The 144,179-nt window shown below is 42.6% G+C and overlaps 2 protein-coding genes across 10 annotated transcripts in view; one reads left to right on the top strand and one right to left on the bottom strand.

Moving 5' to 3' along the window:
* RALBP1 (ralA binding protein 1) overlaps positions 1-34,769 on the top strand; it is a 43,885-nt gene extending 9,116 nt beyond the window's left edge. For 3 of the 7 annotated variants that reach the window (XM_036874716.1, XM_036874714.1, XM_036874718.1), the window contains exons 2-11: positions 13,725-14,019; positions 15,974-16,432; positions 19,680-20,029; positions 21,444-21,605; positions 22,601-22,732; positions 27,480-27,587; positions 33,094-33,215; positions 33,456-33,579; positions 33,790-34,098; positions 34,340-34,769. In XM_036874716.1, the coding sequence (XP_036730611.1) occupies positions 13,776-14,019; positions 15,974-16,432; positions 19,680-20,029; positions 21,444-21,605; positions 22,601-22,732; positions 27,480-27,587; positions 33,094-33,215; positions 33,456-33,579; positions 33,790-34,098; positions 34,340-34,546 (2,217 nt within the window). In that variant the 5' untranslated portion in view covers positions 13,725-13,775 and the 3' untranslated portion in view covers positions 34,547-34,769. Of the gene's footprint in view, positions 1-2,433; positions 2,533-13,724; positions 14,020-15,973; positions 16,433-19,679; positions 20,030-21,443; positions 21,606-22,600; positions 22,733-27,479; positions 27,588-33,093; positions 33,216-33,335; positions 33,580-33,789; positions 34,099-34,339 lie in introns of those variants that run through there. The other 4 variants (XM_036874717.1, XR_005022613.1, XM_036874719.1 and 1 more) reach the window with 4 other exon arrangements.
* Positions 34,770-54,559: 19,790 nt separating this feature from the next.
* On the bottom strand, positions 54,560-115,755 carry PPP4R1 (protein phosphatase 4 regulatory subunit 1). Of its 3 annotated transcripts, none has more exons than XM_036823126.1 (20): positions 115,566-115,755; positions 115,422-115,466; positions 96,992-97,127; positions 96,047-96,153; positions 92,756-92,898; positions 92,162-92,308; positions 89,490-89,597; positions 89,296-89,361; positions 88,237-88,395; positions 87,761-87,888; positions 80,609-81,120; positions 75,635-75,789; positions 74,189-74,284; positions 72,146-72,331; positions 70,415-70,576; positions 60,663-60,763; positions 57,635-57,755; positions 57,409-57,543; positions 56,854-56,995; positions 54,560-55,652 (listed from the first exon to the last, which is right to left on the bottom strand). In XM_036823126.1, the coding sequence occupies exons 1-20, from the start codon at positions 115,570-115,572 to the stop codon at positions 55,489-55,491; spliced, it is 2,820 nt and encodes a 939-aa protein (XP_036679021.1). In that variant the 5' UTR covers positions 115,573-115,755; the 3' UTR covers positions 54,560-55,488. The 3 variants fall into 3 exon arrangements, with proteins under 3 accessions (XP_036679021.1, XP_036679023.1, XP_036679024.1); XM_036823128.1 differs by having other exon boundaries at positions 54,626-55,652; positions 96,992-97,076; XM_036823129.1 differs by lacking the exons at positions 115,422-115,466; positions 115,566-115,755 and adding an exon at positions 112,502-112,520 and having other exon boundaries at positions 55,489-55,652.
* Between the last annotated feature and the right edge of the window lie 28,424 nt (positions 115,756-144,179).

Below are 144,179 nucleotides of genomic sequence, written 5' to 3'. Positions count from 1 at the left end.
TCCATCACTGTGGTATCATACAGTATTTTCACTGCCCTAAAAATCTTCTGTGCTCTGCCTGTTCATCCTTCTCTCCCACTCCTCCCCCAACCCTTGGCAACCATTGATGTTTTTGTTCTCTCCATAGTTTTGCTTTTTCCAGAATGTCATGCAATTGGAATCATCCATTATGGAGCCTTTTCAGACTGGCTTCTTTCGCTTAGTGATAAGCATTTAAGTTTCCTCCATGTCTTTTCATGGCTCGAGAGCTCATTTCTTTTTAGTGTGGAATAATATTCCATTGTTTGGATTCTAGCACAGTTTTATTTATTTATCCATTTACCTACCAAAGGACATCTCGGTTGCTTCCAAGTTTTGGCAATCATGAATAAACGTACTTCTATAAGTTAGCTGCTATCAACATACATGTGCAGGTTTTTGTAAGGACATAAGTTCTCAACTCCTTGGGCAAATACCAAAATCACCAAGGACATGATTGCTGAATTGTATGGAAGGAGTATATTTAGTTTTGTAAGAAACTGCCAAACTGTCTTCCAAAGTGACCGCACCTTTCTGCATTCCCACCAGCACTGATAAGAGTTCCTGTTGCGCCACATCCTCGCCAGCGCTTGGTGTTGTCAGTGTTTTGAATTTTGGCCATTCTAATAGATGTATAGTGGTATCTTGTTTCTTTCTGAAGGTCATTTTTTAAAAAATTTGAGGTATAATTGACATGTAACATTATATTAGTTTCAGGTGTGCAACATAATTATTTGATATTTGTATATATTGTGAAATGATCACCACAATAAGTCTAGTTAACATCTGTCAGCACACATAGTTACAAACAAATTTTTTTTAAAATAATTTTTAAAAAATCTAGATTTATTTTAGTCATGTTCCTTGTTGTTTTAATTTGTAATTCCCCAATGATATATGATACGGAGCATCTTTTCATATGCTTATTTGTCATTTGTATATCTTTTTTTGGTGAGGTGTCTTCAGTTGGCTTGTTTTCTTATTGTTGAGTTTTAAGAGTTCTTTGTGCATTTTGGATAATAGTCCTATATCAGGTATATCTTTTACAAATATTTTCTCCCAGTCTGTGGCTTGTCTTCTCATTTTTGGTCTTAGGTCTCTTAATTTTTAAGTTCATCCCCCCACTCTTCCTCCTTCCCCTCTCTTTTTCTTTGGTATTAACTAAAGAAACTAAATTGCATATCCCCAGATTTTGAGGCTTAATCAGATTAAGTTTTCATTAGTTTATTTTTGCGAGGCTGGTGTGATTTTCTTTTTTGTCTGTGTTATTAGCAGTCATTGATCGTTGCCAGTATCTATTTTTAAATTGCTTATTAAGTGGTGACAGTCTTTTATTTCTTTATTTATTAGATGGAAGATTTTGATAAAAAGAAACTTTGCTGAACAACACTTTGTATAGCAGATTCAGGATAACTGCTTTCTCCCCACCCCATTTACCAGTTATTCCAAATAATTACATGGTTCTCTAGCATCCTCCAAAGTGACCAGTGAATTTTATTTTTGAGTATCATTATGAACTCATGGATTTAAATATACTTGATACTTTAGTTCATGGCAGTTATTAATTTTATTGGCGCTCATATAGTCCCATCTTTCCATCTTTGGCCAGTGGGAGCTTCTTCTAGTTGACTTCTGAGTCCTTTTGTCTTGATTCCAAGCATCTTTCATAACGTCTTTCTTTTGTGACACGATATTTCAGCCTCATCTTATACATATCTTGCTCTTAGACCTGGTGTCAGCCTAATGGAAGTGCTTAATAGTATGCTGAATTATGTTGTTAGACCCACACAACTAAATTCGTATTTATGACTCGGCAATTTAGTAACCATTTGAAAGAATAGTACACGTAAGCTGAAAGAGAAAATAAATTATTTCACTCTCAAATAACTAAAGTTAGTGGTCTTTGTGTTCCTATTGGACACCGCACAGCTTATAATACTTTGCAATCCGATTGGACAGCACCACCCTTATTTCTTGTTCCATGTTGATTTTTTAAAATAAATTTATTTATTTATTTATTTATTTATTTATTTATTTATTTTTGGCCGCATTGGGTCTTCGTTGCTGCACGTGGGCTTTCTCTAGTTGTGGCGAGCAGGGGCTACTCTTCATTGTGGTACTGATCGGGCTTCTCATTGCGGTGGCTTCTCGTTGCAGAGCACAGGCTCTAGGCACGTGGGCTTCAGTAATTGTGGCACACGGGCTCAGTAGTTGTGGCTCGCGGGCTCTGGAGCGCAGGGTCAGTAGTTGTGGTGCACGGGCTTAGTTGCTTCGCGGCATGTGGGATCTTCCCAGACCAGGGCTCGAACCCGTGGATTCTTAACCACTGCGCCACCAGGGAAGTCCCTCATTTTTTTTTTTTCTTTAAATCATAGCTACCCCAGAAAACCCAGCTTCACAGAGGTATGCTGTTGAAAGGAATGTGCACAGTCGAACGTTGAAACTGAACAACTTTTAGCTGGTAGTTTGCACAGCGTCCGGCAGATGTTGAATACCGCTCTGTTTCCCTCAAATGTAAGCTCCCCGTGGCCGGGATGAGTTTGCTTACAGTGCTCTGGGTGCCTCCACGCACTGTCTGGGAACCATGGTCTAGATACTTTTACCCAGTTTCTGTTGTAACCAGTGGTGTGCATTTTAAAAATTATTAAATAACGTTTGTTGGTCTCCCCTGCCCCCAAGTTAAGTTCTAATTTACTGTTTTCTTGAGAATAGATTTTGTGATTATGAAATGTGGCAGGAAAGACACCACCCTTCCCCCGCCCAGCCAAAGGATATATCATTACTTTAAAAATGTGCTGTTTTACTGATAAATACCAAATGATATTTATTCTGGTTTTTTTTATAAGAAAACTTTTTTTTTGTCCTCTGAATTAGGGTGACTGCTGATGATAGCACCTTTGATTTTGTGTAAAGGCAATGTGGACTTTTCTCCCCATACTTAATACCCATACTTACTCTTTGATTTGGACAGCTGTATGTAGAACTGAATTGTGTCCTCTCCAGCCTTTCATCCCAGGCAGAAGGTGGGATTATTTCTGGCTGCTAGATCCTGTATGTTTTGGCTGCTCATTTTCCAGCACCTGGCATTCTGATCCTGAGTTTGAACATTCACTTAAATAATGGACATAATCTGTGCCCTTTAGATTTCTGTTTCATCTGGACATTGAGTTTTACATTTTGCATTATATCAGTGTCCTAAAATAACTTGTGAATTTTTCTGTTTTCTTATCAGTCATGCAAAAGTTATTGTCAGCCTTAAAAAGACATTCATACGTTCTTATTCATTATTATGAACTTTGGAATTTCACATCTTTTAAACTGATTTTACACACATATCTTATCTCAGGCATATTGTTTTAATCAGTGACACTGAGAATGTTGAGTGGAAAACATTAAATCACTATGTCATTCAGTGAATTTTTGTGAGTGGCATGTGAGATGCTAATTGAAAGTTTATTTGTTTGGATAAGCCCCTGGGGGTAGGGGAGAAGCTAAAATAAAGATTAAGTTTGATGATCTATACGGAGAGTACAGAAAAGAAACAGTAACCCAAGAGTAAAATCTCTGTTGAAGTATAGACCTAAGCAAATGCTGGAAGATTTCAAAGGACTAATTATGTAACAACCTGATGGGCTGACAGTTGGTCTGTGGGAGTGTGCATGAGAAATTACTGTCAGTCCTGTAACTGTGTATACTGGGCTGCATCATGGGGCACACGCCATAAACCTCGCACATATTTGCATGGCGAGGATTTCACTGTGGATGATAGGAAACCCCTCTAAACCTTATCTGCCTCGTCTGAAGGATTATTTGTCTCACCTCAGTTTATAAACTTAACATTTTTTTTCTTGGATAGTAATATTCATGTTTTAAGAAAAATCCTTTGATGGGGATTTCTCTTTATATACCTGTTCCCTACAGCATATAAAACTTTCTCTAAATGAGAAGAGCAGCTTACTGAGCCTCAGCGGTTTGTAAAACAGTGTGGTTTACGCGGAACACCTGCCGTCTTTCTGACAGTGTGGGATTTCGGTACCCGCCTGGCGGAGAACACCGATGTGACTGGGCTCCACGGGGACCTCGGGCTGTGAGTGAGGAGCTGCCCAGCACATGGTGCTTCTCACGTGTCCCTGTGACTCCACTGCCCGGGGACCCCCGGGAGCGTGTGTCTGGTTCCTTGTGCCTTTTCCTTTGTTTTTTTGCTGTGTATCTTTTCTCTGTAATAAATCGCAGCCGTGAGCATGACTGTGTGCTGACTTATGTGAGTCCATCTAGCGAATCGCCGACCCTGCGGGTGGTCTTGGGGACCCCAGCCCAGTTTAAAGACTTGCACTGTTCCCTGCCTTGCTCCTGCACCTCTCTCGGTCTTAGTTTTTTCCTTTCAGCTATTTTTTTTTTGGTGTTTATTTCCTTTATCTAAATAATATCCTTAAGTTGCTGTTTTTGAAGATAGCAGTTTTGGACGTCTTGTGTTAACCTAGGTGTTAGGGTAGATGAGGATTTGGGTGTCTCAGACCTTCGCCGGGCCCCGTGCCCCCAGCTCTCCAGCATCATCCTGCCCTGCATGGTGTTTGATTCTGTCAGCACCCATCGTTTTCATGGTGATGATCACACAAATACTGTGTAACCCTGAGCCAGGCAGTAGACTACAATTTCATTTTCTCATCTACCTTTCCCTTTTTCTTAGAGTTAATGGTTATCTCTTATTTTTATTTGCTTTTACTCTGTTCTCATGACAGATACATTCCAAAAGCTCCAGCGGTTCTTTACCGGGTCTTACTCTTCTTTTCCGCAGTCGGATGTCTGTGACTCCCTTTGTCCTTGGAGCCCTTCTTCCCCTGGGTCACAGGGACCGTGTCACTAGCTGGTCACAGGCCTGCTTTTCGTGGGGTTCCTTGCTGCCCATCAGGGTCGCATTTCAGGGCATCAGGATTCTTGAACAAGTGTACGGGGGGAGTACAGTCCTTGCCACTGTGTGTCTGGAATGTCTTTATTCTACCTGTGCACTTGAATGGTCCTTGGAACTAGCTGTCTTGTCAGAGGTTTGAAGATATTCCTTTATTGTCTTTAAGTTTCCAGTGTTCCTGTTGACAAGTTGATCGTGATCCTTTGTACGTAAGTTGCTTGCCCTCTTCCCTGCCCGGCAGGAGTCTTTCAGGATCATCCTTCTGTCCTCTGTACCCCAAAACCTCATGATGTGCTTTGGCGTGCGTCTCTTCATGTATGGTGTGGGGTGGTCCCTTGTGATCTGGACACTCTTGTCCTTTAATTCTGAGAAAATTTGAAGAGTAAGAATGTACTGCATGTGCAAATACTGCTTACAAAGTTGGACATTCCCAACTTAATAGGTAGGTTAATGCTGGTTAGTGTTCAGTATGTGAGGTACTAATGAACCAGTGTTTGGATTCCCTTGTAGAGATTTGGGTTAGAGACTTAGTTTACAGATTATTTTTAAAAACCGTAAAAATGAGGAAAAGCTGCTTCCAGTGACTTACAGCCTGGTATTTAATAAAGAAAGTTTATAAATACTGGATTTGCTTAACTTGTGAACTAGTTAAGCAAGCTATGGGTTTTCTGGACGAGGCCTTTTTCTGTGTTGATATTATCAAGTTTAATAAATCATTGGAGTTATTCTCAAAAGCTCATTTCAGGAGACTTTAATTTAGCAACCTGTCTTTCCTACTTATATTGTTTTGTCCCTTTGCATGGGTCAATGATTATTATTATGTGTGCTGATTAATAGTGGTACATGAACAGAAAAGACTATTTTAAGAACAAGGCATATCCTAGTTCTTTGGAGGAGTGGATGTTTTTAAGCGATTATTAAATTTGAGTCTAGTTTTATGAAACTTTTTTTTTGGCTTTACCTCAGTTACAACTGTCATAACTGTTATTTTTATGTGAAAAATTTCATTTCAACGTTATAATTTTTGGGGGTTCTAAAGTAAAATTCTAGATGTATGGTTTTTGCTGTATACTTTTAATAGTTTTTATTAGATATTGCAGAAGTAACTTTTTATATCTTCAGTTTTCTCTGGAGAGAGATTTCACACAGGTACCAGCCACAGGCTTTCAGTTGGGAAAGACTGGAAGTAGACATTCCTGTTGTAGTGATTTTGGGTGTGGGGGGAGGTGGGTGCTGAAGGTAAAGGTGGGAGTAGCAACGTTTGAGAAGGAGAGTTCATATTTTTTAATGGCTCATGATCATCTCTATATAGCTTTCATGGCTTTTTTTTTTTCCCCCCATCTGAGGGATTTTATTGATTTTATTAATTTATTTTCAGTGATATGCACAGTTTAATGTGTTTTTGTGACGGCTTGGGTGGATCTAGAGGGCATTATGCTAAGTGAAATAAGTCAGACAGAGAAAGACAGATACTGTATGATCTCACTTGTATATGGAATCGAAAAAACAAGACAAACAAAACAAAATGAAAATAGACTCATAGATACAGAGAACAAATGGTTGCCAGAAGGGAGGGGGGTGGAGGGTTGAAATAGGTGAAAGGGATTAAGAGGTACAAACCCCCTGTTATAAAAAAAAAAAAAAAAAAGCTCCAGGGATGTAACATGCAGCATAAGGAATATGGTCAATAGTATTGAAATGACTTTGGGGACAGGTGGTTACGAGACTTACCAGCGTCCTCATTTCCAAACGGATGTAAATGTCTAAGCACTGGTACACCTGAAGCTAACGTAACAGTGGTATTTCAATAGAAAAAGTTTTAACAGATGTATACGTGTGTGTAGCCCACATGCCTGTCAAGAGACAGAACGTAGCCATGAACCCAGAAAGTTCTCTCGTGCTCCTTCGTACTCAGTCCCTGCCTCTCCCCCACATTCCCACAACCACACGCCTCGATTCTTTTGACAGAGGTGAGTTTGTCCGTTCCAGAACTTCCTATAAATAGTCGCACATTATGTAATCTAGCGTGTCTGGTGTGCTGTCTTTTGAAGTTCATATATTCTGTTGTATGTATGAGTAGTTTGTTCGTTTTAAAAAACGCTAATATCCCATTGTGAACATATTACAGTTTGTTTATCCAGTGTTACTGGAAATGCAGGTGTTTCTAGTTTTTATCTGGTATGAATAAAGTTACTCGGATCATGTCTGTGCGTGAACATATGTTTCCATTTCTCTTGGGTAAATACTTAGGAGTGGAATTGCTGGGTCATATGGTAAGGGTTCAACTGTAAAAGATGCTGCCAAATATTGATGCTTTTCCAAAGTGGTTAAATGGTACATTCCCACCAGCAATATATTTAACTTTACAGTGCCCCACATCCTCACCAATGTTAGGAATTGTAGTTCTGTTTGAATCTTAGCCCTTCTAGATGGTGTCTATTGATAGCTCATTGTGGTTTTAATTTCCATTTCTTTGATGTTTAGTGATGTGGAGCTTTTTTGTGGCCTTATTGACCAGTCATATATTTTCCTTTGTAAACTGTTTGCTCAACTCTTTTGCCCATTTTTGTTTTGGATTGTCTGTTTATTGTTGAATTGTAGGAGTTCTTTATATATTCTGGGTGTCTTTTGTGAGGCGCATACACACAGACAGACACACACATACACACAGTAAATTGTTCTCCATGTCTTTGCCTTGACTATTCATTTTCTTCATAGTGTCTTTTGATGAGCAGAAGTGTTTGCTTCTGATAAAAAGTCTACTTTGTCAATTTTTAATTTTATAGTTAATGCTTTCTGGTCCTGTCTGGGATATTCTTCTCCCAAGGTCTCAAAAATACGTTTTATTTTAGAAGTTTTACAGTTTTTAGCAGTTAAGTCTCGTGTCTGTGATTTATCATGAATTACACTTTGTGGGTGATGTGATGGAGGAGCTGACCACCTCTCTTCCCCCCATGGTTATCCATGCCACTTGCTGAAGACTTTCCTTTCCCCCCGAATTCCTTTGGAACCTTTTTTGACAACCAGTTGACTGTGTACATGTGAGTCCCTGTGAATTTTCTGTTTTGTTCTTCTAACCTGTCTGTCTGTCCTTGCTTCAGTACTGTGCTGTCCTGATTACTTTTCTGTGGTGTTTGGCTGGAGTAGACCACTATTAGCTGAACGTTTTCTGTCTGGCAGAGCTGTCCCTTTCTGGTCGTTCGGCTGGAGAGGGCAGGCTTCTGTTGTTTTTATCTGAGCCCGCCCGTCTGTCTGGCTTCTTTTGCTGTAAGTCTGTGATGTAGAGGCAAAAAGAAAACTCAGGGAACAGTGTTGGTCCTCGGATCCCGAGGTCCCTAGCCTGTCTGCCTTCTTGCTCTACCTGTCAGTCTGTTTTCTGTTAGCTGTGTTCACCAGGAGGAATAGGGATACGTATTCTTTCTTAAATGTTTACAAGTTTACATCATTTCTCCTTTTGCCTCAGGAGTAGGAATTTCTAATTTTTAAATTTGTTTTATTTTCTTTCTTTTGGCTATTTATGCTGAAATTTACTGTGGACCGTTCGAGGCCTCCCTCTTCTGCCCTCTTATTCAGCGAGGTTCAGGCTTGCTGTGGCCCTCCAGTGCTCAGAACTGTCCCAGCGCCAGCGTGTTCTTTCCTCTGAAATCGCCCTCTATTCGGGCCTCACTCCTTCCTGTGTGCTGATAGCCGCTCCCCTTCCGTTCCTCCCAACTGTGGCTGAGTCAGGTCAACAGCTATTTCTCTGGAGTAGTTTTTGCAAGATAATCTGTTCAGTGCGTCATGAACAAAACTCTCTTCTTTGTCAGTCCAGTGTGGAGACTGAACTGTAAGTCACCAGCTGCTGCAGCAGCACAGAGCGGGGGATGGTCCAAACCCGCCTGGCATTCTGTTGTTCGTGGTCCTGCCCTCATTCCTCTTAGCCCCAGTGTTGTCACTTCCTGGCTTTGGACTTGGTGATGACCCACGTGTGGTGCCTGAGCCCCTCAGCTTGGCTCCAGTTGGCTCTCAGTTCAGAGCCACCTTGTCTTTCAGTGTCTTTTCTGTTGCTTCTTCGTGAAACTGCTCCCGTCAGACCCGTCTTCTTGCCGTTCTCATAACAAGCCCCACATTTCTGCTTGTGTCTGTAACGCCCTGCTCCTCCTGGCATAAGTGTGCCCTCTTGTGTGTGTGTGTACACAGAGGGCAGGTTACTGGAAAGAATGTGTGTTTCGAGTCAAGCAGATCCCAGTTTTATCTCTTGCTGTGTGGCATAGGTAAGTTACTTCACTTCTCTGAGCCTTAGTTCCACAGTTTGTAAACATGGAAAAACACTTTTCTCACAGGACATATAAGGTTAGTTAATGTATATGAAAGTTCCTGAAGCCACAGGAACTCAAATAAAATGTGGGTTTCCTTTCTTTGTTTCCATAATTAAAAGTTGAGGCTAAGGGCTGGTTCATTTCTTCTCATCTTTGTGTCATTGGCGGGACACAGCCTGTTGAGAACATAGAAGAGACTAATTAGATTGTTAAGTAAACAAACGTCTGACTACTTCCTGTGCAGCCTGTGCTGTGTTACATGCTAGGACTTGCGAATTATTGGGCAAGACAGCCCTGTGCGCACAGGTCATTAAAGCCCAGCAAGGCCTGTGCAGCGCTGGAGGTGTGCTCCGCGGATTCTGCGGGCACAGGAAGGGGGCACGGCTGAGACTGGGCGGGGTGGGCATGAGGGGGGATTCCTGGAGAAAGTGTGGCTGGTACTTGATCCTTTTTTTTAAACAGTTTTTTTTAGGTATAATTTACGCACCATAAGATTCACCCACTTAAAATGTCAGTTTACGGTTTGTAACCATCACCACAGTCAAATCTAGACCGTTTTCATCACTCCAAAAAGATTCCTTGTGCCCATCTGCAGGCTTAACGTTAAAAGACAAGTATGACTTGGCCCTGCAAAGATCCTGGAAGGAGGGCTGGGTTCCAGGGTGTGAGGAAGACAGCATGCAGGGAGGCGTACGACACGGGTCCGTGGGGACAGGATGCCCGTCAGCGGTCCGTCTGTGTCGAGCTGTGCTCCTTCCCCGCCCCTGTGCTTTGGCTTCCCGGGTCTTTGGACCTCAGTTTCCTCACCTGTGATGTGTAACTGATAGGCTGGTGGGATCTTGGCTCTCTTTAAACTCTCAAACCTGGGATGGTCAAAACCATCCCTTCAATTAAGGGAAGAATAGAATGTACTTTTAAAGAATAATAGCCAAAGTCAGGGCCCATGAAGAAAACCTAAAAAATTACAGTGATGCTTACAGCTCCTTAGATGGAATTTCTCCTGTTTAATGTTTTTCCTGATTAGACAAGCAGTAATGTATACTGGGTAGAAAACTTATGAAATGCAGAAAAGTAAAAAGATCACTTATAATCTTACAATTCACAGATAATTATTTTTAAGTTCCCTTGTTCTTACAGTTTTTTGCATATGTTTATTTAAAAATTGATATTGTGCTGTAAATAAAATTGCTTTCCCCACACTATTAAATATTGTCAAAAACACAACTTTTATGAGACTAAAAAAACGTGGCCTGTTCGTTTAAAAAAAAAACCAATAATAATAATACAAGTAATAGATGGGCATGGTAAGGCTCAAACTATGTAGAAAGGATAAAGTAAAAAATAAATAAATCTTTCTTTCCCTCCCCTTTTACAACTTCCAAGAGTTAACAGTTGTTAACTATTTCAGAAATTGCATGTGTGTGAGTTTATATTCCATTATTTGGATCAGTCATAATTTAACTGATCTTCCATTGATAGCTGTTTAGATTATGTTGTTTTTGCTGTCACAGTGCTAAAATGTGTATTTTCATGTACACATCTTTGAATTCTTGTAAAACTATATCTGAAGGATAAGTTCCTAAAAGGAGGAATTCTTGGATCAAAGAGAGCGCATTTAAAATTTTGATAGGGACTTCCCTGGTGGCGTAGTGGTTAAGAATCCGCCTGCCAATTCAGGGGACACGAGTTTGAGCCCTGGTCCAGGAAGATCCTGCATGCCACGGAGCAACTAAGCCCGTGCGCCACAACGCTGTAGAGCCCACGAGCCACAACGACTGAGCCCATGCACCTAGAGCCCGTGCTCTGCAACAAGAGAAGCCACCGCAATGAGAAGCCCACGTACCACAACGAAGAGTAGCCCCCACTCGCCGCAACTAGAGAAAGCCTGTGCGCAGCAACGAAGACCCAACACAGCCAAAAATAAATAAATAAATATATTAAAAAATAAAATTTTGATAAATGTTGCCAAATTGCTTTTCAAAAAAGATTGTGCTAGTTTACATCTCAGCCATCAGTGGATATTCTCCGGAATGTTTGATCACATCCTTACCAACACTTGGTATTAATCACCTTTTTTGTTCTTTGCCAGTCTGATGTTAGAAAAATGGTAACTTATTGTTTTGTTTTTAAAATTGTAATTGTACTTGAACATTATTTTCATGTGGATATTAGTCATTTTTCTATGAACTGCTTCTCATTCTTTGTGTAGGTGTCTTGATTTGTTGAGATTTTCATTGATTTGTGAGAACTCTTTGCTTTTTAGAGAAATTAGCTCTCATAATTTACACATTTTTTTTTCACATTTGTTTGTCTTTTGACTTTGTTTATGGTCAGAAATAGCAGTCTTATTACTTGTGTTTGTGGATTTTTAAAATTGCAAAATCACCTTAAAAGTGAGTGCAACAGGGCAGCTTTGCCTCGCCGGATCGCGTACATCTGCAAGTGTCCCGGCATCAGAGCCCCTTTAAAGCAAAGAGGGGGCGGTGGTCCTGATGGCTTGGTGCTAATGAGATGGATCCTGCTGCTGCTGCTGCTTTTACACTTAAAAAACTCCAATGGCAACAGGAAATGTATCAGTAATGATGAGAATTCTGTCCAATGGGAAAGGCCCTGGTGTGTACTTGATGGATCCACTGGCATTCAGAGAAAAAGTTTAGGAGCCAACTTCTTAGTTGGAAGTCTAGCCAGCTTTGGGACCTCCCTGGGAAGAGGGGGGGCCCTGACTTAGTGGAAGACGGTGGAGCAGGGAGAGTTTAGGACACCCCATCCCCCCAAACAGAACAAAACTGAAGTTTACCCGCAAATCCTCTGTTCCTGGAAAAGTTGTACTCTCATGATACAGGTCATTGAGAAGAACCAAGAAATAAAATGAAAAAAATCCAACCATGGAGAAGGTGGTATTGGCTGGGTTTTGTTTGGTCCCCATGTCCCCACCCTTTCTAAAGATTCTAGACTGGTTTTGTCTCACGTGAACCTTGATGGTGGCTCCCAGTTTGGGCATAGAGGAAACTTCAGTGATTTCCCAGGGCACAATTTAAGAACCGAGTAGGAAGACCAGAGTAGGATGTTGGGTGGGAGGCCATAGCAGGGCCTTAGAGGAGCCAGAATCTGCACCCACCCCTGTGTCAGGGGCCTCCCTTCCCTCCAGACTCTCCCCTCCCCCTGCGCAGCTGGCGAAGGTGGAGGGGGGTTGTGGCGAGGGGAAGTAGTGACAAACTTGTGACCAGAAAACAGAGGGGCCCATGCCCACGGAAGAGCACCAAAGAAAAGCACTATGTGGAGATTGTTTTATTTTCTAATAATGATAATATGGCTGGAATGGCTTCTTAAGATGTATATATTTTTTAAAATGGCGGTCCCTCATTGCATCACCCACCTGTACGTACTTCCACCTCTGTATGTGTTCTCCCAAACACTCTAGGATGCTTCCATCCTGGTCCCATGTATCTGGAATCTAATAAATAAGGAACGGCCAAAAAAAAAAAAAAAAAAAAAGGTGAGTGCAAAGAGAAACAAGTGATTCTAGTAGTTTTTCAAATTAATGTCATGAAGACATTAAAGAGGAATAAGAACTAATCCAAGTAACTTTTAAACACAGTACTGTGTACCATCTGTCTAATGAAGAAAAAAATGCAAACAAATCTTGAACTTTTCTTACATTTGTCCTTTGGGTTTTTTTATTACTTCTTTTTTTAAATTTATTTTTTATTGAAGTATAGTTGATTTACAATGTTGTGTTAATTTCTGCTGTAGAGCAAAGTGACTCAGTTATACATATATATACATTTTTTTAATATGCTTTTCCATTATGGTTTCTCACAGGATATTGAATACAGTTCCCGGTGCTGTACAGTAGGACCTTGTTGTTTATCCACATTTGTCCTTTGTAGTGTCCATTCTAGCGAAACTATTGTGTGTGTATTTTAGGACTGAGCAAATGAGGGTTCCATTGTATCTTTGAACATAATTCCAGCCCAAGATAAAATAGCTGTTATCAACATATGAATTGTCCAATGCAGTATAGAACTACGGCTAATGATCTGTATATATCACTTTAATTGTTTTGTAAATTTTGATACTGAACTATTCATGTGTAGTTATATTAACAGTCTTCTTAATTAATTATTCATGGTTGTTTGGCCATAACTTAAAAAAAAATTAGGATTTTATGTTGGATAGCAATCCAAAATGAAGGCCATTACAATGGTGGGTTCCTTTTTAGAGGAAACACTGTGTCCTACTTTGAGAACCCACTTTCATTTGGTTCATTTTTCTCACACTTGAAGATCCAGTGCTTTCAACCAACTCTTTGAGAACCGAAATGTGTGGTGCACGAATGTAACTTGAGCTGACAAAATGAACAACTATGTTTAAAGGGGGGTTGTGAAGAAAAACATTTTTGATTTGTAAATGCAAGATTAGTTGCCATGTTGTGTGTGTGTCTGGCGCCCTTGTGTCTTGGTGGTCGTTGGGTGACTGTGATGTGCTTTCTCCCTCTGCAGGGGTGATGGGCAGGTAACAGACGGCCTCCTCACTGTCGTCAGGGAGGCAGCATGACCGAGTGCTTCCTGCCCCCCACCAGCAGCCCCGGTGAGCACCGCAGGGTGGAGCATGGCAGTGGGCTCACCCGCACCCCCAGCTCTGAAGAGATCAGCCCCACTAAGTTTCCTGGATTGTACCGCACGGGCGAGCCCTCGCCTCCCCATGACAGCCTCCACGAGCCTCCCGATATAGTGTCTGATGATGAGAAGGACCATGGGAAGAAAAAAGGAAAATTTAAGAAAAAGGAAAAAAGGAGTAAGTGCCATTTTCTCTGTGCTGTAGCTAAAGTTTAGATAAGTTTCTACTCTAATTATGTGTACCTGCTATCTTGTAGAAATATATCCAGTCAAAGACTCTTGTTTTATATTTTATTTTTCTGCATCTCAGTTTTTGTATTTTAGGGTGTTATTCTCACAAATAAAAATACTGAATTTCCAGAAATGGTAAAGTTTTCTGGTGGAGATTTCTTAAATTTTAAAAGTATGAAAAGTAAATATTGAAATTTTGTCCTTATACAGTCTTACACTCTTGGCGAGGTTGTGTAGGCCAGTTGGGGTACATGGTGAAAAAAGTATGTATTCGTTTTCTTAAGCAAATGCCACGATGCATTCCATTTATGATTCCTGTTCTGTAAGGAGGATGAATCGTTTAGACATAGCTTTTTAGCATGTTAAAAGCAAATCAGGTGAGTTATTTTAAGTAAGTGTGCTTTTAGTTTCATGGTATTTTTAAGTTAATTTGTATTTGAAGCATAACATTTGGATAGAATGCACAAATTGTGTACAACTTGATGAATTATCACAAACGGATACACCTGTGCTAATTACTGATCGTACAAGGCTCTGGAAATAGAGCATTATCAGCATCCTAGAAATTGCCTGTTGTTGCCCCTTCAGAGGGAATGCCCAGCACATCTGGACACTGCCTGATTTTGGACTTCTGTACATGGAAGTAGATTTCCTTTTGTGGGTGGTGTCTTTTGCCCAGTGTTATGTTTGTTAGATTCATCCGTGTTATTGCATATGGCAGTAATTTGTTCATTTTTATTGCTGGATTTTGCACTAATATACTAGAATTTATTTTTCCATTCTACTGTTATTGGTCATTTGGGTTGTCTTCAGTGTGTGTTATGAATCGTCCTTCTGTGAACGTCATTGTCCAAGTTTATGCATTTCTGTTGTGTGTGTGCCTGGGAGTGGAATTGCTCACAGGCCATGCTCATTTCAGTATCTGTAGATCCTGCAAAACAATTTCCAGAGTGCTTGTACCAGTTGACAGTCCCACCAGTGGTGTCTGAGAACTCCAGTTGCTTTCTGTCATGGTATTATGCCCTTAAGACTTTGGCCATTCTGGTTGGTGTGGGGTTTGTGGTATCGGTGCTTTAATTAGAGGGAAATGTATGCAATACCTTTAATTTTTCTTATAAAATAGCTTGTGAGGTAGTTGGCTAAAGAAAAGGAGAGTTTCAGATGTTAAAAAAAAAAAGAACAGTGAAACCAAACTAGGATAACTCTAATATTGATACTAAGCAGTTTTCAGTGTGAAACCAGGGCTCCTGACGCGGGGAAGTGGCTACCATCCCGAGATTAGGGAGTTTCCTGGTTCTTTTCTCCCCAGATGAGGCTTCAGTCCCATCTGCCATCTGCAGAAAGAACTTAACAGCTGGAGACAGGAGAGCAAAGTGTGATGGCGATGACGGGAGTGTCTGAACAGTAGTGCATTTCGTGTTATGGTTGGAGATTGTTTCACATTATAGGAACTAAATATGAAGAAACCTAAGCTAAGTAGAGTGAGTGTAAGTTAGAGGGCCTTATTCAGCTGATGAAAGAATGCTGTGCATTATATAGGGATTCTCTCCATTAGCCCTCTGTGTAGATAATACATAAATTAAGATAATAAATGATTATTTATAATAATTTGGTTTGCAAAAATTCCAATTGCACACGTGTATAAAATAAAACCAGTTGCAAGGGTAACTGGCTCTCTGCTCATTGCCCTCTTGTGGTCAGGAGACGTCATGGCAACGCCTCATTTTAGCTGGGAAGCCATTGAATGAATTGCTGAGAGTACCAGGAGGGCTTGGCCATGGGGTGAAAAGCTAGGTAGCCAGGGCCAGGTGGCACTTCTTTGTCCTGTTTTCAGACATTGAAAGTGGACAGTTTGACATTCAGCAGACATCTGACTCATGCACCCTGCATTTCTTTGGCAGCTGAAGGCTATGCCGCCTTTCAGGAAGATAGCTCTGGAGATGAAGCCGAAAGTCCTTCCAAAATGAAGAGGTCCAAGGGGATCCATGTTTTCAAGAAGCCCAGCTTTTCTAAAAAGAAAGAGAAGGATTTTAAAATAAAAGAGAAACCCAAAGAGGAAAAACATAAAGAAGAAAAACACAAAGAGGAAAAACATAAAGAGAAAAAGTCAAAAGACTTGACAGCAGCTGACGTGGTTAAACAGTGGAAGGAAAAGAAGAAAAAGAAGAAGCCAATTCAGGAGCCAGAGGTGCCTCAGATAGATGTCCCGAATCTCAAACCCATCTTTGGGATTCCTCTGGCTGATGCAGTGGAGAGGACCATGATGTACGACGGCGTTCGGCTGCCGGCCGTCTTCCGGGAGTGTGTGGATTATGTGGAGAAGCATGGCATGAAGTGTGAAGGCATCTACAGAGTGTCAGGTATGGGGCTCGCGCCACATGTACTGGTTTTTAAAGATTAGCTTCACTTCCATTTTTCAAAGGAAGGGAACAAATACTCACTTGTGAGGAAAATTGTGACACGGGTCCTAAACCTCATTCATTTCCTTGATCCTTCCAGTTGAACAAAGACCCCCACGCTCTGTGTGTGTGTGTGTGTGTGTGTGTGTGTGTGTGTATGTGGTGTGTGGGTGGTGCCCCTCACCTGGGTGCCTCCGTGAGGCTGGGCGTTGGGGGGAGTGGTCAGCGGGGAGGAAGGACATCTGGGTTCAGGACGCTTCTTGGCCACAAGACACAGTTACTGACAGTCGTTTAAGTATTTCCTGAGTTCAGCTGAGGGACGCACAATGTTCTTGCTAAATGTTTAGGTCCCAGATGTGGATACCTCTGTGTTCAGGCACGGCTCTTACGTGCATTAGTGAAGTTGAGGTTCCATTTCTCTCTGTTCCGTGTGTATGAAAACTTACATTTCATACTGGCAGGAAAGTAATTCATATTGGGTGTCTAAAATCAAGCAAAATGCATGCTGTCTAAAGTAGAAGACTCTATTTCTTACAGAGCAGCGTGGCTTTGTGTCGGTGTAGGATGCAAGTCCTGACCTGTGTGGCATCCGTGCTGTTGTCATCACGTTCCCGTGGTTCAGTGTCTTGGTCCTGGACCTTGAGGCTGTAACATTCACTGTTGCTTATGCGTATTTCATGATGAGTTAAATCATACACATTTAGAATAAAGAGACTAGATTTAGTTTTTCCATTTAATTGGTTCATGCACATTTCTAGAAGGTGGATTTGATATTTAAGCTTTGTTAAGAAAGGGCAGGCATGTTTGATAATTGGGGAGACCTTTACATAATCCCACAGATAACATGTTATCATTTAAGAGTGTTTTGGCTAAAATGCTACTATTTTATAGAAAATAAGATAAATGAATTAGGCACTGAATTTGAATTTATAAGTCCTTAGTTACATAAAAATAAACACATTTAAATGAATTTGAAACTTCCCTTTTAAGAAAAATTTATGATGGATTTTTAAAGATCTACACAATACTAACATAGCTGCTTCTCTCACGTGATTTCGATAGGTGTGAAGAAACTTTGTTTTAGGTGAAAGTTTCTCTGAAGAGTTCCTACAGCTTTGTTCAAAGGATTCTTTTGTCTTTGACCTATTTTTGATGTTTGCATTCTCTTGGAGTCGGAGGTGTGGGACTCCTCTGAATTCATGTGTCAGAGTGTTCAAACTGAGCTGCTCCCCTGGTTGTTGGCTCCTTGGAGGCCGAGCTTCTGCTTTGATCAATTTTGTATTTATTTTTGAAGCTCTGGCAGAATGCTGCATTCAGCACTCTGGACTACAGAGTTTATGGCTGTGACTTTTCTTTTTGAATGCTAACAGTATTGTTTTCTGGTGGAGAACTCTGATTCTCACTTCTCCATATATCCGTTCCAGTTTTAAAGCTAATCTATGATTTTGCGTATGCCCTTTCTGTACCTGGAAATTTGTGCACTTTTCACTTGTGCAATTTTCTGGGCAGGCACGGTTGGGGGAAAATTACAAATCTATAAAATGTATATGAGAGAGAGAGGAGGTCTTTGTCAAGAATTTCAATTAAAGTTATCACACACCATGTTTTACTCATAAAAGTAAGAAAATAGAAATTATTTTCTAACTTTTCCACCTCAAAATAAAGATTATACAAAAATAAGATTCATATTATTATTTTCCTATTTGAGGTTGTTGATTTCATTTTGTCAGTGCTAGATTAAGTTACTGATTTACTGTGATGGCATTAAAAGGTTTTCACATAAGGAATGTCAGAGCCCAGATGTAAGCACTATTGATTGTAAAATGCTGCTCAGACTAGGTGACACTTGAGTGTTTGTGTTTACCATTACAATCTGTCAGCCTTAGTTTGTGGCTTGTTTCCAATAATTGGCCTGAAGTTTTTTTTAAATTGAAGTATAGTTGATGTACAAAATTATATAAGTTTCAGAGATACAGCATAGTGATTCAATATTTTTAAAGGTTATACTCCATTTATAGTTGTAAAATATTGGCTATATTCCCTGTGCTGTACAATATACCCTTGTAGCTTATTTATTTTATACATGGTAGTTTGTATCTCTTAATCCCCTACCCCTCACTTGCCCCTCACCCCTTCCATTTCCCCTCTGGTAACCACTAGTTTGTTCTCTATATCTGTGAGTCTGTTTTTTTTTTGTTATATTCACTAGTTTGTTTTATTTGTTTAGATTCCACATATGAAGTATTTTGTCTTTCTCTGACTTATTTCACATAGTGTAACACCCTCTAGGTCCATCCATGCTGTTGCAAATGGCAGGATTTCATTCTTTTTTATAGCTGAATAGTATTCTGTTGTGTATAGTACCACATCTTGGCCTAAAGTTTTAAGTATTGAAAACAACAGAAAGCTACTTTGTGTTCTCATGAGCAATCAGCGTCACTGAATTATGTCACTTAAATGCACATTGGACTAAAAATCTAAAATACTTAGTGTCTGAAAAACATTTGTGTGTGTTTCTGTCCAGTAAGAAAAGCAAAACAATTTGATTTTAGTAACCCAAATTTCACTTTTCTTTTGTTCTAACCCTGTTTCAGATTAAGAAAACATGTAAAGAACTTAAACTTAGAAATTAGATGGGTATTATGTAATGAATAATTTTCAAAGAGTTTGTTTAGATAGTGAACTCACCTTTTGCATTTATGATACAATTTTTACTTATAAAAGAGTAGTCACCCACAACTTTTTGAAACGTGCTTGTATGTACTGAGTTGTATTTTATGTTGTCAGTCTTGTGGCTAGTTAGGAAAAGCAGTTGGCCCCTCGTGTAGAACAAGGCATATGCTTGGATTGTAGTTCAATTTTTGCCTGAACTTTTACCTACCTATCTTTAAATAAAAAACAATTTTTTTCCCCTGAATCGATTGGCATATTTGCTTGATGTTTCTGTGGTTACTATGACTTTTGTTCTGAGTACTGAGTTTGTCCATTATCATTTAGCTTTTGGTTAAATTCATCCTCTAAGTGTAGTCTTTTATCTGCTTTAATGGAGGAACTGTATGAACCGTGTGCAGATTAACACTTCATATGGTCAGGATGGCTCTTCTCTGATCTCCCCCAGGGGTGGGCACACTGGGGAAGAAAGCTGTGTGTTTGATTTTTTTTTTTTTTCTTGATACTTTCTTTGTCTTCTGAATTCGAATGTTCTAAGGAATTAAATCCAAGGTGGATGAGCTGAAAGCAGCCTATGACAGAGAGGAGTCTCCAAACTTGGAAGAGTATGAGCCTAACACTGTAGCCAGTTTGCTGAAGCAATACCTGAGGGACCTGCCCGAGAACCTGCTGACCAAGGAGCTGCTGCCCCGCTTTGAAGAGGCTTGTGGGCGGAGCTCGGAGGGCGAGAAGGTGCAGGAGTTCCAGCGCCTGCTGGAGGAGCTGCCCGAGTGTAACCGTCTGCTGATCTCCTGGCTGATCGTGCACATGGATCACGTTATCGCCAAGGAGCTGGAAACAAAAATGAACATCCAGAACATTTCTATAGTGCTCAGCCCAACTGTCCAGGTACACGGCCGGCCCTGGGGATGCAGGGAGGGTTTCCTGTTGCTGAGTCACATACCAAGCAGTGAACCAGGGACGGTGGGTAAGGGGTTAGCCTGAATGTTGGCCTTTTTCTTTCACAGTGTGGACAGCGTTGGCATGTAAGGTAATGAGCATGTTGGCCTTTTGGCTGCGGCTGTGAAATTGGAATATTGTCCAGTCTTTGGTGTGGTTTGTAAGCAGTTCCTGATGACAGTGATCTGTTCTTAGTGGAAGAGGAGCCCGAGGTACCTGCAGTTACAGTTCATCTGCAGTGTTTTAAGGATTTCACTTCCTTCATCAAATAGCATTACTGCTTAGTCATATCACACACACATACAGACTCAGGCTCAAGGGGGCCTAACGTTGTTCATTTGGTCAGGGATTTGACCTGAGGACTTCATTCATGAAGAGGTGTGTATAGAGTATTTTACAGAATCTTAATCTGAGGAGGCATTTCAGAGAGGTGGGTGGTGTGTTGGTGTCTCTTTACAACATAAATTCCTGGCCTTTGTTTTCTGCTGCTCACTTGGTGCTGGCACAGAGCATGTGTTATCCTTTAATTGGGGTTACTGATATTTCACTCAGGCCAAAAACAAAGGGCAAAACATGAGATGGGGTTATAGTTTTTATTTTAAGCCTTCTTTTTGGCCAATATACCAGGTTATTATTGGTCACTGTTATAACACACTGTTACATATAAGAGTGTATTTTCTTTCACTGAAGATTCCTTCATTGCTTGTTGATTATATTTTGGAAGCAAAATGTTTCTCAAATTTCATATTAGTCAAGTTTTCAGAATTTGGTAAATATTACATTGTTACTTAATATAACTGTAGTAGGGATGTTGGTGTCACAGAAGATTCAGGTGTGTTGTCAGAATAAGTTTTAGGTAGGAAATAATTTCTTTTATTAGCTGTTTAGCCAGCCTAACGTCCTGGTCTCTTAGCATTGGAGCATCTATTTAAACACGGGCTCTGGAGTCTGCCCAGAAGCATTCGTCTCTGGAGCGGGGGTACCACACTCAGCCCAGCTCTGCAGCTGCAGGCTCCTTTGTTCCTTAGTAGATCCAGTTGCATGTGTTAAAATGTATCACAGTAACTTGAAAATAAAGAACATAAGATTTAAAAAATCAGTTAATGTTATGGTGCTAAAACAGGACAGATTGATGATCATCGGCCTCTGCATCCATTTCTTGGCTTTTTCCCCGCAATTCCTCATAGTGCTGAGTCCATGACTTAACTCATACTTTCTCATTCTCTTCTTTAAATTGTCCACTAATTAGCAAAACATGTCTAGTCACTACTGAGGATGCACTTAGGTAACAGACACAAATGAAATGAAATGATAATTTTAATATTTTTCTTGCAAATATTTTCTTTTTTTTTCTTTTTTTTAGATTAGCAATCGTGTCCTATATGTGTTTTTCACACATGTGCAAGAGCTCTTCGGAAATGTGACACTGAAGCAAGTGACGAAACCTCTGCGATGGTCTAACATGGCCACGATGCCCACACTGCCCGAGACCCAAGAGAGCATCAAGGAGGAGATCAGAAGACAGGTGCGTGCAGCCCACCCCCCGGCCCCCAGAGCCAGCCCTCGTTCTGACCCCGTGGGAGACTGCAGTGCTGAGGACGATGGCCTCCTGTTCCTTGAACACTTCCTGTGTGTCTGGAGCTGTGTCAGGCATACTCTTCATGGCACACTGAAGCCAGAACTTCCCATCTGGCACTATTTCATGCCAGTTAAGGCAGAACATCATGGTGGACAGAGCACAGGTTTGGAAATCAAAAGACCTGGCTTTAAATTCTTGCTCTGCTCCTAATTAGGCACGTTGCTTAACCTCCTCAGGCCTTGGGGATTGCATTTAAAAATGAGTCCTCTCCTAGGTTTGATGTGAAGATTACCTTAAATGAAATAATGCGTTAAAGATGTTCACCATGGTGCCAGGTATGTTGTAAGCAGTCCAAAAATGTTAGCTTATCTGGACAAGGCTGCTTTATTGGCCTTATTTTACAGATAAGAATAATGAAATTTGGGGAAGTTAAATAAGTTACGCTGTGTCACCTGGTTACTAAGCTGAAGAGCCAGGATTTGACCCCAAATCCTGTGTTTTCCCACTGTGCTACTGAAACAGTGCCATTTGGTTGTGTGTGTTTGGCAAGCTCAATAAGAAATTCAAGGCTAAGACGTTTACTTACATTTGATAATTATTACATCTTTTGTTTGCATACAAGTTATCAAATCCCTGCTTGCCTTTCTTCCCTTTTGTCTGCTCTGAGCTCCCATTTCTTAGTAGTTGATGTGTTGGGGGAAGGGATGTGAATTGACTACTGGGAACCAATGTAAATTGATGGATTAGAACCCAATGCTCAGGCAGAAAAAATAAAGATGATTTTTCAGTCATAGCCTTGAAAAAACAATTCGTGCATTATGTCATTTTTTTAATGATAATTGAAAAGTAGTTGATTCTGCATTTTTAGAAATTGCATGTGGTTTTATTTTAAGATGACAAGACATGGAATCATATACAGTGTGTGGTGTGTTACTTTCTAGGAGTTTCTTTTGAACTGTTTACATCGAGATCTGCAGGGTGGGATAAAGGATTTATCTAAAGAGGAAAGATTATGGGAAGTACAAAGGATTTTGACAGCCCTCAAAAGAAAACTGAGAGAAGCTAAAAGACAAGTGAGTAAATTTATTATTTTGGCACATCATGTTTATAATGAAATGTAAAAAGAGTGCGCTGGAATCTTTTATATACCATTTTAAGTTATTTTTTTAAAGTACAACCCAACTTATATTGGGTTGGCTGAGAAGTTCCTTCGGGTTTTTGTTTAAAAAAAAAAGCCCAATGACCTTTTTGGCCAACCCAGTGTAAATACCTTTTGAGGGAAAGTTCCCTGAAGGGAGATTTGTTCACATGTTCCCAGTTCTGGATTATTGATCCTTCAGCTTGGTATCAGGAAAATGCTTCATTTAATTTAGAAAGTAGAGTTTTTTAATTAGACTATTTAGCTAAAAGATGTTTTGTCATTTCCTGCTTGGTTGTACCTGTAAACAGGTTTCCAGGCGTGAGAAGCAGTCAGATGGTGATATGTTTCAAAGACTGCAGGGGAGTTTGAGGGCTTTGAGTCAGCTCTTTAAAAACACACGGAGGTACCGAAGATCAGGAGGGGCTTTCTTTACCTGGTAACAGGCAGGGTGGCGTGTGCCTCCTGATGAGGTTGGGGTTCATGAGCCAGACTGTTGGTCTCCCTCTAGTTTAGTGTGTGTCGCTTGGCGCTGGGACTCTGAGTTTCCCGGCCACGCCAAGGCTGAGGTCCCAGGTCTCTGGACCCTCTTACAACCCACGTGCAGATTCAATGCCAGGGTCCAAAGAGCACTTCCAAGGAACATGAGTTAGCGTTTGTCAGAGTGGGACAGCATGGTCCATGGTGGGTCGCAGTTGTGGTTTTGCTAAAAGATAAGACAATGCATGTTGCTTCGAGGGCAGCAGTTCGCACTTACGTGGAGATAGCTTTGTCAGGAAGGAAGCTGTGATGGAGTTTCTACACCTGCACTCTAGGACTAGCAGACGCCCTCTGTGTATTTTTCTTCCTCCTTTTTTCCCCACTTGCCAGATTATCTATCTTTTGCTTCCAGTGCCTGTTTTTAATTAATTAATTATTCCCTTCACGATTCGGCCTGGAATCAGGTTTTAGTGACAGACCATCCAGTCCTCCTGTGGTCGCTGTCCACCCTGTGGCGTTGCCCAGCAGCCTTTAATGAAGGGTCTCTGACCCAGGACAGGCTCACATGGGCTCGGCTTCCTTTCTCTTGTTCCTGCATCTCTCTTGGATAAAGGAATTGTGACATAGCAAACCAGAGCCAATATAGAAAGGGATGGATTACCTCTACTTTGCCAGTTTCTTGATGCTATCTTTTCATGTCTGCTTATTAATTCACAAAGTGCTCCAAAAGTTCTATCAAGTTGATTTCAACGTTGAGGAATAAATGACCTTTAAAGATAGAAGTAATATAACTCATTTTATTAACAGACTGAAAATAAGAAACCACAAGATCGTGTCAGTAGATGCAGAGAAAGCATGTGGCAGAATTTGACACTTAACTCCTGACAGAAACTTGCAGTCACTGCCTTTCAGCCTGATAGAGGGCATTTACAGAAAAAATCTCTGATTTACATTGTGCTTAATGGTGAAAGACTGAATGCTTTCCTCTAAGGTTGGGTATACAAGCAAGGATTTCTGCTTTTACCACTTCTATTCAACATTGTACTGGAGGTCGTTCTAGCCATGCACTAAAACAAGAAAAAAAGGCATACGGATTGGAGAGAAATCAGTCTTTATACATAGATGATGTGATTGTCTCTATATAAAATCCTAAGGAATCTGTACAAAATTGAATAAGTGACTTGAGCAACATTGTAGCATACAGGATCAGATGTACAAGTCTGCTGTATTTCTGTATATTTGCAATGAACTATTGGATAGTGAACCATAAAAAAAAAAGACATAAATAAATTAAAAATATATTTATATCTCAGTATTGTTAAGATGTTAGGTTTTTCCAAATTGATCTGTGGATTCAATTCCAATCAAAATCTAAACGGGTGATTTTGGTAGAAATTAACAAGCTCTTCTAAAATCTGTGTGGAAATACAAATGACCTAGAATAGCCTAAACAGTTTTGAAAAAGGTCAACATTGAAGGGCTCACACTACCTGATACTAAGACTTACTGTAAAGCTATAGTAATCAAGACAGTCAATATTGGATAAAGGATAGACATACAGAAAAGAAAGTCCAGAAATAGACCAACACATGTGTGGGCAGTTAATTTTCAACAAAGATGCTACGACAGTTGACTAGGGAAGGATTTTCTTTTCAACAAATGGTGCTGGAACAATTGGATATCTATATGCAAAAAAAAAAAAAAGAACCTGACTTTTTCCCTCTTTTCACACAACATATACAAAAATTAGCTCCAAATGAATCATACACTAAGACCTAAAAAAACTTCCAGAAGTAAACAGAGAAGATCTTATTGACTTTGGCTTAGGCAGTGATTTTTAAAATTTTATTGCAGTATAGTTGATTTACAGTGTTGTGTTAATTTCTGCTGTACAGCAAAGTGCCTCAGTTATACGTATATATATTCTTTTTCATATTCTTTTCCATATGGTTTTTCACAGGATATTGAATATAGTTCCCTGTGCTATACAGTAGGACCCTGCTGTTTATCCATCCTATATATATACTAGTTTGCATCAGCTAATCCCAAACTCCTAATCCATCATCCCTCTCCTACCCCCCTCCCCCTTGGCAACCACAAGTCTGTTCTGTATGTCTGTGAGTCTGTTTCAGTTTCGTAGATGTTTATTTGAGTCATGTTTTAGATTCCACATATAACTGATATATATGGTATTTGTCTTTCTCTTTCTGACTTAACTTCACTTAGTATGATCATCTCTAGGTCTATCCATGAAGCTGCAAATGGCTTTTTTTTATGGCTGAGTAATATTCCTTTATATATATACCACATCTTCTTTATCCATCTGTCAATGGACATTTAGGTAGTTTCCATGTCTTGGCTATTGTGAATAGTGCTGCTGTGAACATAGGGGTGTATGTATCTTTTCGAATTATAGTTTTGTCTGGATATATGCCCAGGAGTGGGATTGCTGGATCATACGGCAACTCTATTTTTCAGTGTTTTGAGGAACCTGCACCAATTTACATTGGTGTAGGAGGGTTCACTTCTCTCCACACCTTCAGTGTAGGAGGGTTCCCTTCTCTCCACACCTTCTCCACCATTTATTATTTGTAGACTTTTTAATGATGGCCATTCTGACCAGTGTGAGGTGGTACCTTATTGTAGTTTTAATTTGCATTTCTCTAATAATTAGCGATGATGATTTCATCTTTTCATGTGCCTGTTGGTCATCTGTATTTCCTCCTTGGAGAAATGTCTGTTTAGGTCTTCTGCCCATTTTTGATTGGGTTTTTTGTTTTTTTGTTACTGAGTTGTATGAGCTGTTTGAGTGATTTCTTAAATAGGACACAAAATCCTTGAACTATGAAAGAAAAATTTGGTAAATTACATTTCATCAAAACATGCTCTTCAAAAGATATTAAGAAGATGAATATGCAAGCCAGAGACTTTGACAGAATAGTTGCAAAAAACACACACTTGATAAAGGACTTGAACTAGTATGTATAAAAAACTCTTAAGACAAACCCAATTTTTTTTAAACTTTATTTTTTTAGAACAGTTTTAGGTTCATAGCAGAATTGAGGGAAAGGTACAGAGAATTCCCATATACCCCTTCCCCCCTCATGCTTAGCCTCCCTCATTATCAGCATCTCCTGCCAGAGTGGTACATTTGTTACAATAACAATTCAATTTTAAAAAGGCAAAGATTTGAACAGGCACTTTACTGAAGATTATATATGGATGGTAAATAAGCACATGTGAAGATGCTCAACATCATTAGTCATTAAGGAAATACAACTTAAAATCACGAGATACTACTACACACCAACCAGAATGACTAAAATTAAAAATAGTGTTGACAAGAATGTGGAGCAGCTGGAACTCTCCTGTATTGCTCTTGGTTCAATCATTTTGGAAAACAGTTGGCATTTTCTTTTAAAGTTAAGCATGAGGTTACCATCTGACCCAGCAATCCCACTCCTTGGTATTTATCTAACAGAAGAAGGCATATACCCACACAAAGCAAATACATAGTGTTCATAACAGGTCTAGTTAAAATTGCTCAAAACTAGAAAGGACCAAAATGTCCATCAGCTGGTGAATGGATGAACGAATTGGGGTACATTCACATCATGGCATATTACTCAGTAAACTACTGATACAAACGACAAAATAGATGAATCAAAATTAGCAATGTGCCAGATAAAAAAGACTACTACTGATTAATTCAGTTTATATGAAACATAAGAAAAGGCAAAACCAGAGCAGTGGAAAGCAGGTTAGTGGTTGCCAGGGGCAGCAGATAGTGGAAGAGCCCAAGGGCACTTCGTGGTGATGGAGATGTTCAGTGTCGTGATTGTGACGGTGGTTCCTTGACTGTATACAGTCGTCAAAACCAGTTGAACTGTATGCTTAAAATCAACCCCCTCCAAAAAAAAAAGTATTACAGAAGGTAATTTATGTGGGAGGGTTCCAGAAATGGTGAGCACATTAAAATTGAACATTTTTCTTCCAGTGCAGCCACAGACTGAGATCCACACATTATTTTCAAAGCCCAGTTAGCAGATACCCATATGTCCAGATGGTTCAGCTGACTCTGTCACTCTTATTTTTTCAGTTCTAGGAGGTGAGAAGGAAACTTCTGGACTGGTGATGGTGTGAATTTGTTGAATGTGTTAACAGTAGGCTGACCAGTGCTTTTCATTTCTCTCACTTGACAGGAGTGTGAAACCAAGATTGCACAAGAGATAGCCAGTCTTTCAAAAGAGGATGTTTCCAAAGAAGAAATGAATGAAAATGAAGAAGTCATAAATATTCTTCTTGCCCAGGTAAGCTAAACTCTTTTTCTCTATTTTGCAAGATTCTTTTTTTAAACTAAAAATTGTGTATATTTAAGGTGTATGACATGATGATTTGATACACCTCTACATAGTGAAATGATTACTGCAATCAAGCTAATTAACATTATCCTCTCACACAGTTACCTTTCTTTTGTGATGAGAGCACCTGAAGTCTACTCTTGTAGTATATTTCCAGTATTCAGTACAGTATCATTAACTATCATCATCATTATTAGATCTCTAGACTTAGTCATTCAACATTAAGCGCAACTTTGTATTTTTTGACCAATACCTCCCACCTATTTTCCCCACCCTCCAGCCCCTGGTAACCACTGTTCGACTCTCTGCTTTTATGAACTCGACTTTTTCTTAGATTCCACAAATGAGTGAGATCGTACAGTATTTTTCTTTTTCTGTCTGGCTTATTTCACTTAGCCTAATGTCCTCCAGGTTCATCTATGCTGTATTAAATGGCAGGATTGCCGCCTTATGTCAGAATAATATTTATTGTGTATTTATATGTATGTGTTTACATGTTTTATTTTTTAAATATGTTTTTGTTTTTTTGGCTGTGTTGGGTCTTAGTTGTGGCACGCGGGATTTTTCATTGCGGTGCGTGGGCTCTTCGCTTCGTTGCAGTGCGTGCGCGGGCTTCTCTCTAGTTATGGCATGTGGGCTTAGTTGCCCTGCGGCATGTGGGATCTTAGTTCCCCAACCAGGGGTCGAACCGGTGTCCCCAGCATTGTGAGACGGATTCTTAACCACTGGACCACCAGGGAAGTCCCTGTATGTTTTTTATATATGTTTTTATATATATATATGTGTGTGTGTGTGTATATATGTATGTATTATAAATATATATCTATCTATCACATCTTTATTCATTGATCCATTGACCATTGGGTTGTTTTCATATTTTGACTATTGTGAATAATGCTGCAGTGAACATGGGGGTGCAGATATTTCTTCAATATCCTGTTTTCATTTACTTTGAATATATATCCAGAAGTGGGATTGCTAGATCATGTGATAGTTCTATTTTGTATTTTTGGAGGAACCTCCATACTGCTTTTCATAGTGGCTGCATCAATTTACCTTCCCACTAAAAGAGCACAAGGGTTTCCTTGCTCCACATCCTCGCCAGCACTTGTTATCTTTTGTTTTTTGATAAAAGCCATTCTGACAGGTGGAAGGTGTTAATCTCATTGTGGTTTTGATTTGCTTTTCCCTGATGATCAGTGACATTGGGCATCTTTTCATATATCTGCCCATTTGTATGTCTTCTTTTGAGAAATGTTTATTTAGGTCCTTTGCCCATTTTTTAATTGGGTTGTTTGTTTTCTTACTGTTGAGTAGTTTGAGTTCTTTATATGTACGTTACAGATGTAAGGTTTGCAAATATTTTCTCTCATTCCATAGGTTGTCTCTTCACTCCTTTGTTTCCTTTGCTATGTGGAAGCTTTTTAGTTTGATGCAGTCCCATTTGTCTACTGTATATTTGTGCTTTTGGGGTCATATCTAAAAAATTATTGCTCAGACTCAATGCCAAGAAACTTTCTCCCTATGTTTTCTTCTAATAGTTTTATGGTTTCAGGTCTTATATTTAAGTCTTTACTCCATTTTGAGCTGATTACTGTGTATGGAGTGAGATAAGGAAAGGGTTCATTTTCACTCTTTTGCATGCGGAAAACCAGTTTCTCAACACCATTTATTAAAGAGCCTGTCCTTTCTCCATTGTGTAGTAGCATCCTTGTCAAAGATCAATTGACCACAAATGTGTGGATTTATTTCTGGACTCGGTTCTGCTCCATTGGTGTATATGTCTGTTTTTTTATGCCAGTACCACACTGTTTTGATTGTAGGATGATGCCTCCAACTTTGTTCATCTCGTTTAAGATTGCTTTGGCTAAAAAAAAAGGGAGAGAGAGAGAGATTGCTTTGGCTATTTTTTATAGTCTTTTGTGGTTCTGTATGAATTATAGGATTGTTTTTTCTATTTCTGTGAGCAACTCCATTGGAATTTTGATAGAGATTCCAATGATCTGTAGATTACTCTGGTAGTATGGAAATTTTAACATTATTTCCTCCAATCCATGAACATGGGATATCTTTCCATTTATCTTTTGTGTCTTTTTCAGTTTCTTTCATCTATGTTTTATAGTTTTTAGTGTACAGATATTTCACCTCTTTGGTTAAATTTATTGCCTTTTTTTTATGCTATTGTAAATGGAATTGTTTTCTTAATTTTTTTTTTCATATGGTTGTTAGCATATAGAAATGCAACTGATTTTTGTATGTTGATTTTGTATTCTGCAACTTTATTAAATTTGCTTATTAGTTCTGACACTTATTTGGTGGAATCTTTATGGTTTTCTGTGTATAAGAGCATGTCATCTACAAACAGTAAATTTTAATTCTTTACAGTTTGGATACCTTTTATTGTTTAATTAATCTGGCTAGGACTTCAGTACTATATTGAACAGAATGGGCATCTTGTCTTTTTTCTGATCTTACAAGAAATGCTTTCAGCCTTTCACTGGTGTATGATGTTATCTGTGGGCCTGTCATATGAGCATATCATGTCACTGTGTATGTTCCTTCTATACTCACTTTGTTGAGAGTTTTTATTATGAAAAGATGTTGAATTTTGTCAAATGCTTTTTTGAATCTTTGCGATAATATGATTTTTATCCCTCATTTTTTTAATGTGGTGTGTCACATTATTGGTTTGTGTTATGTTGAACCATCCTTGTATCCCAGAGATAAATCCCACCTGATTGTGGTGTATGATCTTTTTAATGTATTGTTGAATTTGGTTTGTTAGCATGTGTTTTGAGGACTTTTGCATGTATGTGCATCAGGGATAGTGGCCTCTTTCTTTTCTTGTGGTGTCTGTATCTGGCTCTGGCACGAGGGTGATGCTGACCTCGTAAAATGTGTTTGGGAGTGTTCCTGCCTCTTCAGTTTTCCAGAAGAGCTTGAGAAGGATTGGTGTTAATTCTTCTTTAAGTGTTTGGTAGAATTCACCTATGAAGCTATCTGGTTCTGCTCTTTTCTTGGTTGGGAGGTTTTTGACTACTGGGTCAATCTTTTTACTCGTTATTGGTCTGTTCAGATTTTCTATTTCTTCATGATTCAGTCTTAGTGGGTTTTAATGCCTCTAAGAACTTATCCAGGAAGAAATGGCAAATAGAGGGAATCAAAACAACAACAACAAAAAAAAACTTACCCATTTTTTCTAGGTTATCTAGTTTGTTGGCATCATAGTAGTATCTTATAATTCTTTGTATTTCTGTGGTATCAGTTGTAATGTTTCCTCTTTCATTTATAATTTTATTTAAGTCCCCTCTCTTAATTTAGGTAAAGGTTTGTCAATTTTGTTTATCTTTTAAAAAACCAATTCTTCATTTCATTGACCTTTGGTATTGCTTTTCTCGTCTCCATTTCATTTATTTTTGCTCTGATTTTAGTATTTTCTTCTTTTTGCTAATTTTAGGTTTAGTTGGTTCTTTCTCTAGTTCCTTGAGGTATAAAGATACACTGTTTGAAATCTTTTTTCTTAGTGTAGGCATTTGGCACTATAAACTTCCCTCTTCAAACTGCTCTTTCTGCGTCCCTTAAGTTTTGGTGTGTTGTGCTTCCATTTGCATTTGTCTCAATATTTGATTTCTTCTTTGACCCATTCATTGGTTGTTCAGGAGTGTGTTGCCAGACTGCTGATGGTCATTTTATATTATAATTTGAGAAGCTCAACTACAGAGGTGTGAATCTTTTAACCAAACTTAATAAGAAGACTTAGAGGTTTTAGAGGGGCTTACTTGTCATATTTGGCCCTACCTTTATGTGGTGTTTGGGTAAATGTTCAGCTGGAGGAAGAAACTACCTTTTGTACTGAGTGATTGCTTCTTACTGGAAACTGTTCTAGATGTTTTATTTCATCTCATTTCACTCACACACAGGTCTTGAGTTACAGGTATTTCCCCTAATCTACAAATTAGTGTAGTTGTTCCATATTAATGAGATTGGACTTCAGTATTTTAAAATTTGTTCTTCCTGATGTCACAAAGTTTGAGATCCTTGAAATGTAACAGATTTTAGCTGATAGTCGTTGCTAATAACACCTGTTAGATATTTTATTTTATTCTTTGCAGGTGAAAGTCAGTTGTTGGAGATGAATTGTTTGATTATTCATTAATCGAGTTGGCAAACAGCTCTTGAGTATCTACTGTATTCCAGGCAGAGAGCTAAAGATGAGCTCTTTTCTTTCCACATTTCTCACTCAACCTTACTCTGTTCTGGAAATTCCCAGAGTTTAACCAGAAAGGAATGAAGTTTTAGGCTCTGACAGCATAGTCTGTGCTCCCAGAAACTCATGTTTGTGGGATACCCAAAGCCCTACAAGTTTCAATCCTTTTTTGTCACTTCTGAAAATACATTGTTTTGCCTACCAGGGACGTATAACTCTTCTCCCCTGAAGAGAGAATCAAGTCCCAAATATGTCTTTATTTCAGAGTTTTCAATCTGGTATTTCTTGGAACAGTAGCTTTCCTAAGTGCACTGAGGTAAAAGATGAGAATCTCTGCATTTGGAAATACCTGGGGATTATGTATATCACATCTCCGAGAGAGATTCTTTATGCACATGGGAGGCTTTGGGTAGTTAACTTTAGAACTTAACTCGTAGCATCTTTCATGTTTGATCATAGGTTCTTATCCTCTTGCTACATGTTAGTTTGGAAAAAAGTGCTGTAGACCTTCGCTGCCTTCAGCTCATTTCTGTAGCTTTCCATCTCTGTTACCTCTGAAGTTTTGTCTGCTTTGGTTCTTTTCACTAGGTTGAAAGGGCTAGCTAGATCTTGGGCAGATAGGGATTTATCCCCTTAGGTGAGCTAATCAGTTTTAGAAATGCGTATTCTGTTAAAGGAGAATATTTACTGTTTAAATATTATCTCTGGGGACATGGGTTGTGGAGGATGGTGGCTTGTGGTGAGGAGAAAAGATTTCTTCTGTGAACGTCTTTCCATCACTAGATCTACTTTCAGGTGATGCTGATACCAGCTGCTCATCTCCTGGGTCCTTCTTTCCTAGTGACACTGTCAAAGCCCACTGTGGCCCTAAAATAGATTCTCTCGGTGGGAAGGCATTCAGAAAGGACTGGGAAGCAAAAACACACGGAGTCACTTGAACTTTGCTTTGTGCCCAGTGTGCTGGCGGCATGCAGAGCCTTTGCAAAAGAAGGATTCCTAAGTGGCATTTTATGTCTTGAGACAAATCTAGTCATTCCTCCCAAACAACTTAGTCTACCTTTTCTCAAAGAAGCCTTTTCTTGACATTAGGGAAATGGGGTATTTTTGCGGTGTGCAGTACAACAAGCTTTCCCATAACTTGTGTGTTAGTGTATGGGGCAAAACAATTCAGGGTTACAGGAGACCCCAAAAGAGTGACATTTCCTAGACTCAGACTCTTCAAGGTGTTCACCAGTGGTCATTATTTAGGAGAATGAGATCCTGACTGAACAGGAGGAGCTCCTGGCCATGGAGCAGTTCCTGCGCCGACAGATCGCCTCGGAGAAAGAAGAGATGGAACGCCTCCGAGCGGAGATCGCCGAGATCCAGAGGTGAGGGAGAGCCGCGGGCTGGTTTCCAGGGATGCCGACTGCCGCGCGAGCACAGGTGGCCAGCGCTCAGCCTTCCGTGTGGAGGCGTCAGAGTGACCCTTCAGTTTCTTCTTTATTAAGTCTTAAGGATGGTGCGGTATCGAGTGCAGCCACGGAAAACTGGTCAGTCTAGAGGCAGACGACGGGCCTGTCTCTGCTGGCCGGTAACGCGCTTCCCGCCCTGTCCCCGCCCCTGCGCAGCCGCCAGCAGCACGGCCGCAGCGAGACCGAGGAGTACTCATCGGAGAGCGAGAGCGAGAGCGAGGACGAGGACGAGCTGCAGCTCATCCTGCAGGACCTGCAGCGGCAGAACGAGGAGCTGGAGGTGGGCGCGGGGGACCTGAGGCTGCACTGAGGTCGTGGCAAGCGTGGGGCTCCCGGCAGACGTGTTCTGCTTGCCCTTGGTGACCGAAGGGCAGGCCGAGGAGGGGGATTTTGGGGGGTGTCCCCCCCGGGAGCGCGCAGGGCATACACGGCGCGGGGAGCCGGCAGCACGCTGACCAGAGTCTCCCTTCTCGCCCTCCCCTCCTCACAGAGGAGCCCGAGGGCCGTGGGCGGCTTCCCCTCCCTCAGGCAGGTGCCGGGACAGACCAGGCAATTCCACACCGGATCCCAGCTCGGGAGTCCTCTCCCCAGAGCCGCAGGCCGAGGCCAGGGGGCCGTGGGAGACGGGCCAGCTGGCAGCACCTCGCCTGCTCAGCATCTTACAGAGCATACGAACATGCTGAGTAGGAAAACGGTCCTCCAGAACTTCAGCGCTCGGGCTGTAGGTCAGGCTGCTGCAACGAAGGGAACAGCCCCCTGGTCTGAACAAGGGCCCCCGCCCCATCTGGCCGCCCCGCAGGTCGGCACAGGGCCGCTCGGAGTGGGCAGGAAGGGAAGGGACGGGCCCCGGGAAGGGCGCCAAGCGAGCGGGGCTGAGCAGCCGCCCCTGCCGGAGGAGGGGGGTCTGCGGGGCGGGGCGTCACCTGGACTTCGCTGACCGAGGGCGGGTAGCTCCGGTGTGGCACCAGGTTTCTGTGGTCAGCGGGAGTTGTCCTGCAGCCTTCTTGCTGACGTGAGCACTGTTGTCTCTGTCCCTCAAGATCAAGAACAACCACCTGAACCAGGCGATTCACGAGGAGCGTGAGGCCATCATTGAGCTGCGGGTGCAGCTCCGCCTGCTCCAGCTGCAGCGCGCCCGGCCCGAGCCCCAGGCCGAGCCCGAGCCTGTCGCCAGGGAGCCGCCCCCGGGTGGCAAGGAGCAGCCCCGGCCGTCGCCCAGCAGGGACAGGAAGGAAACGCCCATCTGAGTGCCACCTGCCCGCGAGCAGCGGCCTGGAGCCCCATCAGCGCCGCCTCTGCTGTCCCCACTGTAAAGACGCCTCCTCCACGCAGGTGGTGCTCAGCGCAGGTGACACGAGGACAGAGCGGCACGCGGTGCGGGCTTGTCGGGCACAGATGAGTTTCCAGCTAGTGTCAGCTTCTTTGAAGATTAATTTCCTTTGTTAACTTAAAATAACTATTTTAACCCTTGAGTGGCTTCTTTTTAAACCAAAAATCGTCTTTCTTTGCTTTTTTATTACGGCAGAATCAGGATTTTTCTCTCGTTCAAGGGGGAACCAAACAAGGCAGCCCCACTCCTGCCCGCGCCGTGTCCCCTTCCAGGGTCTCTGCTGCCCGCCATTCTCGCCTGTGCCTTCATGCCTCCGCGGTGCAGATTCTGTCCTGGGAGCCGCCTCACGTTTCCCGATTGGCCTGAGTGGCTCTCTCTCACGGGGGTGACCTTCCCTGCCCCACACCCCGGGCCCAAGTCACCACAGCGGCCTGTGCAGCCGCAGACAAAGCTGCCCCGGAGCCTGCCTGCCGGCCAGGGTCACCACAACCGCCCAGCTCCTCCGGCTTCTGCTGCCTGGGGTCAGCAGATGCTTGTCGCTGGGTCATGGGAGCGGCTGCCTGGACCTGGGGCATCCACACAGAGGATTTGTTTCTCCAACCTGCCATTAGAACAGAACGTCGTGGGTTGCTTGCTTGGGCTAGAATGTAAGCATCTCTTTGCCTGAATAAGCCATATGGATGGGTAGCTATGCTCTTACACAAGATTTCAGATGTCAGTGTCCACAGGGGCTTGGTGAACCGCTGCTGGGTGCCCAGTTGACCAGGCTGAGCGATAGGAAATGGCTTTCCTCTGGAGTCAGCCGTAGTCCTGACCCCACCACGTCTCTGGTGACCCAAGGTGTCTGGGAGGCCGGCTTGTAGGCACTCGGTCCAGTCCCGCTGTGTCCGAATAAGTGGCTCCACGAGGTTGTCAGCTCTCACGGCTGTGAAGACAAACCCCACACACTCAAGGTGATGGAAACACCCCCCCAACCCCGCCGAGGGCTCTGTCCTCTCCTCCTGGTTAGTATTTATTTTCAGCACCTGTTTAATGCGGTTTTTTTATTCTCTACCTATTGCACTGTTGTGACTTGTTGGCCATTATTTGATTTTTGTACAAAAAAAGCTTTGTTATAGAAATCAGCATACTATTTTTTTAAATCTGGAGAGAAGATATTACGGTGACTGAAAATACGGTCAGGTGTCAAATATAAGTGTATAAAAGCCTTCTTGCCGTCCTGTTGGTCATGTTACATTCATTTTATATTTGCTGGCAATATTGAAGGGATTCTTTTGTGTTTAAACTCTCTAATTTCTATCACGGTGTCATGAATTTTTAAAATTAGTATTTCATCACAGTTGTCTCAGTGTTGGTTAACTAATTTTTGCCAGGACCATTATTGATCAAGCAAATAAATTCAACAGCCATTTGAGGAAAAAAAAACTTCCGTTTTTCGTACCTGTTCTTTCTTTGAAATAACTGAGTGCCCTGTAGCTGGCAAGGAGTTGGTTTGATATTCATTCAAGGTCCAGGAGCGTACAGAACCTTGTGTGTCAACTCACATTGCATCCCTCACCTTGGCAGAGTCAACGCCCACTTGCTGGTCAGCAGGCTTTGCCGCCATCCTCCTCCTCCTCCACACTGGCTCGTGCTGAGCTGGCCTGGATCTGCAGCTGCTTCTGTGAGCAATGCCCTGGTTCCAGTGGGAGGTGAGCTCTGCCCTTCCAGCCGACGCACAGGTCAGCTGGCCTGATTTGGCAGAAAGGTTGGTCATGGCCAGGTCACTTTGCTGTAGGGGACGGCAGGGGTCAGGCAGATCACTGTCCTCGTGCTGATCACACGACTCCCGGTTGACAGTTTCAGATTCCAGTTCTGGGGAAGCAAAAACTATGATTAAGTCTCAGTTTGGTGACATGGGGGCTTCGTTTAGGGCAGGGGTCCCCCAACCCTGGGCCACAGGCCTAGGAACTGGGACACACAGCAGGAGATGAGCGGCGGGCAAGCGAAGCTTCATCTGTATTTACAGCCGCTCCCCATCGCTCGCACTACCGCCTGAGCTCCGCCTCCTGTCAGGTCAGTAGCAGCATTAGATTCTCACAGGAGCGCGAACCCTTCTGTGAACTGCACATGCGAGGGATCTAGGGTACGGCTCCTTATGAGAGTCTAATGCCTGATGATCTGAGGTGGAGCTGAGGCAGTGCTGCTAGGTCTGGGGAGCGGCTGCAAATATAGATTATCATTAGCAGAAAGATTTGACCATAATAAATCAATTGCTTGCAGACTCATATCAAAACCCTATCAGTGAGTGGCAAGTGAAAACAAGCTCAGGCAGGGCTCCCACTGATTCTGCATTATGGTGAGCTGTATAATTAATTATTTCATTATATTTTACAATGTAATAATAGAAATGTAATGCTTTTGAAACATCCTAAAACCGCCGCCCCACCGCCCCCCCCCCATGGAAAAATTATCTTCCATGAAACTGGTCCCTGGTGCCACAAAGGTTGGGAGCTGTTGGTTTAGGGGACTCCATTTTGGGCCCACTATTTTGTCTTTTAACAATTCTCCCCTTTTAATCAGACTCTCAGCCTGAGAATTGTGATCAAGATTTCAGGCATTGGCCCTACGCCCAGCTACTGCTCTGGAGCTCTCACAGCTTTTGCTGAGTCTGTGTGGGTTCACGTTCTTTAAGCTGGTTGTTCTTTTTGTTCCTTTTCTGACGTTCCAGTCTTAGGGAGATCATTTGCTCGCTGGTTAGCAGCTGCAAACATGCATTGAACGCTTTTGAGAGAATCCAGTGCACCAGGGTGGCTACTACGATTATTCCAAGCAGGATCATCCCATGTCTGGGGTCACCAAGACCCAAAGCAATCAAAGTCAAGTAAGTCAAAGAAACAGCCTATTGAAGGAATCATTTTCTTAAGCCATGTGGCTTGTTCAGTGATCGTACAGAGCTGAATGTCCACTTCCCCAGAAGTGTCAATCCAGGTGCAGCAGGTGGTGTTGGCCACAGCACAGATACCTCATTGCTCAGCTAAAAGGTAACCACGAGCTATCCTAATATCAAGAACAACTTTGGCCAGAGAGTCTGGGGATTTTTTTGCTGGGCAGCTCTTGCTTTAGCAGCAGACTCTGCAGTATCCTTCAGAGTTAAGGAGAGGTCCCTGATCATAGTAGCCTCACTTGCACTTTCTCCTAGCCAGGAAAGTGGAGATTTGCTGAGGGAAGTGAATTTTGAATCATGAATGCCTTCTGGTAATTTTGGCTTGAGTCTGGCTCAGGAGTGGAAAGGTGACAGCCAGGGAGGCCAGTAAAATTTCAGGATCTCCAGGCTGCACAGGTGGTTTTGTTCTGGTTACCCTTGTCTCGTGTCCCTTCTTTAGCCTGGATGCAATATTCCCTGGGTTTGGGGTTGCTAACCAGAGATGGGGAAGTGGACCCAGGGTCCTGATATGATAGACAGAAGGCTGAGTTTGTTCCAGAGGAACTGTCACTTTGGGAATCAGGGCGAAGTTTGTGATGGACAGAACTACCCGATCATCAGCCTCTTGGCAAGTCCAGCAGTTACTTGGAGGTCTGATTACCCAGCTTGGCGATGGCCTGAGACAATGGCATTCTCTTTCCAGGCCAAAGCAAGGCAAAAGGTGAACAGAAGAATCAGAAAGGCCTTCATGGGGTAGGAGTTAGGAAAAGGATGGTCAGGGAGGGAAGGAGGAATGGAAAGAAATGTGGAAAGAAAGGTTCTCAATCCTCTTGAGCTGACGTCTTGGGAGGAAGCATCCTACCTTGATGTCAGCTGCTCCTCTTCCTGGTCGGTTTGATTGGAGGTCTCCAGCGTTTGCACAGGGCCAGATGTCCGGCAGAGCCTTTTTCAGCTGTGAAATACCCCTGAGGTTCAACACCTTGTAATTTGGCAGCGGTGTCAGTGGTCAAGAGTCCTTGGTAGGGTCCTTTCTGTGAGTCTCACTTTTGCAAAAGCATCTGAGTAAAACAGTAACTGTCTGTAAATGACAAAAGACTTAAAAATGTAATCTAACATCTATGTTTCACAAGGTGAGAGGCAAATCCTTTGAGATTTTCCAGGAGCCCTCTGGGAAACCTCAAAGTTTACTATGAGGTCAAAAAGACTCTTATTTAGTAATTTTATTTTAAGAGAATGTCAAAAGGATCAAACATTGGATTAAATAGGATCACAAATCATTATGATATAATAATGCACCAAAGTGACAGTACCAGATATTAAATGCAAATAGAGAAGGTAAACAAAAGTTAGTGCTCCTTATGTTGAGAAGACTGGGTTTTGCTAAGTAAGAAAAGACCTGATAAAGACAACATGAAGCAGAGTCAGTTATTTTGGTAACGTACAGAATTTTTGCTGTCCAGGCAGATTAATTAAAAGCTGAAACAAACAAACAAAAACTAGTTCCTTAAAGAGCAGACCAATAATCGAAGGGAACTTTGTCTTTTTAACAGAGGGAAAAATCAAATTCTAATTTTGCACCAGTGTATTTTGATGATAAAACTTATTTTTTAAAAAACATAGCCAAATCCTGCAGCCTGTGGGGAAAAAACCACATTCACAGAAGGACAGACAAGATGAAAAGGCAGAGGGCTATGTACCAGATGAAGGAACAAGATAAAACCCCAGAAAAACAACTAAATGAAGTGCAGATAGGCAACCTTCCAGAAAAAGAATTCAGAATAATGATAGTGAAGATGATCCAGGACCTCGGAAAAAGAATGGAGGAAAAGATCAAGAAGATGCAAGAAATGTTTAACAAAGACCTAGAAGAATTAAAGAACAAACACAGATGAACAATACAATAACTGAAATGAAAACTACACTAGAAGGAATCAATAGCAGAATGACTGCGGCAGAAGAACGGATAAGTGACCTGGAAGACAGAATGGTGGAATTCACCACTGTGGAACAGAACAAAGAAAAAAGAATGAAAAGAAATGAAGACAGCCTAAGAGACCTCTGGGACAACATTAAAAGCAACAACATTCGCATTATAGGGGTGCCAGAAGGAGAAGAGAGAGAGAAAGGACCAGAGAAAATATTTGAAGAGATTATAGTTGAAAACTTCCCTAACATGGGAAAGGGAATAGCCACCCAAGTCCAGGAAGCGCAGTGAGTCCCATACAGGATAAACCCAAGGAGAAACACGCCGAGACACATAGTAATCAAATTGGCAAAAATTAAAGACAAAAATTATTGAAAGCAGCAAGGGAAAAATGACAAATAACATACAAGGGAACTCCCATAAGGTTAACAGCTGATTTCTCAGCAGAAACTCTACAAGCCAGAAGGGAGTGGCATGATATACTTAAAGTGATGAAAGGGAAGAACCTACAACCAAACCAAGATTACTCTACCTGGCAAGGATCTCATTCAGATTCGATGGAGAAATCAAAAGCTTTACAGACAAGCAAAAGCTAAGAGAATTCAGCACCACCAAACCAGCTCTACAACCAATGCTAAAGGAACTTCTCTAAGTGGGAAACACAGAGAAGAAAAGGACCTACAAAAACAAACCCAAAACAATTAAGAAAATGGTCACAGGAACATACGCATCGATAATTACCTTAAACGTGAATGGATTAAATGCTCCAACCAAAAGACACAGGCTTGCTGAATGGATACAAAAACAAGACCCATATATATGCTGTCTACAAGAGACCCACTTCAGACCTAGGGACACAAACAGACTGAAAGTGAGGGGATGAAAAAGATATTCCAGGCAAATGGAAATCAAAAGAAAGCTGGAGTACCTATACTCATATCAGATAAAATAGACTTTAAAATAAAGAATGTTACAAGAGACAAGGAAGGACACTACATAATGATCAAGGGATCAAACCAAGAAGAAGATATAACAATTATAAATACATATGCACCCAACATAGGAGCACCTCAATACATAAGGCAACTGCTAACAGCTATAAAAGAGGAAATCGACAGTAACACAATAATAGTGGGGGACTTTAACACCCCACTTACACCAATGGACAGATCATCCAAAATGAAAATAAATAAGGAAACAGAAGCTTTAAATGACACAACAGACCAGATAGATTTAATTGATATTTATAGGACATTCCATCCAAAAACAGCAGATTACACTTTCTTCTCAAGTGTGCACGGAACATTCTCCAGGATAGATCACATCTTGGGTCACAAATCAAGCCTCAGTAAATTTAAGAAAACTGAAATCATATCAAGCATCTTTTCTGACCACAACACTATGAGAATAGAAATGAATTACAGGGAAAAAAAACGTAAAAAACACAAACACATGGAGGCTAAACAATATGTTACTAAATAACCAAGAGATCACTGAAGAAATCAAAGAGGAAATCAAAAAATACCTAGAGACAAATGGCAATGAAAACACGACGATCCAAAACCTATGGGATGCAGCAAAAGCAGTTCTAAGAGGGAAGTTTATAGCTATACAAGCCTACCTCAAGAAACAAGAAAAATCTCAAATAATCTAACATTACACCTAAAGCAATTAGAGAAAGAAAGAAAAAAAAAAACCCCAAAGTCAGCAGAGGAAAGACATCATAAAGATCAGACCAGAAATAAATGAAAAAGAAATGAAGGAAACAACAGCAAAGATCAAAAAAACTAAAAGCTGGTTCTTTGAGAAGATAAACAAAATTGATAAACCATTAGCCAGACTCATCAAGAAAAAGAGGGAGAGGACTCAAATCAATAAAATTACAAATGAAAAAGGAGCAGTTACAACAGACACTGCAGAAATACAAAGCATCCGAAGAGACTACTACAAGCAACTCTATGCCAATAAAATGGACAACCTGGAAGAAATGGACAAATTCTTAGAAAGGTATAACCTTCCAAGACTGAACCAGGAAGAAACAGAAAATATGAACAGACCAATCACAAGTAATGAAGTTGAAACTGTGATTAAAAATCTTCCAACAAAGTCCAGGACCAGATGGCTTCACAGGTGAATTCTCTCAAACATTTAGAGAAGAGCTAACACCCATCCTTCTCAAACTCTTTCAAAAAATTGCAGAGGAAGGAACACTCCCAAACTCATTCTATGAGGCCACCATCACCCTGATACCAAAACCAGACAAAGATACTACAGAAAAAGAAAATTACAGACCAATATCACTGATGAACATAGATGCAAAAATCCTCAACAAAATACTAGCAAACAGAATCCAACAACACATTAAAAGGATCATACACCATGATCAAGTGGGATTTATCCCAGTGATGCAAGGATTCTTCAATATACGCAGATCAGTCAATGTGATGATACACTGTATTAACAAATTGAAGAATAAAAACCATATGATCATCTCAATAGATGCAGAAAAAGCTTTTGACAAAATTCAACACCCATTTATGATGAAAACTCTCCAGAAAGTGGGCATAGAGGGAACATACCTCAACATAATAAAGGCCATATATGACAAACCCACAGCAAACATCATTCTCAATGGTGAAAAACTGAAAGCATTTTCTCTAAGATCAAGAATGAGACAAGGATGTCCATTCTCACCACCATTATTCAACATAGTTTTGGAAGTCCTAGCCACGGCAATCAGAGAAGAAAAAGAAATAAAAGGAATACAAATTGGAAAAGAAGAAGTAAAGCTGTCACTGTTTGCAGATGACATAATACTATACATAGAAAATCCTAAAAATGCCACCAGAAAATTACTAGAGCTAATCAATGAATTTGGTCAAGTTGCAGGATACAAAATTAATGCACAGAAATCTCTTGCATTCCTATACACTAATGATGAAAAATCTGAAAGAGAAATTATGGAAACACTCCCATTTACCACTGCAACGAAAAGAATAAAATACCTAGGAATAAACCTACCTAGGAAGACAAAAGACCTGTATGCAGAAAACTATAAGACACTGATGAAAGAAATTAAAGATGATACCAACAGATGAAGAGATATAACATGTTCTTGGATTGGAAGAACCAATATTGTGAAAATGACTATACTACCCAAAGCAATCTACAGATTCAATGCAATTCCTATCAAATTACCAATGGCATTCTTTACAGAACTAGAACAAAAAAATCTTAGAATTTGTATGGAGACACAAGAGACCCCATATAGCCAAAGCAGTCTTGAAGGGAAAAAACGGAGCTGGAGGAATCAGATGCCCTGACTTCAGACTATACTACAAAGCTACAGTAATCAAGACAATATGGTACTGGCACATAAACAGAAATATAGATCAATGGAACAAGATAGAAAGCCCAGAGATAAACCCATGCACCTATGGTCAACTAATCTATGACAAAGGAGGCAAAGATATACAATGGAGAAAAGACAGTCTCTTCAATAAGTGGTGCTGGGAAAACTGGACAGCTACAGGTAAAAGAATGAAATTAGAACACTCCCTAACACCATACACAAAAATAAACTGAAAATGGATTAGAGACCTAAACGTAAGACCGGACACTATAAAACTCTTAGAGGAAAACATTGGAAGAACACTCTTTGACATAAATCACAGCAAGATCTTTTTTGATCCACCTTCTAGAATAATGGAAATAAAAACAAAAATAAACAAATGGGACCTAATGAAACTTCAAAGCTTTTGCACAGCAAAGGAAACCATAAACAAGACGAAAAGACAACCCTCAGAATGGGAGAAAATATTTGCAAATGAATCAATGGACAAAGGATTAATCTCCAAAATATATAAACAGCTCATGCAGCTCAATATTAAACAGACAACCCAATCAAAAAATGGGCAGAAGACCTATATAGACATTTCTCCAAAGAAGACATACAGATGGCCAAGAAGCACATGAAAAGCTGCTCCACATCACTAACTATTAGAGAAATGCAAATCAAAACTACAATGAGGTATCACCTCACACCAGTTAGAATGGGCATCATCAGAAAATCTACAAACAACAAATGCTGGAGAGGGTGTGGAAAAAAGGGAACCCTTTTGCACTGTTGGTGGGTATGTAAATTGATACAGCCAGTATGGAGAACAGTATGGAGGTTCCTTAAAAAACTAAAAATAGAATTACCATATGATCCAGCAATCCTACTACTGGACATATACCCAGAGAAAACCATAATTCAAAAAGACACATGCACCCCAATATTCACTGCAGCACTATTTACAATAGCCAGGTCATGGAAGCAACCTAAATGCCCATCAACAGATGAATGGATAAAGAAGATGTGGTACATATATACAATGGAATATTACTCAGCCATAAAAAGGAACGAAACTGAGTCATTTGTTGAGACGTGGATGGATCCTAAAGACTGTCATACAGAGTGAAGTAAGTCAGAAAGAGAAAAACAAATATCATATATTAACGCATGTACATGGAACCTAGAAAAATGGTACAGATGAACCGGTTTGCAGGGCAGAAGTTGAGACACAGATGTAGAGAACAAACATATGGACGCCAAGGGGGGAAAACCGCGGTGGGGTGGGGATGGTGGTGTGCTGAATTGGGCGATTGTGATTGACATGTATACACTGATGTGTATAAAATTGATGACTAATAAGAACCTGCAGTATAAAAAAACAAACAACTAATGCTAAACTTTCTTTGGGTTATTTGTATGGAAATATGTTAACATAAATGTTTCAGACATTACATGAAATTTCTAAAAATCTTATATGTTCGGGTATAATGTTATAAGTTATAATTCTAGTTATTACTTTTAAATGTATATATCTCAGAAATAACTAAATTTCCTTGTCAATTGCATTATTATGAACTTTAACCGTGGTCATTTTTTAGTCTTTTGTCATTTACAGACAGTTCTGGTTGTACTCTGAAGCTTTTGCAAAAATGTTCCTATAAAAGGGTTTCATCTTCAAGGAATTAATGGAAAAGACTCTTGACAAGTATAGGTTTCTGGTAACTGACTATACTGCTGAACTGAATGAATAAGCATTTTCAGAACTCTAATGGAAAACTGATGAATTCATAGAAGTGCTAACAAAAGATCAAGATGAAAAAAAAATTACATGGGACTGAGTGAACTGATGAGGATGATTATAATTTTTGTGACTTTCTGTTTGAATAAAAAAAAAATCCAAAAAAAACCCCCCAAAACCAAAAAGAGACATTTAAAAAAGAAACAACATAGCCAGCTTGATGACATCTAAAATTCCTTTCCCAAGATGCCTTTTCCACAAACATTCTACAACTTTCTGCTCTCTATTCAGGCTTTGTCCTAGGAGTTTTTCCTTTCTCATTCTGAAGCAATCATTCTACTTGCCTTACTACTTTTCATACAGTTTCCTTTCACCTAGATTATTTCTGAGTAGTTTTAATGACTTACAGTGATTAGAATTCTTAACTCTTAGAATCCTTAATTCCTATTGAACACTAAGAAGTAAGTAGTTGTGGACTGTTACATTATCATTCTGTTGATTGGCAAGTTTATAAATACATTTTCTAATTTCTAGAAGCACATATCCTCATTAAGTTTCCCAACGTGGCACAAAACTTGTTTGCTAATAGACCCAAATGTCTTTAGTTCCTCTATAAAAAGGAAGCCAAAAGTAGATCAACATTTGCTCAGTAATTAATGTTTCAGTATTTTATGTTATTTGGAAATGACCTAGATATTCAATGAATATCCATCATTTATACTGAGATAAGTTAACTTTAAGGTTTCAAGTTACAAAAAAGATTTTGGAAACTATTTTTAAGTGGATATACCATAAAATATAATAATTATTGAAAAGTTTATAAATTTTTATATTACATCTATTTAATTCACTTGTTCTTAACATTAATGTTTAGTCATGAAAATTTCACGAGACATTAAACAGCTAATCATCTTAAATTATCTTTCCTGCTGACAAATTCTGTAACAGAGATAACATAAGCTTATTTGATTTTTCATAAACCTAGGTAGAGTAAAAGTATTAATATTATAGTTTATGCCAATACCTCTAAAGACATGCCTGTTTTAATTAAACCAACAAACTTAAACTAGCTTTTATTTACTGAAGATTATCCTAGATCAGGTGAATCTGAAAAACATTTGGGTTAGTTTCCATATTTCTGAGACTATACATGATTTATATAACACTTTTTGGTCTTTAAGCCAATTAAATAGAACTCTTTACAAATTAACTTTGGTAATACCATTTGGAGGTAGAAAAAACTGACACATATACACACAGAAATAAACATAAAGACAGACACAGGCAGATGCAGTGTTTATTTTTAAATTTTAGCCTTGATTAAAGACTTAAACAAAAGACATGACACCATAAAACTCCTGGAAGAGAACATAGGCAAACATTCTCCGAGTTAAATTGTGCCAATGTTTTTTTAGGTCAGTCTCCCAAGGGAATAGAAATAAAAACAAAAATTAACAAATGGGACCTAATCAAACTTACAAGCTTTTGCACAGCAAAGGAAACCATAAACAAAATGAAAAGACAACCTACAGAATGGGAGAAAATATTTGCAAATGATGCAACCAACAAAGGCTTCATTTCCTAAATATACAAACAGCTCATATAATTCAGCAACAACAAAAAACAACCCTATCCAAAAATGGGCAGAAGACCTAAATAGACATTTCTCCAAAGAAATAAAGATGGCCAACAGGCACATGAAAAGATATTCAACTTTGCTAATTATCAGAGAAATGCAAATCAAAACTACGATGAGGTATATACCACCTTACACCAGTAAAATAGCCATCATTAAAAAAAAGTCTACAAATAACAAATGCTGGAGAGGGTGTGGAGAAAAGGGAACCCTCCTACACTGTTGGTGGGAATGTAAATTGATGCAGCCACTATGGAAAACAGTATGCAGGTTCCTCAGAAAACTAAAAATAGAATTGCCATTTGCCATATGATCCAGCAATCCCACTCCTGGCATATATCTGGACAAAACTATAATTCAGAAAGATACATGCACCCCTATGTTCACAGCAGCACTGTTCAGAATAGCCAAAACATGGACACAATGTAAGTGTCCATTGACAGATGAATGGATAAAGAAGATGTGGTACATATATGTGTGTATATATATATATATATATATATATATATATATATATGTGTGTGTGTATACACACACACACAAATGGAATATTACTCAGCCATAAAAAAGAATGACACAATGCCATTTGTATCAACATGGATGCAACTAGAGATTATCATACTAAGCGAAGTAAGTCAAAGAGAAAGACAAATATCTCGTGATATCACTTACATGTGGAATCTAAAATATGACACAAATGAACCTATCTATGAAACAGAGTCACAGACATAGAGAAAAGACTAGTGGTTGCCAAGGGGGAGGGGGTTGGGAGAGGGATGGAGTGGGAGGTAGGATGGATAAACAACCAGGTCCTACTGTACAGCACAGGGAACTATATTCAATATCCTGTGATAAACCATAATGGAAAAGAATATTTAAAAAAGAATATATATATATATATATACGTGTAACTGAATCACTTTGCTGTACAGCAGTATTTAACACAAAACTGTAAATCAACTATACTTCAATTAAACAAATAAAATTTTAGCCACAAGACAGGTATAATAATGCAAAACTCACTAGTTTATAAAAGAACAGTTGGATCCAAATTGCGTTTCTGGCAGATGGAATAAGTTTACTGGCTCAGATGGCTTCAACTTTTCACTAATATCTGGTGACAGTTTTAAAGATTTTTCATAGCCCCAGTTTTCAATAGCCTCTCCTTTTTCCCTGATGAGAATTGCATAGAGAAGGCCGGGGAGAGTACTTACACCTCAAAAGGCACAGAGGAAGAATGTTCCACCAAGAAGGACTTTTGCTCCCTAAATCCAGATCTTTTATGACACCTACAAGCCTTTTGAGATGAACAGGGGAGGTTTGAGGATTGGTAAAAAGCATAGATGAGCTTTGGATTGTTTCTAGAGCCGCATTACTGTTCTTGTAAAGACTCGGTTCGTAAGACAAGTACAGTTTTTAATTCTACAAGGAATTGGGTGGGAACCTGAATGGTACCAAGGGACTGCCCACCTAGCCAACTATATTTGTTCTTCATATCAGGGAGAAGGTCAACTAAGATGGAAATCAAAAGATCCCTATGTTCTAGATTTAGAGCTGTGTGTCTTTGCAGAAGGACTTACTAAAACATTCCAAAAGCTTCCGAATGTTTTTCTTTCCCTCTGGGTATATAGTTTCATTCCAGCTTTGGACAGAAGGCCTAAAAGAGGTTCCTGTCAGGCTCTGAATATCAGCTTCCAGTTCGGCCAACTTCTGACCATAGAGCTACTTTTCAAAAAAAAAAAAAAAAAAAAAAAAAATCCTTTCATATATCTTGTCAGGTTTCAGCCAGGACAAACTGTGAATATTATTGGCAGTAGTGAACAACCCCATGAATGCAAGTGGCATCCCCAATGAGGGTGCAAAAGATACCCAAGATGCAGAGCCACCCCTAAAGAAAGAAAGCTTTAGACAATCCCCTGAGAGCTGGCAACAGTCTGTAGGACCCTGACCGCAAATGGGGTGCAGCCCATACTTCTGCCTGGCCATATGTTGGGGGCTTCCAACCTGACGGTAACTAAGCCAAGTTCTCAGGACACAACAAGAAGGCAATAGCTGTCCCTGGGAGAGAAAGGATCAGCAACCACTGGGTACCTGAACGCACAGTCACGTGTCACCATCAATACATAATTCTAACAAGTGTTTTTTGCCTGCTAGTCTGAATTTGGAAAGTGAGTGACAACATGACATTTTACCTTCCTCTCAACCAGGCACAGCAGTGGAGACCTGACAGAGCTGACTTTGGTAGAATTCTCACCCTTCGCCGGCTTCTCCAGTTTTCCCAGGATCCCGTCTGCAGGCGTTGGGGTGAGCTGGGTGTCCCAGGGGGTGTCTTCCCGGTCACCAGACACTGCAGAGGAGGAGAGAGAAATTTCCCTCACCCTTTACAGTGAGTGCCTGGCTGAGGCCCCTTTTTCCCTAGGACACCTCATAAATGGATAAACTTATCTAGATTAAAAGTTCTCCTCTGTAGCCACTGTAATTCAAGATTATCTTTGGTAAGGTTAACCTGCTTGTTCATTCTTAAACTTTTATTCACCCAAGGCCTCATGGACCCAGCCCAGCTGAAGTCAGACCCAGTTCAACTGCAGACACAGTCTGGTTTACAAGTCAGATCCAGTTGAACCCAGACCCAGTCCAGTTTCTAAATTCCACCTAGTCTGACTCCAGCCCATTTCCAGACCCAGTCCAGAAAAAGAAATGTTCAAATAAAGTCTGAAAGCTCATGACGCAAAAGCTGTAGAACTAGGATTTGAGAAGGGCCTCATGACCTCCAGAGGCGCCCTGAGAAGGCAGCAAGCCCCAAGAGCCCAGCGGGTGCCTACGCCTGGTTGCTCCTTGCTCCTGGGGCCATCAGGGTTCCCCTTCAGATCCCACTTCTGACACGAGAACTGTTAAAAGATAAACTGAGGCATATTAAAAAGTTTAACAGTTTATTTGAGCAAAAATTGAATCAGGCAGCATCCAATCTGGCAGATAAAAGGAGTTCCAAGAAGCTGTACAAAGAAAGGCAAAAGGGAGCAGGAACAAGGAAGTCATCTTAGGCAAAAAAGTGGGTTAGTTATTGCAAAGTTACAGAACTCAGACATTGTGGGTTCGGTTCCGGACCACCGCAATAAAGCAAATATCGCAATAAAACAAGTAACACAAATTTTTTGGTTTCCTAGTGCTTATAAATGTTTCCATTATACTGTAGTCCATTAAGTGTGTGATAGCATTTTGTGTACAACAATATACATACCTTAATTAAAAAATAATTGCTGTTTGGAAAATGGCACCACCGATAGACTTGCTTGACTCAAGGTTGCCACAAACCTTCAATTTGTTTAAAAAAAAAAAAAAAAGCAGTCTCTGCAAAGCACAATAAAATGAGGTGTGCCTCTATTTGCCTTTAGGAGATGTCAGGGGTCTATCAGTCAGATGACCCAGCTAGTGCGGAGCAGGCGATTCCCGACTGACTGATTTAAGATCCCATTTCTGGGAGAGCTGAAACGGTAATTAATTAAGTAGTCTAGGTGTGGTAACGTGGGGCTCCATGTGGGGCCCGAGTCTAGACTGAGGCTTAAAGCCCCTGGCTGTGGCTGCCTGCACCATCACCGCACAGCCCCGAGACGGAGAGGGAACGCAGCGGCGCCTGCAGGACACCTGGGCCCGAACTTCCGACGGGGTCAAAACAGATGAATTTGGGGGGCGGGGGGAGAAACAGGCATGATGCTCGTCTGAACCGAGGGTCCCAGGTCCATCAAAAGGCACGAAGCTGCTGCACATCCCAGTTACAACTGGAGAAAGGGAGAGCTGCTCCTGGGGTTGGGGGGAGGGGTGTCTGTAGCCTTCTGAAGGAGGTCCCACCCCAAATTCTTGCATTTCTCACATGGGGATAAAAAAATATATCATTTACTGCTAATACGGTTGTCTCAATGCCATCTGCTGTTGGCCTTCAAACCGGGCGCAGTATACAGAAGGAATGGTGAGTTCTCTGGATGAAGCATTAGCTTGGCCGTCAGGTGGGGCTGCCCACGGCACACGCTACCTCAGGGTGACCCTCCTGAGGACAGAGTGTCCTGAGGAGAGGTGTTGCTCCCGGGCTTCAGTCTGTTGACTTAGGTTGGCCTTACTGGGAGGTCGCCATGTAAAACGCAGACGCCCTGTTACAGCTGAATTTCAGATCAACAGGGACTGATATTTGAGTATAAGGTTGTCTAATACTTAACTGGGTGTCCTGTTTTTTTTTTTCCTGAGCCCTTTTGCCTAAAGCAGTGACCTCAATAACATACCCTTTTTCTGGGTTTTCTCTCCTTTTCTGTACGTTTATTTTCAGTCTGGCCACCCTACCTTAGCATCTCAACTAACGACTGGGCTGATGACACCTAGTACAAAAGGTCAGAGTGGCCCCAAGTGCTGTACAGGTCAGAGCTATTGTTCCTTGAGAGAGGTGGGAGGGGACCCAATGTAGTAAACGTAGGACAAAGTGCACGACCCACAGACAGTACACGTAGGCGACCTGGGGTGGACCTGGGGGAGGATGGATTAGACCTGACCAGGTTTGGCTCTTGGCCTTGACTGTCAAATCATGGGGACACTCGCTAAACAAATGCACACAGGCTGCTGCTGCTACCTGTGGGCTGAACTTGGGCACCAAGGGAAGCAGCTCTACGAGATGTCGAACCAAACGGAGCAGGGGGGCCGCCACCTGATCCTGCCACCCTGTGCCTGCCGGGCCTCTCGGCCGCGGGGCCCCTGCAGGAGAGCAGCCCTGGGAACCCTGGGCTCTGGGCTCGCCCGCCACTCAGCACCGTGCTGCCGGCACAGCTGCTGTGGTCGTGACCTCCTGTCCCCGTGTGGGCACGGACTCCGAATGCATCAAAGCACTGACTTGCCACTGGGAAAATAGAGTACAAATACTGAATGCCAGACCACCTTTTTGATTCTGTGCTGTTGGAATTAGTGTATCAAATTTATGGAAAGAGTGTTAATCTGGAAAAGGTAAGATCCCACACCCACAGGGTCTTCCAGGGCCTTGTTATCAACAGTGTCCCCCTGCTCCTGTTAGGAGCACAGGCCTCAGGCCCCACCCGCACCTGCTGGGTCGCTACGTGCATTTTAACGGGACCCAGGGTGACTGAACACACAGCAACATTGCAGCGGCCCTGTCCTAAATCACCAGCACTTTACTAGAGATACTGAAAAACCAAAACACACCAAAACCCCAGAAAAATCTCAGAATAGAGGACCATCCAAGACAGGCGCACACAAACACACACACACTCCACTGTTCCTGTCCTTGTTCTGCCTGAGGCCCTGGGAACGTCCTCTGGGCCCGGCCCCGCCCGCAGTGAGACCGTCCCAGGGTCCCTGTGAGAGGTCCCCCGCCTCATCCTGCTCTCCCTCCCCTGGGTGTCTGCCTGGGGAACGGTCCCTACAACGTCCTTTGCTCCAGCATCTTTGGAAGCGGAGGCCCGCCTGCTCTTGCTGGGACACCTCTCGGGGTCAGCGCGGCGACATCCACGGGGCCGCAGGCCACCCAGCTCAGGGGCCTCCAGGAGCTGCTCACAGCTTCCTCATGGAACATCTAACGACACTACCCAGTAGATGTTCGCATCCAGTTAATAACCACCATCAGCTCATGAACACTAAACACAGCTGATCAGGGTACTGACTAAAAACTCTGCATCAAATCTTGCCAAATTTAAATCAGCCAAATGTACCCTCCGTAAGACCTGTCAGACATCAAACTTGTAACAGTGCTATAAAACGTCCCAGGGACTAAAATCTGATCACTTGTTAAGTTTCTAGGAAAATAATTTTTAAGGAAAATAACTTCTGTCAGATGAGACTAAAACTAGTCCATTAGTTCCCTATGAAAATGGTCCAGGAATTAACCTGGGTTAGTGGGGTTCACAGCAGAAAAGGACTTCAACAAAAATGAATCACAGCTGGTATTTTGTGTTTACAAATAGTCAAGATGTTCTCACGGTCAAACCTCCACCAGGGCATAACACTCGTATTCAAGGGGTCACAAAACGCCCAGTTTGGGAGTTTCTGGTGGAGGATCTGAGACTCCAGCTCCTGGTGGGGAGGAGACACGAGCCCAGGGCTGTGCCCCAGGCAGGTCACCCGGGAGCACCCCTCCGCGGGGCCCCATCGCCCCGCTCCACACACCCTGCCCTTGATGCGTTTATAAAGGCGAACGCGGGAAACCTCGAGGTCCTGCTTACTCACATCTATTCCCAGGCTCACCTTCTGTAACTGGTTTCAGTCAGAGGATCGTCACCTTCCAAGAGACATGGGCTCGGCTCTGAGCTGCTGGGAGCCTCCACCTTTTCCTCCCTGTCGCTCACTGCTTCCAGCTCCTGGAATCCTGCACGGAAAACGTTACCGCACGAGGAAAGCAGCACGGGTGTCTGGGGCCCGGGGCGCAGCGCCTCTCCTGTCGGGCTCCCGCCTCCTGGGAGCATCCCCGACACACCGGGCCGCCCTCTGGGCCCCGGCACCCACTCCCTGGGACCTAGTGCTGCCAGGGGGAGGCCCACCCGGCGCCGGGCAGGGGTGCGAGGGTCCCCCCCGGGCTGAGTTGCCAGGCCGGCTCTGTGACGGCTCCGAGGGCCTCAGCCCTTGCCAATTCAGGGTTCTAGAGGGTTCCAGACAAACTGCACGGGTCTGGCGTCAGAAGTATCTCCAGGGCTTAAGGACAAAGCTCACAGGCAAAAAGGTGACCCCCAAGCCACTAAGAGTCAGAGAGGAGGGCTGGTGGCCTCGGGGTGGCAGATTCAGGGAGGGACTCTCACATACTCACGAAAGCTCGCGGGCGCTTCCTCCCGGGCAGGGATGCGGGGACCGGGGACCAGGCCCGGCCAGAGGAGACAGCCGAGGAAGAGGCTGCAGGAGTGGGTGGAAGAGAAACACCGGCCACGGCCAAGGACATCGGCTGAGCAGGAAGCTCCAATTTCGGGGAAAAAAAAGTTTCCTCTTCACCCTGGTCACTCAAAAGTCCCACATCATCACAGAATTTCTCCTGAGATTAGCTACCCAACATCAATTACCTATGAGGACATATCATTATTCATTTTTCTACTGTGAAATTAGAAGATTTGGTTACTAACTGGTTTGCAGGCTGTTTTTGCCTCTGGGGGGATTTGGAAGAACCGTGGAGTCGTCAGTGTCCTGCTGCCTCCAGGGGCCGGTTTCCTTCCGTCCTCTGGGCTCGGCGGCCACGACTCCATCCGCACCTGCAGGAGGACCCGGGGCCACGGCGGGAGGGCCGCACTGTCGCCACTAAAGAGCGAGCTGAAATCAGGAGCCGACGGTCCAGCCTCGTCTTCTTTGAGCGCCGTCAGTGATGGTTCAAACCGGGGCGGCCTTGGCCATTAAACGATGCTGGTGGCCTTCCCTGTCCGCCGCTGTGGAGGGACCTGGAATCACGGCTCTTCGGGACCCGAGGGTGTGAGGACGCAGCTTGGTGACATGGGCCCGTGCGAGGCTACACGGGAAGAGCTGGCCTAAATTCAAGTTCTTTACCCCAAAATGGACTATTATTATTACCACTGCTTTAAAAGACTGCAGCTATTAGTGTAGAATTCTAATTAATTTATAGAACTGAAGTTTGGGGGAGGGGCAAAGTATATAATAGCAGAGAACGTGCACATCAAAAATTAGGCTAAATCACATCAAAAGAGATCTCCACCCTCCTTCAAACTCTGCTCTGAGGCCGATTGACAGACGCCTTCCCCAGCCGCCACCACCTACCACCTTCCACTCCACAGCCCCGCCCTTATTACCTGTGCCCCACCTTACCTGTGTTTACTGATTCATTTGTCTCAGTGGAATCTGGTCACACATTATTCCCAGTGCACAAATATCCAGGTTATAATGCAAGAGTAAGAGACCAAAGGCTCATCTGTAATGACATATACAGGAAGCAGCCTGTGCATCCCCAAATCTACCCGCCAAGGTTCAAGGCCCTACTCGGCTTAACTACAAATCTGGGGAGTCCCCACTAGCTGAGGAGACAAAACCAAAATCACAGAAGCACCGTGGCCACTCAAAGGCCAAGGGTCTTCCAACCTGGGCTCAAAAAAGCAACGAGCATCTCTCCACAGCCCTTCATAAAAGCACGTTCACGCAGCATCTCACCTGACGCAGACACGCGTGGGCGGGCGGGCTCCACCAGGAGCCTGGCACAGGTAGACCTGGGCTCGGAGGCCTCTCCCGGGAGTGAAGACCCCAGGGTGAGCCCCAGGCGCACGCTGGCCCTCGGCGGGGCGCTGCCCAGGAGGCCCCGCTGCCGGCCAAGAGCAGAAGTGGCCCGGGGGTGTGCACAGATTTCAAAGAAATTACCGTACTAGTTAAAAGACATATTTTAATCTAGTTTTCCCATTTTATACTAAAATCATTAATACAGGTCACAAATTGCATTTATTCGCAGATATCTAGAAAACAGTCAAAAGTGTATCTATCTCTCTGTATAGATCTTAGTAATAAATTTTATTTGAACAAGAGAACTTGTGCACAAGAGTTGAACAGCATGATTACAGACTGCGGCCCTCCCCACGGGAGGCACAGGTATGTACAGTATGTGAGACAAAGTTGCACCTCAGAGCTGATCATGATCAAGTCAAAAACACCTGACATACAGTATACGTGCTAATAAATTTCCTTCAGGTCATGACCAGCATGAAAAAAAATCAGGACATAGATACTCAGCAAAGGCTCTGTAAATGTGCACAGCAATATGCTGCATTTAAGAGTTAAAATCAGACTCTACTTAGTGTTAGCATCAAGCCCTTAGGAGAAATCCAAAAAATATCTCCTTTCCCGTTCACACACGTCAAAAACTATTCACACTTGGGGCTGGACTGGGCAGCTGGCCTCAGACCCCACCAGGGCCTTGCCCGTGTGGACACAGCGAGGGTTAATACTGGAGGTCTCTTCCCCATCCCGGCTCGCGGCCGCCTTCTGGCTGCACTTCCATCTCTCAGTCATTAAATTAAACCAGCAGAAAGCAACGCAGGCCTCTGGGAGTCCCATCCCTTCCACAAGGAGAATGCTCGGCCAATTCAAGTTTCGTTCAGTCAGGAAGACAGAAGGATTTAAGGCTTCGGTGACGATTATAATCCTCTGAGAAATTATTTTCCCTTCAAGTCAAGATAATAGTGTTTACTGTACTTTCTCTTGACTCTGAAAATCCCTGGTATCGGTGTAGGCAACTTGCACCTGCAATCAAGTCTGCAAGGGAGGAAGGTCCCCCACAGCTGTCCCAGGCCACGTGTGGTCACGAGCCGAACCTCGGCTCCCCGGAAGTGGGGAGACCCCCGGTCCACGCCGTCTAGTAGGTGGAGGAGGCCGTGCTCATGGCATCTTCGGAGATCTTGGTGCTGGCCGGGTGGATGCTTGCGAAGTACTTGACGTCACTGTCACGGTCCATCTGAAGAGCCATGATGGTCTGCTCCACGGCCTCCTGGTGACAGCTGGCAGAGGTTAGGAAATACTCTGGAAACGGGAAGAGCAAATCACAAATGAAATTAGCTTTGTTGGATTATAAACAGTAATCCAAATTGATTTGTGTTCTATGAAAAAAATCCCCAAATGTAGGAGAATTAGAAGATTTATCTTGTTTTTTTTTTTTTGGCTGTGTTGGGTCTCCATTGCTGCGCGCAGGTTTTCTCTAGTTGCGAGTGGGGGCTACTCTTCATTGCGGTGCATGGGCTTCTCACTGCGGTGGCCTCTCCTGTTGCAGAGCACGGGCTCTAGGCGCACGGGCTTCAGTAATTGTGGCATGTGGGCTCAGTAGTTGTGGCTCGCGGGGTCTAGAGCGCAGGCTCAGTAGTTGTGGTGCACGGGCTTAGTTGCTCTGAGGCATGTGGGATCTTCCCGGCCCAGGGCTTGAACCCGTGTCCCCTGCACTGGCAGGCGGATTCTTAACCACTGTGCCACCAGGGAAGCCCCTATCTTGTTTTTATAACAGACTAAATCTCATGATATTTAATGGCAGCAATGTTAGTAAATATGTTAAAACTTGTACTTGTTACAGCTATTAATTAACTCAGTGAAAGGAAAAACATTTCCAAATACAAACCACACACACAAAACCAGAGTCCTCTCTGTCTGTTCAATATGATAAATTCCAAAGGAGAAAAAAGAAGCAACGTTCATTTGCCCATATTCTTTGAAGTCTATTACAAACTTCTTTCTGTGCTTTGTTCATGAATTCACGCATTCAAATGATATTTATTAGGCATTTTGGGGGGATTACAATAAGTAAAACAACCTGAATCTTGAGGTGCTCATAATTTGCAGCAAAGCAAACACTAAGGGGCACGTCTTCTGCCTAATGAATGAAACTCAGGAGGAAACTCAAACACGCCTCCCGCCCCGATGGCAGCGACAGACGTCCACGTGGGGCGAACCAAAGGCAGTATTCGTCACATAGTCCTCACTGAATTTCCAACTTTCCAAACTACTAAGTTTTAAATTATAAAGAAAAATTCATCTAGAACAGAACAGTGAAAATTCAACATCACTCTCCTCGCCCCTTAATCGTCTTGTGTCCTTTCTCGACAGGAACCACCACTAACAAGTCGCAGCACATTCTCGGACCAGACCATTCCTACGACCCCAACCCTTCCGCTCGGGCGCCCACCTGTCCCGTGTCCCCACCACCTACCCTTCTCCTCGTGGGTCGCCTGCCTACCTTTTTCTAGCAGAGTTTGTCGCAGTGTCTTCGCGAGGAGCACGCGGACATTCGGAACCCTATCGTTTGCCAAGGTGAGCAGGTGTGGCATCAGATGCACAGCGAACTGGTCCATGGGCAGGCATTCATCTTCAATGACGGTCTGGGGACAGAAAGACCTGCTTCAATATGCCGGCTCAGTCGACCAGGCCGTAAGCAATACCAGCTCGCAAAACCTTTTAGAAACAACTCAAGTGCCTCAGGTTTCAGTTACAGCTTTTTAAAACAATATTCCAGGCACTCAGGAGCTCAAAACAAAGGGATACAGTTAAGTCCCCGCAGAGACGCACAGCTGTGACCTGCCCCACGGAGGCCTGGCATCACAGTTACGTTCACAGCCGCAGACCCGCAGGCTCCGTGGACCGATGGCTGGGGCAGCGCCGCTTCCGGGAGCTCGGGGGACGGAGCGGGGAACGATGAGCCAGATGGCGAAGCTCTGCCCTCAAGGATGAGAGCGAGGGTGTGGAGGCGGGCAAGGGGCCCAAGGAGACAGGCAGCCGGTGCGGCCACACTCACCTGGCAGACAAAGACGAAGGCCTGCCGCCCGGACCACCGGGGACAGCGGCCGAAGCTCTCCACCAGTTCGCGGATGAGGTCCACCCCGAAGGTGGGCGGCGCAGCCCGGTGCAGCTTCCGCACCATCTCGCCGACCTAGGGGGGCATGCGCCGGTGAGCCACACCTCTGCATGGTGTTCTCACCAAACGTGTGCTGGGCTAAGGCTGTAAGAACTTGAACACGTACCAACTTGTAGGAAATCCAACGCACAGAAGAAACTTTATCTGCACACAGATTCAGGGCAATGGGGCGTAAATAGTCATAAATGTCTCTGGGGCTGTATAACTCTAGAAGTAAGATCAGCTGTCTACAAAGTGAATTATAAAAATAAAAATACAATTACAATTCAACAATAAACACGACAAATGAAAATAGGTTGCTCATCTGAAGCATGAATCACCGGGGTCGTGTCTGTGAAAGGAACACATGCAGAGACCAGCGATTGGCCTGGACGCTGTGTGTCTGGATCTGCATCTAAACAACACACACGTTCAGGACACAAACACTGCGGAACTGTATCCACGGCGACGGACACAGAGCAAAGCGCGTCCTGGCTGGCTGCATGGGGACACGGGACACGGTCCCGTGGTGACTGCTGAGGACCTGCTGGGAAACTCCCGTCCACACAGCAGCCGTCTACTGAGAAGGTGCCAGCAGCCTCAGGCAGCCTGCCGTGTACCCGTCAGGCTCCAGGCAGCTTCTCAGGGAGGCTCCGGTACCAGGGGTGGGGGACACAGGGAGGCCCCTCTTGCGCCTGCTCCCACCAAGTGGCCGAGAACCGGGGACCAGGGCGTCCCCCAGCAGCCTGAGTGGAGGACGCAGCGACACCCTCCCAGGAGGACCACAGACACGCTGAGACTCCCACCTCCCGGGCTATGTGTCTGCGGTGGGTTATGTATGCCATCGGCAGGAGGTGGACGACACAGACAACCAGCGATGAGCCGCCCCGCCCGAGGGCACGTGGATTCCCCGAGAGACGCCCCGCAGACGCCTCTCAAGGAGCAAAAGCCTCCTGCGGCCCGTGGAGGGGCAGCAAAGCCTGTCCATCCCCCCGCCCAGGCAAGGCCAGGCTGCAGCCGGGGACAGGGGACAGGAAAGCCTGTTCCCAGCGTGGGGCCGCAGAGCCTTGGAGCCAAGCGCGAGTCTCGTCCTGCCGGGGAGGGGCGGGAAGCACTGCCCTGACCGAGCACGGGCCCAGGGCAGAGACACGAGCCCCGGGGCGGGTGGGGCCTCTGGGGGGCCCAGCACACAGGCCTCCCCGAGACCGAGGCCGAACCAAGGGGCAGAGGGCCCCCCTCGCCCAGCACCCGGTGGCCTCCACCACGTGGCAACCACAGCCCAGGGCTGGGAGGATGGAGGGGCGCAGGGGAGCACGGTCGGATGAAAGCAGGGAAGGAGGGGCGCGTGCGCGGGGGTGGGGGGGGAGGAGGGGGGCAGAGGCTTAAAGGGATGCCGAGGCACAGGGGCGGAGGGGCGTGGGGAGCACAGGGGCAGAGAAGTGAAGGGATACAGGGGCAGAGAGGCGAAGGGATACAGGGGCGGAAGGGGTGAAGGGATACAGGGGTGCAAGGAGTGAAGGGATACAGTGGCGGAGAGGCGAAGGGATACAGGGGCGGAGAGGCGAAGGGATACAGGGGCGGAGAGGCGAAGGGATACAGGGGCGGAGAGGCGAAGGGATACAGGGGCGGAGAGGCGAAGGGATACAGGGGCGGAAGGATGAAGGGATGCAGGGGCGGAGAGGCGAAGGGATACAGGGGCGCAAGGATGAAGGGATACAGGGGCGCAAGGGGTGAAGGGATACAGGGGCGCAAGGGGTGAAGGGATACAGGGGCGCAAGGGGTGAAGGGATGCAGGGGCGGAAGGGGTGAAGGGATACAGGGGCGCAAGGGGCGAAGGGATGCAGGGGCGAAGGCGCAGAGGGGGCGCAGAGCCTGGGAAGAGGAGGCCCCCAGCCGCAGCTCGCACCATCAGCAAAAGGCAACGGCAGCCCACGGCTGGACGAAATGAAGTGCAGAGGGCACAGAAGGTCATACGGAGACACCACCACCCAACCCAGCACCTGCTGCCTGGACGGGCTCAGCCGTCCACCCCAGCTGCAGAGGAGGCCAGGCAAGACAGAACTCAGGGCAGTTATCCTGTCATGCACCGAAAGAAACTCAGCCCCAAACTCCACACCTAGCAAAGATATCTTTTGAAAATGCAGGTAAAGTCCAGAATCCAGAGTATTTAATAAAGAACTCTTACAATTCAGCAACCCAATTTAAGACAAACAGCCCGATTAAAAAATATGCAATGGACTTGAATAGACATTTCTCCAGAGAATATATACAAACGGCCAACAGCACAAGAAACGGTGCTGGGCATCACTAAACATTAAAGAAATGCACATCAAGACCAAAGTGAGATGCTACTTTACACCCACTGTAATACTGGCTACAATTAGAAAGAAAAAAAAAACAGGAAAACAGCAAGTGCCAGGGAGGATGTGGGGAAATGGGAGCCCTCATCCACTGCTGGTGGGAACGTAAAACGCTGCAGCCATCGTGGACACAGTCATGCAGCTCCTCAACAAGTTAAACAGAATTAGCGGATGACCCAGCAAATCCACCTCAAAAAACTTGTATGAGTACATCAATGCTCACAGTAGCACTACTCACATCAGCCAGAAGGCAGAAACAACCCAGATGAATGGGTTAAAAGGTGGTATGTTCACACCAGAGTATTATTCACTCCTCACAAGTAACGAAGTTCTGACACAGCTGCCACATGGATGGACCCCGACAACACTGTGCTGGGGAGGGAGCCACGCACAGAGGCCGGGGGTTACGCGGCGCATCTGGAGCAAACGCTCAGAAAAGCAAACACGCACGGAGACAGCGGACTGATGGCTGCGGGGCCGCTGCTTATGGGCGTGCGGTGTCCTTCTGGGAGGACGAAATGTTCTACAACTAGACGGGGGGACACTGCACCAGCAGCAAAAGTGGTTATGTGTATTTTACCACAATTAAAAAAAAGTGAAGGTGACATGGTCTTAAAAAAAGAGCTGAGAAAATTCACTGCCAGCAAGATCTGTGTTACAGGCAGTGTTAAAGGAACAGGATACCACGCAGAAACTTGGACCCACACAAAGTAATGAAGAAATCCAGGAAAGGTAAAGATGAAGCAACACCCTCCCCCGCCCCGAAACACAGTCTGATCAAGTATGAGAACTTACTCAGCCAGTTCAGCTCGAAAGCGCCAATTTCTACTATTGTCTGTCACCAAAAACTCCTGAAGTTGATAAAGATATTCTCTTCTTTTGTCAATATGAAGAAGCTGAAGAAACAAATAAAAATATTCACTAGGACATGGTAGAGACATTATTTCCTTTACCAGACTGCTTAAAAAAAAATGACTCTAAATCACATGGTTAGTTCTTCTGAAGGAGAACAGATGTAGTAGGTACATTTGTTTTAAAAATTGGCATTAAGTCCATTTTCCCTGATAATCCCGTTTATCTTCAAGAGTCATTCTCCCCTTTTGAAACATATGCTTCTTGAGCCAGTGAGTGGCCTCTACTGTCCACTGTCCCCGGGCAAAGCTTTACTAGAACACTCCTGTAACATCCTTGTTGTCACAGACCCTTTGAAGACAGGGATTATGCACCTACTCATAGTGTGAGCCCAGTGGACAGCACTGTGATGGCACACAGTAGGTGCTCAATAAATATTTGAGTGAAAAAAATAAATTTATCCCAATAACCATTCTATAAATATTTAAGAGTAGGTTTATAGTCAACAAGGGGGAAAACCCTAAAAGTTGATAAAAATAGAAGCAAATAAATTTAACTACATCAAACAGATAAGAGTCACACAGAAAAAGTCTAACTTTAAACTCAGTATTCTGACCATCTATCTTCATGGAACATGTTCTAATGACAGAAAGTGCTGAAGGAAATCTTGACCATTACTTGGTTGATTTGATGGTGGAGTAGTTCTAAAACGTAGAATTGAGCAAATGACTGAATAATTTAACGTTTTTGAAAACAGAGTTTTTACCACAATAGAAAAGAAAAAAAATGTGAAGAAAGGAGAGGAGATGGTACTGGATTGGAAGTAAAGATGCAATATGAACTAAATAATTTTTTAAAACCCCCCCAAAAATCCCTCCTAGCTCCTGTCCCCTGAAAAAGCCTAAAAGAAACGACGTCTGGGAGCAATGAGCACGTCTAGTGCCTGGATCTTGGCTTCTAAATCCCAGCTCTCCACCAGAAAAGACCAGGGCTCCTTGGAGAGATCCTGACTCCCGGCTGGAGAGAAAGGAGAAGGTGGGCCTGAAAGTAAGATGTGCCTGCAAGTGAGGGGGCTGATCAAAAGGACACAGGAGGTGGCTTAAGGGGCTCTTATTCGCCAGATTTGATGGTCAAAACAAACGACAGGAGGAGCTTCAAGACAGTGGAAGAGTAAGACGCGGAGATCACCTTCCTCCCCACAAATACATCAGAAATACATCTACGTGTGAAACAACTCCTACAGAACACCTACTGAATGCTGGCAGAAGACCTCAGACCTCCCAAAAGGCAAGAAACTCCCCACGTACCTGGGTAGGGCAAAAGAAAATACAGAGACAAAAGAATAGGGACGGGACCTGCACCTCTGGGAGGGAGCTGTGAAGGAGGAAAGGTTTCCACACACTAGGAAGCCCCTTCGTGGGCGGAGACCGCGGGGGGCAGAGGGGGGAGCTTCAGAGCCACGGAGGAGAGCGCAGCAAAAGGGATGCGGAGGGCAGAGTGGAGAGATTCCTGCACAGAGGATCACTGCCGAGCAGCACTCACCAGCCCGAGAGGCTTGTCTGCTCACCCGCCAGGCTCGGGCTTTGGTCGGATCCCAGGGAGAGAACTGGGGTTGGCTGTGTGAACACAGCCTGAAGGGGGCTAGTGCGCCACGGCTAGCCGGGAGGGAGTCCAGGAGAAAGTCTGGAGCTGCCGAAGAGACAAGAGACTTTTTCTCACCTCTTTGTTTCCTGGTGCGCAAGGAGAGGGGGATTCAGAGCACTGCTTAAAGGAGCTCCAGAGATGGGCGCGAGCCGCGGCTATCAGCGCGGACCCCAGAGACGGGCATGAGACACTAAGGCTGCTGCTGCTGCCACCAAGAAGCCTGTGTGCGAGCACAGGTCACTATCCACACCTCCCCTCCCGGGAGCCTGTGCAGCCCGCCATGGCCAGGCTCCCGTGATCCGGGGACAACTTCCCCGGGAGAACGCACTGCGCGCCTCAGGCTGTTGCAACGTCATGCTGGCCTATGCCGCTGCAGGCTCGCCCCGCATCTGTACCCCTCCCTCCCCCCGGCCTGAGTGAGCCAGAGCCCGCGAATCAGCTGTTCCTTTAACCCCCTCCTGTCCAAGCGAAGAACAGATGCCCTCAGGCGACCTACACACAGAGGCAGATCCAAATCCAAAGCTGAAACCCGAGAGCTGTGCGAACAAAGAAGAGAAAGGGAAATTTCTCCCAGCAGCCTCAGGAGCAGCGGATTAAATCTCCACAATCAACTTGATGTACCTGCATCTGTGGAATACCTGAATAGACAACGAATCATCTGAAATTGAGGGGGTGGACTTTGGGAGCAACGATATATATATATTTTTCCCTTTTTCTCTTTTTGTGAGTGTGTATGTGTATGCTTCTGTGTGTCATTTTGTCTGTATAGCTTTGCTTTTACCATTTGTCCTAGGGTTCTGTCTGTCCATTTTTTCTTTTATTACTTAAAAAATTTTTTTTTCTTATTTTTATTTTTTATTTTAATAACTTTATTTTATTTTATTTTATCCTTTCTTTCTTTCTTTCTATTTTTTCTCCCTTTTATTCTGAGCCGTGTGGAGGACAGGCTCTTGGTGCTCCAGCCAGGCGTCAGGGCTGTGCCTCTGAGGTGGGAGAGCCAAGTTCAGGACACTGGTCCACAAGAGACCTCCCAGCTCCACGTAATATCAAACGGTGAAAATCTCCCAGAGATCTCCATCTCAACACCAAGACCCAGCTCCACTAGACGACCAGCAAGCTACAGTGCAGGACACCCTATGCCAAACAACTAGCAAGACAGGAACACAACCCCATCCATTAGCACAGAGGCTGCCTAAAATCATAACAAGGCCACAGACACCCCAAAACACACCACCAGACGTGGACCTGCCCAGCAGAAAGACAAGATCCAGCCTCATCCACCAGAACACAGGCACTAGTCCCCTCCACCAGGAAGCCTACACAACCCACTGAACCAACCTAAGCCACTGGGGACAGACACCAAAAACAATGGAAACTACGAACCTGCAGCCTGTGAAAAGGAGACCCCAAACACAGTAAGTTAAGCAAAAGGAGAAGACAGAGAAACACACAGCAGATGAAGGAGCAAGGCAAAAACCCACCAGACCAAACAAATGAAGAGGAAATAGGCAGTCTACCTGAAAAAGAATTCAGAATAATGACAGTAAAGATGATCCAAAATCTTGGAAATAGAATGGAGAAAATACAAGAAACGTTTAACAAGGACCTAGAAGAACTGAAGAGCAAACAGAGATGAACAACACAATAAATGAAATCAAAAATTCTCTAGAAGGGATCAACAGCAGAATAACTGAGGCAGAAGAACAGATAAGTGACCTGGAAGATAAAATAGTGGAAATAACTACTGCAGAGCAGAATAAAGAAAAAAGAATGAAAAGAATTGAGGACAGTCTCAGAGACCTCTGGGACAACATTAAACGCACCAACATTCGAATTACAGGGGTCCCAGAAGAAGAAGAGAAAAAGAAAGGGACTGAGAAAATATTTGAAGAGATGATAGTTGAAAACTTCCCTAATATGGGAAAGGAAATAGTAGTTAATCAACTCCAGGAAGCACAGAGAGTCCCATATAGGATACATCCAAGGAGAAACACGCCAAGACACACATTAATCAAACTATCAAAAATTAAATACAAAAAAAAAATATTAAAAGCAGCAAGGGAAAAACAACAAATAACATACAAGGGAAGCCCCATAAGGTTAACAGCTGATCTTTCAGCAGAAACTCTGCAAGCCAGAAGGGAGTGGCAGGACATATTTCAAGTGATGAAAGAGAAAAACCTACAACCAAGATTACTCTACCCAGCAAGGATCTCATTCAGATTTGACGGAGAAATTAATAGCTTTACAGACAAGCAAAAGCTAAGAGAATTCAGCACCACCAAACCAGCTTTACAACAAATGCTAAAGGAACTTCTCTAGGCAGGAAACACAAGAGAAAGAAAAGACCTACAATAATAAACCCAAAACAATTAAGAAAATGGTGATAGGAACATACGTATAGATAACTTACCTTAAATGTAAATGGATTAAATGTCCAACCGAAAGACACAAGCTCACTGAATGGATACAAAAACAAGACCCATATATGTGCTGTCTACAAGAGACCCACTTCAGGCCTAGGGACACATGCAGACTGAAAGTGAGGGGATGGAAAAAGATATTCCATGCAAATGGAAATCAAAAGAAAGCTGGAGTAGCAATTCTCATATCAGGCAAAATAGACTTTAAAACAAAGACTATTACAAGAGACAAAGAAGGACTACATAATGATCAAGGGATCAATCCAAGAAGAAGATATAACAACTGTAAATATTTATGCACCCAACATACGAGCACCTCAATACATAAGGCAAATACTAACAGCCATAAAAGGGGAAATCGACAGTAACACAATCATAGTAGGGGACTTTAACACCCCACTTTCACCAATGGACAGATCATCCAAAATGAAAATACATCAGGAAACACAAGCTTTAAATGATACATTAAACAAGATGGACTTAATTGATATTTATAGGATATTCCATCCAAAAACAACAGAATACACATTCTTCTCAAGTGCTCATGGAACATTCTCCAGGATAGATCATATCTTGGGTCACAAATCAAGCCTTGGTAAATTTAAGAAAATTGAAATCGTATCAAATATCTTTTCCGACCACAACACTATGAGACTAGATATCAGTTACAGGAAAAAATCTGTAAGAAATACAAACACATGGAGGCTAAACAACACACTGCTTAATAACCAAGATATCACTGAAGAAATCAAAGAGGAAATCAAAAAAATACCTAGAAACAAATGACAATGGAGATACGACGACCCAAAACCTATGGGACGCAGCAAAAGCAGTTCTAAGAGGGAAGTTTATAGCTATACAAGCCTACCTTAAGAAACAAGAAACATCTCAAATAAACAACCTAACCTTACACCTAAAGCAATTAGAGAAAGAAGAACAAAAAAACCCCAAGTTAGCAGAAGGAAAGAAATCATAAAGATGATATCAGAAGTAAATGAAAAAGAAATGAAGGAAACGATAGCAAAGATCAATAAAACTGAAAGCTGGTTCTTTGAGAAGATAAACAAAATTGATAAACCATTAGCCAGACTTATCAAGAAAAAAAGGGAGAAGACTCAAATCAACAGAATTAGAAATGAAAAAGGAGAAGTAACAACTGACACTGCAGAAATACAAAGGATCATGAGAGATTACTACAAGCATCTCTATGCCAATAAAATGGACAACCTGGAAGAAATGGACAACCTGGAAGAAACGGACAAAGTCTTAGAAATGCACAACCTTCCGAGACTGAACCAGGAAGAAATAGAAAATATGAACAGACCAATCACAAGCACTGAAATTGAAACTGTGATTAAAAACCTTCCAACAAACAAAAGCCCAGGACCAGATGGCTTCACAGGCGAATTCTATCAAACATTTAGAGAAGAGCTAATACCTTTCCTTCTCAAACTCTTCCAAAATATAGCAGAGGGAGGAACACTCCCAAACTCATTCTACGAGGCCATCATCACCCTGATACCAAAACCAGACAAAGATGTCACAAAGAAAGAAAACTACAGGCCAATATTACTGATGAACATAGATGCAAAAATCCTCAACAAAATACTAGCAAACAGAATCCAACAGCACATTAAAAGGATCATACACTATGATCAAGTGGGGTTTATCCCAGGAATGCAAGGATCTTCAATATACGCAAATCAATCAATGTGATACACCATATTAACAAATTGAAGGAGAGAAAAACCATATGATCATCTCATAGATGCAGAGAAAGCTTATGACAAAATTCAAACACCCATTTATGATAAAAACCCTCCAGAAAGTAGGCATAGAGGGAACTTTCCTCAACATAATAAAGGCCATATATGACAAACCCACAGCCAACATTGTCCTCAATGGTGAAAAACTGAAACCATTTCCACTAAGATCAGGAACAAGACAAGGTTGCCCACTCTCACCACTATTATTCAACATAGTTTTGGAAGTTTTAGCCACAGCAATCAGAGAAGAAATAGAAATAAAAGAAATCCAAATCGGAAAAGAAGAAGTAAAGCTGTCACTGTTTGCAGATGACATGATACTATACATAGAGAATCCTAAAGATGCTACCAGAAAACTACTAGGGCTAATCAATGAATTTGGTAAAGTAGCAGGGTACAAAAGTAATGCACAGAAATATCTTGCATTCCTATACACTAATGATGAAAAATCTGAAAGTGAAATTAAGAGAACACTCCCATTTACCACTGCAACAAAAAGAAAAAAATATCTAGGAATAAACCTACCTAAGGAGACAAAAGACCTGTATGCAGAAAACTATAAGACACTGATGAAAGAAATTAAAGATGATACAAACAGATGGAGAGATATACCATGTTCTTGGATTGGAAGAATCAACATTGTGAAAATGACTCTACTACCCAAAGCAATGTACAGATTCAATGCAATCCCCATCAAACTACCAACGGCATTTTTCACAGGAGTAGAACAAAAAATTTGACAATTTGTACAGAAACACAAAAGACCCCGAATAGCCAAAGCAATCTTGAGAAAGAAAAATGGAGCTGGAGGAATCAGGCTCCCTGACTTCAGACTATATTACAAAGCTACAGTAATCAAGACTGTAGGGTACTGGCACAAAAACAGATATACAAATCAATGGAACAGGATAGAAAGCCCAGAGATAAACCCACGCACATATGGTCACCTTATCTTTGATAAAGGAGGCAAGAATATACAGTGGAGAAAAGACAGCCTCTTCAGTAAGTGCTGCTGGGAAAACTGGACAGCTACATGTAAAAGAATGAAATTAGAACACTCCCTAACACCATACACAAAAATAAACTCAAAATGGATTAAAGACCTAAATGTAAGGCCAGACACCATCAAACTCTTAGAGGAAAACATAGGCAGAACACTCTATGACATAAATCACAAGCAAGATTCTTTCTGACCCACCTCCTAGAGAAATGGAAATAAAAACAAAATAAACAATGGGACCTAATGAAACTTCAAAGCTTCTGCACAGCAAAGGAAACCATAACAGGCGAAAAGACAAGCCTCAGAATGGGAGAAAATATTTGCAAATGAAGCAACTGACAAAGATTTAATCTCCCAAAACACACAAGCGCTCATGCAGCTCAATATCAAAAAAGCAAACAACCAATCCAAAAATGGGCAGAAGACCTAAAAAGACATTTCTCCAAAGAAGATGTACAGATTGCCAACAAACACATGAAAGAATGCTCAACATCATTAATCATTAGAGAAATGCAAATCAAAACTACAATGAGGGGTTTCCCTGGTGGCGCAGTGGTTAGGAATCCGCCTGCCAATGCAGGGGACACGGGCTCGTGCCCCGGTCCGGGAAGATCCCACATGCCGCGGAGCGGCTAGGCCCGTGAGCCACAACTACTGAGCCTGCACATCTGGAGCCTGTGCTCCGCAACGGGAGAGGCCACGACAGTGAGAGGCCCGCGCACCGCGATGAAGAGTGGCCCCCGCTCGCCGCAACTGGAGAAAGCCCTTGCACAGAAGTGAAGACCCAACACAGCCAAAAATAAATATAAATAAATAAATAAATGTATTAAAAAAAAAAAAAACTACAATGAGATATCATCTCACACTGGTCAGAATGGCCACCATCAAAAAATCTACAAACGATAAATGCTGGAGAGGATGTGGAGAAAAGGGAACCCTCTTGCACTGTTGGTGGGAATGTAAAGTGATACAGCCACTATGGAGAACAGTATGAGGTTCCTTAAAAAACTAAAATAGAACTACCATACGACCCAGCAATCCCACTACTGGGCATATACCTGAGAAACCATAATTCAAAAAAAGTCATGTACCAAAATGTTCACTGCAGCTCTTTTTACAAGAGCCAGGACATGGAAGCAACCTAAGTGTCCATCAACAGATGAATGGATAAAGAAGATGTGGCACCTATATACAATGGACTATTACTCAGCCATAAAAAGGAACGAAACTGAGTTATTTGTAGTGAGGTGGATGGACCTAGAGATTGTCATACAGAGTGAAGTAAGAAAGAGAAAAACAAATACCGTATGCTAACACATATATATGGAATCTAAAAAAAAAAAAAAAAAAAGTGATCAGAAGAACCTAGGGGCAAGACGGGAATAAAGACGCAGACCTACTAGAGAATGGACTTGAGGATATGGGGAGGGGGAAGGGTAAGCTGGGACAAAGTGAGAGAGTGGCATGGACATATATACACTACCAAATGTAAAATAGATAGCTAGTGGGAAGCAGCCGCATAGCACAGGGAGATCAGCTCGGTGCTTGGTGACCACCTAGAGGGGTGAGATAGGGAGGGTGGGAGGGAGGGAGATGCAAGAGGGAAGAGATATGGGGACATATGTATATGTATAACTGATTCACTTTGTTATAAAGAGGAAACTAACACACCATTGTGAAGCAATTATACTCCAATAAAGATTTTAAAAAACAAACGACAAAAATCAAACGACAGAAATAGATTACATTACACAGAATAAAAAAGTAATTCTAGAGTCCACACTGATACTAAAAAAAAAACTTCCAAAAAGGCAGAGAAAGACAAGGGAAAGGTTATCTTTACAGGAGATAGTAACTAGTAAACACAGAAGGAATTACAAAGAACAGAAAATTAGTATTTTACAACTCACACAGTAACAAGTGATTCAGGCAAGAACCGGGTACAGATGCAGAAATGCAAAAGCACTGGGTGAAGGACTCAGGCAAAGAGCTGTTCAGAGTTTGAAAGAATCGCCCACCGAGGAGTCAATAACCTCGATGGAAAAGTGAGCTGACCCACGGCCAAGGGACCGGACTCAGCATCACCAGGGACCCAAGAGCCAACATTGTGTTATCCCTGATGCAACCCATTCAGAAAAACACCCAGGGACCTAGGTAGAGAGGTAATACTCCTGGCAGACAACACCTGTTTAACCTGAATCTAACTGTGTGACAGCGCTCAGGCAATTTCAAACTGGGGGGCATTCTGCAAAACCACTGGCTTGGCCCCTTCAAAAAGGTCCATGACATTACAGGTGAAAAGTCAGGGAAACTGTCCTAGATTTAAGAGGACTAAAGAGACGTGATATTTAAATTCTCTGTGCAATTCCCCACTGGATTCTGAGTCGAGGGGACATTATCCGGACAATTAGAGCAATTTCAATTACGGTACTTCTGCACCTCAAACTTTACGACTACAATAGTTCTCCGGGATTAAACGATTTGTAAAGTCAGCGCTGCTCCTGTCAGAGACCAGAGATCCACATCAGAGGGGTGAGGACACACCACAGAAGGCTTAATGTCCATGGAATTTCCTACATGTTAGTTCAGTAATTATGAGAAAAAAGGTACAAATGTTTGTAACCATGATCTAATGTCATTTAAAAATGAAATTTAGCGTGATTTTTAAATTAAACACTGAAGTGACACTAGCAAAATTGATCAGAATGGGACTATTTTTTAACCACATGGTACCATCAAACTCATGGCTACGTTTGTTACATAGAACATACAGAAACCTATCTTGATGGCAGCATAAAGTCAAAACTTTAACTCTACAGTAGAATTCTAGTGCGTTTTTATACAAAAGAACTTAACAATTACCTTCAGAAAATCATGCAAGTGTTTAAGGACACCTATCCTGACTTCATCGAGGTCTTTTAAAAATCCATTAAAAATTGGAACCAGATCTGCAGCTGTCAACTGATCTCCAAGGATGACTGCAAGTTCGTGGATGGAGAAGGCTAAGGTCCTTCGAACTTTCCACTGCAGAAATAAAGACAACTGCGTGAGTAAGCTGATCACAAAGTCTTGGTACTTTAACTTTTGCACAATGCATGAAGGTTAATTTATTATATCTGAATGTTATTAATCTCAAGTTAAATCAGAATAAAATAGTAATAATAGATACCAAGTTTTAAATGCCTACTTTCTATCAAAAACTGGCAGAAAAATGCAAAATCCCTGCAGAGTATATATTATCCCCCTTTCACTTAGGAAGGAAAAAAATGCTTGGAGATCACTGGCGGTGAAGCCTGTGTAGCTCTCGGAGCACTGGATGCCCAATTTCCTGGCGTCCCACACGGCTCGAAGGCTGGCTGGTGTGCCTCTCCCTGCACTGTGCCCCTCCCGACTCCGCACAGACTACCCTGGATTAAAAACAACCACAAAACTCGCTTTAAAGAACTGGCAATTAAAGAGATACAAGATTGGGAAAATCTCTTGCGGGCAGCCCTGGAAAAGAACACCGGAACAGAAATGCACTCCATTTACAGGAAACTTTATGTCAAAAACATCTTTTTCTTCATGTGACCTTAATTTAAAAAATTTTACTTTGTTATTTAGTTTAAAACTTTACCTGCTGAGAAGCTGTTTAGAACAAAGGCTTTATCCCCACCCCCAAACACAAGAACCTGTTCTTGAGATAAAATGCTGTACCCATGTTCAATGTATCAAATGGAAGAAGGCAGGATGTTCGGATAAGCCCTGCCCATCCAGAGCCGTCCCCCTCACCAGCAGCCCCGAGAGTCCACAGAATAAAGGTGGAAAGCCACTCTCATACAGAGGGTGAAACACTCGCTGGTCATCGGCCATGTGTCCCATGCCCAGTTCCACCCGAGGGCTGAGCAGGGATCAGCTTCCCCAGAGGTCGGAGGAGGGACTTAAACTATGTTCCCAAGGGGACGCTCGACTTCCAAGTTGCCGAGCCAACTGAGCCACCGAGGGATAACCATTCACAACTCAGTATAAATTAGTCTCAGCAGGTGCCTTCAAATAACTGAGAGAGGAAGGTCGCTGAAGGAAGAGGGACTTGGGTGTATGGAAGCCAGACCCAAGGGCGGGGGGATGAAGTCGGCAAAGCCTGGGAAAACAGCCACAAAAAGCCACAAACGACCGGGGGTCATTGTTTCCCATTTCTTGTTTCTCAAATGGGTGGTGATGGTGAGCACACGTGTGCACAAACAGGCACGCACACACCCATCAACCTTCTCCCACCCACACTGTGCTGCCCGCCGGGCCCAGACCTCGGCAGCGTCAACGCAATTGCAGTTCTGCGAAGGTTGAAAAATATCAGGGAGGAAGCATTTATAACACTGTTTCTGGGGTAAAATGAAACCCTATATTCTCAAGAATCAATCTGCACGTGAACTTTAGACAACAGCACCTTTGAGTTAGGAACCTCAGCAGGTCAAACGGGAAGCTAATTCTAGCACTTCAGACAAAAAAGAAGGCAGGCTGCTCAGGTGGAGGGAGGAGCCTGGACCCACGGGGGAGTGCTCTGGTGTCACCGGCAAGCTCTCTGCACGCGAGGGAACGTGGACAGGGCCCCCGCACCTGCATGTCGGAGGCCAGCGTCTCGTAGGTCTCGCGCAGGCAGTGCCAGTTCTGCCGGCCCAGGGTCAGTGCCACGCCCGGCAGGCTGTAGGCGCAGTGCTTGGCGATCTCGGTGTCCACTGTCTGCGCCCGGGAGGGGTCGGTCATGGAGAGATACTGATCCAGCAGGGCCTGGGGCACAACGTCCTAACCAAGAGAGAGTGCAGACTTTGTAAATTAGGCACACTTGCACCTCATATAGTAGTGAAAAACCAATCTCCAAGTTTCAGGTTTCCAATAACTGAAAAGAGATAAGAAAACACGCCAAGGGAGATACATGTATAAATGAATAAAAGCAGCTTCAAGGAGGAAAACAACAAACAAGATCTTAAAACAGAAAACAGCTTAGAGGATGATGAGAGCTGCTTACTAAATTTAAGAGATACATTAAAAATAAGCTCAGCACCTTTCAGTGTTGGCAGAGATTGCAGAGTCTGGGGTAACCTACTGAATGAGGCTAAGCTAGCGGATGAGGCTAAGCAGGCCCTCTTCTGCATTGTCACCAACAAGGATCTTAAAACGACAACAACAACCGCCTTTAGATGGAAATTTAGCAATTATCTATAGAAACTTAAAGTGTACATACCTCTAACCACTTGTATAAATGCGAGGACAAGAAGAACATATCTACGATCTTGCTTATGTATGTGAAATATAGCTTTGGAAGGAGCTACAAAATAAAGGTAAAACTGGCTGCTTTAGGGGAAAAGCAAAATGGGTGCTGGAGGAGAAAAGCTGAGAAGGAAGCTGAATTCTGAACTTTGTAAACGTATTATCTATTTTTTAAAAATAAATTAAAATGGAAATTCATTAAAGGAATGAGACAATCTATGCACTGGCTTGAAAAAGCATGTTTTAAAACACTATGGGGCTTCCCTGGTGGCGCAGTGGTTGGGAGTCTGCCTGCCGGTGCGGGGGACGCGGGTTCGAGCCCTGGTCTGGGAGGATCCCACATGCCGCGGAGCGACTGGGCCCGTGAGCCACGACAGCTGAGCCTGCGCGTCTGGAGCCTGTGCTCCGCGGCGGGAGAGGCCGGGATAGTGAGAGGCCCGCGCACCGTGATGGGGAGTGGCCCCCGCTTGCCACAACTGGGGAGGGTCCTCGCGCGGAAGCAAAGACCCGACACAACAAAAAAAAATTTAAAAAAATAAATTAAAAAAAGGGGGGAGGTTTACAGGGCTAAGGAAAAAAAACAAAAAAACAAAAAAAAGAACACTATGAATACCAACTCCATTTTTAAGAAATAGAACAAACAGAAATAAAGGACTCACTCCCTTTGATCTTGGCAATCTACTTATAATAATGCACAGACAGTCCCAGAAGCAAAGCACAGGCATGATCACAATGAATGTGGCTTTACTTGTAATATCACAGCACACCTACACCTGAACGCCCATCCCAGCCCTGCTCACGCGGGGCCACGTGGGTGCTGTGCTGGGGGTGGGGGGGCGGGGTGGGGGGGAGTCTGTGCTCCTGTGCAAAGAGCTCCAAGACACGACTCTTTAAAAAAGAAAAAAGAAAGGCAGGCATCACCACATTCCAACGACCCCACATGTAAAGCCTCTGATTCGAGTCACCCTGCCAGCCGACAGCACTTTACAGCGGCTCTGGGCCGTACTTCCACGTTCTCCTCTCTGAAGTCAAGCTCTACCTTACAATCCTTGGCAACTCAGGCATGAAGACCCAGGCGTGACGGCCTGGCTCTATCTGTCTTTGAAAGACAAAGGTGCACGCCGACGCGCTAGCGCGCGTCCGCCTAGGCGCGCTGAGGAAATACAAGAGGACCCATGGTCGCCGTCACCCTGGAGGGGAAGGGGTCACGGGTGTGAAAAGAGAAAGATTTCTGCTTATATTTTACTCGACTGCTTGAATTTTCTTATCAGAAGTATGATATATTAGCCCTCATTTTCAAAACATTACCAGAAGGGCCAAATTTGGTGAGAAATGGGTTTAAAAGTGGACTTAACAACACCCACACGAAGTAAAGAGTTTTTGGTCACCTACCTGCACTTTAGCTCTCCTTTCCTCATCGGGGCTAAAACCACCACTGGTGCCCGAGTCTGAATCATCATGAATATAGCGAAGGGCGGACTCCATATTCTGTCGGGAGAGAACAGTCACTTAAAGAACTGTCCTGTCTGTGAGTTCCCTTCATTCAAACTATCTTACTAAGTTACTCACCTTTCAAGGCCACCAAAAGATAAGAATGCGTACAAATTCTTCATGCTTTTAAACGTTTATAAACAGACCTAAGACCTCATAAGAATTCCCCTGCCTTAAATCAAACTTTGAGAATAGGTTGCTAAATGTATGAAAACAAATTCCAGAACAAATGTAATTAAAAAGTAAATTTAGAAGTAATTTTGAAAAGGTCCCAATATCTAAAATTAGCTATCAATAAAACAGTATTTAGAGGGTGCTTCAGGCAACTGTTGTATGGTATGTCATACACAGTTTTTTTTTTCTACTATTTCTATTCCTGGCTATTTCTAATTTCACAAATATATTGGGCTGGCCAAAAAGTTCATTCGGGTTTGTCACGCGATGTTACAGGAAAACCCGAACCAACTTTCTGGCCGACCCAATACTTTTTTAACAGCCCCCGCCAACCCCAAAATGAAAACAAAACACCTTCTAAAACTCAGATAAAGTACTGAAATCTCCGATGATGTTAAGTGGTCAGGGTTTCATTCTGAAGCCCTGGTTTTACGCAAGATTTCTAAGTATACCGGTGTCATCCAACAGAAAACAAGCCAGGAATCCACCGGGGCCCTGGGACCCCCGTGCCCCCATGCGTATGAGGCCCCCCTCCCTGAGCTCAGCGTCCAGGCCGCTCTGTCCCGAGACCACCTGCCTCTGGCCACCAGCATGTGTTCCTTCTCCCGCCGACACACACAAGGGATGAGAACTACGGACACCGCGTGGTGCTGGCTTGGTGGGGGGTCGGGGGGTTTGGGGAGGACGGTGCAGGACACAGGCAGGCGGGCTGGTCACAGTACCCACCCGCACACTCCAGGGTCCAGATAATCCCGCAACGCGGCCTCAAGTCCCGATCTTCCGCTCAGAATACTGCGCTGCTCGCTGCAGTGAAATGGTCCCATCAGAAACAAAGCACCCCTCCAAAAAGAAAAGGGAAGAGTTAATTACTCTTGATAAAGGGCTTTGTCTCCAGTAAGATTATTTCACTGCAGTGAGCCACACCCACACTGAAGCTGCGGAGTGGTCCTGTAGACAGTCCCGGGGCTGACTATTAACTCCAAGCTCTGGACATGACACTCATGTCACAGAGACAGGACGTGGTGACGATGACTTTTACTTTATGCAGAAGGGAGACGGAGAAAACCAGCGACAGACAGGACATAGTAACTGGGCCGTGACAAGCACCACGGCTGCCCCGCGAACGGCTCCGGGTCCACCCGGCTCACTGTGCACGCCCTGCGGAGCCCTCACCTCGACGGCCTCGCTCGTCAAAGGCCCGGAGGTGCCGTGGTCAAGTCTGCAGCCAGGGAGCTCATCCTGCGGGGCCCTCCGGGTGGCCTCGCTGACCTCGTCGCAGGCGTCCAGGCTGGAGGCGCGCAGGGCGGCGGCCAGCACGTCCACCTGCGCTGTGGGCGGAACGACAGGCCTGTGAGCACGGGGCCGCGGGTGCCCGGGCTCTCCCTGCGCAGGGTTATGGGATCAATGAGACGCAGTGCTTTTGGGACACTGCCATCGAAAAGCTGGAAAAAACCTCTACTGTGGTCAATCATTAGTTCTCCGAGGGAAAAAGTAGAAAACTAATGTGCTTTCACGAGATTAAAAATGTTTACCCACTACTGTACATTATTCTGCGTTAGTATGAAAAGAGAGATGCTATCTAGTCAAATTCAGGGTCAGTGAACTATGTTTCGGGAACGCATGAGCGGGACTGGCGAGGCTTACTTACTAAGCTATCTTAGCAGGAGAGCAGTCACACAGACCCTGCCAACATAAAACAATGGGAATTACAAAGATTTCTGTGGCAGTTACATTTAAACATCTCATATCTCATTCCGGTTTATTTTACTTTTCTCTAATTCTTTTTGAAAGTGAAATTAGTGACTTGTCCCAAACACAGGGATCCCAAACAAGCACTGTCTCACTTGCAGGAAACCAAAATGACAGATAACCAAGCAGCAGCCCTGAAGTCTGGCAAATGGCACTGTCTACGTTTTGAGTTACATCTTCTTTATAAAAGTCATTCAAAGTGAAGATAAAGCATTCTTCCTTCCCCCCGAAATAAATGAGGAATTTAGCAAAAAGAAATTGTTTAGCATTACTTCAAGTAACAATCCACCTGGATGCTCAAAATATAGGAATTTATAAAGTTTACCTGCAGATTTATTTAGTACAAAGATTAGAAAGTGTGTTCCCACTCTATTTAAAGATTATTAAAAAGCAATCAGCATTTTATTAAGATCACCTATTACTATGCTATAGCATTTATAAAATTCTAGTTAAGTATACAAGGTACCCAGCAAGAGAGACACAAGAAACATACAGGATGATGACCTAACTGAATAGATTAAATTGAAGGTGTCTAATCATGAAAAGTTACTCACGGAAAGCATCCTCATTCTTTTGGGAATTTCAGCTGCAATTTGTACTAATCCTTTACTCACTTCAGCTCCCCTTTTAGAATCCTCCAAGTTTCCACAATGAAATCACAACAGAACGAAAGGAGGCCAACGGGCCGGAACATGCTTTCTGCCCCCGCAGATGCAGGCGGGGGGTGTGAGGGTGGGCTCCCTCATGCATGGTGACCCGTTCCTGGGAAGCCTTTCACGGAACACGCCTCGCACAGGCCACCAGCCCGAGCAAACGACAGCCTACTCCTCGTCTATGTTACTCTCTACCTTCAGGTTTGTACGTTCGCAAAAGTTTCAGTGAGTTACACTGAGGTTACCTCCTTCAAAAGACTGGTACAAAGGTCACGAGGACGACCTCATGCCGACTCACGGGGAGCCCGCGGCCCCGGAGAACCCAGGCTTGCCTGAGACTCAGCGGATGGCTCACCACGGCCAGCGGAAGGAAACTGAAGCACAGGCCTTCGCCACGTCTGCGTTTTCCTCACCATGCGGGCGGAAACCCCAGGATCAGAGCCCACGCGGCCCCTGGTGACTTGCGCTCAGAATCGGGGACAGCCTGGAACCTGGAATTTCCTGCCCCCCCCGAAGCGCTGGTCTGGCTGAGCTCACCCTTTCCGTCTCTGACTCTCGCACACCGTCCTGGAGGTTAGTCACAAGTTCCTAACAACTTCTTGCTTACAATCAATAAACAATATGATTTTTCGGACCACAACTGCCCAGTGGACCCAGTCATTCCACCGGCCCTAACGAAACTGGAGAGAGCTCTGCACTTGCTGGCCTGGCCAGCTCCCCTCTGCAGTCTGTGAACTGGCCACGGCCAATCAAACCGGCATCGGTCACTATTCAGCCGTGGCTCAATCCTGAATCAGCCTGGTGATGCCACACGCCAGGGAGTTTGGAAAAGGGGCTCTCTTACACCTTCTTCCCATTTTACTACCTCCCTTTCTGTCCTTCCACGTAAGATCTACTTCTGTTCCACAGCTGAGAAAGGGCTTTCTTTTTCTGACAGGAACATCTCATTCTAGTTCCTGGAAACACTTAAGTTTTTTGATTAGAGACCCACAAAGAAAAAAAAAATGAATCTATCAATGCTTCAAAGAAGGTAAGAGTTAAACTGGTAAGACTGTGAAGCAAAGGCTGCCTCAGAGGAAAAAAATCCCAACTCTTGCTCTTGTTCCCCATGACATTCCCACCAAACAGCATGGAAAAGAACAAGGGACCCAGTGGCTCATGAAAGCAGAAACTCGACTCTGAGGGTCCACCTCACCCTGACGTTCCCCCGCCCCCAGTCAAGAATACACACATGCGACAGAACTAGTTGAGTCCCTGGCCAGAACTTAGTTTCCAATTGGGGTTAATTCTGCCTTTCAAAAAGGTAGACCTTCTCTGACAGACTGTCCACAACCGCAGATCAGAAAAGAAAAAGCACCCACAGTTAAGGTACACCCTTTAAAAACCCAAAACACCTTCTAGTAGTATGAAAAGTCAGAAATAGTTACTACAATTAACACGGGTTCAATTTGCCCTCAGATGCTCAGGAATTCTGCAGCCGAAGCCCTCCCGCCCCCAATCCTGCCCACCGATGTTTTGCTGCAGAACATTTGACACACGAAGTGTGTCACCCTCTGTGCTCTCTGAGGCTGGAATTTCTGTCTGGTCTGCTGCTGGTATATATTCACTGCCTGGAAGAGTAGCTGGCACATAATAGGTGCTCGATAAGTGATGCTGGATGAATCAGTCAATCAATGAATATGTTAAGAAAGTATCAACATTATGGACAGAAAGAACAACATGACAAATTTAAATTGTAACAGGTGTAGGAGCTGAATTAGAAAGAGAACTGATTACATCATAATATAGTATTACTACTAAAATCTCAATTGCAGCCTGTAAATTTTAAGTCAAACAGTGTTAGTCACCTTCTGAAACACAAAGTCATATCCTGAAACTCATATGTGTCCATGTAGGGTTTTTAAAAAAGCAAACTATACATATTACTTTTAGCTTATTTGTTAAAAAAAAAAGAATTTAAAGTAGCTTATTCAATATTTCCATTAATATTTAGTAGGTGTCTACCACGTGTCAGAGAACTGACTAGCAGGTGTGTACAGGGAGAGCTCCCAGAACGGGCCAAAGGCCAGTTAGGAATCTTTTTTCCATAAAGGTAAGGAGCGTACAAAAAACAAAACACGAGAGTTACTGAAGTTTGATCAACTGAATAAAACTTAAGTTAACAAATGATAATAAAATTTATTTCAACAAAAAGCAGAAACCTGTAAAGACAACATTTATCAAGAGCTGATCACCCCAAGATGTGCACATCTGAGGTGTAATTCTGTCTCCATCCTCCTCATCTGGGGTGGAAGGGAGGGGGCAAAGGCAAGATTCTGATGAAGATTCTAATTTGTCAAACAAAACCAAACCTCAGTATTTGCTACGTCACCAGGTTGTCATAAAATGCAGAATTCTGGGCTCGAGGGGGTAAAAATCAAGGGCAGGAGCCACAATTGAGGAACTCGCGAGAACAGTAAAGCTGTGAGGTTTTCAGGGAAAATAATCCACCACGAGGGATAGAAAATAGGACATTCTATGGAAAACACTCACAAGGAGGAGGAATGAACTACTGGTCCACGAAGAGCGAGGATAAATTGCAGACACAGACTCAGAGGCTCACGGCGCCCGATACTATTCACAGCATTCTGGAAAAGGCGACTTTCTGCCAGTTAAATTAAAGTAACTTTCAACCATCAAGGATATGAATTTGCCTTTAATCAAACAAATCATTTAGTTTTTCTCCAAGTATAAAATTACCATAGGAAATCTTTAAAAATCATGATACGTTAAAGCCAAATAAAGATAACTGCTAATATCACCTCCACGGATGAAATTTTCCAAGTTTAAACACAACAAGGTTTTGTGTGTTTTAGAAGGACACTGAAGGTTTCGCTTTGTCTGCTTTAAAAATAGGTGTTTTGCTAACAGTGAGCAAACTGACAGTTTAGAAATTTTAGCTTCTAGAATGAACAAGGAAAAAAAAAAATCCACAAAGTGATAAAGGATCTGAAGACTTGCAGTTTGGGGATTTTTCAAAATTGTTTTTTGTTTTATGGTAACATTTCAGATGTCACTGGTTAGCGTCATCAGTAGGAGCTCTGATGTCGCTGGCATCAGGTTCCTGGCCCCAGACCGTAAACCACTCCCTGGCCCCGGCAGGCAGAGTGGGGTGGCCTGGGACCTCATTCCCACACTCCTATTCCACTGAGTGAGAGCAACTTGTTATTTTTACACACAACAACCTTCAAGGCTGCTGTTCACAATGGCAGAATCTAGGCGACACACGTGTAACCCAATGGAACAAGGTCCAAACTGAGAAACAAAGACACCAGCAGGACCCTCGCAAACGCCCACAGCTCTTAAAACACCACGTTCCATAGGAAGATACGTATCTTTGTCCACTGCTAACAGACTACAGCCTTTCCGTAAAACACAGCACTGCATCTGCTGTTTATAAAAAGGTTAATGAGATCCAGAGCAGAAGAGTTAAGGCAGGACTCTAGGGTTAAAACTGTAAAAACAGTGAGTGAGTGTGAACAAGTCAGAGAGCGATTTATGAACCAACACATCTGTACCTGCTACACTGAGGAACACAGTGATGGGCTCAGCTGGAATTTATTTCCTGAAATTCAGACTAATCACATTTATCCAGACAAGAATACATGATGACAATGGTCAAAACAGATTTTTAAAAGGCAATTTTTCTGGGGAAAAAAGTCAGAAAATAACATTTTTTATCAGAATAAAGAACTGACTCCCATACCTTTCACGTCGGGATCGTCAATGTGTGGCTCCAGGTTTTCTATCATCTCTTCCAGTTCCTTTCTGGTGGCCATGGTGATGTTTGCAGAAGCCGGGGAGGTGGCTTCAGGCATTCCCTCCAGCCCCTCGGGGCCGAGTTTGTTCCCAGAGCCCTGCTCCAGCTCCACATCTAGATCTATTTCGGGAAGAGGAGTCCTCCAGAAGTGGAAGGAGTTGTACAACTCCTGATCTAGGGGAGCTGAGTCCTGCGCACTGGAGCCCACCTCCAACCGAGAGGCAGACCTGCAGGTGCCGGGCTTTTTATCATCCTCATTACTAGCTGCCTCCTGATGAGGCTCTGAGGACAAAGGACAAGGTAACGAGCTGTCCCCTGGAGGCTTCCTAGGGCTTTCAGCACTGATGTCCGGGTCCGGCGCACCTTCCAGTTTGACACTGGAATTACTAACAGTGGGGTCTGTAGGAACATCCTCTGGCCTGATCTGTGCATCCTCTGGGACTTCTTCATCTCTGGTCCTTTTATTGTTTTATTTGGGAAAAAGAAAGTGAAAGTATAAAAATAATTACTGAAAAAAAAAAAACAATGGAAGATACTACATAAAGCATTTAGACAAGTATTAAAAATTACAAATTATCCATACAAATTCAGTAGTTTACGTATATTACTGATAATGCTTCTTTTTCCATCAGTTGTTCTGTGCTCAGAGATGTAAACATCTGTTAAGTCTAGATATTAAAGTATTACGTAATAGTTGGAGGAGATAACATTTAAGAACCCCGGGATTCTATAATACCATGCTAATTTCAATAATAAAAAAACTAAAAATAGTAGGAAGATAAATTCTCATAATGCATTTTAAGCTAAATACATCATAAAAATTATCTGATTTTTAGGATTATAGTATTGCCACTGTGCTCCAATGACATATGGAAAAGCTGAGAATTAAAACCTCCTTGCCTACACAGAAAAGAAAAAAAAAACCCTCTACACAGCATTAGAAAAGATCCTTATTTACTATCTCGCAAAATATATTAAAGTCCACTTAAGTGTAAATAAAGTTATTTTTATTCCTTCCACACTTTCAGCTCTACTCCCAAAAGTTTCTCCCCCTGCAGCCATGACTTAATTGACAGAGAGGTGGTACAAGCCCTGGGGCCACAGGCCACGGGTCACCGCCATCCACCACCTACGCTGAGGCTCTACGGCAAGTTTTAAAGTTCACCCTCAGAGTTTATCTGACTCAATTACCCTTAACAAACGGGTGCTGAGTACCTACTAGGAGCCAGGGAGCGACACCGGTGGTGAGGGTTCCTACGTGAATGAGAGGCAGCTGCTGCTCCTGAGATTAGCATCAGAGGCAAACGCTTCTGGGGGCGGGGGCAGAGGCGCCAGCTGCAACGAAAGGCTTTCCAGGGAATGACAGGAGCCGTGGGTGGAGCAACCAACACGTGCTTACGAGGCTAAGGGAAAACCGCACTCAGACAGCATACGCAAAGGCAGGAGTGACAGGAGAGGTGCCACACCTTCAGAAAACGGGATGAGTTTACGATGGCTCAGAGAGGGAACCGATGGAAAAGTCGGCGGAGCCACTGCACCTCCGGAACGTACCCTAGGGTACAGGAGACAAGGCAGGGGTGAAGAGAGTTACATTTTGAGATGCGTTCTTTCAGAAAGGCCACCCAGAAGCAGGACAAGAGGTGCGCCCGGCGGCAGGGAGTGCAGCGGAGCAGGTGAGGAGTGGCAGGGATGCCCTTCTGAACAGGGTGGCGTGTCGGGGCTACAGAAGATGGAAACACACTCAAATGACGCCAACGCCAACACGACTGCTCACTTCCCGCTCGCGGGGCATGAGAAGCAAAGGGAGGAACCTGTGAAGATTTCCAGATTTCTGGCCTGAGCGACTGAACAGGTGCTGGTGGCACCGACTGCAAGTGAAAAACACCAGGGCAGTTTGAGGAGGGGGTTTCAGTCTGGACGGGCTGAGTCGGGATCTACATAGAATTCCAGGTGGTGACGTCGCCGGGAAACTGGTCAGAGCCCAGACAGACTGGAGGGCGCCCCAGAAGGACTGGCCTGCATATGTGTCACGACAGTCGTGCAGAGTGACAAAGAGCACGGCATTCCTCCTGTCCAAGAGGATGCTTCCGACGAGCATTCTTCAGGCTCAGAGACAAAGGCCAGAAGAGACGAAGAACTGAAGACACAGGAGACTGATGGAATCACTGATAAAGCAACGTCTTTCTGAGAAGGAAGACTAGGGGCTCGAGAACACAGGTGGACAGATTAAATAGGTGAAGAGACAGCTCTTTCTAAGAAACATGAAAGGGAAGTGAGGATGGATATGTAGGTAAATTTGTCAGGTGAGGGTGGGGTGCTCCCTTGAAACATGGGCCCTTAAATATACACAGTGAAAGACATTAAACAGGAGGCTCACCCGGCCTGTGCCCTGGAAGGTGACGTCACCACCAACGTGACACCCGAGTTACAGAGCCACCGTATGTGCTCTCAGGAGATCACCAACTTCCTGGATCGCACTTTATCTCACAGTAATGTTCACGCTGTTTTCAGAAACGAATTTTTTTAAAAACACGTGATTATTTTAAAAATATTTTTTTTAGATACAGCTAAAAATATTTAATACCTCATCTGAAAACACACCACACAGTGACAGCATTTAAAATTCTGTTGTTCCTCCACCATTCTTACGATCATAAAATACATAACATGCACACATAAACTGCGAGAACGCGAGTCTCACCAGCACTGGCGCTGCAGATCCCACGTTTACTCCTTAGTCGTAACGTGGGGGGCTGGCCTCGATGTGTGCAGCATCCCTTCCCTCTCCAGAACAGTCCGGAAGCAAGTGCTCTTACGCAAGATAAGTGTCTTCTATATGTGTATGAATTACATGGTATTTTCCAATCATGCCTTTATTAAAGATATTTTTTCTTTTGTTTTAAAACACGAGTGGGATAATGGGTAAAATTTGAATAAAATCTCTAGATGACAGTATTGTATCTATGTTAATTTCGGTAATTAGAGTGTGGTTATGTATTAGTATCTGTGTTTTGAGGAGTGAAATATTTAAGAAAGGTAAAAAGAATATCATGTCTAAAACTTATCTCAAAGAATTCAGAAAAAATAAAGCAAGTATGGTAAAATGTTAACATTTGGAGAATCTGGAAGAAGTGTTTATGGGATTCTTTGGCTATTTTTACAGTTTTTCTGATATCATGCAAACTGAATTTTAAAAATTATAGTAGGGACTTCCCTGGTGGCACAGTGGTTAAGAATCCGCCTGCCAGTGCAGGGGACACGGGTTCGAGCCCTGGTCCGGGAAGATCCCACATGCCGTGGAGCAACTAAGCCCGTACGCCACAACTACTGATCCTGCGCTCTCGAGCCCGCGAGCCACAACTACTGAAGCCCGCGCGCCTAGAGCCTGTGCTCCGCATCAAGAGAAGCCACCGCAATGGGAAGCCCGCGCACCACAACAAAGAGTAGCCCCGGCTCGCCCCAACTAGAGAAAGCCTGCGCGCAGAAACGAAGACCCAACGCAGCCCAAAATAAATAAATAAATGAATAAATAAATTTTTTAAAATAAAAAAAAATAAAAATTATAGTAAAAGGACATTGTTTGGTGGTGGTGGGGAGCAAATGGCTGAAACTTAAGACTTCACTTGTTATCTGATGAATTTAAGAAACTTCCACTTAAAATTCACAAAAAGAAACCAATTAAAAGGCCATTTAGTATGGAAAACTATTCCAAGGGCCTGAAGTTCCTGGATCACTATCTCATCTTAGCATTAAAATTAAATTTTAATATTCTCAGCAGGAAAAACAAAGAATCACTGGCCAAGTCATTCTATTTGCCTTATGAAAAATTACTAGTTTGTCCCACCTTCAAACTCCTCGTATGTTTTTAAAGAGACAAAAACATTTTCCCTCATATGAAATTCTGGGAAGTATTAAATTCTGTACGAATAAACCGTCTGCTTCAAAATAAACCGTCAAAAATATAAATTCTCCAAATACGTTTTTTTCCTGGAGCTGGGTAACAGTCAGTGCACAATCAAGCTGCTAAATGCCAGAATTCTGACATTCCTAACAGTCAGTCTGGCAAACGCTATCATACAAGCAAACGCTATTTTGAGGAGAACTGAGGAGACTGAGGGCTCGCATAAGGAGCGGAGTAGCCCAGCTCCTCACAGGTGTAGGGAACAAGTGCAGCAGAGGGTCAGCCAGAAACGCATCTCCAAGAGAACCAACGTCTCCTCGGTGCCTGCGTAAGCTGAGAGTTAGTATCTTCAGAGACCTGGTGACTCAAGACTGGGGCCTAGGAAAGTGCCCTGGGAACATCTGGTCCCAGAACACTGCATCCTGAGATGAGAGCAGACACAGCCTTCATGTGCTGTGACTTCATAATGGAGTCTCAACATCAGTGAAATACTTCCAGATTTGTACCCGTAACAATTTTACTCACACATAGTTAGCTTTAAGCTAAACTGAGAAAAACTAGCAAAAGCAGTTCAGTTACTTAAGGCTTTTGAGATAAAATCTATTATTTTCTAACAATAACTCATTCGACATTTATCATGTGCCGAGCATGCGCCAGGCCTGGTGAAGATGTCAGAATACACAAAGATAAAAACCAGGCTGCTACGCGGGGGGACCGGCAGTCCACTGGATGAATGTGTGCAAAATACACGACCAAGAGATATGACTAAAATTAGTGCTCATGCACCAGTGCTATGAACAGCCAGGATGCAAAAGCTCTGAATTTCCTCCAAGATTCTTGGAGGTAGTCTGTCCAGACATTCTCTCTGTTAAATGAGGTGTGGATGAAACAGGATGGCGTCCCAGACACAAAGAGGGAGAACCCAAAGAAGGCAGTGTATTCGGAGAGCGGTGTAATAGCTGGTTTAACTAAACAGAAAAGAGGTTGCTCATTTCACATAACTTGTAAGTGCAAATCTGAATGCTTAACTCTGCTTCTGGAGGCACAGCTTTTATTAACACCTTCAAAGAAGTATGAACAGCCTGATCAAGGGTGAGTGAGAGATAAACCTGGTATTTTATAAAGTCAGAGGTTTATAATCAATAAATGCTTCAAAGAGTATTAAGTGATATTAAATGTTTCCAGGAGCAGATGAAACACTACAAAAGAAATAAACAGTAGCGGAAATATACTGCCAAAAACTTGCTTATTTTGTGAGATATTCATTTGAGAAATCTGAATTCTAGGAAACTGAGGGGACCTCGAGAACGGGAACCAAGTCCTGTACATCTGTCTACAGTCGCTGGTTCATAGTAGGTGCTCAATTAATTTTTGCATAATCAACCAGTCAACCTTAAATAACAAAACTGGATTTAAGACAGCTCAAAACAAAAGCCAGTGCAGTATTTAAGAGAGGGCAAATCAGCTAATGGCTCTGAGATAATAATACCTAGGACTACACAACAGCTTTTACAATATTTAACAGAACTCCTTTCTCAGCCAGCAACTGTCTCCTCCCTCCCTTACATCATTAACACAATTCAATAAAGCCTAATAGTATAGTGAAAATCCAATGCTACAAAGAGTATTGACTTGACACTAAGACAGACCTCATTACAATGGAAGAGGAGTTAAGGTTTGTAGCTAAAAGATAACTAACTGCCCTTAAGTAGCTCTTCCAATAATGTCCTTTACCGGCAGTTAGCAAAACTACCGGCCATGGTAGCCACGCCAACTGTCTCTGTCAATAAAGTTTTACTGGAACACAGCTCAGCCCATGCATCATGGACAGTCTACGGCTGCTCCCACACTGCAGGAGTTCTGACGGAGATCGAATATATTTACTGTGTGGTCTTTTACAGGAAGTTTGCTGACCCCATCCTAATAATTCTCTGTAAATTTATATTTTCACTTCCTAGACTCTCTCCAGATACAAAAATAAAAGCTATGCAATAGTCTTCGTACAATTAGTACCATTAGTGAAAAGGTCGCTGACTTTAAAACTGAAGAGCAGGTAACACCCCTCCCCCACACCTCATCACTCTGTCACACTCCCTGCAGCAGCTGTTTTCAAAAGAACTGACAGACTTCCCTTGCTAGGAAGACAGGTTTAGAATGATTTTTCTTCCTTTACAAAAAACAGCACCTCAGGTTTGTTTGGCTACTCAGCAGGACAGTAGGAGAACGGGCAAAAAGGTAAAACAAGGCAGCAGAGAAGAAAGGAAGAATTGCCAAATCAAAACACCAAGAAAGCAAATATCACAGTATCAAGACCTACAGAAGAAAATGTCCATTAGCATCATGACAAGGGAGGACAAGGCACTCTGGTAACTCAGGCATTACAGGCAGGGCTGTTACAGAAACAGGCACTAACTGAGCTCAAGTGCACACCTGTCAAAGTCTGTGTGTATTTCCCATGCACTAACTTAGGTCTGAACCATTTTTCCCCTAAGGATATACTAAAATAAATTTTAAAAACTAAAACTCAATTAAAACTTTTTAATGCAAAAAAAATTAAAAATAAAAATCAGAGATGTCCTCTTTAAGCTTTATTTGAAAATCTGGTTGCCTTATTAAATGCTCTTAAAAGTTGATATTCTAGTTAGTAAGGGCACTAATTTGGTGCTAATCATTAAAATACTTTCCCCCTCAATTGAGAGATTACAATCATTATTCTGTAGACAGAGAATCCAAGATCCACAATAAAATTAACTGACTAAAAAGGAAAATAATAGTAAGAAACTGACTATATAGTAACGCATATTCCTAAATTAGGTTTTACTCCTTATAAAACCAAACCCTTTAAATTGTATAACCATTACTTTGTATATCCTAAATGTTAACAGATGGTTTACTAGGTAAATTATTTATTAAATAAACTTATACAAAAATTATTATCAAATCTATCACTACAGCTTTCTATCTGCCTAGCACCAAGCTAACTGTGTTATGTGTACCTTCATCTTCTCATTTAAATATGTAATTAACCAGAGATATTTAACAAATGTATTTAAGATAAAACTCTATTAAAATATTTACCTATTTTTGTAATCAAGAGAAATAGTAAACTCTCCAAAAAGAACATTATAAAAATAGTGAGAATGAAAAAAATGCTCACAAGCAGTAAAACTGGAAAGCAAAGTTTAAAAAAATCATACCTATTTTTGTCTTCTACTGATGTATCTTCTGAACTTTTGTTTTCTTCTTTAAAATACTGGCCTGAGCTAGATGGATTAGCAAAAGTAGATATGAAAGGTCCCAGAGACTGAAAAGCTGCTTGCCGAACCTAAGAAGAATAAAAGGACAGGAATAAAACGTAAATCCTTCTTCAGCTAGGATTTACAGTTCCCCGTCAATTATTTTCTCCTTTTTACTTTTAAATTTTTTATCTTGGCTTGAATATTTAAACCATGAGAATGTGAATATGAGACCCTATAAAACGTCTGCATGGAACAGAAATTTCATCCAGTTAAAAAAAAAAAAAAAAGTTAATATAGCAGTCTATTGTCTACTCCTAAAAGTATTAGCAATAATATACCTTAAATGACAAATTTTTTCTTAAATTATGAAATCAAAATCACGTCTTCTGTAAAATGCATTCTTTTACAAAAATGATAATTAAACAAAACCTTACCCAACGTGAAGGATCACTGATCAAATTAATAAATAGTGCTGATAATTTAGTCCGTCGAATTTCTTGACATGTTGCACAAGAAACCGCCATGAAGCACTCAGCACAGGCCTTGCGGACTCCCCACACGTTATCGGAACAAAGCTGGAAAAACCTGGGCAGCTGTGCGAGGAGGATGGTGTTTCGTTAGGCAGACACACAGCAGGCTTCAGGAGTTACTTTTATCTCATTTTCTGCTTTCACAGCATTTAAAACATTAGATCTTCTTAATGAAATTTAGAAGACCCATTTAATATTAATACTTAGCAGTTTTAAATAAATCACACCCAATTCATTCCACTACTGACTATGGAAAATCAAAAACGCTCCCAACACGTACAGCTTAAATGTTATCCAAGAGCTTGTACTTAAAGTTAATTATTCTGCATAACAGATGGTTTCAGAAACCCTTCAAGTACATTAACTTGTACATTAAGCATTTTTATCCCAGGAACTAGCCATTTAAAAATCACCTGCTGTAAATTTAATTTGTCACTAAAATACTTGAGGGTTGCAATAAAATTAAAGATTCATTTGAATAAATAAGAATTGATTTTATAGAAATGGGAGTTAAAAAGGGATCAATGGTTCGTAACACATCTGCATTTTTAACAAACTGTCCTTAACAAAACACAATTCAAGTGCCCAGATTACAGAAATTTAAACTCTTAAAGTTATATTATCTTTCTGGTTTACATCCATGGAATTGTATTAGGTTGGTCAAAAAGTTCATTCAGGTTTTTCTGTAATATTACAGAAAACCCGAACGAACTTTTTGGCCAAGCCAATATTAATACACTTTGGGGGTAGGTAACTGTATGTATTTCAAACTTTACGTGCTACTTTATCATGCACTGCTTTCTCCTTAGTTGTTTTTTTTTTTTTTTTTTGCCGCACTGCTCAGCATGCGGAACTTCCCTGACCAAGGATCAAACCCGTGCCCCCGGCAATGGAAGCGTGGAGTCTTAACCACTGGACCACCAGGCGAGTCCAGTCTCCTCAGTTAATTTCTGCAGTACTTACCAACATTTCCTCAGTAGCTTGCTGGCCAACTACGCTGCAAATATCTCCAAAATTGGCAGCACAGACCTGACAACAAAAGCATCACTGACATTTCAAAATATTACAGCGTTCTTTAAAAATAATCTTTTAAATTTCACAGATCAATATGGTAACCACTAGAACCATGTATTCTTAAACAACAACAACAAAAATACCTTTCGAACATGAAACATTCTGCAATCACAGCACATCTCACAAAACCTAGGGAGGATAAGACGCTCTGTGATGTCCTTCCCAACCATGGGAGCCATTTTGCACATTATCTAAAATAAATAAGAAGAAAACCACGCTGAATATATCTTCAAACTAAGACTCTTCCAGTTTGCTAATTTATTAAAAATATATAATTTAAGTAAGTATAAAATGATGACATCATTATACTGCATACATCACAAAAAATTCATCTTATTTATCCAAGTTGAAGACAGAAAAACAGATGTTAACTACTACCATTAAAATCAACCAATAATTATTAAAGGTACAATAAACCCTGCGAAAATCCTAAAAATTGCATTTTTACCTACAGTTTCAATCTTATTAATCATTTTGCCTAATAAATTTAAAATTTAAAAAAAACAACCTACATTTTCCCGATAAGAGAATAAATGGTGAGTTTTCAGAAGATTATCCACAAGAAGGATCTGGATTTAGTGTATCTGCATTGCTAAGAAAGGACTATACAGAGGCAGTCCTCATCTTGCAAAGTACCGTTTTCTCAGAAACTCACGCATGTGGGGACCACATCCTTACTCTGCAAAGCCTGGGTTCCAAGGGAGACAAGGACACAGATCTGATATGCACATGATTCAGATAACACAGTTTTGGGCAAAGTGAGGATGAACCGTTTGAAAACCAGCCCAATGCATTTAAATATCTGCCCCCGTGCAGTTAGAATATAAAGAAATCTGACTGTCGTCATTTATCTATTACATCTACTCCTGGCCCATGCAAATATGACAAGAAGCAAAGGCATCTGGTTGGAAAGAAAAGAAAACTCTATTCATAAATGCATGACTGTCTACAGACTAAATCCCAAGGAATCTACAAAGAAGCCATTGGAACAAATAAGTGAGTTTAGGAAGTTTGCAGGACATATGACAGAATAAAAAAAACAAATGTACTTCTATAAATTAGCAACGAACAACTGAAAATGTTTAAAAAACAGTATCATTCACAACAGTGTTAAAAAACATGAAATCTAACAAAACACACACATGCTCTGTCTACTGAAAACAACCAAACACTGATGAGATGAAGGAAAGACCTACATAAATGGAGGTCTGCCCATGCATTGTTAGGCTGGCACCATCCCTATCAGAGCCCTGGCCTCCTCAGAGTGGCAGGTGACACTGACATCCCCCAATCCCCAAAGCAGTGTTGTTTCTTGACTCCAGACTGCTTCTAGGCATCTCCAAGCCCGAGTTAATGATCCAAAGATACACAGTATCACTGATCTAGCATAATTAAATTTCTTAGAATGAATTATTCCCAAAACAGACAACTGGGAAGCGAGGGAATGCCAAACATAGCAAAGTTAACACAAACCAATTGTGAGAGAATCACAGGTTTCACACTAGCGCTGGATACAGCCTTTTATTATAATTATAATGTTTTACTATTCTTAAAACCCGTCAAAAATTATAATAGAGCAAGTTAAACTCTGCTCAATATAAACCAACATTTCTGCCAAAACTGATTTCCTTTTTATTGAGAAGCTTGTGAAATTTAAAAAAAAAAAATCAAGTTTTGGAACTTGACAGAGGTAGCGCTTTATACAACATTATGAATGTACTAAATGCTACTTCATTGTAAATTTTAAAATGGTTAATTTTATATTATGTGAATTTCACTTCAATAAAAATGGTATTACTGAAAAATATCTAAATTTATTAACTGATATCTGAGTATCTAAAAATAAAATAATGGAATTTCCAATGAAAGGAACTAGAGAGAAAATCTAATTCATCCTATGAATGATCCAGAAGCACTATAAAATTATTTTTAGTGTAATTTTTTTCATATCAACAAAAATGCAATTATATTAGGATTAAATAGCAAACTCTCACTATCCAAACAGATTTGAATAAATTTTCAGATGGATTTATCACTTTTCTATTCTATTATAAGAATTCTTACTTTCTGAACTGAGGAACCATAGATGTGAATTATAACAGATATTACTATATGTAATTCATACCCTATTTACGATGGCTCTCAAATAATCAAAATATTTGCCAACCATGTCCAAAAAACCAGAGAACTCACTACAATACTTGACTTTATTATGTGCATAATGACTCAATCTGTGTATTTTCCTAATAATCATAATTTCTATCATATATTCCTTCCTGCGAAGACCATACTGTCAAGTACGGTAGCCAAGCAGCGTCCCTCTTTTTCCTGCTGTGCCTACACGGGGCCTAGAAAAGTGCTCGACGGCAATTCAAGGAGCTCAAATGTTTCTTCAATCAATACAGGGTTTTTAAAATTCCACTAGTTATTTCTGCCATCTTATTTTTCCATTTTGATAATGAATTTACAGCTAATTTATTATTTTCTTGCTGTGTATCTTGCTTTCTCAGAGCTCAGCGACAGAGCCATCGAATTCCCAAGTGCTTCTGCACAGCATGGGGCCCCCAGAAAAGACACCTTTTCCCTTGGAAGCCTATGTCCCTTTCTAGCCCAGCATTACATTTCAAATGTAATGATTTGTGGGTACTCTGAGAGCCAGTATGTGTCAACCCTACAACATGTAACGCAGCGTCATATTTAACAAGCGCCTCCTATCGGTCAAGCCAGTGACTAATTCTTGCTGAGCTCTACGTACAGCCACGGCTTCTGTCTTCACGTCGTCATTGCTGTCGGGGGCGGTCAGCTCTACGAGGACGGGGCACACTTTGGTCTCCACATCAAACCGCTCAATTAACTCCTGCTCCAGCAGGGCCAGCAAGGCCGCCTGACTCGTTTTCCTGACCTAGGAAAAAACAGACACGTAAACCAAGTACACACACGGTGTAACAAAACTTAACACTTGAATTTCACAAATCTGAGGACTCCTCACCCAACCAGAAGGGGTTCACAACTGGCAAAACCTTGCCAATAAAAATCTATGGTTATTCTGCAAAGACAGAACTTGGTAGGCTGTGCTGTAACAGATGAAGTGGAACAGAAAAGCCATTCTTGGAAAAGAGGTCTCCAAGCGCCAACCTTTTTGAGGGCCGCCTGGGAGGGCAGCGGGTGAGCAGCAGCCACTGGGCGCTGTCTATTGCTGTGACCTCCCAGACTCTCCACAGCCTCATTTCGAAAAACAAAATAACAAAGTCAAAGAGGAAGGAACATCCCAATGAGACCACCCAGTAGGCCGCCGGAAGTGCCCCAGACTACACCCATTTCTGTAAGAACGTGGGCAGGGCCCTCCTACCTGGTTATTCTGATCTGCGAGATATCTAACCACAATGGGCAGCAAGTACTTGGAAAAAGCGTACGGGATCGCAGGCCGGTTTTCTTGACAAAACAAGGCGATGTGAGGCACCTGCTCCATCAGCTCTGCTCTCACAGTTGGTTCTAGGGAAATAACAGAAAGGTGAGCTGAAGCATCCTCCCCGGAACCAGATCCTTGCCAGGCAGGGGAGTCCTCAGGAAAGCTCTGGACTCTTCACCTCGCGTCACGTCATGAGTGCTTAGAAAACGCTCTGCAGCCTGCGATCCTTTCCACAGTCATGGCGAGGTCGACCCCATCCCAGCTTCTGTCCTCAGAGCCTGCTCGGAGCCTGCAATGCTTCCTGGGAGGACCGGGTCTGTTCACCTGAATTCGCATCGACTATAACACGGCATCATCTTCAAACTCTGCTAGCTCAGAACCTCCAGGACGAGCTGTAAGGACTGGGTCCTAATCTAAATGCAGCCAGCCAGTGGAGGGTTTACAGTTAGACTTAACTAAGATGATAAAGGGTCAGTGAATGCTAAAGGAAACCAACAGATTTAAAAAAACAAAAAAAATCTGAAAAGACCCAAGTACATACGGCAAATTTAAATGTGACAGATACGGCATTTCAAAAAGATCAACTGTTCCATAGGTAATGGTAGGAAAGTTAGCATGTTATGTGCGAAAAAAAGATAAGATTCCTATACTGCTCTCTATACATAAATTCTAGGTGAATCAAGGTTCCAAATGTTGTTTCCTTTTTTAAAGATCAAAAGCACTAAAAGACAGGACTTCCCTGGTGGCGCAGTGGTTAAGAATCCGCCTGCCAATGCAGGGGACACGGGTTCGAGCCCTGGTCCGGGAAGATCCCACGTGTCGCGGAACAACTAAGCCCATGTGCCACAACTACTGAGCCTGCGTGCCACAACTAGTGAAGCCCGCGTGCCTAGAGCCTGTGCTCCACAACAAGGGAAGCCACCACAATGAGAAGCCCGAGCACCGCAACGAAGAGTAGCCCCTGCTCACCACAACTAGAGAAAGTCCATGCACAGCAACGAAGACCTAACTCAGCCAAAAATTAAAAAAAAATTTTTTTTAAATGGCAAAGGATATGAATACTTAGTTCATTTTAAAAAAATACTCATCTTTAAAAAAAAAAAGCACTATAAGACAACATTTTTAAAAATGTTTAGGGAATTCCCTGACAGTCTAGTGGTTAGGGCTCCGTGCTTCCACTGCAGGGGGGCACGGGTTCGATCCCTGGTTGGAGAACTAAGATCCTGCAAGCTGTGGGGTGTGGCCAAAAAAAGAAAAAAGTTGAATCTTGAGATGGGAAGCCCTTTCAAGGCAAACAAAACCCCAAAATTAATTAAGACCAGCTAATTTCACTTTATAAAGACTTCATTATAGACAACAGATGTAGCTAACAGGAGTTCTGTATTTTGAACCACGTACAAAACATATACTCAAACAAAAGTAAACTTAAAAAATGAAAAAAAAGGAGTTTGGGGTGGAGGAGAGGTAATATAAAAAATATTAAAGACTGCAACTTTCCCATATCTGATGGAGAGACAAGAATCCTCAAATTCATGGAAGCTACCATCACAGTGGCTCTGACATCCCTCCGGCCCTTCCATTCCTCCCAAACTACTCCTAACAGTCAGAGGAATCTCCCAACCAGCCTTCCGTCACCCATCTTTTCCTCAAGTCAATCCACACTGCTGTGTTTCTCTTCTAAATCATAAACAAAGCAAACTCTCCGGCTTGGCACAGTATAAATCTTTACAATCTGGCCCTCAACCACCTTATTTAAGTCTCATTCTTCTAAACTGTAGGTCCAGTAAACTCACTGTTGGCCAAACGGGCCACTGTCCTGAGCTCCCCAAACCTCTACACCTGTCCTTTCCTCTCCTGAGCCCCCTCCTCCCCTCCCTCCCCATCAAACCCAACTCAAATGCCACCAACTGTCCAAAGCCGGCCCCAACCCTCCCTGGTATAATTTACTGTTAGTATGTCGGTTGCATTCGTTAAACTGTTAATTTGATGACAGGGATCCTTACTCATCTCAGTAAGGCTCCAGCATTTAATCTAGAACCTGGCATAGAGTATGCACTGTTTTCACGTTTACTGAATGAATTCAAAGTGTAAATGTCAAGAGAGATATTTATCAGGAACTCAACAACTTGAGATATATTTTAAAACACATATAGAATATAATATATGTAAAGAACAGCACTGTAGTTGGTAAACAGGTGGAAGAAAATAAACACAAATTTCACCTTAAAGAATATCTACATCTCTACTATGAAAGGAATGAACACAATGGAATGCAATAGTGCCAAAATTTTAAGTTAAATTGTTTATCTCTGCCAAATCTAAAAATAAATTATAAGTAAAAATCATAATTGATGAGACCCTCTTAAAACCATTCTGGAACAAGCATATACATGAGCAATTATGTACACAGAACATCATAATTAGATAGAATATTAGGAAGCTTACTAATGTTTTTTTCTATAAAAAATAAAAAATATTTAAGGCTTACATAAATAGTAAACATATTCCCATAAAATGAGTTGCTTACCAAAAGACAAGCTCATCTGAAAATTAAAGGATGAGAATTGTTGCCATGCCAAAAGTTTGATAAATTGAAAAATAATACATTTTAATAAAGAAGTCATGGATTTAAGAAAAAAAATTTTATTTGATTTTTGAATCGTTTCTAAAATCAAATATAAAAATATGCTCAAAACAATATTAGGTTAAAATGGTAAATTTTATATATGTTTTACCACCATAAAAAATATTTTTTAAAAACGTAATGATCTGTATTCTAAGCCTCAAAACAAGTTCACCTCTTTCTTAAGCAGACTCTCCTCCTCTTTTCACTTTAGAGACAAACAGTCTTAGTTTTACAAGGGGTGATAAACATTTTTTATAAGTAAGAATGCATTTTATATTTGCCAAAAAATTTACAGCCCACTCCATCCTTTTAATTTATTCAAAATTATTTTTCAAAAGAATTTATTAATCCTAAAATAGTATTAATGTACATGATGCAAAACAGTGTTCTTAGTTTTTTCTTACGAGAAATTTTCAAAGTTAAACTAACTGGGCCTACTATAAAATGTTTGGATCTTAGTAACAGGTTTTTATTTTCTTGTTACTGATGGGTTTGATAATTTACTTAGGAAATATTTCAAAGAAATCTCACATTACACTAAGTTTTTCATTAGTTTTTAGAAACATAATTTAGTAAAAGAAACCTTTCTCTGCATAAATATATACCTGAATCATCAGCTAATCTGCTAATTCTTTCCAAAACAGCAATACAATCTCTCTCATCATCGCAGACTTCCCTCAGTGTGTCCAGTAGACTCCGGGCCACCATTTGTCTACACAGAAAAAGAAAATTATATGATGTTCAGTGGCATTAATAGTTAGTATTTAGAACTTTAAAAGGCAGAATCCATATAGTTTAAAAGAAAATTTTTCTTAATACATTTTATAACATATATTAACTCCCTAATTTCCTAAGTGACAAATGCCAGTATGGATTTTATTTTAACAAGATGAGATTGAATATTTACCAAAATATGTTTCACCTTTATCTGATCTGACAAATTTCTAAGGTCACTGAAAATTTGTTTCAAGTAGCTACCTTCAATTATCATAAGTATGGGAAAGTACAATCATTCTTCATTATATAAAACGTTATCTTTACATATTTTACTCAATGAGTTTTATACATCTATACTCAATTTTATTAGCAAAGACTTTGAGATTTCCCCAAGAAGTCTGATACAGGTGGTCTGGGGGCCCTAGGTGGAGAAACAGTGCATCAGGGAGAGTGTGAGCTCTGGTCACTGCCGTGTCCCTCGCCCCTTGGCCGCCAGTCACCTGGCCACAGCAGGCACACACCACCACCTGCTGGAGGAGGAACCGACGCCTCAGCAGGCCACTTTAATGAACATTAAAATTATGGCCTAATAGCAAAAAAGCAGTTTGTTTGTTTGTTTTGTTTTTGCCAAAAAGCCAAGGAGTGCTGCCTGCTCACAGCACGGAGGAGTAAATGACTGTAAAGGCGGCCACAGCCGTGACCAGCAGTGAAGCTGGGTGACTCAGACCACGTGGTAATGACACCTACTTCAACTGGATACTTCTGTTTACCGAAATTCATGCAATAAAAGCCACACTTGTGCTTCTACCTTAATGGAAAGCATACGCACATACCTGTTAAATACGTTCTCACTCGCAGCATACTTGTCCAGTCTCCCCAGGGGCGTCAACATGTCATCTTGTGAGACAAAGTCCAGGGCTGAAGGTACAACAATCACATCAGACTCTGAGCTGCAGTCATCCACACCAACTATCAGAGACATCAGAAATACTCCTTGTAACACTGTCGCTCTAAAAGGTACCCCTGCCTCTCTGAAGCAGCACAAGGAAAACTGCCCTGTATTGTTTTTGGAGTGGCACAAAAAATCACAAGAGAATCTCAGAATCGGTTCAGAAGCCACGAATGACTGACGGATGCTTCTTCTCCTTTTCTACAGATATGTTCTAAATGCCCCTAGAAGCACAGGGGTCAGTAGAAACTCAGTCTGGGGTGATCAAGGAACAGAGTGATCAGACAAGAGTGATCACACAGACCTGAGGACTTACACGTTCAACGAGAACACTAACAACCTGTAAATAAATGAAGTGTCAAACACCGACAGTTAATTCTGCAAGGCAGTCAGAGAACAACTCACATCATATACAGAACAAAGACAAGAATGACAGCAGCCATCTCATCAGAAAGAATGCCAGATGAGGAGCCAGAGACAGAAGAGCAACATCTTTAGAGGACTGAAAGAAAAAAAAAAAAGTCAACCTACACCTCTATACCCAGTAAACAGAAATTGTTCAAATATCTTTGAAATTCATGTCTTTCAAACACAAAGGTGATATAAAGACTTTTTCTGACATACAAAAGCTGACAAACGTCACCAGCAGCAGACCTACACTACAAGAAATACTAAGAAAATTATACCAGATGGAAATCTGGGTCTTTACAAAGGAATGAAGACTAGCAGAAATGGTGAATAGGTGGGCAAACACAAAAGCCTCTTCTTATGTAAAAACATCTCTTTAAAAGATAATTAACTGTTTAAGGCAAAAGTATGTACTGTAAAATAAAGAAAAAATGTATTGTCGGGTTTGTAACATGTGTAGAAGTAAAATATATGATTACAATAGCACAAAGGCAGAATAACAGGGAGGTACATTGTCCTAAAGTTCTTTTATACATATTACGTGAAAGTAGACAGTAATAAGTCAAAGGTGCATACTAATTATACACTCTACAGCAACTATTAAACACCAAAAAAAACCCCACCCAAAACATATAGCTAGTAAGCCAATAAAGGCCATAAACTGGAATCATAAAAAATACTGAACCCAAAAGAAGGCAAATAAAGAGGATAAAAAGAAAAAGGAAAAGATGGGACAAACAGATGGGAAATAGCAAGATGAGAGAAGAAAACCAAACCATACCAATAATCACATTAAGTGCAAATGCTCTAAGTAGCCCCACTTAAACGCAGAGATTGTCAAACTGGATTAAAAATAACACCTAACATGAAAATAATTCCTTACATAGTACAGAAAAGTTTTAACAGGTTATTCTGATCTACAATTCATAGCAAAGTACCTTATATATTATGAATCAGAGTCGTAAAAACCACCAGACACTCTCATTTGACCTATTTCCTCCTCTAAGACTGTTGCGCTGGCATGACCTCGAAGGCACCTTTATGCAGGCTCTAGAATTCTGTGACTATGACCAAACTGTTTCATCAGTCGCACGCTTGTTAATCTTGAAGATAAACATTAATAGTACTGATTCAGGTCCATAAAAAGTCAGGGGCTTTTGGGAAGAGTCCTAGAGCAGTGACAGTCTAACATTGCTGTGTTTAAGACAAGCTTGGAGCACTTACCCTAAAATTCAGACCCCAGATCTCATATTCAGATCCTGACTGTGCAGGTCTGGAGTGAGGCCCAGGAGCAATCATTTATAATAAATACCCACAACTAGCTCAAATGCAGATTGCTGAACAACTGTATTCAAGAAACATATGCTGAGAGGGTAACAAATCATATTTTGCTTCCACTTACGTTACCACTCTACCCATTATGGTTGACAATTATTTCTGTACAAAAGGGAGTGTTCCACTCCAGCAGAGGCACTGGGGACAACGGTGCATTTCTATTTCCCAGAACTGCAGCCTCCGGCCAATAACTGTGGAACCGTTTTGTCCTGAATCATCCTCTCCAAATTCAGGATTTCCTCATCAACTCTTGACTGGACTGGGACTTTCCTGGTGGCGCAGTGGTTAAGAATCCACCAGCCAATGCAGGGGACACAGGTTTGAGCCCTGGTCCGGGAAGATCCCACATGCCGCGGAGCAGCTAAGCCTGTGCGCCGCAACTACTGAGCCTGCGAGCCACACCTACTGAAGCCCGCACGCCTAGAGCCCGTGCTCCACAACAAGAGAAGCCACTGCAATGAGCAGCCCTCGCACCGCAACGGAGAGCAGCCCCCGCTCGCCGCAATGAGAGAAAGCCCGCGTGCAGCAGCGAAGACCCAACGCAGCCAAAAATAAATAATTAAAAAAAAAAATTCTTGATTGGACTAAATGGCTAAGCATTTCGTATCTATGGAGGCAGCAAGGATGTGATTACCATGGCTACAGACTGCACACCTAAGTCTTACCCAGCCACCCTACAAATGCCTGCCACAGGTTACAAGAAGGAGAAACACAAAAATAGTCCATAAAAACTATCACCACTAAGAAAGAAAAATCCTATAGCATAAATGATGGTACAGTCAATAACATCCTCAGATAAAAAAGACAGAACAGAGGGAGTAAACACAGCTATACTGCTTACAAGAATCATATAGCTTGTGCAAAGCAGTACATTAATTTTAAATAGATTATGGTAAATTAAAGACGCAAATTACAACCCTTAGGAGTACTCTCTAAAACATGCAAGAAAGGAAGGCTAGAAAGCCAACCGAGAGTTAAAATGGAATGCTAAAAAATACTGAGTTAACCCCAAAGAAAGTCACAAAAGGAGCAACAGAGAAAAAAAAAAGACAAATAGAAATAAGCAACCAGATCAATAATTACATTACTTATAAATGGACTAAACATTTAAGTCAAAAGGTAGAGAATCCCAAACTAATAACAAGGTAACAACTATAGCTGTTACTCAACTATAGTCTGTCTATCAGAAACACATTTTTAAAGTCAAAATTTCAACCCATGGGTTGAAAGAAAAGGATTACAAAAAGGAGAGAGATAAAACATGAAAACAGTAAGCATAAGAAAGCCAGAGTGGCTATTTTATTACCAGACAAAATAGATGAAGACAAGGAGCATTACAGAAGATGAAGAGAGACCTTTCATCACCCGACCTGTGCCCCAGTGCCCCTCCTTTCTGGGTCACTAAGTTGATTCTGGATTCTTGGATGTTACAGCAGCAAGAGCCCCTAACAGTGTTCACAGCTTTAAAAATCCAATTTCCTACACTGATGAAGTGAAGAAATCATGTCAGCTTTTAGTGTTATTTGAAATTTCAAAATGACCTAAAAGCAATGAAAACAATGATCACTTGAAATGTTTTTTCAAATTATATCTATGCTCCCCAAATTCCAGTGCTCCCTCCTCCCCTGTAAATTTACTGTCTTGGGTAGCTGAAGGGGGACCAGGATGGAAAGGAAAAAGGAAGATGACCTAAAAGGTCAACACGAGACAGAATTCCTACACTTACGTAGGAAACCCTCACTTTTCAAAACTTAATATTTAGTTATAAAAGCTTCCATGAAGAAGCTAAATGACAAAAGTGTCAATGAAATCTTGTGTTTTTTAGTGAATTCTAACAGAATTCCTAACTGGAATAGAAACCTGGGATACGAACTGAAGCCTTATACTGAAGGGTTAGCCCATCTTGTCTCAAATCAGACTCAATAGATCCTTCCAGTTCCAAATCAGGACAAGAATCAAATGTGTTACAATGCAAATTAAAGAGAACATCCAGAAAAACAGGAAAGAGAAAGAAATGATAAAACAAGGACATTTATCTTTGTTACTTGTAAAACTGAATCCCCCCCTTTGCATGAAGGTAAGAGACCATGCAGCAGAAGAGAGAGAGAGTCACCCCTGCATTTCAGGAAGGGCTCCATCCACTTTCCACTCCCCACACCAGCTCCAGCACCAGCACCAGCTCCAGCACCAGCTCCAGCTCCAGCACCAGCACCAGCACCAGCACCAGCTCCAGCACCAGCACCAGCTCCAGCACCAGCACCAGCTCCAGCTCCAGCACCAGCACCAGCACCAGCACCAGCACCAGCTCCAGCTCCAGCAGAAACCCAGAGCCATAGAAACCAACATCCCATTCCTTTAAATTTAAGGAAAACAGTGTCTAAAATGTAAAAATTTAAAAGTTGCACCCATTTGAAATTTTAAAGATGATTAATCACTACACACTTATAGCGACAGTGATGTGAAAAGGGCAGAGGCTTTTTAAAGTTAAGACAGATCTGGGTCCAAATCTCATGTTCTGCTCCTTGTGAACTATGCATGTGGACTTACGCAAGTAATTAATTAATTTGGCTCCATTTCCTCACATGTAAAATACTTGTTTGTTGTCAAGACTTTAAGACACACGGACAAAGATAACATCTATAACGCACCTAACACGGTGTCAGGCTAGTATGTCCATGTTCCCTCGAACCCGCAATTCATTTGTTTCTGATACAGAGAATCTCATCGTGGTTTCCCTGTGTTTTTAAATGTCTTCATTCATTTCATTCAGCAAGTAGGATGGCACATCTAATGTTTACTTTAAGTGCCAGGCACTCAACAGGGAACACAGATATAAAAACTAGACAGAAATTGTATGCATGTATCTATGTACACACATATGTATATATGTGTGTTCACAGACACAGACAAAAATATGCTACTAAGAAAGATGCACGGTGTTAAGAGTACATACACACAAAGTGTGTTGTCCACTGTTACACTTCTAGGTCTGCCCTGGTGAGCAAGAAAAGGCTTCAAAGCCCAGCCAATTCTGGGAAGATACACTGAGGTTTGCCAAGCAGGACAGAGGGCGGAACAGGGAGTCCTAAGCCGAGAAGCCCAAAGACAGGGAGTTGAGGAAAACCAAGTCATGTCTAGAAAATGAGTAGTTGTTCAGGACACGTGGGGCACAGGGTTCACACAGAAGTGAGGCAGGAGAAGGAGGGGTCGGTGACCAACCAAAATCAACTTAGCCTTCTAGTTTTTAACAGAGTAACATTATTACATTTTGCAAACTCCTCCTACCTGTCTGGAGAAATCACACTGCCGCCCTGTAACTGGGACTGGAGCTTGAGATTTTCTAAGCAACAACGGAGTTAAATTCAACCATTATCTCCTCTGAGTGACAATTCCGGGCAGTGGAGATACTTATTCACCTATGTTATTATAAAATGTGATTTAAATGATCAATTATTAATTAAAACCATTTTTTTTTTTTTTTTTAATTAAGAAAGAAGCAAAGATCGTGGTGTCTCTCCCAAGCCGAGCCGCCTGCTGGTCAGCGCACGGTGTTCTGAGAGCACCACCGCCAGCCCCGCCTCACTCCCCTAACCTTCATGGAAGCCCTCGGCCCCACCAGGAGCCCAACTGCTCACCCGAGGGGGCAATTCTAGCCCTGCCTGCATCAGCACCACGAGCCGCTGTCCTACTCCCCATCAACAAGGCTCAGATATGCTCCACGTTCACGCTAATTCCATGCTCACTCAACAAGACTTCTGAGCCTACTCTTCTTAAAGCTTACACTTCTCTCAGACGTCCCAAACCTCTATTCCAAGTCGCCAGAACTACCTTCAAAGAATCACCTTCCATTCCTATCTTTCTACCATACATGCATCTGATGCCAAGTCGGGAAAAAGAATGTGCCAGCAACCATGAGCACAGGAGCACGGGAAGAGCAGCGTGAGGGGTCGCCCGTCCGCACACCTGCATGAGGGCAGCGGGAGGGGGCGCAGAGGCGCTCAGCGGCTCTCACGCGCGCCTCGGAACAGCACCTCACCGCCCTGCCTAAACAGAGATTCTCCCTCCACGGCCACAAACACCACCCCCTCACCGAGGACTCAACCACAGAAACGACGTTCCCACACGGAGGGAAAGGCAAGGCTGGCTGCTGGCCCTGCACACCTGGCCGGGACCACACTTTAGGGGCAACACAAGGTAATTAAGGGCCATTCTGACCACCTGGGCTTTTTCCTGAAACACTGAATCCAGAACTTAAGCCTGCTGGTCTCTAAAATGACTTTTCATCAGACTTCTTAAAGCTGTAGCTCACCTCCTCATCGAGACAAAAGCAATCTGTCCCATTTCTTTCACTCTTGTGACTCTTCTCACAGATTGGCAATAATCTGCCAAAACTAGGGGCAAGGCTGACTCCCCCATCCCCACACCGTCCTCTTAAATTCTCTTTTCTTGGATTCTCTTGGGATATTTTCTACCTTTCTATTCTTGCTTCTCTCTAACCCTTTTGTGTAGGTAGTTTCTTTCCCCCCACTTTGTCCTCCTATATACATTGTACACACACACACACACACACACACCCCTCCTCCCCTCGATAAGCCACAGCTTCCACTACCATTCACAGTGCAGAGGACCCCAAAGTTCTCCTGCTCTGACCCCCACAGCCAGGTTTGCAGGTACTTCAGAGTCTGCACCTCCATGTCACGTGTTTTCTGAAAACCAAACTGTCCAAAACCAACCTTATACAAAATCAGCTCTTCCTCATGACTTTCTGATTACCACCATTTCCCCCAGTAACCTGCAGTTCTCAAACATGAGGCCTTCAGTTACTCTGTAAGGCACTTTTCTTGCCGCCACATCTGATCAGTCGCTAAGAACTAGAAATTCTACTTCTATGAAGTACTCTGTATTCCCACACCTCTCAGTTTCCAATACCCTAATTCAGAGGCTCTGATATCGTCTGCTTAGAGCAAACCGGGGTATTTGAACCCCATGAGGTACGTGAAGCTTTCCCGAGGAATAAATCAAGCAGAAAACTCCCAGGGCTATACCAGACCCCAACCTCCAGGAGTACTCCATCACAAAAATGTGCCTGGGCTGTGGATCGAAGGCTTTCCCTTCACAACCTCCCACCTCCCGTGACCTCAAGGCTGCAGTGCTGCACTGCCCCCATGCAGAAAAGCCTCCACTGCAAAGCAAAGGGACCCTCTGCAACACTGATGAAGTGTTAAGAGTTCAACTCTCTAAAGGCTGTAATATATACTTTTACAAGACAGGTATTCATTCTTCAACCCTTTGCTTTCAAAAAAATTGAAAGACCGACAGCTCATTAAAAATAATTTTTAAATTTCTGACACATAAGTTGGAAGAAGTTCAAGGAAATTAGTGGCATCGCTAGTAAAACCCTTTCCATCCACTTATCTATGTCAACAAAATTTCTCTGGGCTTATAGCTCTTAAAATAAAAAGTAGAAATTGATGCTAAATATTGTCTTATTCTAGCAATAAATTATATTCACCCATGAATACGTTACTTTTTAAAAGCTCCATCCATTTTATTAACAGAGGCCTATTTAATAAAATTTTGCTTACCAAGTATTTATCATAATTTGCAATACATTCTGGTTGATCAACTGAATATTAATAAAGAAAACAAAGTTTTAAAGTTTTTTTATGGCCACAGGAAATTAAAAATTTCAATTTCTCCTTATATCTTTGGTGCAAAGAAACGTGATAGGGTGATCAATAAAACTTGCAAGCATAAAAATATATTAAGGTAAAATTTTGTGCAGGAAAAAGATCAAGAAGAAAAAAAGAACAATGTAAAATTCCCAATTTAAAGTTTATTCTTGAATTTTTGAAAATGGATGATAGTGTGAAGTGCTACATTTAGATTCCATTTTTAAAAGTGATATGACAGTTTCATTTTGAAAATACCTTTAAACTTGAAAATGTCTGAGAGGAAGTTTCCGAGATTATTTTAGAAGGTATCCAGTCATTAAGTTTGAAGACCACTGCTCTCGACTATCACAACGGTCAATCCACTTACTCCAGTCTCCTCATCCTAACCCGGTTTGCAAATCAGAACCACTTCCAACCCTCCGAAAGCCTGTCCTCCCTCCCCTCCCCCACCCGTCTGGATGAAGGAACCGCTCTCCCACGGTAATCCAAGGGCCCCCCTGATCTGCCCCCCCAAACCCCAGCACACAGCCTATGCTGGGGGCCGTTTTCTGCAGGTGCCTCACACCTTCCCATCTGCTCCATGTCTGCCCTCTTTACCCTCATCTCAGCGTAAACTCACCTACTTATAAACACAACCCAGGAAGTATTTCCTACTCTTTCTGATGAAGAGCTCTTCCTCCTACGAACTCCCCACAGTCTTGGGGGGCTTGTGCTTTACTCCACCAGCCATTGCAGTGTTTTATTTTTTCTTCTTTATTTTTCCTTTTGTTCTCCCCCCAACCCAAACACAGGTAAAGTCCCAGAAGACAAAGCTTGTCTTGCTAATCTTTTTATTACCTAAACAAACAAACAAAACCAAAAAATGGGGTCTAATGTTTCTCCTGAAGAATGCCTATTCATTAATACTTGTTAATGAGAAGGTAGTCCACAGAGACACCTGCGGAGACAAGGGTCTTTTAATAGCACTTTATCCTCCCCTAAAACACTCACAAGACCATTAGCATATTAGCACCTTTGAGAAGTACTACACCCAAGAGAACTGATTAATTCGTACAACTTAACTTTCACCAAGCTTGATGAAAACATCCTTCTATTCCCCACACAGCCTCTAGGAATATCCACTAAAACAGAAAAAAGCTGATGGTCTGTCCTCCTTCAATCTTTCCCTTGATAATGCTAAGGCCACAATAAACTTGCCGAATTTTTGTTTGTTTGTTTCCCAAGTCCTTTACATCTTAGAAAATGAAAGATAACGAGACACACCATACGGATTTAATCATTTATAAGAGTTACCTTGAACTTTCATCAAATCTTTAACCGTGGTCATTTTTAAGTCTTTTGTCATTTACAGACAGTTCTGGGTGTACTGTGATGCTTCTGCAAATATGTTCCTATAAAAGGGTTTCATCTTCAAGGAATTCATGGAAAAGACTCTGACAAGTACAGGTTTCTGGTAACTGACTGTACTGCTGAACTGAATGAATAAGCATTTTCAGAACTCTAATGAAAAACTGATGAACTCATAAAAGTGCTAACAAAAGATCAAGATGAAAAAAAAACTGATTACATGGGACTGAGTGAACTGATGAGGATGATTATAATTTTTGTGACTTTCTGTTTGAATTAAAAAAAAAAATCCCACAAGGACTCAGAGGCAAAGAATATACAAATCAATTTTCACTGCAAAGTAAAGGAGCTGTTACAGTGGAGGATTACTGGACTGAATGTCAATATTATGACATAGTATGAGTGTGTTTCATGTTTGGTAATTGCAATCATTGTTGCTTTTGTTGTGGTCATCCATGTACAATGCTTGGTGTCAGTCTATCTCTTGTAAAAATAAAATACAGTGTGTGTGTGTGGAAAAAAAAAAATAGCAGTGGTTAAAAAAAAAAAAAGAGGAGACCCTTAAAAAAAAAAAAAGTTACCTTAACATTTGGGGCTTTAAATATTTTAACAAATAAACAAACCAACAAACAGGAAAGGCAAGCTCTTCTGAAAAGCAGAAAGCCAGCAAGGAAATGTAACTGATTCAGGTAAGAATCATCTACACACACTAATACTAACGGGTAAATGTTTGTCTGGGAATGGGATATCCCCCAGTGTCAAGTCACTTCTCTTACCAACTTTTGATACAGAAAAAAAAAAAAAAAAAAAAAGAGAATCTTTAACTGGAGAAATCTGGTAGACATCACACCTTAACCAAGCTGTTAAAATCAAATTACCACCACCAATGATGGAGAACTGACATCAGATGCCTTTTGAGATGAAGCACTGAGAAAATCACGGAATTACTTACATAGCATCTCTGCACACACACAAAGAGGGAGGGAGAGAGAAAGGAGCAAAACCTGAATTAAATCAGGAGGAAACAGATAAAACCAAGTTGACTCTTCCAAACTACCAACATCATGAAAGATAAAGGCTGAGAAATTGTTCCAAACTAAAGAGACATGACAACTAAATGCAATGCAGGAGCCTGGAATGGCAAGGCAGTTGCTATAAAGGACATTATTGGACAATCGCTGAAATCTGATAATGAACTACCTATTACATAACTGATTTGTATCAATGTTACACTTTCTGAATTTGAGTGCTGATTATGAGGGCCTGGCCTTGCTCTTAGGAGATACAGGCTAATGGTCAGGTCTACAACTTCTAAAAAAGTGCAACAAAGAAATTAAGATTATGAATAACCTACACATTACACTGTGTGTCTGTAATTATAATCATATAGAGAAACAAAGAGCAAATTGCCAAAATGTTAACAATGTTGAATGGAGGTGAAGAGTTTGGGGAATTAACTATAACACCTGTGCAACCTTCGTGTAAGTCGGAAAGTTCTCAAAATAACAAGTTTAATTTGAAAACAAATCATTTCATTATTTTACCGCAAGTTACAAAATGTTTATGGCCTTATTCAGCTTGGCCAGAAAATCACGATTCATCTCAGCAACTATATACTGAAGGTCTACTGTGTGCTGGGCTCTCTGCTATGGGTAAAGAATAAAAATGTTCCAGATATATATCCTCAAGCCAACAGGTATGTCAAGTTTCAATGTGTGACAATATGCTTAGCAGAAATCCTTTCTTCAAATATAAATATTAAAAGTTTACTAAATTCTTAGATTTTTACTAGTAAATAAGTATAAATTTGTCCTAGAGCATATTTAATTTCACAACTGAATTTAAGCAGGAATAATGTGCTAAAGTTTACTCTATGAGTATTTCAAAAAACATTTCCCTAAAGTATATATGCACATAAAAGAGGCAGGGGCGTGTTTATCTACTTTCAAATTAGGTACCAAGATCACGTTTTCTACACAGCATCTACTGGTCAGAGATGCAGCACATCAGAGCGTTTGCAGGTGTGGACTTCCATACATTATAGATGTGGTGTTTGTTTCTCCAGTGCGCAAACATTTTCCTTGCAGTCTTATTAACCCAATTGCTTTGGTTAGTAATCCTTTTTTCTGTACATAATCCAAACATAAAACTTGAGCTAATCCAGGTCCAAATAATCACCAGTCCCCATAAATGAGGTACTGAATTTATCTGAAGTCTTGAGGTTTTATTTCTACCAAAAACTAACTTGATAGATTTAAATGTGAAAATAATTTCTATCAAATCTGACTTTGAATACAACTTCAAAGCAATATATAAATTTAAATATAAATTCAGCAATAAGATTTTGGACTGACCACTTCAGTAATTAGGTAGTGCCAGGATCAGACATACCAGATCACGCCGATGTTCTTGCCCACTTTTGCTCCAATGACTGGCTCCCTTATACACGAGTGTTTTAAAACACAAAGAAAAAGGGTATATTGTGCTTCCAACATTCCCATGGCAGGCACTATCCGGACAAAAATGATTTTACCCACCAAATATTTGGAACATGCTATGACCTTCACATCACCCAGAATCTCTAGGAGGTTAGATGACCTAAATAAAGGACAAATTAAGGGAGGTCAAAACTGGAAGGCAGGAAGAGTACAGTAATAAAGAGTAATAAAATAATAAAGACCGTGTCAGCCAGGTCTAGATGTAACCCAACACTTGCAAGGTAGGTGACTGAGCAAATTACTTAACTGTTCAGATAAGCCTCATCAGGTGCCACTTCTGTAAATTTGTGGGGCTACACACCTCACTGGGGAATAGTGTCAGCAAGATTATAGCACAACACCCAACACACAGTATGACAACACGTGGTAATTTTAAAAATGAACAAAATCCAGAAATTTCTCCCACTTCCCTTCTGCAGCAAGTTAAAGAACTATGTGAGAGGATGTCTGGGGAAAAAACTCTAAAACCTACAAGGTCTGAATTGTATTCTACCCTCTGCCACCAAGCCGTCGGTGTGTGCAAGACCTTGGGCCCAAACTTTTTCATGCTTAAAATGAGAAGGATGAATATATAATCTGTCCTCTAAGTCTTGATTTCTGTAATTCTGGAATCATTGGCTCACGAGAGGCATAGCACGATTCAAATTTTTAAGTTTATGTGATTCTCTGGGTGATACAGCAAACCAATTTAAAATATAAAATTCAACTTTTATTTACCAATATTCTTCTGTTACCATTAAGGCTGACCCAAAATGGTGAAACGTGCGTATTAGCATGATAAAAAACAAGCAAGATCTTGCTTCTTTTAATCTGGTGATCAATATTAGATGAAAGTGAGTTTAGTGATTATACAGGTGGGATTTATTACAGTAGAACCAGCAAGGAAAATGTCTCAAGAATTTAATCATGTAAACTTTCATAAACTACCATACCTCACCATAATCTCAGATGTTCTTCTGTTCGCGGATTACAATATCACATTGCAGGTATATGCCTTGTGAGATATTAAGAGTTAAAATAAATGACACTGGGATGTCTTTAAAGTACTCTAGCTGCCTCCTCCCAACCCCCACCACAAAAGTTCAGATGTTAGAGGGAGAATAAGTAAAAGGTGGGTATATGATGGCTCATTTGCTTTTGTGTATTTCCGAAATTTCCCATTTAAAAAGTGAACAGTATTTACCTTAAAAAATCAATGTAATGCATAATATTAAAAGACTAAAAAAGAAAAAAATCATGAATGCAGAAAAAGCATTTGACAAAATCCAACATTCATTCCTAATTTCAAAAAAGGTCTCAGGAAACTCAGGGGACTTTTCTCAACCTGATAAAGGGCATCTGTGAAAAAATAATAAATTGAACAGCAAAATTCAAACTTCCACACTTCAAAATACACTGTTAGGACAATGAAAAGAAAGTCAAGGAATGGAAAATAATATTTGCAAATCCCATATCTGAGAAAGGACCTGAATCCGGAATATACAAAGAACTCTCAAAACATAGTAAGAAAACAAATAACCCAATAAAAAAAGATTTGGACACTTCACCAAAGAAGATATACAGATGCTAAATGAGCACATAAAAAGATGAGCATTAGGCTTCCCTGGTGGTGCAGTGGTTGAGAATCTGCCTGCCAATGCAGGGGACACGGGTTCGAGCCCTGGTCCGGGAAGATCCCACATGCCACGGAGCAACTAAGCCCGTGCACCACAACTACTGAGCCTGTGTGCCGCAACTACTGAAGCTTGCGTGCCTAGAGCCCATGCTCTGCAATAGGAGAAGCCACTGCAATGAGAAGCCTGCGCATTGCAACGAGGAGTAGCCCCCGCTCGCCGCAACTAGAGAAAGCCCACGTGCAGCAACGAAGACCCAAAGCAGCCAAAAATAAATAAAAGAAAATAAATAAATTTATTTAAAAAAAAAGATGAGCATTATTAGACTTTAAGGAAATGCAAATTCAAACTGCAAAGAAAAACACACTTAAGAGATTAAAGTGCCCAGCAAGGGACTGGACTCTCACACACGCTGGTCGGGGCGGGAAGCCGTACAGCCACTTTGGAAAACAGGCTGGCAGGTTATCTACCCGAGAGAAGGGAGCGTTATATCCACACAGAGACTTGCACCTGAGAGAGCTGTAACAGCCAAGAACTGAAAGCAGTCCAAAAGCCCAGCAACATCTTAAAGACAGAACACCTGAGAGAAGTGAAGTAAACTTGTTCAAGATGATAACAGTGAATAAATGGCCAGAGCCTGAACCCGGCTCTAAGTTTATGAAGACTTAGTGCTCCTCCCCCTTCACTAAACTATACCAGGACATATTCCAGAAGCGCAGCGCGATCAATGCTCAAATACTAACCAAACTGGTACCAATTAGGCCAGAAAAGGAGTCTGCTCCTAGGTCTGGGGAGAAAGGGAGCTAAGAAGACTGACTTGTAAGGAGAGAGTTGGGGAAGGGCATGGGGAGGTGGCCCTTGGGGGACCTGCCAGCTGGGAGACTGTGCAAAAGTCCCCTCCTACAAGTTCTAGGGAGCACTGGCCTCTCCACCACCTTCACCAAAGTTGCAGAGGTGTGTCACCCGATCTTCTTCCCAAAACATTAAATCAGGTTTATTTTCAGATCCAAGTTAAAAGCAAAACAACACCCCAATTCAAGTGCAGAAACTGCCCACCCTCTCATGTAGCTGATGGCAAAAATTCTTTGCCATCAAGAGAGAAAAATGCAAAATTCCAAAACATAAGGCAAACACAGGGGTGAAGTAACAGTAGTTTAATAAACAAATATGAAATCTCTGTTTTGATGAGAGGAAGAAATGAGGCCAAAGGACCAGAAATAAACCAGTGATAACACGTGGCAGACTAAGAACATCACCCGGCAAGGGCTTGTTCTCTCTCACAGGTAGAACAACAAATAAAAACCTATGCATTTAGGTGTCTGGGTCCCCCACGCCCCGGTCCTGCAGCTACAAGCCCAAGCGGCTGACACACACGGTTACAGAGAACAAAGAGTACTCTCCCTTTTTCTTTCTTTTTTTTTAGAAATTCTGTATGGGGAATTATGACCCAAGGCATCATCAACTGATTCTATATGCATGTGGGTACCACTAAAACCATGTTTAAGCGCCTTTTCTAAGACACCAACCATATTATCTCTAAACAAAGACTTCTCCTGTCCAGTCTTGCTGGTAGCAATCAAAACATGCTACAAGTCTCATGACTTACTCTCCCAAATCCCTATTTAACAACACTTCTAAATATTATGATTTTCAAGGGCACCTTCCTCAGGTTTTCGACCGGCTCCCTGGCCAACACAGGACACAGCCCCAACTTTTCACTCCTCGCTTCCCCAGGTGGCGAGACTCTAAGAAGCTTATCAAACCCAGTTTTCAGAAACAGTCGAGGGCCCAGAGGCTCTGGACGGAGTTTAGTCTAGGTAGTTACACCCAATTAGTTCTGGATCCATCGTTAATTCACTGTTTCAAACCTGAAAAACACTATCATGTAAAAGGATTCCAAAACTTTAACAGGAAAAATTCTGTGCTGTGTCATATTCCAGAACACAGCTCCAAAAGCCCTTCCACAGCATGCTAGTCACAGCTGAGACAGAAGTTAACATAAAGACTTACACCTGAGCCTCATTTGAATCCCCTCCCTCTAGATTAAATTAAACCTTAGGCAGCATGCTAGATTCATCTTCAAGGGTATTTATTCTAAGCACAGGTTCAAACAAATCGCCTACGCAAGCTGGGGCTGCTCGATGGTGTAAACTGGGCAGTCTAAGAAAAAACAGTGTTTAAAATACAATATTTAGAATCAGGAGGCCTGGCTTAAAATTCTGGCTGGTACTTAGGAGTTTTGTCCCCTGAGAGAATGATTTAGTCCCTCTGCATATCAGCTGACTTATTTATTAGTATCGGCACACCAGAGCCTACACGTCCCACGGCTACTGGGAAGAACCACCCGCATACAAAAGATACTGCAAACCACTAAGCGTTATGTCATCTTTCTTTTAAAATAATCTTCTTCAACATATTACTCTGACAGAAATTTAAATTTTAATCAAACTCCTTCTATGAAATTATTTTTACAAATGTTAACTCACCAAATCCTACTGTATCTTAAGTCCCATCTCACCTATCCTAGAAATCCAGCAACTTCAGTCTACATCAAAATTGCATCTGTGAAGAACTGACAGTAGAAATTTAAAACTCTTTCTCTGAAAGTCTATCTATAATTCCGCACTGACTCCCATCATTCCAGGCACAGGAAGGGTTCACCCAACTCAGAAGTTGCTCTGCTTTCACTCTGAAATTCAAAGTGTGTTTCATCCGACAGTATTGGAAGTATCACTTTTAACCAAAAACAAACTTAGTTTTTCAATGCATTAGTCTCCTAAACTTATTTTAATAGTACCTTACAATGATGATATTTACTTACCTTTATGACCTTTTGAGATGTACATACAAGGCACCATTTTTCACATATTAGGATTTTGTTTCTTTTTCTCCAAGGGTTATCAGTCAAGTCCATCTCTGACCAACCCTTTTCCAGTTCTACCCACTTTTCTACTGATTCTACACAGAGACTTGGGGGCTTAAAACGAAACAAATCAAATGAACGACCTGAGAGCCTCATCTCAGGGTCTGGCAATACCCCCCCTTTCAAGATCTGGACCCCACCCAGGGCCTCCCCCCGGCACCCCAGCTTCTCATTACTTGTACAATAGTATTTACTCTCTCTTCCATCTTAGTCTAGGTTCTGCATTTAGGAAAGGCAACCAAGAATATAGAGCTGGAGCAAAGAACAATGTCTTCCCCTCTCAAGGGCTGACTCCACCAGCGCTGCCTGAGACAGAAGACCGGGCTCGGGAGACACAGCCCAGTTGTGCGGGCAGCCCAAGCCCCTCTCTAACGTCTCTGGTCCTCTCCCTTCTCCAGGATGTGCCAAGCCTCTCCGTTCCCTGCCCATCCATCTAGCCCTGGAACAAGGTCCCACCGCCAGGTTCCCCTCTCACCCTTCCTCCCTTCAAAACAGATGCCAAGTGGTCCTTCAGCTGGCCACATGTTCCAAGATCCCTTGTTCCCGAATATTCTGGGTAAAGGTTATCACCTGTAGAAACTGTAGCAACTAAGAAAAATAAGCAATTATTCTAACAATGACTTCAACCAAATTATAAATATGCAAATAAACTATCTGTGCCTTCAAAGGTCGAACATTTTATCCTAAATTAAAACACACTGGACAATACTGTAAATCAACTATACTTCAATTAAAAAAAAACCCACACTGGGAATGAACTGGACCTTAAAAAAAGTTAATTGCAAGCATTAGCAGCAACTGTAAATATGTAAATTCTGTGGTGTAATGGTCGACATCAGTATTCCCTTCCCTGCACTTTCCTTCCAGCTTCCCTCACTCTTTACTCATAATAACAACACATAATAGTCACTATTTTCCAGCTACTATTCTAAGTGCTTTACATGCATTAATTCATGTACGGCTCTAAACAACTCTATAAGGCAGCTAATATTAATTACGCCTGTTTACAAATGACAACACTTAGACACAGAGAAGTTCAATTGAGCGGCAGGAGTCCATCCAAAGTGACAACGCCAAGAACGGAACAAAGCAGTCCAGCTCCTGAGTCTTGTCTATTAACAACTGTGCTAGGATGCTTCTGACACCTTCATTGTCACACTTACATTAAAACTGCTTGTAAACCACTAGAGGGCACGGACTGTGACCATCCTTCACACTGCTCTATCCTCAGTACCAAGCAGAAGTCTGGAGGGTCCTGAGAAATCACTGCTGAGTTCTGCACAGGCAGGTTGCCCCTTCTAGACTGTGACCCTTAAGGGTGAAGGGCAAAAGTACAGCTCATCCTTTAAGCTTTAAGTGTGCACGGCACCTAAGTGACAATAAATGAATGACGGTCCCGGACACCTGCTGAAAGAAAGCGTCTTCTATCTGCAAAACCTTGAACCTAAATACAAGCCTGAGAAGCCCCCGTCTGGAGACAGTCAGTCACCTCCCCAAACCTCTCCCATCCTAACTTTGCAGAAAATCAAGCGCTGCCTTAACTAACATTTCAAACTTACTCGTAGGCAGCCCAGAGTCCTCCGGTACAACGTTAGGAAAGTAAATGCTGTCCTTCACTACTGCGCACTGCTGCCTTAAAAGAGAGTTTTACTGAAAAACACATAAACTCAGACTTAGCAAAAGGTTAATTTTACATATGGTTATTCACTTTCGAAATTACTTCTTTAGAGACTCCTAAAGAGTAAATTCCCCTCACTTCACTCAAAACACCCAGTATTTAAAAATTAAGCTTAATGTGGGCACGAGAAACCACATTAGACATGCTAAGGACGAACTCCACGGCATTTACAAGAGCAATTTCAAAGCGCAGCCCCTCGGAATTCCCGACTTGATGATATTAGGGTCAGTGCGTCTCAGCACGGGCGGGCTCTCCCCTAAGGCCCCCCACACGTCCCGCCCGGGGCCCCACTTCAACTCGAGGGCAATTTCCAAATATCTTCCCACTCGGAAGAGTGTGCACATACGAGAGGGACACTTCATTTCTGACACTCCTACGCTCCTCCGGGAACAATGTCAAACTTTCTGCTTTTCTTGAAGCAAAAGACCAAGCCCTGAAAACTTCACTGTCCCCGGGAAAGCCGAGATGTGAAGATGCAGAAGGCCCGGCTAAGTCCGCCAACATTTGCGCCGAAGAAAGGCGGTCGTTGAAGCCGGCCCATCCCGCCCCAGGCCGCCCCTTCCGCCTCCGCGGCCACGGACCCCCGGACCCCGGATCCCGGACCCCGGTACGGGCGCGTCGCTGGGGCGGCTCGGGCAGGCTCCGTGCGGCGGGCGGCGCCCCCGACCCGCCTGCGGCCCCCGTCCCCGCCGAGGCGCCGGAATCAACCGGCCGCGCTCCCCGCTTCCGCCGCCGGGGCTCCGCCCGAACGGCCGCCGGCCGCCCCCGAGCCCGCGCCGAGGCCTGGGCGCCCGCCGCCCTTCCTCCCGCCCGGCCCGGGCCCGGCCGCTCACTCACATCCGTCCGCGTCCTCCGGCAGGTCCTCCTGCAGCAGCGACAGGTCTGCACCGAGGGAGACAAGAAAGGCCGTGAGCCCGCCGCCCGCCTCCCGCCGCCCCGCGCCCCCCGCCTGCCGCCCGCCGCCCGCCGCGGGGCCCGTACCCGCCATCTTGCGGCGCCCCCTCCTCCGCCGTCGCCCGGGGACCCGGGGCTCCAGGGCGGTGCGCGCGGCGGCCGGTGGACGCGCGCGGGGGGCGGGGACGCGGGGACGCGCAGGGCGGGCCGAGGGCGGCGGGCGGGGTGGCTCCGGACGCCGGGCGGACGCGGCCCGCCCCGCCCGCCTGCACGCCGCTCCGCCTCCCGCCTCGCTCGCTCCGCCCGCCGGCGCGCTCTCGGCTCAGCCCGGCCCGGCGGTGCGCGGGGTGAGGTGGCGCGGCTGCTGCCGTCGCCGGAGCCCCGCGCCGTGTGCTGGGCGGGGCGGGCGGGGCCTCCCGCGCGCTTTGTTGGGTCACCGGCGCCGCCCCGCCGGGCCGCGCGCACCGGGGGCCGCGGGGCCACCTCCGGGCGGGAAGCACCGCCTCCGCGCCGGCCGCCGGGTGCCGCGAACAAAGCCGCGGGGACGCCGGGCTCCCCCGCTGGTCCCCCGCGTCCCGGCTCCGGGCTCAGGTCAGCTCCGCCGCCCGCGCGGTGGCGTGCGACCGGTTGTAGGAGGACGGGCGACCCCCCGCCCCCGGGATTGTCGGGATTAATGAAGAACGGCGGGAACCGAGCACCGTGTACTGGCATCCCGCAGGTGCTGGGGGAACGGCGCCTAGCATTAGCTTTTTGTCTTTAAATAATTTTGGTAGCCCTTGAGGTGCTCAGCTGAAATGTGTAGCACAGACTCTATTATTCCACACGTGTTAAGTGGTGAACGCAAGCTTCCCAGTGCAGGGTGGGGACCCAACCCAGGATTTCTGACCCACTTCCCACTGTCCTGTGTCCAGGAGTGCAGCCCACTTCCCCGTCTCCCCAGAGCCTCCAAGATGGTGATGCCCTCAAGGGAGACAACACAGGGACTTGTGTAAGTGATGCCACGTTGGGCTCTGGGGAGGAGATGAAATTCTGAATAGTCTGCACCGTGGTCTTAATCAAGGACACTATATTACATCAGAGCCTCTGAAATCATAATTCTGGGTAATAAAAATGGGTCCCACATAGCTATTCCAAAAACTTCCCTCTCAGATGTTACAGGATGGAACGCATATTGCATAGTATGTATTAGGTTTCTGAGAGTAATAAAAACTGGAATAGCATCTCTAACTCTAGGTGTGTGTCTAATTTTCTCAAACATAGAATAATTAAAACTAAAAGCCAAACGGGCACAACCTAGTTTCACACCCTTATGTGAATTCAGCTGATACTAACCCTCAAAATGACAAGGAGTTATAAATTCACAAACTATCAATTGACTCAATCCGTGAGAATTTTGCCTTGCTGACACCTACCACTTTAGCAATTCTGGGTAGGAGGAGGAGGACAGAGCATTTGGCTCTTTACACTAACTGGTGATCTCCCTGCAGCAACACAAAATCGACAGAGTGCCAACTAGGCTTCAGCCCCTGGACACACAAAGGTGAAGAGAATGATCTGGACCATCTACCCAGTAAAGTCAGACTTAACAATTCTCAGTGATGGTGATAAACAGAGGTATGCACCAATGCTAGCCTGGGATACAGATCAACTAACTCTGCCTTGGGTAGCGAGGCTGCACAGTGAGTTTTATCTCACTTTCTCTGGGAAGGCAGCCAAGGAGGAGGGGCTGGGTAGTTTTGTCCATATTGTTCAGGAGCTGTGCATTTGGTTATCGTCTTACCTGCATCCCATGTTACAGCAGGTCCCTTGAGGCAGCTCGGTTTTTAGACACTTCAGTGAGGATGTTCTTATTCACGGTTTGGCACAACCACGTTTTTTACATTTGATGTTTTCTCCCACTCTCTAGTCCTTTCTCAAACATACAATAAAATTTTTTCACACCAGTATTCACTCTATAAAAGGCACTGTTTCCTCCTCATAGAAAATGGTATTTAAAGAACAGCCATTATTATTCTATGCCCTTACCCCAACTGTACTTACAGTGTCACGCCTGTGGATGCTGGAAGCTGTGTGTCTAGTGGTCAGAGCACAACCCAGAGTCTGCTCTGCCCCTGAAATCTGCAAAATAGAGGGAATGTCACAAGTCACTGTTTTAGAAAGTATTATCCAACTATGGCTATTAAGGCCTGGATTTTTCAAAATAAGTCCTCTTCCAAATGATAGTGAAAACTTTTATGAGTAGCCAAGGAGCCTTGGAAATTGATAAATTTGACTCTTGAAACACAAACAAACATGATAAGTATCATGGGGAAAAATTGCTAATAAACAAAAAACCCACCTGACATTGCTTGCTGCTGTGTCATTTATTAATTTTTTGTATTGGTAATTGAACTGTTACTTTTGCTTCAGGATGATCCTAAAGCTGAAAGTATATAAAAGGCAGATCTTTTAGTTATGATTTTGAATAATAAAAAATGAATCAATCTGAAAATGGAGACATACAATAAAAATGTTTTTTAAAGAAATTTTTAACCTTTATTTTCATTCATCTCTGGGGTTTTTTTTTTAGCCAGGTTGATGTCCCTCACAAACTGCCACTCCCCAGTAAAAAGAACAAATAGTTTCCTTTTTTTTTTTTTTTTTTTATTAATTGCCAACCCCTACTCAAAGCCTCCTATACATGTTTTGGTAAATTGTATGAAGGTAAATATTTGAAATTTTTCTTTCCTTTCTATGCTTCTTTTAAAGCCCTCTTTAAAGCTCCATGTCAAGATGACATTCCAAATTGTGAAATCTTAACTTTTCCTAGAGCTTTCATAGTTTGGCTTTGTTTTTCAAAGACATTGGATCTCTTTTTATTCACATTGGCTAAAGATACGTTTTCTCACACCACCTTAGGAAAACAATAAAGACTAGAGGGAGAAAATAGTTACAGAACTGAACCCTGTCCAGAGTTCTCTCTACTCAGGCTCTCCTTTCTCCATTTACAGGAGTTGAAGGCTGCCCATAGATGCAACAGAACTTCAACTCTGTCCATGGTCAGCCAGACCGCAAGTTTCTTAGCATAGGCTTGTTCTGAGCAGAACAGTGCAACCTAGAACCACCATTGTAAACAGAGTATAAAGGAAAGTAAACCCTCTGTTTCTTATCCACCATGTTAAGGACTCCAGTGCTTTTCACAGCACTCCAGATTAGTAGAACCAAAAGGATTCTGCATTGAGGAATCTTGCGGTTATTCCAGCTGAGGTACAGCACCCATCCAATTTGTTCCACGCATTTAAATTTTATTAGGAAAACTAAGATGTGAAAATAGTGAGCATTACTGAATTAAAATGGCAGTGTTGGTTTCCTTTATGCCTTTCTCTCCAAATGCACAAAGCATCAGTGGCAATCATGTTCAAAGCAAGGTGGAAGAGCCTGCCCCGATGTCTGGCAGAGTACGTGCTTGAGGAAACGTTTATTATTCTGAATCTGAATGGATAAGTCAAGTTGAACCCGGAAAAAACCATAAGCAAACCACAGAGTCAAACCCAGATAAGCTCAGTAATTAAACTATGCCTTGATTCTAAAGTCTTTTCATACTACCTCTGCCCTCTGGTTCTATGATTCAGAACAAAAGTTTCCACTCCAATTTCACTTCTGTGTAACTAACGCCTTGTAACAAAATTCCTTCTGTTCCTGGTCCTTGATTCCTTCATTTGGTTTAAAAAAAAATATATATATATATATATATATATACATATATATAATTTATTTATTTACAAAATATACACATATACAGGCACCGTGACACAACACAATTCATACAAAAGATAACTACTCCATTTTTTAACTTTTTATTTTGAAATAATTACAGATTCACAGGAATTACAGATTCACAGGAAATTGCCACTGTCCTGTGTCCAGGAGTGCAGCCCCACACACCACTAGCCCCTGGCAACCACTAATCTGTTTCCTGTCTGTACCAATTTGCCTGCTCTGGACCTTCTATATAAACAGATTGATACAGCATGTGGACTGGCTTCTTTCACTTAGCATCATGGTTTCAAATTTCACCTATATTGTAGCATGGATCAGTATGTCATTCCTTTTTATTGATGAATAATACTTCATTGTATAGATATACACCATTTTATTTATCCACTCATCAGTTGATGGATATTTGGGTTGTTTCCACTTTTTAGTTATTATGAATAATGCAACTATAAACATTCACATGCACGTTTTTATGTAAATGTATGCTCTCAGTTCTCTTGGGTATATACCTAGAGTGGAATTGCTGGATCATATGGTAACTTTAATATTTTGAGGAATTGCCAACTATTGTCCAAAGCAGCCACACCATTTCATATTCCCATCAGGAATGCATGAGAGACCCAGTTTTTCCATATCCCCTACATCAAATGTGGCTCTTCCAAAGTAAAGCTGTCTTTATTCACAAATGATGTGATTGTATATGTTGAAAATACAAGAATCTGCAAATAAACTTAAAATTAAGAAGTACATTTAGCAAAGTCACTGCACACAAGGTCAATTCTATAATTATAAGTCAGCACCCAATAGTTATACACAAAAATTTAAAATTTGATGCCGTTTGCAATAGCATTTAAAAAAGTCAAATCCTAAATGGGGGCAGGGATAAAATTAGGAGTTTGGGATTAACATAGACACACTATTATAAATAAAATAGATAATCAACAAGGACCTACTGTGTAGCACAGGGAACTATAGTCAAAATCTTATAATAATCTAAAATGGAAAAGAATCTGAAAAAGAATATATGTATAACTGAATCACTTTTCTGTACACCTGAAACCAATACAACATTGTAAATCAACTATACTTCAATTAAGAAAAAGTCAAATTCTACAAACAAATCTAGTGAAAGATATGCAGGACCATTATATAGAAAACTAGAGAAATTATTGAGATAAATTAATCTAGAAAATTCTTAAAAAATATATATATAAGGCTACAGCAAGGCCACAGATTAGAAAATTCAATTTTGTAAAGATGTCAATTGTCTTCCAAATTGGTTCATAGATTCAATTCATTCCCAATCAAAATCTGAGCAATTTTTTGTTGTGTGTGGATAGTGACAATCTGATTCTAAATGTCTGTGTGGAAATGCAAAGGGCCAAGGCAAAAATGCAAAGGGCCAAGGCAAAAAAAAAATACAAAGGGCCATTCCAAAAAAAAAAATTAGAAATACTATTACTAATTTTGAAGAACAACAATATGGGAAGAACTTCCTCTATTGGATATCCAGACTTACATCAAAACTACAATACTTAAGAGAGTGTGGTATTGGAGTGAACATAAACAAACAGACTGATAAAACAAAATGAAGAGTCCAGAAGCAGACCCACACACATGTGAATGCCTGATTTATGATAACAGTGGCAACATAGAGTAGCAAGAGACAGACAAAAGCAGTGCAGTAGAGCTGGGAGCTGAGTCAACTGGGGTGTCAGATGAGGAAAAAAAATGAAACTTGATCCCTACCTCACTCCATATACAAAAATCAATTCCAGAGGAGCTGAGACACAAATATGAAATGTAAAGCAATAAAGCTTCAAAAGAGAGGAAAGGTCGGGGGGAGGGATAAATTAGGAGGTTGGGTTAACATATACACACTATTATATATAAAAAAAGATAATTAACAAGGACATACTATATAGCACAGGGAACTCTACTCAATATTCTGTAATAACCTAAATGGGAAAAGAATCTGAAAAAGAATAGATATGTGTATATGTATAACTGAATCACTTTGCTGTACACCTGAAACTAACACAATATTGTAAATCAACTATACTTTAATTAAAAAAAAAAAGCTTCAAAAGATAACACAGGAGAATATCTTCCTGGCCTTGGGATAGGGAATGATTTCAAACACAATAACACTGACCACGCAGGAAAAAGATAAATTGGACCATATTAGAAGTTCTGTTACCCAAAGACACTAGTAAGAGAGCACAAGCTATCAAGTGGCAGATCACTGCAACACACATAACTGAAAAGAGTGTTATCTTCAGAATAGTCAAAAAACTACAGATCATTAAGAAAAGGACAGACAATCCAATAGGAACCCAGGCAATACATGCAAACAGGCAGCTCATAAAAGAGTATATCCACATGGCAAGTAAACACATGAAAAGGTGCTCAATCTCACTTCTCATCAGGGAAATGTAAGTTAAAACAATGATGAGATACCATAAAACACCCATCAGAATAAAACATAACTTAAAAGGTAATATCAAGTACTGCTGAGGATGTGGAGTCTTATTTTCCTATTGATGCTGTAACAAATTACTAAAAGTTTCGTGGCTTAAGGCAACTCAAATTTATTATCTCAGAGTTCAGTGGGTCAGAAGCCTGACAGTTTCACTGGGCTTATCGAGGTGTCAGAACTGCACTCCTTTCTGGAGGGTCCGGAGGAGAATCCATTTCTTTGCCTTTTTTGCTTCTAGAGACCCTCATGGTCCTGTGCTCTTGGCCTCCTTTCATTTTCAAGGCCGGCAAAATTGCATCACTGTGTCCACCCTTCCACGGTCACATTTGCCTCTGACTCACTTCCTTTCTGTTCCACATTTAAGAACCTGTGATGACACGGGCCCACCTGTGTCATCCAGCATAATCTCTCTCCATCAAGATCCGTAACTTAATCACAGCTGCAAAGTCCTTTTGCCACATAAGGTAACATATTCACAGGTTCCAGGAATAAGGATATGGACATCATTTTGGGCAGGGAGAGGGGTGTGGGCATTATTCTTCCTTCCACATACAGCAACACGACTTTTATACAATGCTCTTGGGAATGGAAACTGGTACAACCACTTTAGAAAATATTTGGCAATATTTACTAAAGTCAAACACATACAGAACCTATGATCCAGCAATTCCATTCCAAGGGACGTGTACGTACCACCGCTATTTGTAACAAGCCCACAAACTAGAAAAAATCCAAGTGCCCATCAACATTAAAATGGGTAAATAAAACTGTGCTATATTCGTGTTATGGAATGCCATATAGCAACGGAGATGAATGAACCATGGCCACACGCTATAAAATGAATGCCTCTCACAGACGTACTGCTAATTGAAAGAAGCCAGATGCTGCAGAACACATTCTGTGCGATCCCACCTATTCAAAATTTTTAAACCGGCAAAACTAACCTTTGGTGTTAGAAGTCAGTTTAGAGGCTGCCTTTGGAGGCACGGATAATGATTGGAAGAGGACCTGAGCAGCACTTGAGAGGGTATTGGTAATATTCCATTTCTCAGCCTGAGTGGAGGCTGCCTATGAGTGAACCCTCTGTGATTATTTTTCATGCTATGTCTTATGATTCGGGCCATTTTCTTCTGTATGCATGTTTTACTTTGACTTTTAAAAGTTTACTAAGCACGCAAATAATGTGAATGCACTGAACACTACAGAACTGTATACCTTAAAATGGTTAAGATGGTAAATTTAATATTGTATGTCTTCTCCATACACACAATTTTTAAAAATGTATTTAAAAAAAAGAATTTGCCTCTTCCTGAAAAATGTGGGTGACAAAATCTAACCCAGCACCAGCACCTAAGAACTTTAAACACTCTGAATTTTTCTCCGTATCATCTTTAGGGAGAAATAATGAAGAGGAGTAGGAGGAGAAGGAGCGGGAGGGACAGGAAGGGAGGAAGAGGGGGAGGAGATGGGGGGAGGGGTGGGGAGGAGATGGGGGAGGGGTGGGGAGGAGATGGGGGAGGGACGGGGGGGAGGAGGAGGAAAAGCAGAAGAAAAAGGAGGAGGACGAGGAAGAGGGGGAGGGGCGAGGGACGGGAAACCAGAAGAGGAAAAGGAAGTGTTTACCTGACTTAATTTGATTATTTAGTACTACTTTTGTTTTTGAAGCAGGGTTCCCCAGGCAGGTTAGAGGCACCGCGCGCTCCCTTGGTTTCTTCCCTCCCCTCTGGGTCCTCAGCCGCCCGCTTAGGATGCTCAGGCCCTCCCTGCCCCCCAAGCCCCTCGGGTGAGAGTCCCCGAGCCTGAAACTGGAGAGAGAAGGAAGTGCTCCTGCCTCCATCCAAAGGCAGGGGCTTCGCGTCCTGGGTCCGTGGATGGGGAGCGGTCGCCTCACCCCCTTCTGATGGGGTTTCCAGGTCTGCGAAGTGTAAACTGTAAAATACAAGTGCCTTTCCCGCGGTCTGTTGTGAGGGTCGAAGGAGTGAATACCTGTAAAGCGTCTTCACTTTACAGTGCAGACCGCGGCTGCACGTGGTGAGATGCACAGAGAACCCTCAGGTCACCGTCCGCGCCGCGCACCTGCGCATCCACGTCGCCGCTGTACGGGGCAGCGTGGGTACCTCCAGGTGAGCTCTGATGGCTCCCTATCTTTAGCTGTCACTGCGCCTCAACAAAGGGAAAGGACGCCCACCCCCAACTTAACGCTTCTCCGGATGGACTGGGCGCCCCGTGCTCACGCAGCTTTCACGTCCATCCTTCTGCCGGTTTAGAAATAAATAACGCGTATTTTAGGGAGGTAATGGCATGTGACTCCAGCCTTCGTGCTTTTAACAACGGGATTTCAGCCAGGCGGTGGGGGTGGGGGAGCCCCCGCCGCTCCTACGTCATTTCCGGCATCCCCGAGACTGCGCAGCTCAGTGACCACGTGTGCGCCCAGGGGCCCAGCGCATCCGATCAGTGTGACAATGTCAATAATAGGAATAACCGTGATATGGATTTGTTATTATCTGAAGATGCCCTTTCAAATATAATTAAGCAATGTAAATATAACTTGGAGGAAAATCTCCTTATGTGCTTCCTGGTTTGAAATTCTGTCAAAGAGCTACATAAATTTATAACTGCCAGAGTGAATGCTGCAATATTAATGAATACTGTGAAAGCTATTATTTTATAAAGAGTGTTTTAGATAGTTAATTTGAGAAAGAACATTATGTACTTTTGGAGCCAATAAATTTATATAAAAATTTAATTACTAACATAAGGTAATAGTGATTATATCATGATTCCTAGCTTTTCAGAGTTTTGTTGTACTCATGATCCTATAATTAAACAAAATAATCTGTAAGAACTGCTTTTGATTTTTAAGTTTTTAAAAACCCCCCTTTAAGCCAAGAATCTTTTCCCCCAAAATCCTATTTGAAAGCTCTGCACATCTCATGAGAGTGACATTAAAATCATAATGTTAACTCTGCCATCTCAACTTTACAAGGAGAAAAAAGTCCAAAACAACATACAATAAACCCATAAGGAACTATCTTTAATCCAAATAGATACACTAAAGTGTATAAACAGTAGGGAAAAAATATTAGAGAAGAACTAGGTATCCCAAATCCATTTTTTCCTTCTAATAAACTTAAAAATAGATGCCACAAGAATACTTCCAAGAAAACAATTCCTTATAGATTTGAGGCCACAGAAACTACAAATTAAAATAAAAAGCTTATCAAATTTTTTGTTATGGTCTGCCAGCCATTTTTTTGGTAGTTGAAGATAAGGTATTTTTGAGATTTTCCTGGGTAGTCAGTTACTTCAAGCAAATAAGTTACTGAAAACCATTTTCCCAAATTACGTTCTGTTATGCACAAAGATTAGTGCTGTCATTCAATGTGCTGGTGACAACTGAGTCTCATAAATGTGCAGTAGAGTGACTACAAAAGTAGTATCATAGATGACAACATTGCCAAATTTTATTTCTATAATACAATGTCAAACTTTAAAATATTGGTTACTAAAATATTTAAGGGTAAAATTATCCTAAAGTTTTTATAACATGCCATTTACTTTTGTACTTCAGAAGCTTAATCTGTGATGGTGATATTGAGCTTCTGCCTCAGCTTTGAGTGAAGTTGGAGTTCTCCCAGATTTGGTTGAGTGTTGTTTTTAAGATTTAGTCATTTGGCATTTGGTCATGATATGTATTCAGGGCACTGTTCAAATGTATATAATGAATAAACATGGTGTGTATATGCATACTGACATGCATGTCACATGATTATCTATAGTTTCTTTCTATTTTTCAAACACCTCCCAGATCAATGTGGGTTGATAAGAGACATTAGCCTGTGATTATAAGATGAAAATATTTGGCATATATATTAAAAGCTACAAGTGAGTTTTCTTGAATGACAGTAAAACTTATTTTACATATTTAGTGGGCAACAGACTTCAATAGACATAGAAGATATACGCACATGAAAAGATGTTTAATATCACTAATTATTAGGGGAATGCAAATCAAAACCACAATGAGATACCACTTCTCACTCATTAGGATGACTATTATTAGAAAGGAAGGAAGGAAGTAGCAAGCATTGGCAAGGATATGGAGAAACTGGGACACTCACGCATTGCTGGTGAGAATGTATGATGGTGCAGCTGCTATGGAAAACAGCACGGCAGTTTCTCAAAAAAAATTGAGCACAGAATCACCATATAATCCAGCAATTCCACTTCTGAGTATATACCCAAAAGAACTGAAAGCACGTACTCAAACAGATATTTGCACACCCATATTCATAGTGTCACTATTCACAAGAGCCAAAAGATAGAAGCAACCCAGGTGTCCAGTGATGGAGGAGTAGGTAAACAAAGTGTGGTCTGTATGTACAATGGACTATTATTCAGCCTTAAAAAGGAAGGAAATTATGACACATGCCACAACATGGGTAGACCCTGAAGACATTCTGCTAAGTGAAATAAGCCAGTCACAAAAAGGAAATACTGTATGATTCCACCTATATGAGGTGCCTAGAACAGTCAAATTCATAGATAGGGTTTCAGTCTGGGGAAGATGAAAAAGTTCTGGAGATGGATGGTGCTGGTGGTTGCCCAACAATATGAATGTACTTAATGCCACTGAACTGTATATTTAAAAATGATAAATCTTATGCATATTTTATCAATAAAAAATTTTATGTATTAAAAATGTATATGCAGTATATACATTTATTTGACTACCCTGGGCAGGGTGAGAACCAGGGGATCCTGAAGAGGTAAGGGGGAAAGAATACAGATGGAGGAGCTCTGGCTTTGAGATAAAGCATTTTCCTAGCACACCAGAAGGATGCAGTGGAAAGAGATATTTCTCTGAAAGATCTCAATGCCCCTGCTGGCCCAGCACCAGCCAGTGGACCAGGGCCCAGGGCTGGCATCCAAACTGAGACAGATACACTACTTTAGGTGATCATAGACCGGGAGGACTTGGGGTGGGGGTGCACAGCGGGGTCTTCAAGGGGATCCCAAGGTTAAAAACTAGGCCACATGCAAATACCAAGGCCAAATGGGCCTTGACTGGATCAAGTGGAGAGGGAACTGGATGGGAAATGGTAGATGAAGTGGTGTGAGAAGCCTGACCACCTCTGCTTAGTGGCAGGACAGAGCCGCCTGCAAGTGGATCCACCTGGGAGAGCACGTAGGCCCCTAACTGAGGTTAGCGGGTTAGCGAGCGACGATGCCTTTAGGGTGCGGTGCTGGGCAGGAGGCTTTATGGACCCCAGCACAGGAAGCAGAGCCTGGGAAGGGCCCAGCCTCCCACACTCTGCTCAAGGCTTCTCTGCCTCCTGGCCTCCATCTGCTCAGCTTGAACTTGGAGTTTTCCTCCCTGAATTACCTCTAGACGGAGGACCCTTTGGTTGGTGTCCACGGCTTTCAAGTCACCTCTCAAGGATACTGTATCTCGGGTCTGTGCAGGCCTCTGGACTCAGGTCCTGAAACCCCACAAACCAATCCAGACCAGCCCGCCCAGGACTCCACGCCTCCTTCGAGGGCAGGGTTTAGCATCATTCTTTTTTGTCAAATAGCATCAATGCTCACTGGAGATGTGGAAGGATAAATAAATCTTTACCTTTATCTCAATTTATTCTGAGAAGTCCTGGCTGGGCAAAAAAAATACCTGGTCAGAGGTCCTAGGTGAAGCGTGCTCCCCAGGCAGCCCCGGCGGCAGCGCTGCGGGGATTCCTCCTCTGTGGATGCAGTCACCTAGTAGCGGGTATGTCATCCTCCGGTGTGAGAGGTATGGGGGTAGGGGAGACGGTGGAGGCGGGAGGGGGGCTCGGTGGTCACCTCCACTCTCTGCAGGTGGCGGGTTTATTAGCAAAATGCATCAAAGATGCAGTGACTTAAACAACTACGGCCCATTGGTTGCACCCAGGATCTTGCCTCTAGCTCCCCACCCCCTGTGACCAAGCCCCAGGTCAGCTCACCACGGCCTCTGGAGACCAGCAACATGCCAACCTGGTCACCTCGGCCTGCAGCTTCCTCCTGAGATTCTGCTGAAACTCAACACAGCTGTACATCAAAGAGCAGCGAGGCAAGGCCTGTGGTTGCTCCCACTTTATTGACAAGGAGGGACCACACGTACCTAGTCTTGGAGGCCGGAATTGGCGACACCTCAGGAGAGCACTGCCTGGCTGCGTAGGGGGACCGTGGCATCTTCCTACCTCTCCCAACAAACAAGACCCTGAAAATACCAACCTTCCAGGTTCCCCCAGATTGCAAGCTCAGATGTCCACTGAGAGATGTAACTGCGTCAGAAAAGTTCTGCAGGGACTTCCCTGATGGTGCAGTGGTTAAGAATCCGCCTGCCAATGCAGGGGACACGGGTTTGAGCCCTGGTCCAGGAAGATCCCACATGCCACGGAGCAACTAAGCCTGTGCGCCACAACTACTGAGCCTGTGCTCTAGAGCCCGTGAGCCACAACTACTGAGGCTGCGCAACACACCTACTGAAGCCTGTTCACCTAGAGCCTGTGCTCCGCGACAAGAGAAGCCACTGCAATGAGAAGCCAGCGCACTGCAACAAAGAGTAGCCTCCGCTCACCACAGCTAGAGAAAGCCCGTGCACAGCAATCAAGAACCAATACAGCCAAAAATAAATAAATAAATAATAAATAAATAAATTTATTTAAAAAAAAAAGAATCCGCCTGCCATTGCAAGGGACATGGGTTCGATCCCTGGTCCAGGGAGATCCCACATGCCGTGGAGCAACTGAGCCCGTGGGCCACAACTACTGAGCCTGCGAGTCACAACTACTGAGCCCACACACCACAACTACTGAAGCCCACATGCCTAGAGCCTGTGCTCCACAACAAGAGAAGCTACCGCAATGAGAAGCCTGTGCACCGCAACGAAGAGTAGCCCCCGCTCGCCACAACTAGGGGAAGCCTGCATGCAGCAACAAAGACCCAATGCAGCCAAAAATAAATAAATAAAATAAATTTTAAAAAAACGTTCTGCAGTTTTTTGGGGTCACGGTCACCTGACATTTCTGTCAGGGGAGGGGGTGGGGCTGAGGACTCAGGCCAACTCAGATGAGCAAGCAGGCCAAGAAAATAAGGCCCTCAAGGCCCACTGTGAAGGCACCGAGCACCACGTGTCAATTTTATCAGATGTCCAGTGTGGTGAGAGGACACCAGAAACGACATGGACCCGGTGTCCAATCATACCTCCCCACTCACTCTGTCACCCGTGAGCTTCACTTAGCTCAGCTGTAAAATGGGAACAGGACTGTCACTAGGGTGGCTGGGACGATCAGATGACCTGATTTAGGGAAAGAGTTACCTGCACCTGACACACAGTAAGTGTGTAATAAATGTTAGTTTCCATATTTGTTTGCTTCTGTTCTCACCGCCTGCCTGGTAATGGTGTCACAGTGCTGACCGGGACACAGGGAGTTGCAGCCTGGTCAGTAAGAGAGCTGTTGGTCGCTATTTCACTTCCTCATTAGCTACTACAGGTCACTACCTACAAAGGACATTTAATTAATAGGATGGCCCGGGACTTCCCTGGAGGTCCAATGGTTAACACTTCGCCTTCCATGCAGGGAGTGCGGGTTTGATCCCTGGTCGGAGAGCTAAGATCCCACATGCTTCGCGCCAAAAAACCAAAACATAAAACAGGAGCAATATAACAAATTCAGTAAAGACTTTAAAAATGGCCCACATCAAAAAAAAAAAATCTTAAAAAAAAAAAAGGATTGCCAGAGTCCAGAACTGCTGAGTGCCTGATAAAATCATCCTTTCTTTTTTCATTTTACAGTCTGTGAAGCCCCTGTGTAAGTTATTACAGCCCCTCTGCTGTTAATCGAAACAGCCTTATGAGATCCAAGGGCAGGTGTTAGCTCCCATTCACCAATGAAGATGGGCCTGACGCTTTGACCCCGTAGAGACTTCGCTTAGGAGGTGTGGGTGTCAGTGGCAGAGTCAGGGCTGAAACCTGGTCCTTCTGGGTTTCAGAAACTCAACCTTCTGTCTCAGTCAGAAGTTTTAAGTAGGTGCAAACATTTGAAAGTAGGTCTGTAGGCAACATGGAAGAAAAAAAGGAACCTCAATTTTGAATTTTTAATAACTGTCATCATTTCTAACTTACTTTCAATGTTTGCTTAATTTACATGGACCATTTTTAGTGTGATTTTTTTTCACTTTATTTTACATAAACGTTTCCACATGAGCTGATTTAAAGACTTAGGTGGAATTCGCTGAGGGGCCTAGTTCTTTGTCTGTTTATAGGTTCACCTCTAGGGAATCCCAGTTTAGCAGGACGAACAGATTCCTTATAAACATATTTTGGTTAATCCATGACCACTGACCCTGGTCACAGTCTATTGTGAAAAAGTCTATTGAAACCGCACAACTGGAGTTTGTCTGCAGGTCTGGCCACGCAGTGAAAGAGCTCCTGGGCTGTGTTTCCATGTCCGGCCCTATGTCTGCTGGCCATACTGCCACGTCTGTCTCAGACCTGAGGACCAGCACAAGGATGTGTGAGCGATTTCTGTAGCGTATTTATTTAAATTGTTTTGTTGACTAAAGATGATTATTTAAGGACATAAGGTATTTCAACAAGTATCATATTGAGTAGATTATGTAATTGACATGCTTGAGTTTACCAGGAATTCGCTCTCAGGTTAGGAAGCCTAGCTGCCTGCCGAGTACCTTGCATGGTTCTTACATCAGTGGTCCTCACGCTGTAGCTTCTAAGAATCCCCTGGAGGGCTTTTCAAAGCAGATTGCTGGGCACCACCCCAGAGTCTCTGATTCAGTGGATCTGGGGTGGGGCCCGAGAATGTGCATTCTGACATCTGCCGATGCTGCTGGCCACACTTTGAGGACCAATGACACACAGAAAGCTTGTGATGAAAGCATGGACTCATCTCACAAACCTGCATTGAAAGCAATTGCTTCTTTGCAAATTTGCAGACTTCCTCTTCTGAACACATACTACTTTGCAATGAAAAGTTTAAAAAATAGAAGGGGTGGCAACTTGAGATTTTCAAAATTCATGTCATAAGAATGTATGATTGTTTCCATACGAGACTCCTCTGCATTGAAAGAAAAGGGAGCAAGAAACCAAGAGACCCGTGTTCCTAAATCCCTTCAGACCCAGCTCAGCAGCCCCTGGATGAGAAAAGCCTGCAAGAGCCTGCAGGATTGGATTAGGGCCAAGCAACCAAGCTCTTCATCCCTAACTAGCAGCAGCATTTACAGCTTTACATTAAGAATGCAAAGTATAAACAACAAGGACCTACTGTATAGCACAGGGAACTATATCAATATCCTATGAGAACCATAATGGAAAAGAATATGAAAAAGAATATATATGTGTATACTGAATCACTTTGCTGTACAGTAGAAACTAACACACATTGTAAATCAACCACCCTTCAATAAACTAAATATTAAAAAAAGAATGCAAAGTAGATGAAAAAGACAACAATTGAAAGACACTGAATTACACTTCTAAAAAGCATCTGTACCTTGGGAATGCTGAAGTGACATCTAGGATACAGCCTCTCTGATCTTCTCCTTGTGGAGAGAAAGCTCTGTTTCACAAAATTAAAGAACAACGATATTGCTTTTTTGGTAAGGTTCACCTGCGAGACCACAGTATCTGAACCGAAATCCATCAATCATGGGGCATGTTCTCAAGTCAAGGGAGGAGAAAATTCCCTGGAAGGTCCCCAAGGTGCTGGTCTTGCCTTGGATTAAAGCCTTTCCTTGGAGTCCTACAATCAAGGAATGGGGCTGACCCGATATTTGCTGTTTAAATACCACAAGGCAACCTACTCTGGCCACATATAATCAACTCAGAACACACAAAATGTGGGGTTGAAGGAAACAGCGGGGGGGCCCTAACCCTCTCTGCCACTGTCAGCTGTATGGCTTTAATTCACTTATTGTTAATTGAGAAAACATGTAATTATTAAGGGCTCATATCTGCCAGGCACATAGTTTACAAAAGAGACTTAAAATTTTTCTTTTGTAAAATAAGGATCACTCTCACCCGCCCTCCCCGCTGTCGGGGACCACATACTGGGAACCTCCAAGGGTCTCTGGACCCAAGGGTCTTCTTCTCTCTCTCTGTCCCCCTGATGAGAGCCAACCCACAAACTGTGAACTCCCTCAGTGTGACGCTCTGAACTTTAGGTGTTTGGGGAGCACGATGATACAATGTAGTGAAAGTGCCTGGGAACTGCTTCCTTGGGTACCAGACACCAAACTCACGAGCTACTTTAAAGAACTTCCTGCGTGAAACACGCCCCGGCAGCGCGCTACACAGGGTATCCTGTCACCTGCGGTGGATCGCGTGCATGATTACAAATAAAGCCCTCCCTGCAGTCCCACAAGCCCCTAACAAACTACCTCACACTTAGTGGGAGCTCAACTGTTTATTGACTGAAACCAGCACCTTCAGATCTAATGCTTTAAGCAGTTGCTGTCCAAAGGAATTTGCAACTGTTTTTTAAGAAGGTACTTACTAATTTTCTCTCCCGGGGCCTATCCTCCCCCAATATTTGAAACAAACAAAATGTCTCTTGAATTAAGCATGGAATGAACATTTTCCATCTCATGCTGACTCCATCTTTAGAAGTGAAATTACAATTTATTTCCACAGAAAAGAAAATAGTGGTGGAGGTACAATTAAGGGATAAGATGTGAAAGGCGAAGTTCTTAAATTACAGACAATCATATCTTTTTTAGTAAATTCTTTTGTAAATAGCGGTCAACTCAGCTAATTGGAGAACAGTTATCATAAAGCAGACCACAGGTGTAATCCCTACCTGGGCTTCCAGTACACGGGTCTGCAGCCACAGACGCTCCTGTGCCCCGGCAGCTGTCGGTCACTAAAAGAGCCTGCAGCTGTGGCAGACCTCTGTGAATGTCTGCAAAAAATCTGTCTTTGGCTGGCAGACTAATAGCACTTACTTTGTATTCTCATAAGTGGAGCCTCGTTCCTTTATTGTAACATAAAGAGATTAGGACACCAGTGGTCTTCAGTCAGTAGGTGACCCAGCAAGAGGCCGCGAGCCCTTCTGACGTGAATCTGCCTAAGCACCAGACCTGCCCCAGTCACCCAGCGTCTTCCTTAACGTATTTCCTCGTTTCTCAACTTCCCCAACAAAAAAGTCACTGACAGAGCTAAATGGATAACTAGTGTGGGTAAAATTTTTCTGCCGAGAAATCAGGGTGATAGTAGAATGAGAAGATGTTTAACCTGAATCTAATCACGTTTTAACATCTAACTTCCAGATGATCGAAATACAGGGGATAGAGGAGCAAGTTACACAGCCTCTGGAGAAAACAGAATTCTAGAAAGTGGGAGATTAAATGGGTCAGCAATTCACATCAACGAGTGAATGTCAAGATTAAAAGCAGAGAGTACTGTTCTAGATTAAAGGAAAAAAAATTTTTAAACAGCCAAATGTAAGCATAACCTCAATTGGAGTTTGGTTTGAATAAACCAGCTGTCAAAGACAATTTGATGCAATTGTGAAAATCTGAGCATAGGCTGAGTATTAGTTGGTCAGAGGGGAATTACTGCTAATTAGGTTTCGTGTGATACTGCTGCTACAGTTAAGTAAGAAAAACTCTTTATTTTTTAAGAAGTACATTCTAGATATTTGAAGATGAAATAACATGTCTATAAAAAAACTTTCCAGCAAAAGAAAAGAAAAAGATGAAGCAAACGTATTGAATGTTAATTGTTAAATCTAGGTAATGGGTAGATAACACTATATTCTTCTCTGTACCTTTCTGATGTTTAAAATTTTTTCAAAATAAAAGGTTAAAAATATACTAGATTTCATATTATGTTTAGTTTCCTGGCTTTCTCATGTGTTAGCTGTATGAGCCTGCACAAGTTATTTAAATCCTCTGAGCCTCTGATTCCTCATTTGTAAATTGGTGATAATGAGAAATTCAAAGTTGCATGAAGGTTTAATCATATGTATGTGAACATGCTTCATAAATGGGCAAAGCTCACAAGTTTTGCTCCTTCTTTTTGTACACTTGGCTTTTTAAAGTCTTGAAATAAACTCTGGATTGCAAAGAGGTTCAGCAGCTCTCAAAGTGATGCAGGTGTTTGTATTAATTAGGGTTCTCCAGAGAGAGAGAACTAGTAGGATGTAGCTATATATCTATCATCCATCCATCAATCCATCTATCTGTCTATCCATCCATCTATCTATCTGTCTGTCTTACATCTATCCATCCATCTATTTATCTAGCTAGTTAGCTATCATCTATCTATCTATCTACCTATCTATCTACTATACCAAAAAGAGGAGAACAAGAGAGAAACAGGAGAGAGACCGAGAAGAGAGATATATTTTTACGGAACTGGCCGCTATGGAGGCCAGCAGGTCCAGATCTGCGAGCTGGCAGGCTGGTAGGCCAGGAGGAGATGGGTGCTGGCAGTGGAAGGCAGGCACTGGCAGAATCTCCTCCTCTCCGTAGACCATCAGTCTTTGTTCTGAAGGGTCTTCACTGATTGGATCGAGACCCACCACATTTTTGGAGGGTCATCTACCCAACTCCATCTACTGATTTAGTGTTATCTCATCTAAAAAATACCTTCATTCACAGCAACATCTACGATACTGTTTGACCAAATATCTGGTACCGTGGCCTAAACAGGCTGACACATAAATTAACCATTTCACCGTGTTTAATAAATAATTGATTAATGAGATAGCTAGTATTTTGCTCTGTACAATTCTGTGCAGTTGCCCAAATTGGTTCTGCTTTTGGTGTCATTACTATGAGTCATTCGATGTCATAGCTTTCCGACTGGCAAGAAATATTTAGGGGTTAAAAAAAATACACCTAAATTTAATTGGCGCCTTTCCTATAACTTCTTATCCAAAATTTACCCTCAAACAGAAATAGTAATTCCTTGTTTTCCATGATGAGAATGACCTATGAGAACAAGGGTCCTTCTGTCCCTGCACTGTTGTAACCATGGTAACTGTAGCCTGGTAACAAGGGCGGCAGAGGAAGGGCTCGCAGCAGGATAGTAATGAACAAATCCATGATGAGGGGACGGAGCAGATATCAAAAGTTGCAGGTAGTAAAGCGTGATCAGGATATCACATGATATATTCTATGATAAAATGTGGCTGCAGTCCACATGCAATTAAACTGAAATTCCATTTCAGTTTAATCTGAAACATTTTACTTCTTGCCCAGACATTTGGAGACCAGGATTATTGAAGTAGCGATTGTTAAGTAAAATATGAAGATCATGTCCAAATATGTTCTGCATGGAATGTTTCATATGGATGGAATGACATACCAAACATTGACATAATTTGTCTCCAGTGAGACTTCTCAGGGGAGCCAGCCCCAGGGCTTTCTAGTGGGCAACTGTACAGGGTGCGGGACTGCCTTTCCCAAAATATCTACCCTGTCATCTCAGGGCATAAAATTCCTGAAGGGCCACAATTTGGGGTATATTCCTTAAATCTTGAGAGGATTTTAACTAGCATTCTCAATCCAAACGCAAATACTTCACGATGATAATATGTGAAACCTGTCGTTTTAGTACTTCAGTGGGGATCAACTCAATCTATCAATTGACTCACCAGTTAGTAGATGTCTCACATTTTTTTTTCTTAATGAAGACTTTTCCCAGTTTTGACAATTCAGAAATATCCATAATCAATTCTGCCCTTGTAACTGTAGAGGAATCCAATTCCGTGAAAGCCATAGAGTTTGTGTTTCGTGTTTCTCTCTTTTTCCCCCTTATACGTTCAGTTAGATGTACATTAGAAATTGTCTAATTGTTTCCACAGAGGGGTAGGGCAGTGTCCAGGACTCCGCTCAGGGAGGGGTCAGGGCTGTGGAATGCCGTTGGAATTACTTTCCGACTGACGTGTCCCTTGGTGGGTTGCTAGGGTATCGCCCATATGTTTATACATTTATATAAAAATGACCTAAGGGATGAAGAATTAGCACCAGCACTTCAAGGATTTGGAATCATTTTCAGAAACCTATTAGATTTCTCTTTCTTCAGTCCTTCCAAAGTCAAAAACCATACATTGTACAGAAAATAGGACCAAGAAACGTATATATAAATTCACAGTTGCACTGTTGGATTCTCATAGAATGTTATCATATGAGTAGATATTACACTGGGAAATGTAATTTTAAAAATAAATAAGCCCCAAACCTGTAGGAATAGTTTAATGTTCCCCTATTGTATGTTAAGGTCTATTATGAATATATCCACCTCATAATACCCATCATTTAAGTTATAATCTCAAGCTGATACACAACTTGCATTTTGACTAGAAAAACTCCTGTTTGGTTCCCTTTCTTGAACAAAATTTTACCATATTATACTAGTTGTAAAATCACTCAAGATACAAATGGTTTAACAGTGATAAAGTCATATTCTCTGAGAAAAGAGTTTTCATGCCCTAATTCTATTTTTTTGGTAACAGAGACATTGGGAATTGATAGAAAGAGTGCCTTATCTTTGCTACAACCAGAAGCAGTACAATATCACATTCTCTAGGGCAGCTCCTGAGCGCACAGCTCCTAGAATTATGATGAAAATTAAATGGAACAATGTATTCAAGTTCTCAGCCAAATGCCTGGCATATTTCACTCTCCAAGTCTTAGTTTCTCTTGCTTATCCTAAGGGATTTGAAATTTGTATATCGAATATTTGAAAACTAAAATGATTACATAGATGGGAATTTTTATGAATCAGGCAAAATTCTGCTATTACAGGTCAAGGTGTTTCCTGTGTTTGTATTTTACATTAAATCAAGTCTATTAAAATGTTTTTAATGAAGGGACTGAAATCCTTTCCCTTCTTCTAAGAAGGCCAACCTCTTCTAAGAAAGTACAATCTTGTCGTGTTAAGATCACATACATATTGCTGCCCTTTTGTCAAGATAAAGGACACATTGTATGCTACAAGTTCAAAGGTGCAATCTATAAAGCAAATGTTGCCTATAATTAGTATGACAAACATTATTTGCTAGGCAGAAATTACCACCAGTTTGTCTCTAAGCTGATACTCAGTTGTTTGGGAAATGATGCATTTTAGATGTTTAATAATCATCACAGAATTAGGTATCCATTGTAATTCACCAAGTCAACAGGCTTTTCTTAAAAATTTAGACAATTGTAAAGTATAAAAGAGCTTCCCTGATTATATACTGGTACTTACACAAAGCCACAGGTATTGGAGGAAATCTCTTGCCCTTTGCAGTTTTCTTCTCACACGTCCTTTTATACTAAATGTTTGGTGTGGCTCCTGTTCTGATGATGTATAATCTCTTAAAAACCTATTCTGTGTTTCCTAACAATTCATTTCACGAAATATTGGCCGACATGGTGTTGCCTCCTGTTATAAAGACACCGAGCTATCAGCTCCCTGCCTTCACAACGACCGGTGTTCCCACTGACCAGCCCCCCAATCCCTGCTTCCAGAATCAGGCCCAACAATGTCGCAGAACTGTACTTGCTAGTAGTCATCCAGGTAATTTCAAGATGCCCATCTTTTAGAATGTGCAAAAAATGGAAGGTCTCAATATAAGATTCTCTCAAATAACAGATAAAAAAGTTAGGCAAGATATCACCGTCTCAATTCTGTAAAATAAAACCCAGGCACTATCACAGATGAATAGACTGGCACCAACACCAAAGCCATTCATATCAACAGAGAGAATATTGACTCTAATCCCTTTAGAATGGGTGCTAGCTATTCAGAGTTCACAGTGGTCCTTTCCTGATTTGTCCTCTATTAGATTTTTCCTTTGACCTTATGAATCTTTGTCTCGTTTAAAGCCTGCTTGTTAATGGTTCTCTGCACAATTGTATCCGTTGTTTTTGTGCTGAGGCTGGAAAAGTCCACTGGGCTTGGGCACCAAGGACAAGTGAGCTGCTGGATATCTCTTGTGCCTTGTTTACTCCTTCCGGCCAGGAGAACATTAAATGCTTGCATCCACGGTGCTCGGGGAAGTCCAGGCAGTACCGAAGGCCATGTGGCTGCCATGTGTTGCTGTCCTGTGAAATGTCAAAGTGTAGGGCAAATAATAGGAATGAGCAACATGGTTGCCCCCCCCCCCATCTCTTATCAGAAAGTCAAATGTAAGTTGACTCAGCGTCGGCAGTGAGCAGAAAGTGGGCTGCAGAAGCTGAGGGGGCTGCTGGAAATGAGAGGGACGTCACTGCAGCCGTTCCGTTCCCTCTTGGCTCCTACAAATGGTGACTTGCATGAATGCAAAGGAGGAAGTGAAGCTGGGGCTGTCCACCACTTCTTGATACCCTGGAGCCAAAGATCCTTCCAGGCTAGACTCAATAAAGAAACACACAAGGCTGAATGTCGTAGGATGTGCAATCCCATTTTGGACTATGGACACGGAGGGGCAGGAATATCATTTACTGAGTGTCTGCTGTAACTCAGACCCAATGCCCATGTGGTGCTCATAATAATACTGTGAGGAAGTACCACCTCCAAGGACAGAAAATTGATGAGAAAGTTGAACCTCAGAGAGATTAAGTAGCTTGCCAAATTTTGCAGAGTTAACAAGAGTCAGAAATGAGTCTCACCCAAATCTGATTATGAAGCCTTCAGCAGCTTTAATCACTAGGAGCATGACTGGAGTAATGGAAAAGGCATAGACTTCAAACACACAGAGTTTAGGTGGAGCTCCAATTCCCTTACCCATCACCTCTCCTGCATCCCCATCTCCTTTTTCCCTCTCTAGCATTTACAGTGCTGAAACATGATCTTGAGCTGCCCGCTCACTTCGTCTGGGCCCGACTTTCCTTGTCTATAAACAGGTGACAAGACGGCAGCACTGACCCAAGTGTAGGCCTGTCGGGACGGGGCCCACACACAGCCGTGCTTCGCTATGGACGAGCTGTGTGCTTTCGCTCTCTCTGTGCACTGACTCAGTGTTTGCTGTTCTGATTTGACTTTACATAGACCCTCACGTGGGTCACACTAATTGTTGTTCCGGCAATACTGCTTAATACAGTGTGAACTGGGTAGCTGTGTATCTAGCTCATATCTTGTTCTTAACAATGTATGGAATGTCTCTCTTCTTCAACAAGTGCCATTTTGTTTCAGACCACTTTAAAGCAAGAGAATGTTCTGGCAATGGCTTATAGAAAAAGTGAGTTAGCCCTGTGGTTGTGAGCCCTGTGGTGCCTTATCTTGGCTTTATAACTATCCCTGAACACACCTGTCCTTGTTCAAACTGTAGTAGGAGGGGCCTCAGGCCAGAACTCCCTGTGTTGTCTGTTTGTTAATAAGGCATGGAAAGGAGATTAATTCCGCCAACCAGTCCTGTGCAGATAAAAACTCAGGGGACCTACTCCCTACAAGAAGTACAAATGGTACAAAAGTACCAATTCCCTATAAGAAAAGTTTCCGATCTAAGGTAAGGAGGTTGACCAACGTAAGTGCTGTTTCGTTTTTAAATTTTTTGTTATTGGATTTTATTTAATTTTTTCACTTTTGATCTTGTTTTGAAAGTTAAAGAAGTTACTCTTTTAATACTACTCAGCCATAACAAAGAACAAAATAACGTCATTTGTAGCAACATGGATGCAACTAGGGGTTATCATACTAAGTGAAGTTAGTTAGAAACAGAAAGACAAATATCATATGATATCACTTATATGTGGAATCTAAAATATGATACAAATGAATTTATCTATGAAACAGAAACAGACTCACAAACATAGAGAACAGACTTGTGGTTGCCAGGGGTGGGGTGGTGGAGGGATGGATTGGGAGTTTGGGATTAGCAGACGCAAACTATTATATATACAATGGATAAACAACAAGGTCCTACTGTATAGCACAGAGAACTATATTCAACATCCTATGATAAACCATAATGGAAAAGAACATAAAAAAAAGAATGTGTATATATGTATAACTGAATCACTTTGCTGTACAGCAGAAATCAACACATTGTAAATCAACTATACTTCAATTAAAAAAATTCATTAGAACCACTCACAGAAAAAAAGAAAAAAATAAATAAAAGAAGTTACTCTTTTATTCTCAGTAGTTCAAGGGGTCCCAGGGCAACCTTGCTCCTGGTAGTGAGGATGTTTAATAGAATGGGGACTGTTGGTTATGTCAGTCAGTCTTAAACCTCTGGCAGCTCATTTTTCCTGACAGCGATGGGATGACCACTGCATTAAAACCTATTATTTTTAATAGTCGTGTGATCTCACACGCTCTAGGTACCTCTGCCTGAAGCATAATCATTCAGCCAAACAATATTCATTAAACCCTTACTCTGCACAAGCCCCAGTGTTTATCACCATGGAGGATGCAAGAAACAGGGTCGTGATTCCTTCTTAATGACACAACTTCTTTTGGGGGAAGGGATTGAACAAAACAGGAGGTGTCATAGGGCATATGTCATATAATTAACTCCTAGGGGAAAAAATGTAAACTTGTGATTTAGAAGTTCAGAACAGAGATGGACCCATGACAAATTTCATTCACTGGATCAAAAATTCATTCAGTCACTCAACCAGTGAGGATTTATGGACTCGTGCTTAGGTGCTAAGGGAATTTCAAGACGAATAAGAAAAGGTCCTTCCCACTGGACTCGCAGTAAAGTAGACAAGCTAAGTCATGTACACAGATAACTATAATTCAAACAAGGAGGTAATAAGTGCCGCAAGACACATAGAGATAAATGTGCTGGAATTTTGATCACAAAGGGACAACAGCTTGGAGCCAGTCCAAGAAGGCTCATAAAGCAGATATTCAGATGGAGCCCTGCAGCAGGGGCAGGGCCTGCACAAGTGGAGATGGTTAAAATCACTCCCGCCAATGGCACCCGGACAATGTCTTCTTAAGTTGGACATTGGCATTTGGAACATATTTTGCGTGGAAACAATACTCTTATCTGGTCTTTGGTCTCCCCGGTCTGTCCACAAAAGCTCATTTAACCCACAATGTATGTGAGGAATATAAATATATTCTTTCAACTACACATAGATATTACATCAGGGTTCCTGTGGGAAAATTCCAGCTGTGCAAATATTTGAAGCCAGGCACACATTTCCTGCTCTCCCACTGTGGGATCAGGGCCCCCCCCCAGCATCCCCCCCAAGACCCCTCAGGCCTCCAGCCAACACATGAGAACAGTGAAGGCTTCTGTGATGGGGGAGTTTTGCAAGGGAGGCTCCAGGTTGTGGGGTCTGGCCCCCTCTTCTGTGGGGAAGGAAGGTGGGCGTGGGGTCGATCAGAGCACAAGTGTAGGAGCCGGACAGACTGGGGCTGGTATTCCAGAGGGTTCCAGAGTTGATTCTCGAACACCTTTTTGATCCTGAGGTTGCTCATTTGTAAAAAGGGGGAAATTGTCATTGTCATGTGTAATAGTGCCAACTTCAGAGTAAGGTTTCAACGAAACGTCTAAAATACCTACCCTGGGGACTTCCCGGGCGGTCCAGTGGTTAGGACTCGGCACTTCCACTGCCGTGGCCCCGTGTTCAATCCCTGGTCAGGGAACTAAGATCTCTCAAGCCACGTGGCACGGCCAAAAAAAAGGGGGGTGGATTTTAATAAATAAGTAAATAAATAAATAAATAAATAAATAAATAAATAAAATGCCCAGGCCTAGCTCACCACAAGTGTTTAACAATGTGGAGGGATGAGTCATCTGGAAATTGTGATGCTGCCTATTTCAAATAGCTTTGCAAAAACCCACTTTCCTGCCTGTACCTCGAGTTCACTTGTCTCTATGCCAGGAATGAAGAAGGAACTGCAAGAGACGCTCCCAGTGTTGGCCAGAATCTAGAACATTCTGTAGACGATGGCCACACATATGCATGAGTCCTTTGTAAATGGTAAGATCCAGGGCACATGGGAATCGGTGTTGATACAAGTCTGGTTGTCAGAGAAGGTTCCCAGATTTCCCAGCCGCCGGCCAACTGTAGTGCTTCCAAAGGGAAGGGAAATCAGACAGCCGGGAGGGACCAGAGAAGCAGGTTGGGTAAGGGAGCTGAAACAGGGGCGCATGGGTATTTTTATTTAAAACTGGTCAGGTAGAGTCCTCACCTTTTACAGACAAATACTGAAACATTTAGAGATGAAGTGATAGGATGTCTGGGACTTGCTTCCCCGGGGGCCAAATAGTTGAGGGTGCAGATTAAAATTGGCCATCTCTCTTCTTTGGTATAGGCCTGAAATGTTTCATAGTAAAAAGATTAAAGATGACCAGATAAATAAAATCACTTATTCTATAATGGGGCAAATGTTCACATGTGTCCTGTGCTGTGCCCCCCACACCCTGCCAGCAAGGTTGACCTAACTAGCAGCCCCTGATGCGTCTCCCCTGGTCCTGCCTCTGTGCCCTGGGACCGGCTCCTTCCCACCGGGGAGTGCATAAGGGGCATTGTGGAGGAGGTTGGCGGTCCCTGTTGGGTGCCCCGACCCTGCTGTCTTTATCTTCCTCCTTGCTTTGGCCCAGCCTTGAGCTCAGGACTCCTGTGTGCTCTGCTTCCTGGTCCCCGACACCGGTTTGGCCAGCTGCCTTGCTGATGCCTCCAGCACCCAGATGTTTCCCCCCTTCTGCCTTCTCTTTTGAATCTGGAACCTGGTGCTTGAGCTCAACCCAGTCTCATTCCTGGTGCTTCTTTTCCCCCTTTTCTCTCAGCTTGGGCACCTCACCCTGTCTCTGTGATCGACTGGTGCTCACAGCTCAGAGTGACAAAAAAAGGTGGAACGATTACATTTTTTCAACCCCAAAAAATAATGTGCATTCCATTTCCCAGTAGTTTTATTATGGAATTTTTAATTTACTATTTCTTTTTTTTTTTTTTTTTTTTTTATTGGTAGTAGGGTTTTATTTATTTATTTTTGGCTGTGCTGGGTCTTTGGTTCGTGCGAGGGCTTTCTCTAGTTGTGGCAAGTGGGGGCCACTCTTCATCGCGGTGCGGGGACCGCTCTTCATCGCGGTGCGCGGGCCTTTCACTATCACGGCCCCTCCCGTTGCGGGGCACAGGCTCCAGACGCGCAGGCTCAGTAGTTGTGGTTCACGGGCCCAGCTGCTCCGTGGCATGTGGGATCTTCCCAGACCAGGGCTCGAACCCGTGTCCCCTGCATTAGCAGGCAGATTCTCAACCACTGCGCCACCAGGGAAGCCCTAATTTACTATTTCTTTTGCTTTAAATTGATCAATTTCAGCCATCTTAATGAAATCATTCTAGTAAACCTCTGAAGCATTAGAATACATACCATCTACTCATTTCCTATTGCTGCTCGAACAAATTGCCACAAAATGAGTGGCTTAAAAAACATACATTTAATGGAGCTGGAGGAATCAGACTCCTTGACTTCAGACTATATTACAAAGCTAGAGTAATTAAGACAATATGTTACTGGCACCAAAACAGAAATATAGATCAATGAAACAGGATAGAAAGCCTAGAGATCAACCCACACACCTATGGTCAACTAATCTATGACAAAGGAGGCAAGGATGCACAATGGAGAAAAGATAGTCTCTTCAATAAGTGGTGCTGGGAAAACTGGACAGCTACATGAAAAAGAATGAAATTTGAACACTCCCTAACACCATACACAAAAATAAACTCAAAATGGATTAAAGACCTAATTGTAAGACTGGACACTATAAAACTTTTAGAGGAAAACATAGGAAGAACACTCTATGACATAAATCACAGCAAGATCTTTTTTGACCCACCTTCTAGAGTAATGGAAATAAAAACAAAAATAAACAAATGGGACCTAATGAAACTTCAAAGCTTTTGCACAGCAAAGGAAGCTATAAACACGATGAAAAGACAACCCTCAGAATGGGGGAAAATATTTGCAAACGAATCAACGGACAAAGGATTAATCTCCAAAATATATAAACAGCTCATGTAGCTCAATATTAAAAAAAAAAAACCCAATCAAAAAATGGGCAGAAGACCTAAATAGACATCTCTCCAAAGAAGACATACAGATGGCCAAGAAGCACATGAAAAGCTGCTCAACATCACTAATTATTAGAGAAATGCAAATCAAAACTACAATGAGGTATCACCTCACACCAGTTAGAATGGGCATCATCAGAAAATCTACAAACAACAAATGCTGGAGAGGATGTGGAGAAAAGGGAACCCTCTTGCACTGTTGGTGGGAATGTAAATTGACACAGCCACTATGGAGAACAGTATGGAGGTTCCTTAAAAAACTAAAAGTAGAATTACCATATGACCCAGCATTCCCACTATTGGGCATATACCCAGAGAAAACCATAATTCAAAAAGACACATGCACCCCAAAGTTCCTTGTAGCACTATTTACAATAGCCAGGTCATGGAAGTAACCTAAATGCCCATTGACAGATGGATGGATAAAGAAGTTGTGGTACATCTATACAATGGAGTATTACTCAGCCATAAAAAGGAACAAA

This window comes from Balaenoptera musculus, chromosome 14 (assembly GCF_009873245.2).
Source record: "Balaenoptera musculus isolate JJ_BM4_2016_0621 chromosome 14, mBalMus1.pri.v3, whole genome shotgun sequence".
Classification (NCBI taxonomy): Eukaryota; Metazoa; Chordata; class Mammalia; order Artiodactyla; family Balaenopteridae; genus Balaenoptera; species Balaenoptera musculus.
Note: the sequence above shows the minus strand (reverse complement) of the source record. Positions and strands in the feature narration are given on the sequence as shown.

Excerpts from the sequence above, each read along its gene's own strand:
- PPP4R1 (XM_036823126.1), bottom strand. Across the intron at positions 96,154-96,991 it reads AGTGAGAACGTATTTAACAG|ACAAATGGTGGCCCGGAGTC; the intron begins GTATGTGCGTAT and ends TTTTCTGTGTAG. Across the intron at positions 75,790-80,608 it reads TGACGATCCCGACGTGAAAG|CGCAGGTGGACGTGCTGGCC; the intron begins GTATGGGAGTCA and ends TTCCGCCCACAG.